This window comes from Melozone crissalis, unplaced genomic scaffold (assembly GCF_028551555.1).
Source record: "Melozone crissalis strain CALT ecotype California unplaced genomic scaffold, PUWL_Pcris_2 ptg000032l_1, whole genome shotgun sequence".
Classification (NCBI taxonomy): domain Eukaryota; kingdom Metazoa; phylum Chordata; class Aves; order Passeriformes; family Passerellidae; genus Melozone; species Melozone crissalis.
This window is the reverse complement of record NW_026535810.1, coordinates 1698751-1832308: the sequence shown is the minus strand read 5'-3', so window position 1 is coordinate 1832308 and position 133558 is coordinate 1698751. Positions and strand designations below refer to the sequence as shown.

General features: G+C 55.1%; 12 protein-coding genes across 15 annotated transcripts; 6 read left to right on the top strand and 6 right to left on the bottom strand.

The window, feature by feature from the left end:
• Positions 1–1339: 1339 nt before the first annotated feature.
• On the bottom strand, positions 1340–6697 carry CNP (2',3'-cyclic nucleotide 3' phosphodiesterase). The gene is made up of 4 exons (XM_054281769.1): positions 6622–6697; positions 4076–4745; positions 3395–3537; positions 1340–2918 (listed from the first exon to the last, which is right to left on the bottom strand). The coding sequence occupies exons 1-4, from the start codon at positions 6622–6624 to the stop codon at positions 2466–2468; spliced, it is 1269 nt and encodes a 422-aa protein (XP_054137744.1). The 5' UTR covers positions 6625–6697; the 3' UTR covers positions 1340–2465.
• Positions 6698–6938: 241 nt separating this feature from the next.
• ODAD4 (outer dynein arm docking complex subunit 4) lies at positions 6939–18361 on the bottom strand. 2 transcript variants are annotated; one of them, XM_054281764.1, is made up of 12 exons: positions 18243–18361; positions 17569–17700; positions 16746–16899; positions 13949–14010; positions 13115–13271; positions 11685–11909; positions 10365–10572; positions 8792–8878; positions 8029–8225; positions 7776–7876; positions 7498–7576; positions 6939–7176 (listed from the first exon to the last, which is right to left on the bottom strand). In XM_054281764.1, exons 1-12 carry the CDS (start codon positions 18351–18353, stop codon positions 7088–7090), a joined length of 1602 nt encoding a protein of 533 aa, XP_054137739.1. In that variant the 5' UTR covers positions 18354–18361; the 3' UTR covers positions 6939–7087. The 2 variants fall into 2 exon arrangements, 1 of the variants encoding a protein (XP_054137739.1); XR_008483290.1 differs by lacking the exons at positions 13949–14010; positions 16746–16899 and having other exon boundaries at positions 7162–7176; positions 7498–7876.
• Positions 18362–19983: 1622 nt separating this feature from the next.
• ACLY (ATP citrate lyase) lies at positions 19984–48015 on the top strand. 2 transcript variants are annotated; one of them, XM_054281757.1, is made up of 28 exons: positions 19984–20071; positions 25596–25765; positions 27624–27746; positions 28711–28773; positions 29729–29919; positions 30836–30915; positions 31361–31491; positions 33129–33247; positions 33713–33849; positions 34246–34307; positions 34479–34596; positions 35648–35802; positions 36660–36750; positions 38952–39093; positions 41621–41789; positions 42225–42329; positions 42554–42750; positions 42937–43018; positions 43365–43475; positions 43966–44093; positions 44275–44368; positions 44616–44770; positions 45102–45252; positions 45759–45902; positions 46066–46179; positions 46632–46714; positions 46944–47020; positions 47194–48015. In XM_054281757.1, exons 2-28 carry the CDS (start codon positions 25607–25609, stop codon positions 47286–47288), a joined length of 3276 nt encoding a protein of 1091 aa, XP_054137732.1. In that variant the 5' UTR covers positions 19984–20071; positions 25596–25606; the 3' UTR covers positions 47289–48015. The 2 variants fall into 2 exon arrangements, with proteins under 2 accessions (XP_054137732.1, XP_054137733.1); XM_054281758.1 differs by having other exon boundaries at positions 31361–31495; positions 33133–33247.
• A 973-nt stretch (positions 48016–48988) lies between these two features.
• Positions 48989–55079, top strand: KLHL11 (kelch like family member 11). The gene is made up of 2 exons (XM_054281762.1): positions 48989–49485; positions 49696–55079. The coding sequence occupies exons 1-2, from the start codon at positions 48989–48991 to the stop codon at positions 51290–51292; spliced, it is 2094 nt and encodes a 697-aa protein (XP_054137737.1). The 3' UTR covers positions 51293–55079.
• Positions 55080–55377: 298 nt separating this feature from the next.
• KLHL10 (kelch like family member 10) lies at positions 55378–60064 on the bottom strand. Its single transcript, XM_054281770.1, has 5 exons — positions 59883–60064; positions 58668–59154; positions 57215–57832; positions 56630–56779; positions 55378–55749 (listed from the first exon to the last, which is right to left on the bottom strand). Exons 1-5 carry the CDS (start codon positions 60026–60028, stop codon positions 55378–55380), a joined length of 1773 nt encoding a protein of 590 aa, XP_054137745.1. The 5' UTR covers positions 60029–60064.
• Positions 60065–61006: 942 nt separating this feature from the next.
• Positions 61007–67075, top strand: NT5C3B (5'-nucleotidase, cytosolic IIIB). Its single transcript, XM_054281771.1, has 9 exons — positions 61007–61075; positions 61180–61278; positions 62036–62105; positions 62541–62587; positions 63007–63092; positions 63276–63365; positions 64415–64577; positions 65691–65891; positions 66077–67075. The coding sequence occupies exons 1-9, from the start codon at positions 61073–61075 to the stop codon at positions 66185–66187; spliced, it is 870 nt and encodes a 289-aa protein (XP_054137746.1). The 5' UTR covers positions 61007–61072; the 3' UTR covers positions 66188–67075.
• Positions 67076–68127: 1052 nt separating this feature from the next.
• FKBP10 (FKBP prolyl isomerase 10) lies at positions 68128–75504 on the bottom strand. The gene is made up of 10 exons (XM_054281763.1): positions 75284–75504; positions 74009–74154; positions 72961–73150; positions 71980–72125; positions 71702–71891; positions 70845–70990; positions 70093–70282; positions 69253–69395; positions 68581–68744; positions 68128–68358 (listed from the first exon to the last, which is right to left on the bottom strand). The coding sequence occupies exons 1-10, from the start codon at positions 75502–75504 to the stop codon at positions 68173–68175; spliced, it is 1722 nt and encodes a 573-aa protein (XP_054137738.1). The 3' UTR covers positions 68128–68172.
• A 1540-nt stretch (positions 75505–77044) lies between these two features.
• On the top strand, positions 77045–81400 carry P3H4 (prolyl 3-hydroxylase family member 4 (inactive)). Its single transcript, XM_054281767.1, has 8 exons — positions 77045–77527; positions 78823–78972; positions 79102–79273; positions 79349–79477; positions 80375–80520; positions 80604–80690; positions 80805–80946; positions 81024–81400. Exons 1-8 carry the CDS (start codon positions 77045–77047, stop codon positions 81032–81034), a joined length of 1320 nt encoding a protein of 439 aa, XP_054137742.1. The 3' UTR covers positions 81035–81400.
• A 3040-nt stretch (positions 81401–84440) lies between these two features.
• On the top strand, positions 84441–103280 carry JUP (junction plakoglobin). 2 transcript variants are annotated; one of them, XM_054281759.1, is made up of 15 exons: positions 84441–84503; positions 93475–93707; positions 94650–94903; positions 96088–96326; positions 97502–97703; positions 98086–98230; positions 98558–98661; positions 99562–99900; positions 100335–100490; positions 100618–100737; positions 100868–101018; positions 101099–101220; positions 101516–101555; positions 102094–102261; positions 102440–103280. In XM_054281759.1, exons 2-14 carry the CDS (start codon positions 93482–93484, stop codon positions 102237–102239), a joined length of 2244 nt encoding a protein of 747 aa, XP_054137734.1. In that variant the 5' UTR covers positions 84441–84503; positions 93475–93481; the 3' UTR covers positions 102240–102261; positions 102440–103280. The 2 variants fall into 2 exon arrangements, with proteins under 2 accessions (XP_054137734.1, XP_054137735.1); XM_054281760.1 differs by lacking the exon at positions 84441–84503 and adding an exon at positions 85675–85745.
• A 6092-nt stretch (positions 103281–109372) lies between these two features.
• Positions 109373–116508, top strand: HAP1 (huntingtin associated protein 1). Its single transcript, XM_054281774.1, has 15 exons — positions 109373–109506; positions 111232–111308; positions 111419–111535; positions 111640–111740; positions 111967–112075; positions 112198–112276; positions 112360–112490; positions 112575–112649; positions 112736–112873; positions 113341–113408; positions 113485–113652; positions 113841–114127; positions 114217–114435; positions 114842–114944; positions 115530–116508. The coding sequence occupies exons 1-15, from the start codon at positions 109416–109418 to the stop codon at positions 115921–115923; spliced, it is 2157 nt and encodes a 718-aa protein (XP_054137749.1). The 5' UTR covers positions 109373–109415; the 3' UTR covers positions 115924–116508.
• A 518-nt stretch (positions 116509–117026) lies between these two features.
• LOC128940385 (gastrin/cholecystokinin-like peptide) lies at positions 117027–117473 on the bottom strand. Its single transcript, XM_054281773.1, has 2 exons — positions 117287–117473; positions 117027–117151 (listed from the first exon to the last, which is right to left on the bottom strand). Exons 1-2 carry the CDS (start codon positions 117471–117473, stop codon positions 117027–117029), a joined length of 312 nt encoding a protein of 103 aa, XP_054137748.1.
• Positions 117474–121454: 3981 nt separating this feature from the next.
• EIF1 (eukaryotic translation initiation factor 1) lies at positions 121455–123053 on the bottom strand. Its single transcript, XM_054281772.1, has 4 exons — positions 122903–123053; positions 122418–122581; positions 122226–122327; positions 121455–121675 (listed from the first exon to the last, which is right to left on the bottom strand). The coding sequence occupies exons 1-4, from the start codon at positions 122931–122933 to the stop codon at positions 121631–121633; spliced, it is 342 nt and encodes a 113-aa protein (XP_054137747.1). The 5' UTR covers positions 122934–123053; the 3' UTR covers positions 121455–121630.
• Positions 123054–133558: the final 10505 nt, after the last annotated feature.

The window sequence follows — 133558 nt, the reverse complement described above, 5'->3', positions numbered from 1 at the left end:
CTGGGGAACAGGACAACTGTGTGCTGCAGCCAGCCGTGTCCCTGGAGCAGTGCTGTCCCTGGGTGGCTGTGGCAGGGCTGGGTGACAATAGCTGGCGGCTGTCCCTGCCCTTGGCTCTGTGGGGCCATTCTGGGTCCCTGCACGACTGTGGGAGCTCATGTGAAACTCTTTGGCCTTCCTGGCCCACTCCCAGCATCATGGATGGGGTTATTCCTTCTTGGAGCAGTGCTGGGCGTTTTCCCTCACCCAGATCTGAGCTCTGCTCTGTGCTGGAGCATCCATGGGCACTGCCCAGCCCTGCTGCCACCCCAGCCCTGTCCCCAGTGTCCCCTCATGGCTCCTGTGAGCAGAGTGAGGTGTGAGGCAGCATCCCAGGGGCCGGGGGAGCCCCCAGAGCCCCACGGTGCACGCGGGTCTGAGCGTGGAGCAGTGAGGACAAACGCAGGCGCCGATGCGGAGCCGCTCGGAGAGGAGCTCGTCCCTGCGCTGCCCTGTTTCTCTGAACTGGAATCCGGAATGTTTACCTCAGTGTACATAGCTCAACCTTTCCCTGGGAGGAAAGGGGAATTGCATGGAGCAATTGCTGTCCCATTGCTTTGCCAAACTCCTCGTCCTCTCCCAGCCGGGCTCCGCGTCGGTACCAGCTGTCCCTCTTGGACCTTTCTAGGATGTGAATGGTAAAAAATGTGAATATTTGTTGTTTACTTCCTTAGCAGAACTCTTGATGCCGTGTTTGTATGGGAAATCAGCCTGAGCAGACCCATATGCAATCGGTTTTACTTTATTATAAACTGTATATGATGTACAAACTAATAAAAACTCAAACGACGACAATGTCACTGTTGTTCTTGAACAGGCAGATGGAGGAGAGATTCCAGCTGTGTATTCTGGTGCTGGAGTGATCTGGGCACTGGGGGTGTGGGCTCAGCCAGCCCCTGAGCAGGTGCTGGCAAATCCCTTGTAGAGCTTTGGTGGATCAAACCCTTGAGGTTCTGTCAGCTGCTGCCAGTGTGGAAGGTTGGAGGGATTTCTCCATGAAGGGTCACAGGTGCTCTGGGTGGGTTTATAGCTCACTATTTTATGGTATAACAAGAATTTATTCTTATCCTTTGCTTCTGATCAGCAGGAAGTATTTTGCTTTCACGGCAGAGTGTTTGGTAGCAGAAAAGCACCAAAGCTCTCCCTGCTTTTGGCCTCAACAATCAGAGAGAAATGCTCCTTGCCCCAGCAACATTGGACTCAGGGTGAGCTGTGCCCAGGCCTCAAACACAGTCAGTATTTACAGGGTTAGTTGGGTTAATTCACTCTGCTGCTCCCCAGAGCAGGAGCTCGGGCTGGGAGCGTCCCTGGGGCTGTTAGTGGAGCTTTGTGTTAAACAATGCCCAGGAGCCACCGCCCTGCTGGGCCAGGGCCTGCCAGAGCACAAACCCAGGTTTCAATAGAACACATTTAATGACACAAGTGCTGGGTCAGTAACTTCCAGCTGGGGTTTAGGTTCGAGCAGACGTGAGTTACAAGGTTACAGTGCCTCCACTTCCTACACTACGGGGTTACTCCAGCCTAACTCTTAACATTCAAGTGCATTAGAGGAAGGCAGTAAAATCTTGCATGAAGTCCGGTTGTGTACTTCAGACATGATTTTAGTTTCTTATCAAATAAGATGGAAAAGATGTTAGTTCATCTCTTCCACTCCCTGCCAAGGCAGGATTGTTCCCTACAGGACAGGGGATGGTGCTCGGTCCAGCCCAGGTGGAGGGGAATGGCTGGAGCCGCTTTGCAGGAATTGGCTCCCTGTCCTGGTGTTTCACTTGATTTCCCCAAAGTTGGTGTCTTTAAGGCATCACCTGGCACAGTGCCCTCCTCCTGGCTGTCCCCAGAGCATCCCAGGAGCTGGGATGGAGCCCACTGGGGGCAGCTGTGATTAGGGCTGCCAGGACCCGCTGCCCTCAGCAAGGTCTGTCCTTAGGGCCAAACCCTTGGTAAGGACAGGGCTCCTGACAGGAGTGACCCATGCCCGGGTCTCACTGGTTCTGACCCTGTGATCAGCTGCCAGAATGGCCAGTGCCAGCCCCAGGGTGTGGGAGGGGAGGGACATCCTGCAGTTCCCTTGGCTCCAGACCAGCGACTGCCAGGCTTTGGTCAGTGCCAGCAGGTAAAGATCGAACGATTGTGGTTCAGAGGGAAGCAATAAAAGCCCCAGAGCTGATCTTTCTCCAAGGAAGAAAACAAGCAGGACACCCCAGCAGGTTCCCTCCAAAACTCACATTGAAATCCGTGAAAGTTGCAGTCAGGAGTTGCTTGTTTTCTTCCTTTCCTGAGGCCGAAAACTCCCCAGAGGCTTCACGCTGGGGTGGGCAGGAGGGTTGACTTTAGTAAAGGTAGAAATTATTTCTCTTTACACTTTTAAGGTTACAGGAGTTACTTGCCTTTTAAAAACAAACCGAGGAGCTGCCCTGCCCGTGCTCCTAGATGATGGTGCAGGAGCTGAAGGCAGCGCCCCGTTTGTTGGTGCTCTGCGTTGGCACCAGCTTTCCCTTCCCGTAGTACCCCGAGAATATCGCCCTCACATCAATCTTTTTCGACAGCACAAGCATCCACATCCCATTATCAAAATACAGCAGTTTCCCTCCTCCAATTTCCCCCACTTGCTCCCCTTTGTTCCCTGCCTTTTCCAGCTTGACAAACTCGAGCAGGTCGAGCCCGGTCTGGACGGCCTCGACGCCGTTGGCGCAGCCCAGGGTGATGTGGGCACGGCTGCCCCGGGGCAGGTTGTCCGTGGGCAGGATCTTGTCAGCATCCCCCGGCCACAGCAGCAGCTGCTGCTCGCTCAGCTCGATGCGAGCCCCGACAGTCTTTGTGGTGATGAACAGGGCAGAGATGGACAGGGTGAAGCCTTTGCCATAGGAAGCCTTCACAGCCTGCAGAGGGACACACAGGGGACAGGGTTAGTGCCTCTGGTGGGGATTCACTGTGGCAGCTCCTGCTGTGACATGGGCAAAACATCCAGAGCAAGGAGAAGGTCAGTGCCTCATGTCCCAGTTCTGTAGATCTTTCCAATATTTAACCTTGGCTTATGTGCTCTGAAATAATCAATCTGAGGATCTAAATACGTCAATTCGTCATCATTCAGCTCAAGCTGTCAGAGATGATGCTGGAAGTCATGTGTGATTGGGGAAAGTGAGAGCATTTTGTTTGGAAATAGAAAACTAAATCACCATGTCCACAGTTTGGAGTTTTCTCTGCACAGGTCACAGGGATGTAGTTCCTGTCCCTATATTTGGCCTCTTGGGTCAGAGCAAAGCCCGTCCCCGACCCTCTCCCAGGCTCATGGACACCCCAAAGGGGAGGGAGGGGACACGGGGGTGTGGGGAGGAGGTGGGACCCCAACACTCACTTCCTGCTGCGCGTATTCCTCGGCTCCAGCTGCTTTTCCAAACTCAGTGTATTTCGTGGTGCAGTGCAGGACCCCAGGTGGCCTCTTCACAAAGTAGCTGGTGAGATCTATTTTTATTTTGGGATCTTCGATAGCAGAAGGAACTGCAGATACAGGTGAACAATGTCACTGTCACAAAGTGATGCCCCCGATGTCAACCCACCAGCCCTGGTCCCATCTCTCCCTTCACATCTCATCTCTGACTGCTGGGTGGGAAACCAAACCCCTCCCTCCTCCCAGGCTCACTGCAGATGGAGCCAGAGAACAGAAGCTCCTGTGCATCATCGTGGCTCATCTTAAACCTGATGAGATGTGAGAGTCCCCTAAGGGATGGGATTGTTCAGTTCAGCCTTTCCCATTTCCCTCTCTTTGCCTTTTTCCCACCCAACCCCTTGGAACCAGGGGACATCCAGGATCCCATGTCCTGCTGCTGCCACCTGAGCTCAGTGCCCCGTGGGGCCAGACCTAAACAGACTTGGGAAAAGCTCTTTAATTTACTCAAAAAAGCAACTTTGTCAACTATGAAGACCAGGTTAGTAGCTTTAAAAAGATTTTTTTTGTTGGCACTGTTAGAAATTGACTTTAGAAGCTAAGCAGACTCATCAAGAGGTAAGAATGCTGTAAAAGAACATCAATACATACAGTATTTACTCTCCTTTTTGAAGGCTTTGAGACTCCCAAGCTCATCCAAGAATGCCTGGCCAGCCTTCCTCAGGATCTCTGAACTTCTTTTGCTCAAAAACCACCCAAAATACATGGGCAGGAATTCCTTCTCTAAGCTTGGCTTCATCTTCTTCAGCTCTTCCACAGACAGTTTCCACTGGTTCTTGTCCTTGAGCTGGGGGCAATCCAAGCGCCAGGGGGTTTTGGGCTCGGCAAAGATGACTTTGTAGCGATACTTGTCAGCAATGTCAAAGAGCTGCTCCAGCCGCTCCCGCTCGTGGTGGGTGTCATCCAAAACAATGACGCTGATCTCCCGTTTGCAATAGTCAACTAGATCCTCATCCACCTTGGAGTACTCTTCAGGAATGGAGCTCCTGATTAATGGTGTGATTTTATAGTGATCGACAGAGATGACCTTGCAGGCGTCTTTGTAGCGATCGTGGATGGCCTGGGCCAGGGTGGATTTCCCGCTGCCAGGCAGGCCCCGGAGGATGAAAAAGGTTTTGGATTCTTTCAGCGTGGAGATGGTGTCTTCATCGTCCAGGAATGGGAAATGCAAACTCTCAGGTCTCTCTTTCGCCGATTGAGTAGACATTTTTCTAAATATTTTAGGCAGGAAAGGGTGACTCTTCTTGGAGAAGCCTCTGTTCTGGAATGGAAGGAGAAAACACTTTGCAGGGCAGGAACCCCAGAGACAGTGTGGACCTTTAGTGGAAGTGATGAGCACAGGGAGCTTCTCCCCCACACTGCCTCGCTTGGGTGCCCTGCTCAGCTGACTCCTCCTCCCACAGCTGCTCTGGCTGCTTGTACAGCAGAAATCCACTGCATCCCACCCAAGGGCTGAAGGTTCAGCCCTGCTCCCTGCTCTGGGCTCACAGCTGCAGTCCTGCCCCACTGGGAAGGGATTTCTCAGGCACCAGGAGCTGCCACAAAGCCCCAGCCCTCCTCGTGTGGCACGTTCAGTCTGAGCTCTTGAACAAACACACCTGTGGCTGCCGGACGTGAGGGCAGTGACCCACGGAGGAGCCCAGGGGAACGGAAAGTCCCAGCAGGTTGAGAGCTGCCACACTGCTGTCCCTTCACCTGAACCACAAACTCAATTCCCAGGCTGTTTCCTAGAGCAGCCCACAAGGATGCTGCTGTCTCTGTCTGAGCTGCACTGAGGATCAGCAGCTGAGCACCTCACAGGAGGGAATTTGGGCTTCCAGGAAAGCCAAACCCCTCCCAGCAGCTGCAAGGCAGAACTCGAAAGTGAAACCTCGAGTGCTGAAGGAAACGAAACACTGGCGGTTGGCAGCAGTGAGCGGGAGATGCCGCGGGGAGCTGGCACGGCTGTCCCTCCCCTCCTGCCAGCAGCTCCATTCCAGTTAGCAGAATCCCAGATTAATTCCCAGTAGCGTCTGGGAAAACACGGGACTGAAAGGAAATGTGGGACTTCAGCTGTGCGAGTCCTCAATAGCATCACCGAGGCAGACACTGTTTGTTGGGTCAATAAATGAACTGCCTGTGGGCCAGCCCTGCCTGGGATGCACTGGACCGTGGGAGTGATGCCCAAGAAGTTTTGCCTTTGATGCAAAAATTGAGAAGTTTTACATAAAACATAACCGCACTGCCAGGGCCAGAAAAATGTGTTTCCAGTTCGCAGTTTTTAAAAAACACTTTTCAAGTGTTGATTTCCCCATCTCTTTATTCCAGAAGGTACAGATGGGTTTGGTTCCAAATGCCCAAATGGGAGCAGAAGCAGGACCCCACATTTCCCAGGGGCACCGCCTGCCCTGGGCTCAGCTGCAGCCGGAGGGGCAGAGGAGCCCCTGAGAGCAGCGGGGACCTGCGGGCTCCCCGTGCTGCTTTCCCGGCGCACTCGGGGCTCAAAGTGCTCACAGCGGAGGGAGCCGTGAGTTACCGGGGGGCAGCACAGGTGCCCCCTTGCCCGGGGGTCGCAGGGCCGGGCCGTGCCCGCTCCGCACCGGGCCGTCCCGCGGGCGGGGACCGGGGCCGCTGTTCTGCCGCGGCAGCTGCCGAGGGGACTGAGGCGCTTTTCAGCCCCGCGAACAAAGGAACAATCGCGGCCCCCCCGGGCCATTGTTCGCCGCCGGCTCGGGGACAACGGGCGCCTTCACGGGCCGGGCCGGGCGGACAAAGGCTCCGCAGAGCCCGGGGGAGCGGGGTCCGGCCGGACAATCTCCCATTGAGCCGCCCCCACAAAGCTCCCGCTTGTCTCCTGCTCCCCGCCGTGGAGGGAGCCATCGCTGCCGGCCCCGGGCTGCCCCGGCAGCCCCCAGAGCGTCCCGGGACCCCCGAGCGGGACCCACGGGCCCCGGGGCCGTTCTCGGTGCCCGGCTGCCTCCGAGCGCCCTCAGGCTCAGCGCCCGCGTGTCGGCAACGCCGCCGGCGCTTCCGCCCTCCGGGGAATCGGAACCTTCGCCGGGCGGAGCTGCAGCCCCGATCCCGGTCCTGATCCCGATGCTAATAATCCCGATGCTAGTCCCGGTCCTAGTCCCGGTCCCAGTCCCGGTCCCGCTTACCATGGTGAGGGCAGCGGCTCCGGGGCGGCCGCCGGTGCGGAGCGGCGCGGCGGGGAAGCGGCTCTGGGGCGGGCGCGGCCGCCGCTCCTTTCATAGCCCCGGGACTCGCCCGCCCCCGAGGGCCGGACCGAGCCCTCCCCGGGGCAGCGGGGGGGCCCCGGGGCTCAGCCCTGCCCCGCCCGGTGCCGGGGATGCTCCGGGACAGTCCCGGGATGCGGGCCGGGGGCAGGCAGCGCTCCGGGAACGGCGGCGGCTCGGATCGGCTCCTTCCCTGCTCAGGACACACCACTGCACTGCTGGGTACGACGCTTGCTCAATATTTATTTCAACTTCCCGCCTAGGCTCTACTTTTTCCCACTGCTGTCCTTTATTTCCTTGTCTGTTTTCCCCCTTTAACCTTTTCTTGTGCTTATTTACTTCCCCCCCTTTAACCTTTCTTATTCTCTATATCGTTTCTAGCTTCCTCTTATGGCTGTTCATCTTGATTCCCTTTCTCCTCCTCCTCTTCCACATTCTCAGCGGTGGTTTTTATGCTTTCCGTGCTGAAAAGGCGATCTGGGAAGGGAAAAGGAAACTTAAGCCAAGTCCTAGAACACAGCGCCCTGCCAGGACCCTCCCCGAACCCCAGCAGAGCTGGGACAGCGCTGGGGATGTTGGTGACATTGTGACAGCCTGCAGGGGACACTCAGGGAATGCTGCTATCCCTAAGATGGGCACGGCCGGACCTGGGAGTGCAGCTGAAGCAATCCCAGACTCCCACCAAGATTTTAATTCAATACTTGCAAGGAAATGGGTGCTGTGGGAATTCTGAGGTGCAGAACAGGAGAGTGGGGTTTTTTCCCCATTTCTGGGTGCAGAGGTGTGAACAACAAATACCTTCATGTGAGGGAATCGCCCCGTCTTTCTGGCCTTTGTTCAGCTCTGCAATGAAGCTTTTGCTCACGTTATCCAAGGCCTGAAAGGGATGAAGTTCTTAATAAAAGCCCCAGAAATGCAGCTACATACCCAACATTGTCTTGTTTTCTATTGCTATCATTACCAAATCCTTTCCCACTATAAGACTGCATTTCTGTGGCATTACTGGCTGGAATATCCCAGCTGGGATAACAGCTTCTCCCAGAGGCTGCCCAGAGCTCCTCCTCCATCCCCCTTACCGCAATGATGCCATTTTGAGCAGTTTCACTGGGCATAAGCCTTGCCTTCTCCAGAGCCCTTTCAAAATTCAGGATTGCAGACGGGTAATTTTTCAATTTCACTGGAACAGACAGGAATATCAGCTGGTTTAGCCCAGGAGCAGGAGAACAGCAAGAAGCAATCAAGCCAGTCTTGATCTGAGCAGTTGCTTTGGCTGTTAAATCTTGGAGATGTTTTCAGACCAGCTTTTCCACCCTGTGCCCACATCTTTACCTTGTGCCTGTGCCACCAGCACAGTGGCGTGGAGCTGCCACTCCACATCTCCCTCTTCATCTGCTGACTGCAGGGACTGCTCTCCATAATCCTGGGCTGCTTCAGCATTGTCCAGCTCGAGGTAGCACCGCCCAATTTCATGGAACAGCCAGGCCTTCTCCAGGCTGGATTGGGCCAGTGGAATCTTCTCCTCCCAGCTTCAAGCAGAGTAAAACAGAGAAACCTTTACTAACCCTCACTGGGTACAGTTATAACTCAAACACTGATTTGATAGCAAAGGGTTCATGTCACACACATCTTCTATGAAAAATCCTTTCATCAGGATCGTTTCTCCTGAGAAGTTGAGAGGCCTCAGGAACAAAATCTGCTGCTGTGGAATGCAACAGGTAGATCTTTAATTAGCCCATGTTGGTTGTTTCTAATTAATGGCCAATCACAGTCAGCTAGCTCAGACTCTGTCTGAGCCACAAGCCTTTTTATGCTTCCTTCTTTTTCTATTCTTAGCCAGCCTTCTGATGAAATCCTTTCTTCTATTCTTTCAGTATAGTTTTAATATAATATATATCATAAAATAATAAATCAGCCTGCTAAAACATGGAGTCAGATCCTCATCTCTTCCCTCATCCTCAGACCCCTGTGAATACGGTCACAGGCTCAGGTGTGAAAATTTCCCCAGGCCTGGCTGCAGTGAGAACACACAACTAAAAAACCACAACCTGGGTCCCTCCAGCCCCTGATGCCTTTGCTGCTGGGCTGTACTCACGTGTTGATGGCCTGCTGGAACTTTCCAAGTCGGGCGTACACGTGGCCAATGTTGTCCAGGGCCCGGGACACGGCATCTGTCAGAGAGCTGGGACAGGGAGACAAAGGGATTGTGGCACTGATATCATCCTGTTCCTCACTCACTCTGCATTTCTTGGTGCTCCCCATGCCCTCAGAGAATTGTTAGGAAGTAAAGGGCCCCAGTCAGGATGAAAGTCATGAAATCAAGGTTGATTTTTGATTTTATCTACAGCTCTGGCAGCTGACCCCATGAGACGCAGGGGAAATGGTTTAGCTGTGCCTTTGATTATTAATAATTTTTGTGCAAATCTGACAGCCCTTGGGAAAATGCACTTTTCATTGCCTCTGTCTGTTCTCCTTTGTGGGAACAACTCATGGATGATTTCTGTTTTTCAAAGCAAAGACACAAAAAGGTGTGTGCAGTGTGTGCAGGCTCCTGACACCAGCCCTGATCCTGTGCTTGGACCAAGCTTTGCTCCATGCTACAGGCAGCTCCTTCTGTAATAAAGCCCTGTGGGCTTTAATTTCTTCCTTAATTATCCTCATTCTCATCTTCAGAAGCAGCTTTGCCTCCCCTTAGCTTAGAGATGGAAAAGCCTGTGCGAGGAGCAGATAAATGCCATGGGAGTCATGGAATCACAGAGCGGTTTGGGTGGGAAGGGACCGTAAGGACTCAAACCCCCGTCAGGGGGTAATTAACGCGAGTAATTAAGGAGTCATTAACGGCGTTTTCAGCTGCAGCCGCCAGAGGGTGCAGCCTGCCCGTCCTTCCCGGCACCTCGGGTTCAGCGAGGTCCCAAACGCGGCATCTCCTCCCCTCTCTCCTGATAATTCAGCATCTCCTCCCCTTCTCCTGCTAATTCCTGCCTTTACCTGGCCTGCTCGGGCAGTGCCACCACCAGCAGAGAGGCAGCCTTTTCCTAAACCTCCATTCATTTCCAAAAGGATTTTTGAAAATGAGAAACAACCACTCAGTGATATTTTAAAAGCTCAATGCACTTCTGCCAAACATAAGTCCTAAATCACTTCAAGGCACTGTTGCATGATTTCTGCTATGTTTTGCAAATTCTTCCTACATCTAAGACTACATTTTGCTCCACTGTGGTTCAGCTGGAAGAGCTGTGGGATGTGTCTGGTGCAGACAGGTAAGTGCACCTGGAAGAGACCTTTATTTCAAGCCATGCTTAATGGTCTCTATGAAAAGAAGTTTAAGACAAAATGTAGCAGAAAACTGGAGCAATTTCAACCCTGAACTTCCTGAGAAGAAAGTACCTGCTCAAGATTTCAGTGCTGAAACTGGGAGTTGTGTTCTTTTGCTTTGCTACAGAAGAGGTTTTGATGTGCCCTGTGCTGTGGGTCCTTAAAAATCTGCTTCAGGTTCCTTATTTTGAAACAGTGAAGATAAAAATTCACCACACACCCTAATACTTGTGCAGAGCTGAATGTGTAACCCTGTTAAACCCCCCAGGTGAGGATTACTTTACCTAATGCTAAAACACCCCCACAGAGGTATTTCCCCCTTTCTCCACCCACCTGAACTTCCCAGAACTTACTGCTCCCTGGCACATTCCAGATCCATCTTATGGCTGTGCAAAGCTGCCTCCATCTGTCCCATTGCCAGCTGGGCATTCCCAATGCAGCTGTGGAGGTTCCCAATCAGTTCATACTTGTTGGGAACGTCATCCTCTGACCAGGCTCGTATCTTCTTCAGCAGATGTTCAGCTTTCCTGCAGCTTTGCTCAGCGGAACCTCTGGCCAGCACTGGGGACAGGGAGCAGAGTTGGACACTGGGGTGTGACACAGAGACATTGAGAAGTTGTGAATTCCCCATCCCTAGAGGTGTCCCAGGCCAGGTTGGATGGGGCTTGGAGCAACCTGGGAGAGTGGAAGGTGTCCCTGCCCATGGTAGAGGGAGTGGGGTGGGATGAACTTTAAGGTCCCTTCTGTCACCATCATATTTTCCAAAAAATCCTCTTTGCCCAGGATTCTTCTCCTGGGAAGCTTAGAGGCCTCAGAGAAAAAGGAAAACAATATTATCTCATTTGCTTCTCCTGTGCTTTGCTGCTTTGGAATGTGATTTGGTGAGTGTTTATCCAACAGGTGGTTGTTTGATTGGTTTCATGTCAATTGTTTTAACTTAATGACCAATCATGGTCCAAGCTGTGTCGGACTCTGGAGAAAGAGTCACAAAATTCATTATCATTCTTTTTAGCCTTCTGTTAGTATCCTTCCTCTATTCTTTAGTATAGTTTCAGTATAGCATTCTTTAATATAATATAATAAAATAATAAATTAGCCTTCTAAGAACATGGAGTCAGATTCATTCCCTCCTGCCACAGGGAAATCACAACCTTCCAACCGAAACCATCTTGGGATTCTGTGATACTTGAGAATTGAGACCTGGTGAAGTAGCTAATGCTCAAAGCTCAGGAAAAGAGCTCCCCCACAGCCAGGAACCTACTCAGCTCGATATCCTCCATCTCCTTGGCAATGGCTCTGGCAGTGTCAGATGGTTTCTGTTTCTTGTCCTGTGCCCAGCCCTGCTGCAGGACCCTGTGCTCATAAATCAGCTTTCTGCTGCTGCCAGAAGTCTCCTGCCACTGGTTCAGGTAGGGGATGCCACCCAAAACCAGGTCCATGACTTTGACCCCCCCTGCCTTGTGAATTCCCCATCCCTGGAGGTGTTCCAGACCAGGCTGGATGGAGCTTGGAGCCACCTGGGATAGTGGAAGAAGTCCCTGCCCATGGTAAGGGTGGCGGAACAGGATGAACTTCAAGGGGCCTTCCAACCCAAACCATCTTGGGATTCTGTGATACTCAGGAATTGAGACCTCAGAGCTCAGGAATCCATCTCCCCAGAGCCAGGAACCTACTCTGGTCGATATCCTCCATCTCCTTGGCGATGGCCCTGGCGATTTCGGCTGGTTTCAGTTTCCTGTCCCGCCCCCAGCCCAGCCGCAGGAGCTTGCGCTCGTACTCGCGCGCGTAAATCGGCTTCTGCTGCTGCCAGAAGTCGCGCCGCTGGTTCAGGTAGGAGATGCCACCCATAACCAGGTCCATGACTTTGGCCCCCTGCCTTGTGCTGCTCTGCATCAAGTCTGGGAATAACATAAGGTAGAATTGAGGTGAGAATCAACAGACCTGAGCTGCAGCAGATTGGGAATGTTTTTCGGTTCAGACACAGACACTTGTGGACATGAAAGTGTCCTGTGCTCCTCAGAGCTGAGGTGATGGGGGAGCTAACAATAAACTCTGTTATTCATTCATAATGTCATTCACATTTTCTGAAAAATCCCTTCACCCAGGATTTTTCTCCTGGGAAGTTGAGAAGCCTCAGAGAAAAAGGGAAACAATTCTTATCTCATTTGTTTCTCCTGTGTTTTGCCATCTGGAATGTGTTTGGAGATTGTTTACCCACAGGTGATTGTTTGATTGGATTGTGCTGTGAGTTGCTTTCACTCATTGGCCCATTGGGGCCAAGCTGTGTTGAGACTCTGGAAAGAGTCAGGAGTTTTCATTATTATCTTTTTAGCATTGTATAAGTATCCTTTCTGTATTCTTTAGTATGATATGATATGATATGATATGATATGATATGATATGATATGATATAATATAATATAATATAATATAATATAATATAATATAATAATCTTCTGAGAACATAGAGTCAGATTAATCATTCTTTCCTTCATCAGGGCACCCCACAAACACAATAAAACTCTGCTGCCCCTCTGCTTCAGTGAGCTGAGCTGGTGTTCCAGCCTTGTCTCTGCTGCCTTCTCTGCTGATCAGAGCCAAGAAGGGGCCCAGTAAGTGAAGCCAGCCGTGCTGAGCACCTGTGCTCTAGGACAGAACATCTGTATGGCACATCTGTACTGACAGGACACTTTGAACAGTGCTGTGGATCAGGCTGGCAGATGGAAAGTGAGAGGGCTTTTACCTGCCTGCAAACCAGACCGCCCACATGGGTAATTAGTGCTGGCAACACTGTAAAACCTGTGAGCAAAGCAAACCTTCATCACTTTATTTCTGGGTGAAAAGTTCCCTAGAAATGTGACTAATCTTTGTGCCTTTTTCTAAAATAAGATACTTTTCCAATTCCTGCATTTTGACCTTAAAGCATTTATAACAAACTCACAGAGGAGTCACAGCCCCATGAGCAGACACCTGCCTGTGTCCCCAGCACTGTGAGCTCTGGAATAGTTAACTAAGAGTCACAGGGATTTAAAAGAAGAAAAGAAATAAAGAAGAATAAAAAAGGGATGAAAGAAAAATAGAATGTGCTGAGAAGGAGAAACACCTTCATCCTTGAGCAACTTCTCCAGATATGCTTTGTCATCATAAAGTCGTCCCAGAAGCTGTTGCTCTGTTTTTGGACTCTTCTTCTTGGTGTGTTTTTGATCCTTTTGGTCCTTTGGTTTGTTTTGCTGTTTCTGGCTGTCTTTTTTGCTCTGCAGCTAGAGAAAAACAAAAAGAGTTGAGGGACATCAGTGGGGAACACTGGAATGAGCAGAATTCTGTTTACATTCCATATAAGACAACTTATTTTTTAAATAAAAGCAAAAAGCCAAAGTCTCATCAGATGCTTTGGCCATGAGCAACTGAAATTCTGCAGCCAATTGTGCTCCCTGAGGACCACAAGGGTGTTACAGAAAGGGTAAGAACTAGTTCTGGCTTTTCAGAGGAACAAGACACTACTGCAATGGAGCACCAAAAGTGAAGCAATAAAGAAAGTGTCCATTATCAAAACTGTGACCCTTAAACATTAGGCAAACTCAAAATCAATATTGAAGCTCACTGTGCCCTCTTTGACCTCTGGGCTGTTACTCATTAGATGGGTGGCTGGAAACACCCCCAGACATGGGGCTGGAGGAGAAATTCCAGATTTTGTTCTTGCATGGTGGCTCTTCCTGCCCTTCTGACTCTCCCCTTAAATTCTGGGTGAATTGAGGCAGACCTGCATTAGAAGCAGGTGACAAACCATGACAGGTCAGTGTTTTTAATGCTCCAGAAGCCCTTCAGCAGGCCCACTGCTCCCACAGCCACGTCCCTGTAGGGACTGTCCCTCCTCTGGTGCCCATTTCAGCACCACAACAACTCCAGAAGCTTCTCCAGCCAGAGCCCTGTGCTGTACCTCTGCCTGCCTGCTCACAAAGCACAGCTCCTCCTTGTTCTCCAGCTTCACTGTGGATGGATCTGCAAACACAGAGGAGTCTGGGTTAGTGCTGCACTCAGCCATGCAGGGTCTGCTGTCTGTCCTGACCCCCAGGGGAGCTCTGACTCTGACCCTCACTCATGGAGAAAGTTTCCCGGACTTCAAGATAGATTGGAATCCACAAAAGTGTGAAATGGATTATAGAGAGCAATGTAGGTGCATCACTGGGTGAGAAATTTACCCAGTAAAAATTCTCACCGAGTATTTGTGAAATAAATACTCACAAATTGAGTTGAGTAAATTTGTGAGTTGTGAGTAAAAAGCCCATAAAGGTGCCAAGCACAAAACATTCAGTTACAACCACTTTTCTCATCCCTTCCCATGGGATAGGGGGTGTTGGTGTGTTCTGGGAGCAGGGAATGCTACCAGCTCCTCTTGGGATTTTAATTCACACAGGTGCAATATTCCTACAGACAGGGTACATCCTGCATGGAAACTGAAGGAGAAGGATGCAGCTCCTTCTGAGGGATCACAGCTGGAGCATGAAACGGAAGGAAAGGTGTTTCACAGGTTTGTGCACTGATTAGGGCAAAAGGCCCATTGTGTTTACCACCATCTGTCTGCACCCTGGGAAGGAAGAGTGAGGAGCAGCTCTTTGTTTGGTCTGAGGGAAGGACAGAGCTGCCAAGGCTGCTGCAGAATTCCCTTCAGCAGCCCTGGGGCCCAGAGCAGCAGCACAAACACGGGGGGGTCACAGGGGCAGGTGAAGCAGAGCCAGGGAGGCAGCTTGGGGATGTGCCCTGTTAATGTGTGTGCATTTCCCAACTGTTCAAACATCCACGTGTTTCCCCGCACCTCACAACTATTGACTGATTTTAAGTATTTTCAGTTATATTAGTTTAGTTATGTTTAGTTAAATACCAGTTTTCTATTTTTTAAATTCATTTTTGTGCCTCCAGCCCAGGGGGTCCAAAGGTGGTCAGAGTTCTTGGCTCAGGATATCCAGCTGGGAAGATTTCAGCTGGAGCTGTGATGATAATACCTGAGCATTGTGCTAAGCTCAGGAAGCTGCAGGAATGGAGGAAAGCAAGCCAGATCTGGAAACCTTCCCTGTTTTTTTTTAAACAACTATCCCATCTGAAAGTGCTGCAGGCTCTGGTGCCACTGTTTAACAGGGGGAGGGGCTGAAGTTTTGAAATTTTGGGAGAGGGAGGCCCTGGCCTAGGTGGGAATGTGTGTGGGGTGTGAATGGGCTGTGCCAGAGCTGGGCAGGGACAGGCTCCAAGCCACCCCACAGGTTTGGCAGCCCCAGAGGAGCCCTCACACGTGTTGCACTCACATGGCAGAGGAGGCAGCCCCAGGTGAGTGAGCTGTGTCTGTGCCCCACACTGGGACACGTCCTGTCCACGCCTGCTGCCAGGGCTGAGGGAAAAGCTGAGTGAAAAGGGATGAGTTTTCTGTTTGTTTTAAACCCCACGAGGTCCTTGGCCTTTTCTGTCTCTCCAGGAGCTGATCTGAGCCAGGAATGGTGAAAGCAGAGCTCGTTACAAGAGTCAACAGTTTCACTGCTCTTTTGCAATGAAAATTGGAGGAGAGTCAGGATTTCAGGAGGCCAGCCTGAGGTGGCATGGCACATTGCATTTCAAGCTTTGAACAAAAGGGATAAAGGTCTCAAAATGGATTTTGTCATTAGTGCTGCAGGTAGATCAGAGAATCACGGAATCCCAGAATGGTTTGAATGAAATAATGGAGTCCCAGAATGGTTTGAATAAAATCATGGAACCCCAGAATGGTTTGAATGAAATAATGGAGTCCCAGAATGGTTTGAATAAAATCATGGAACCCCAGAATGGTTTGAATGAAATAATGGAGTACCAGAATGGTTTGAATAAAATCATGGAACCCCAGAATGGTTTGAATAAAATAATGGATTCCCAGAATGGTTTGAATGAAATCACGGAACCCCAGAATGGTTTGAATGAAATCATGGAATCCTGGAATGGTTTGAATGAAATCATGGAACCCCAGAATGGTTTGAATGAAATCATGGAATCCTGGAATGGTTTGAATGAAACCATGGAATCCTGGAATGGTTTGAATGAAATCATGGAGTCCCAGAATGGAAGGAAGAATCCCAGAATGGAAGGAACTTTAGTGCTCTTGCAGTTCCATCCCCTGGAATTGCACCTCCCATGGGCAGGGACACCTTCCACTACCCCAGGGTGCTCCAAGCCTCATCCAGCCTGGCCTTGGACACTTCCAAGGGTGGAGCAGCCACAGCTTCTCTGGGCACCCAGTGCCAGGGCATCACCACCCTCATAGGGAAGAAATTCTTCCCAATATCCCATCCAACCCTGCCCTCTGGCAGTGGGAATCCATTCCCCCTTGTCCTGGCACTCCAGGGTGTCTCCACCTTCCTTGTCAGCTCCCCTCATGTACTGGGAGGCCACAGGCAGCTCATGGATTAGATGAGCTGCTCTGCTCTGTATTCTCTGGAAAGTTTCCATGATGATTTTGGAAGCTGGAGTGTCAGGATTTACCCACAGAACTAAAGGGATCAGGCACTGTGTGTGAACAACATTGAGAGGAGAAAGGAAGAACAAAAGAAAAGAGCAGGGTTGGCTCTTTGTGGCGCCTCTGGATTTATCTGGCACAGAGAACAAGAACCCAGAAGCAGAGAGGCTCTGCTGTGGGGCTCTTGGGTCACTTGCAGAGCTGATGTGGGCTGTGTCAGCATTGTCCAGGCTCATGGGGGGCAGAAGGTGACACTCCTTACTCCCAATGCAGTTGATTATGGCCTCCTCAGCCTTGTGGATGCCCAGCAGGAACTTGTGCAGGTCGGGGCGGAGCCTTCGGCCTCGGTGGTAAAACACCAGTGCAAACTCAAAGTCCCCCATGGCATACAGGCTCTCTGCTTTCTGGTAAAGCCCCTAAAAAGACATTTGGGGGAAGAAATTGATAAAATGAGGGAAAGTTTTGATGGATCTCAATTGATTCCTGTGTGAGAGCCCAGGGCTGTAACAGCTTGCTGTCACTGACATATTTTATGAAAAATCCTTTTGTTAGGATTTTTCTCCTGAGAAGCTGAGAGGCCTCAGGAACAAAATGTAACCAATAATTATCTGCTGCTGTGGAATGCAACAGGTGCATCTGTGATTGGTCTCATGTGGTTGTTTCTAATTAATGGCCAATCACAGGCAGCTGATTCTGACTCTGCTCAGTCACAAGATTTTATTATCATTCCTTCCTATTCCTTTCAAGCCTTCTGATGAAATAATTTCTTTTTTTTCTTTTAGTATATAATTTTCTTTTAATATAATATATATCATAAAATAATAAATCAGCCTTCTGAAACATGGAGTCAAGGTTCTCATCTCTTCCCTTGCTGGGGTTGCCTGCAAATTCCACATTTGGTGAGCCCCGAGTGAGGAACATTGCACACATTAAACCCCACACCTGGAGGTGCCTGAGCACCCCAGCAGCTCTGAGAGCAGCAGAAATCTCAGGAGGGTTTGGAGTTTCCTTACAGCTCTGCCTCAGACCTTGCAGGGTCTCACAGATCCTTGGCCACCCCCTCTCGTACCCCTCCAGCTGGTTACCTCATAGAATGTTTCGTCAATTTGGAGTGAGGCTTCAGCATCTTTCAGGGAGCTTTCTGTGTCCCCAAGCCTCAGAAAACACTTGGAGCGGGTGATGAGGCAGTGCTTGTCTGCTCCTCTCAGCTTCAGGGCCTGGAACCACAGACAGGGACATGTCACCAGTGCTGGACATGTCACCTGTGCTGGACATGCCACCACACGCGTGACAGTTGAAGTTTTGAAGTTTTTCTAAGCCTTCTGATGTTTACATTCTTGTAAGGAACTTTCTCACACGCTTTATGTAAATAACTTATTGTTTTGCATTCTTTTATAGAAAAAGAGAAAATTGATGGGCTGTTGGTTTGTCCAGTGTCGTTGGAGAGGTGGCACTGCCACCCTCCAATCCTCCAATCTATAAATGTTGGAGTCAGAAATTCAAAGTTCTCTTTTTACCATCAAAAAGCTGCGTGTCCTATAGCGACAGATAAAACTACAAGGATTTTACTGAAGAGTCTGCTCTCGTTTTTCACAGCTGCTGCAGGCGCTGCCCTGTCCCTGACCTGCCCCGTCTGGGTCACACGTCCCTCCGTGTCCCCCCCTTGCCCCGCTGCCTCTTCCCCCGCCTGAACCGAACAGAACCCGAGGCCCCTCCTGCCCGTTGGCATCCCGGTGCCCTCGGCCCACAGTGCCCTCACGTCATTGAAGCAGCCCAGAGCCTTTTCGTGCTGGCCGCGCCGGCTCAGGGCTATCCCCTCGCTCATCAGGTTCCCGAAGGAGAGGACGGGCAAGAGGTCGTCGTCCGCCATGGCTCCGCGGCGGCGCCGTTGCCAAGCAACGGTTACCAGGTAACGCTCAATTCCGGTGACCTGCCCCCGCCCCGGAAGTGACGAACGCGCCCCCCCCCCCCCCCCCCCCCGGTGCCCACGTGCGGCGCCGGTGGCCCCGCTCCGGTCCCGGCGGTCGCTCGCTGTGCTTCTGACCCGGCCCAGGCACCCGCGTTCCCGGAGCCCTGCGCGGCCGCTCCGTTCAGCCGCGGTGCCACGGAACACCAGGCAGAGCCGGTTCCTCCGCCCCGGCGGGCAATGGCCCGTGTGTCCCGCAGGGGCAACGCGAGGGCAGCCAGCGCCTCCCTACAGCCGGTTATTCGGTACCAGTTTCGCCGCTGAGGAGTGTAATCCTGGCCAAATAAATGAACGGCGAATGCTGCTCGCTCCCTCCCATCAGCACTCCGGTCCTGACTTTATTTTGGCGCCGGTTCAGATTCTCGCTTGAAACACTTTGTTCCTGCCAAGTGACTCAGAGTAAGGGCGGGGGGAGGACGAGGGCGTCTGTCCCGCTCGGCACCGGGGACATTTAATATAGCACCACGAGGCACTGCCCGGCTCCACACGCGGCTCGGCGCTGCCCGGGGCTTGGCCCCGGCCCAGCACCGCTGGCCGGCCGCCGCCGGGGCGGGAGGCGCGGTGGGGGTCACGCCAGGGTGGGGAGACATGCACTGCCGAGCTCCGGAGTGGGCGGCCGGCCTGACACACCCCGTCCCCGGGGAACCGGGCGGGCCGTTTAGGCAGATTAAGCGCTCCGTAGCTGTTTTACCGGGAGATTTTCCACCACTGGGTGTAAAACGCCGTCCCCAGCGGGGCGGGCAGTAACAGTGTGTTCGTGAGGGGCTGCCGCAGGTCTGTGCTCGTCCCGGTGACATTGCCACCACACCGGGACAGGGCTGCCCGTCCGCCGAGCCCGGTGCTCCCTCAGCTCCCCCTCAGCGCCCCGGTGCTCCCTCAGCTCCCCTTCAACGCCTGGTGCTCTCTCAGCGCCCGGTGGTCCCTCAGCTCCCCCTCAGCGCCCCGGTGACTCCCTCAGCTCTCCCTCAGCTCCCCCTCAGCGCCCGGGAGCTCCCTCAGTGCTCCCTCAACGCCATTCCTCAGCGTTAGTCACGGGCCGGGAGTCCCGGGGAAAAGCCATTTGGGATGGGGGTTCCCGGGAAGCGGGAGAACCGTGGCGGCTGCCCTCAGGAGCTGTGAGGAAACGGAGCAGCGCTCCCGGTGCTTCGGGAGGCACCGGTGACCCGGCTCTGGCAGCGCCGCCACTCCCCCGTGGATACCACCGGGCACCGCCCGGCCCCGCAGCCACAGTCCCGGCGCTGGCGAAGGAGCCCCGTTCCCGCCGCCGGTACCGTTGGGTGGCGGGCCTGTTGACGTCATCGCCGCCGGTTACGTCAGCGGCGGCGGGTCCGGCGTGGGGGGTCACGGCCGCGGGCTCCGCCGAGGGCGGGGCGAGGGTGCCGGAACTACGACTCCCACAAGACCGCGCGGCCGCACCCCACGGGCGGTGGCCAATGGGTGCGCGGCGAGCGCTCAGGCAACGTGCACGTGGTAGCGGCGGAGGCCAATGGGCGGCGGCGGCGGCCGTAGCCCGATGGGCCGGGGAGGCCGCGCTCCGCGAACAAAAGGCGGCGGCGGCGGCGCGAGCGGGGCCGGAGTGGCAGCGGAGTGGAGCGGGGCGGGAGCGGCCGAGCGGGGCCCAGGTGAGTGCCGGGGCGGCTGCGGTGCCGGGCTCCGCCTGGCACGTGGCGCGGCCCCTCCGCCAGTGGCGCCCACGCGTCTGAGGAGGCGGGAGCCGCGCTGGCTCTGGCCGGCCGCGGCCCCCGTGGCTGGCGGTGCGGGCGGGCGGGCGGGCGGGCACCGGGAGCGGCCCGCGGGCTGAGGGCGCGCCGCGGGCTTGCTCGAGTGGCGGGTGTGCGGTGCTGGCCCTGACCTTGCGGGGGCTCCATCAGCCGTGCTGATGCCCCGCTCGGGGCGCGGTGGCCGGGGCGGCTCCGGGGCACGGCCGGTGTGCGGTGGTGACAGCGCGGAGATATCCATGGGGCTGGGAAAGGGTTTTCCCCTTTTTTTCCCCTCTGGTCTAAGGGGGCCTTGGCTAAAGCGCTTTCCTCTCCTGCCATGAGGAAAATCCCATCGGTGGCACTGTCACCTTCCAATCCACCGTCGCTTTTGGAAATCTATAAATGTTGGAGTCAGAAATTAAAAGTGCTCCTTTAGGAGCAGCCCCGCATGAGGATCGCGCTGTTCCCGTGCGGGCGGCGGTGTGTGCACAGCCCGTGTGTCGCTCCCTCCCCGGAACAGCCGGCTGTGTTCCAGCTGTCCTGTTTGCTGCTTGCAAACACCTCCTGTTTGCCTTGCTGCTTTCGAAATTCTCATCCTGCTCTGCGGACTCTCCCTCCTCTCTCTGTGGAGCAGTTTGTTGTCTGCAGGCTGAAAGCTGAGCTGCACCCTGGCTGTCCTGTTTGGAGGTGTCTGTACTTTCTGATCCCTAAGTGGGTTTGGAGCTCAGAGTATCAGCTCTGGAAACGCTGGGGCTGTAGAGACTCCAGATTCCCTGCTCACAACTGTGTGTATGAATTCCATCCTTCAGAGTGCACTTGTTGGATGAGATCCCCACCAGTCCCCTCTGACAGGGTTTGTGCAGTGTGGTTTCCAGTGCTGCTACCCAAACCCCGTTGGGTGTCCTGCATGTGGGACTGTGCAGCTCTCCCCAGGTATCAGGGCTATTCCAGCACTGCCTGAGGTGGTTCCCAAGCAAGGACAGCCACATTTGGACGTCTTGCCCAGCCACAGTGGCCAGGGAGCCCTTTACTGCTGTACATTCTGCAAGTGATTTAAGGAATAAGCTTGTTAAGGAGCCCTAAGGCTGCAGAATGAGATGATCTTCAATGACAGGATTCCCAAATTCCCCCCCTGTGGCACCCACCAGGTCTCTGTTGGCCACATGTAACCAGTCCATGCTCCCTACTCCTGCCTGGCTGTGGTGTTCCTCTCAGAGGTTCTGTGTGTTCAGGAGCCTCCCCCAGAGCTGGGCATGCAGCACCTGTTTGCATCACCCCACAGAGCATTTCCCAACCCCAGCTGGGGGACCATGACCTCACGTTGGCTGGAGCTCTGAGCCCTCACCATCCTCTGATGAAACACACGGGTCTGCCAGGTGGGAGCTGATGTAACTTTTCACGCTGCCATGGGCTGAAAATACTGGCTTGGCTTGAACTGTGTTAATAAATTACCTGGAATGGAGGGGAGAGGCTGCTTTATGGCGTGGGTTTGTTGACACAGTTCTTGGGAGAGTGGGCGTCGAGCCTTCTGCAGAGGGAGTCCTTTCCTCCTGGCCTGAAGTGTTGTTCTGGTACAGCTGGAGCTCAGCACCCATCCAGATCTCAGAGAACTCCATGTGGGAGCACAGATTGGCAAAGCTGAGTTACACCTCTTCTTGTGGTTAGAAGAAAAACAAACTAAATCAATGTCTGTGATGCTTTTTCTCCCCTCGCAGAGCAGACGGTGTCACACTGAGCAGTGCCACATCACTGATCTCATGGGAGTCAGGGAAACCACCTGAGTTCTGTGTCAGGAATGCCTCCCTGTTTCTCCAGCTGTGTTTCCTTTGGATTTTTTGGGTGCACCCTTCAGCTGGTTGCTGATATATTGGTACAGATACATCAGTTGTGACACAACATCCAGCTCCAGGACTCTTACCTGCCTTGCCACCATCCCGCTGATTTCTCTGTCAATACACTCAGGAAACTCTCCTCAAGCCTCAACTTATTTGTATATATTTGACAGGTGATGTTTTGAGGGAATAAGTGCTGCTGAGCTCCTGAAAATATGATCTAATTCACGTCTCTTACTTGCTAGCAAAAGCTGGAATTCAGTTCTTTTTGAATCAGTGGGTGTGAGTGATGAGAGAAAGGTCTCCAAGGTGTTGCAGGGAAGCTGTTGGTGTTGGAGCCTCACTAAATGAACACAAATCATTCATGGAAATCTGTGGCACTGGTCCTGCTCACATGAATCTGCCCTTGTTTGTGGTGGGTGCAAGGCCTGGGGCTTGAAATGCTGAGAAAATTTCAGATCAGTCTTGGCTAATGAATGCTGAACAGAGCAGTAGAAGAGAATGTTGTTATCACACAGCTTGTGTTTTGGGCAGAGAAAAGGACATTTTTCCCTGAGTTTACCTTCAGAGGTGCAGCCTCTGCTCTCCCCAGCACTGCAGGTGCTAAACATGACTGAAAATAAGATTAATTCTGACAGATGAGAGTTTGAACCTGTCTCTTTGCTGGGGAACTGGGGAGACTGAGTTCCTCTGTAGTGACATGAGCTGTGCCCCGTTCTGTTTGGTGTTAGCAGAGCAGATGCAGTGAGTTAATGAACCTGCTCTGATGGAGCTGCACAAGCACACACAGCCAGCAATTGCTGATGCCCTATGGATTATTTTCCTGCTGATCTCTCTTAGCTTACCAGTTCAGCAGACTGAAGCATTTGCTTTGTGCTCTCTGTCCCACGAGAAAGGCAGGGTTAGAACAGTGGAAAAACTGAGTGAGGGGGGTGATTAAAGACTTGCTAATATTTAGGAAATGTGAAACTCGGGCGGATAAGGTCAGAACAGCCTCATTCCTGCTGTTCTGTTGCCATGGCACAAGGATGTTATTATTCATCTACTGCTATTGTAAGAATTCTGTAGTTTCCTTTCTTTACCCCAGTAGTGTTACTGCAAAAATGAGGTGATGGAGTTGTGAGGGAAAGCAGGGGAACAGCAGAATGGAGCAACATTAAAAAGACCAGAAATGGTTCTTTCTGGGAGGGGAATGGCTCAAATTTAAGGAATCCCATGCATTTCACTTGTTCCCACTGAGGCTTTTTTATAGGACTACTCTTAATAAGACCTGAGGAACAGCCTGGCTCCAGTGTCCTGCAACTGCAGGGTATTCATTGGCATAACCAGCATCAGCCTGAGTGGTTTCATTTGTAATTGTGGGCTGAAATTCTGCAGTGCTGTTCAGAGGCTCTGTGACACCCTGGAGAAATGACAAATACTAAGAAGTGCATATTTCTTAGAGAAATATGTTTGCCATTTTCTTTCACCCATCTGCTTGTGCTGCAGTGAGATGTGACGCTGTTTCTCTGGGACAGGCCCTGAGCAAATTGTGGGATTGATGGATTTTGAAGCAGGAATATTGCAGCTCCCTCCCAGGCAGAGCAAATGGTGGCTGCAGGTATTGTGGGAGCTGGTTTGCTCTCAGAAATAGCTCTGCTCAAATTCCAGTGGGAAGTTTTGGGCTCTGCAGTACAGATGAGGGGTGTGTGTGCAGTCAGGCTGGGCAGTGCTGTGGTGCCTGTGGGAATGTGTCTGTCTTTTGGGGTTTGGTGTCCTCTGGCTGCTCACAAGAGCTCCTCTCTTGTCAGGCCACCTTGGGGCTAACAAAACTAACAGGGGCTGTTTCAGCAGGCACCTGGGACAAGATTTCTAGTGGCAGGATGGGGGTTGAGGCTGATGAAAGATGGGGTGCTGCAGGAGAGTTGCCCGATCCTGTTTTGAAATGGGATTAAATTGGAAGCTGTGCTGCAATCCCGTTCAGGTTTTACATCAGAGCTCTTTGAAAGTGGGCCTGCAGTTCTTTGTCTTTTGCTTTTTGTTGATTTTTAACCCTTTAAATTGCATTTGAAAAGGTGGCAGTGGCAAGGTTGATCCTTGAGCACAGTTATCAGCTTTCAGTCATAGCATTTAGCCTGACCTATTTGGTTTTGGAAGCTCAGGGAATGCAGCCTGCCTCCAACCATGGAGTAGGAGTTGGGATGGACCCACCTCCTCCTTTCTGCTCTGGGGAGAAAGGTTCTTTATTTCTAATTATGGCTAGTTAATCACTGCCTTTTCTGTGTTTGCTTGTAGGATGAATAGCCCAGCTGATTACTAATGGTTATTACCCAGAGGGCAGCACAAGAAATAACTGGAATTTATTAACTATTTCTCTCTGTGGGTCTGCAGTGGGGTATGTGATTTTTGAGGGCAGGTAGTCTTAATGAGCAGTTCTAGTATTTGGCTGTCCAGGTGTTTAGATGGAATCTGAATTCCTCTTTTTTTGCTCCTTTGCTTTGCAGCTCTCCAGAATCCATCCCAAGGATACTTTTGCCTTGAGAAAAGGGAAGGAAATTTTTAAGAAAATACCTCCTAGTAGTCCTTTAGGTGAACTTTTAATAAATTGGGATACTAATGAGGGAATGAAGGATCTAGATAAAATAAAAATGATAAGATACTGTACAAAACAACACTGGCAGTGCTTGGGGAACAGTGACATGACCCCAGTCACTCAAAATTCAGGAGGAGCTGCTGCTTGAGCCTCCCTGTCAGCAGTGTGACCCCCAGACACACCAAACCTGCTGGCTGGTCACAGCACTCAGTTCTGATGTGTGACACATCAGACAGGGTCACTGGGATGAGGTATTCTTTTAAAAAAGTGTTTATGGCAGCCAAAAATAAATGGATCTTTGACACCTTATCAAAAAGAATAGTTGCACTCTTGAGGCCAGAAATTATTTGCTTGCATCAGTTTGGAATATGCTCGAAAAGAGAAGAAAACCATCCACAGGAAAGGGACTGAACTAAGGATTTTTCTTTAAAAACTAACCCCAAAACCAAAACAAGCTGTCGAAACTTAATCTTTGTTGTTGTCTTGAGCATCTTATTTTGTCAGATGTAAAGCTCTTTCCAAGCAACCTGGTTCTGAAACAAAAAATGGTGATGTAAACCTATTCTAGTTTTGGTAATCCTGGCAGTGTTTTCTTTTCCCTTTGGAAAAGGGATGGGGATTGCTGACATGCCCACAGCCAGGCTTGGCTGGGAATATGGGATGCCTTAGAGAAGTGAGTAGGAGGGAGGGATCCCTCCCTGGAAATGCACCAGGAAATGGGGTAGGTGGGTTACACTGGGGCAATCCTGGGGTGCTGTGACGCTGGGGAGAGCTGGATGGGAGGGGATGCTCCAAGCTGTGGCTTTGGGAAAGGCTTGGTGGTGCCTGGCACAAGCTGCAGGGATTCTGCCTTTCCCTGCAGACAGGGCTGGATGAAAACAGTGTGCATGGCAGGGGAGGAGTTTTAAGCACAGTGAGGAATTCTTGCTTGTCAGGGGAGTTTTATGATCTTACATATAATTGCTTTGCCTTGGGTTTGTGTTGAGCTAAGTGATGCAGGGCTCTATTCCTGATGGATTTTTGCTTTTTTTCCCCCATCCAGACTAAGCAGCCATGTCAGCCAAAGCCATCTCAGAGCAGACAGGGAAGGAGTTCTTGTACAAGTACATCTGCACGTCCTCTGCCATCCAGAACCGCTTCAAGTATGCCCGGGTGACGCCAGCCACGGACTGGGCACGGCTCACCCAGGACCACCCCTGGCTCCTGAGCGAGGTAAGGGCAGGGACAGCAGGGTCTGCCCTCCTGCAGCCCCTGAGCACTGCTCCACACCCTTCCTGAAGGACCAGCTGCGATATGGTTTTCTTTGAGTTCGGTCTCAGAAGAACTTGGAGATATATTTTGCACCCAAGATAGCTCAGCTACCTTATCCTGCTGCTTTTATGCCTTCTGTTATTTTGCCTTTCATTAAAATCTTTTTGTTTCCAAGCCTTTTTTTGAATATAAACAAATAAAAACCAATCTAGGTGCGAGAGGTTATTGTTCCTGGTAAAAAACCTCACAAAATCCATTAGTTTCTTTGTTCTCTTCTTTTTCTAATAAATTGCTCAGGTGAAACTTTTTGACTCCTGACTAATTAGCTGTCCTTAAGTTTAAGGTGAAGTCCCCCAAGTCCTATAAAATACCTTTTCACCTCACTGAAGAGAGAAACTTCTGGGCTTATTTCCTTTTTAAGGGGATAAAGGATAGTTTTGTCACTCCATCAACAAAAAGCACATTCCTATAACCAGTCACTGCTGCTGCTCTGCTTCAGTCACTCCCAAGCCTGATGAAGAAACAAATCTTGGTTCAAAGTTCAGTATCACCTCATGGGGGGCTGATTATTCATTTTAAGACTGAAATACAGGAGCAGAGATAGCTGTGAAGCAGTTGCTCATAACTGTAAAGAAGGTTGATTCAGAGATGTCAGTCCCTATTCTCAAAGCTTTGCTCTCTGAAATGAGGGAGTACTCTCCCCATGTCAAGTTAGGACACTGCTTTTCTTGAATCCAAGCAAAATGTCAGGGAAAACTTCATTTTTTAAATGCTTTAGTGCAAAATCATTCATCTCTGTATCTCATATCCTCACACTTGCTGTAGAGAAAACATTCCCAGAGCTCTTTTTTATTAGCTGTCCAAGCTGGCTCCCTCCCAGTGGTTAATATAATTAAGTCATTGGCTGCAGAACACGAATGTCTCATAGTCCTTGACTGACTGACTGATAAAAGCCCTGCACTAATTAGATGTTCCATGCTCAAGTGCCTGAATGAACTGCAGGAGGAGATCAGCAGTGCTTCTGAAAGCCTTGCAGGGAGCCAGAAGGGAGCAAGGTTGTTTTTGGACCTTTAAGGCAGGTTCTGTAAGGCTGGAAAGGGCTTCAGGTCCAGCAGCAAGACCATGCTCAGTGTCCTTTACTGCAGCACAGTGTGTTCTGACTCTTAGGTTGCTGAAGTTCCCAGACATATCAGTGGTACAGGAGAATGACAACCAGTTCTAGTTTGGCTCTTTAAAAGGATATTTGCAAGCTGGAGATGTGTGTAACCCAGGAGCAGCTGTCCATGGGTATCTTATAAAGAGCCACAGTCAGTTGGCTGAAATGTGCATGACCCTGGCCCTAGCAGGAGCTCTTATTTTAATTTTTGTGAGCAGCTGTCTATGTCTGTTATGACTTTTATTGGGTTTTTTCATCAAAAAAAAGGCAGAACAAGCTGTTACCTCAGCCTCTGATGTCTGCTTGCAGCTGAGTAGAAACAAGGCAGCTTTTCTCAAAGTACAGCATAAGAAAACCCAAACTTGCAGGCATACTGTACCAGAAGATGGATTTACCAAGATTAAAAGAATTTTACTAGGATGGGTGCTGTGCAGAACTGATTTAAGTTTTTACTTCACTATTTACAGAAAGTACAGCATAAGAAAACACAAACTTGCAGGCGTATTGTACCAGGAGCTGGATTTGCCAAGATTAAAGGAATTTTACTAGGATGGGTGCTGTGCAGAACTGATTTAAATTTTTAATTCACTATTTGCAGAGAACCCTGGACCAAAGTCACTTTCTAATGCTTCTTCCTTTAACTCTCTTGCCCAACCTGTGCAGCGTTTGGTGGTGAAGCCAGACCAGCTCATTAAGAGACGTGGGAAGCTGGGGCTGGTTGGGATTAACCTCACCCTGGATCAGGTCAAGGCTTGGCTCAAGCAGCGCCTGGGCCAGGAAACCACGGTGAGTGAGCCGCAAAAGTGGCTTCATTTTTGTTCCCAGGACAGGGAAAAAAGCCTTAAAATCCTCTCCTGCCGCCAGCCCATGTGTTTTAGTTGATTGAGTGTTACTTCAGGCCTTTATTTTAATTCAGTGCTGCTATATATTTATTTTCCTGGGAATGACAGTGCAGTGCTAATGATAATGAAGTGCCTGCCATGCCTGCTGCTGTGTGTTGGGAGCTGATGGAGTTGTGCTGCCTGAAGGAATTTATGCTTTTGGCCCTGCTGGGGTTGATTTGGCTCTGGCTCTGAGCTGGTGCAGCAGGAATTGGGAAACAGCAGGAGCAGCTCTGTGAGTGCTCCCCGTTGGGAAAACCATGGGTGTGGAAATTACTCCTTTAGCACAACAACAACCATATCAAAAGCAAGGTCTGGGCCACAGACTAGGGACTATTGGTGTCCTCAGAAGCAGGGAGTGTCCTCCAGTGTCTCTTGGGTTTGGAGATCAGTGCCTGCACAAAACAGTTCCTGAACTCATAAGAAGAGACTAAAGGATTTTCCTGCTCTTCTGTGCTCCCTGATACCATTTCAGGGTGAACACTGCTCTGAGGCCTCTGCTCCTGCCACTAGCTGAGGAATTCCTCACTTCTGAGTTTTCCACTACTCCTGGAGCCTCTCAAGCCTTTGTGCCTCACTGTGCTGAGCAGGGGCCAGTGACAGAGCTGGCTCTGGGACAGGAGAGGAGAGCAGCTGTCCTGGTGTAATTCTGATCCCCCTCTGCCCTGTTAGGACTGGGAAAGGTGACCATCTCCTGTAACCAGATATTCTGAATGCTGTGCTGGACAGGGAGCAGTGGTTCCCCAGCAGGCACAGTGGAAAGGGATCAGTTTTAGACCAGTGCTGATTAATTCTCAAAGCTTTCCTCATGCTGTCACAAATGTGCTGGACAAGTGGTTATGGGTGTTTATCTTGTTTTCTGTCCCCAGATTGCTAATGCCAAGGGAATCCTGAAGAACTTTCTGATTGAACCCTTTGTCCCTCACAAGCAGGTTAGTACAGCATTAAAGGAGGATTTTAAATCTCTTTGGGCTTCATGCTTAGCTGGATTGCTACAGTGGAGAAAGCAGAAGTTTGGGAGTGTGCTGTTGAGCTGACAGTGTTGCTGCACTCCCTGGGCAAAAACATCTTCTGTATTTCCACACTGAAATTTTAAGTAGAAAATAAATTCATACATTTTCATATTCCTTATAATTTTTAATCAGTTTGCCAATGCAGTGAAAACTCCTAAGAGAGCACATCATAGCAAGGCCACTACAAAACAAATTAAACTGCAATTATCACAAAAGAAGGGTCTGCCAGACGCTTCTGCACACAGATCTTTTTGTTAATAATGGTCTTTACTGAGATAATATCACTGTTTGATTTTCCTGATCCAAATAAAAATGACTGGCAAGTCTTTCTCAGTGTCAGGGCCACTCCAGCACTGCTGCTCCTTGGGTGTAGCTGCTCTGAGAGGCCCTGACAAAGGAGGAATGATGAGGAGGACTCCATTGATATCAGAAGGCTAATTAATTAGTTTATTCTATATTATACTATGTTACATTACGTCTAAACTGAATCTGCCAAGCACTCAACTCTGCACACTCTGCACAGAATCTCGTGGCTGTCAGTGACAGTCCTGACACACACACACACACCTGGCCCTGACAGGCCAAGGAAACAAACACCATCACTGTGGGTAAACAATCTCCATATTGCATTCTACTTTTGCACAAACACAGGCACAGCAAATGAGATAAGAATTGGTTTTCCTTTCTCTGATGCCCAGAGAATGTGAAACCCAGAAATACTCTCGGGAAGAATTGTGCCTTGCTTTTCTCTGTGAGGAGAAACATGGGGCTACACTTGAGAAGCTTGACTTTGGGCTCAGCTTCCCCAGTCCCAACACTGGCACAAAAGCCTCTAGGGTCCCTGCTAAATGCTTGTCCCTGCTGTGTGGCACAGGAGGAAGAGTTCTATGTGTGCATCTATGCTGCCCGTGAGGGAGACTATGTGCTCTTCCACCACGAAGGGGGTGTGGATGTGGGAGATGTGGATGCCAAGGCTCAGAAGCTGCTGGTGGCCGTGGATGAGAAGCTCAGTGAATCAGATGTGAAGAAGCATCTCCTGCAGCATGCACCAGCTGACAAGAAGGAGTAAGTAGAGATGCAGTTCTGGGTAGGAGCAGCCATGCTCTCTCTTATCTCAGTGCCACATCTCCCTATTTTCTTAACTCTCACTCTCCTGCCCTTCTTGCTGGTCTCCAGAATATGCCATGCATCCTGAATTCAAGCTCTCTGACCTTATCTCAGCTGCCTGTAAAACCCAAAAATAAGATTTCCTAGTGCTGAGCCTGTACTTGGCAGCAGCACTTGTCAGCCTGCTTAGGTCTCAACCTGAGACTGGAGACATGTGCTGAATTCTGATCCTCTGTGCCAGCATAGGAGTTTCTTTTGTTTAGTGAACTGGTGATGAGATGTGGCTCTGACTGCTAATTCAGAATATCCCTTTCTCTTGCTGTGGCCTGATCTCCAAAGTTATTCTCCTGTTCTTCCCTCTGCAGGCTTATCTGTAGATCTCCAGGCTTCTGCATCTCCCTCAATTAGATGCCCATACTTAGTTAGCTTAATATGAGTCATGATTTTTCCAAACACAGCTTAATCCTTGCTGACACTGTGCAGTACTGAAGGGTGAAGGAGCCAGTTCACTGCAGCCTCCCCCTTATCACAGCTAAGGAAGCTCAGATCTGACAAAGATGGGTGTCAGCAGGGAGGCAAAGATGTGCTTCTGTCTTGTAGGGAGATAAATCAGACTGCACAGCTCTGACAGTTGTGAGCAACTGTGTCCTCAGCAGAGTTTGGTGGAGGGTGAGTCAGATGAGTCATCAAGGTCTTCCTTCCCTTGAGTCATCCATCACCCAGGCTCCATCCAGAGGAGATGAATGAGAATGAAAGAAATGGATGCCAAGTAAATTTGCAGATTGCCACTCATACCAATGAACAGAGCAGGCTGTACTTAGATTTGGCTACTTTCATTAACTTGTGTTAATTTTTTTTTCCTTTTTTTTTACAGCATCTTGGCCAGCTTCATCTGTGGCCTGTTCAACCTTTATGAAGATCTGTATTTTACGTACCTTGAGATCAATCCATTAGGTAATGAATATTTTTGGAAGCAGAACTTTCTGTTCTGAGCTACTGAAATGTGTTCTTGATCCTCCCTTTGGTTCTGTTATCCACAACAGCAGCAGGTGCCATGTGCAGTAGTACGGAAGTGGCAGTGATCTGTCTTTGAGCTGTTCATTCAGTGAATTAAAAATGAGGAAATGAAAAATTCCCTTGAAAGGAATGTCAAGGCAGAACTGAATAATGTAAAAATTGCACTTTAGAACAAAATAACCCATGAGACAGAGCTGGACCATGGCCACAGTTACTGGTTAATTCCTCAGGGAACTTGCTGGGGCTGGTCAATACTGCCCAGTGCCAGGGGAAACAGCAGTTTCCAATTTTGCAATGATGCCTGTGTGGTTCCAGCTGCTGGAGTAGATCTGTAATGTGTCTCTGTACAACCCAGAGCTAACTGTGGTGTTTTTCCCTGCAGTGGTCACCAAGGATGGTGTTTACATCCTTGATCTGGCTGCAAAGATCGACGCCACGGCTGACTACATCTGCAAAGTGAAGTGGGGGGATGTGGAGTTCCCCCCTCCTTTTGGCAGGGAAGCTTACCCTGAGGCAAGTGACAGCTGAATTCCTTCACTGTGCCATGAATTTACCATTGCTTGTATGCCCTGTACCACCAAAGGGGCATCAGGGACAGACAAAGGTGATACAGAGACTCCATCATAAAAAGGGACTTTATTATTAGAAATCAACAGTTCTTATATAAACAATGGTGGACCTAAGACCTGGTTGGCCTTTAGGAATCTTCTCTCACCTATTGGTCAAGAAGGGACAACTCCTTCTTGTAAACATCTCTGACAAACAGAGATTGCCTGCCAGGTGCAGAGGTTGAGATAATAATTGTTTTCATTCTTTCTCTGAGCTTTCTCACAGCTTCCCACAAAAATCCTGGGAGGGAGCTGTGTCTCTCTCTGTTCAGAGGATATGTGACTGCCACCTCCATGGCATTGCTGTTTCCAGTGGTTTTGTTGTTGTGTCTCAGCCCCCTTGGCTGTGCTGTCCATGATAACCTCTGTGTGGGTAACTGCAGTCCTAGGGCTGCTCAGAATCACACTCTGAACTGGAGCTGCTTCCCAGCTCTGTTTGGTCAATTCTTTAATTCAGAATGGACTTTTTTTTTAATGGAGGCTGATATTTAACTTCCATCAGCTGTGTGCCAGAGCTCTGTGCCTGTGCAGAGCTTCCTTTTGTGCTTCCTGCCCACGTTGCTGCCCTCAGCATCACTGTTTTCTTCTTGGAGCAGTGGTTACTGGGAGCTGACACTCCCTCAGAGCAGCAGCTGTGTGCCTATGCTGCATCCAAGGGTGAGCCCAGAGAAAATAATCCCCATTTCTGGAACTTTTATAAGTAAGAAGATGTTAATACACCCATTTTTCCAAAAAGTGAGGACAATTTACAATGAGCACTTTATTTTAAAGCTGGCAGTGCCTGTTCCCTCCCCAAATTCCCTGGGTCTGTACTGCTGGATGCACAAGCATTGCTCCAGACAGGTCCCAGCAGCTTCAGAGGCTGTTGGAAGCAGAGCTCTCTCCTTAATTATTCTGTTACTTATTTAAGGGGTCTGTTCTTCTCTCTCCAAAATGATTTCTGTCCTGACTTTTTCATTTTAATCATTATAATTATGCTTCAGTCGGAAGGTTTTTGTACTGTGGCCAGGAAATCCATTTAGCTGTTCCTTTCCATGTAGCTTGCTGGATGCCAACACTCAACTCAGTTTGCTCTTAAAAGGATTAGTTCAGATTTTGTCTCTGAATCATCCCTCTCTGAGTCCCTGGAAGGTTGTTATGGCAGAGTCTTTGCTGGGAATGTTAATGAACTCTGATGAAGTGCTGCTGGCACACTGGGCTGCAGGGGCACCACGTTGAGCCAAATCACAGCTCTCAGTGATTTTGTTCCTGGCCCCAGCACAGCCAGAGTGGGCACCATGGGTGAGATGATCTTTAGATTCCTTCAGGTCTCAGTCTTGGATGAGGCCAGAGCAGACTTTACACTTGTGTTCAGATTTTGTGCCTGTTGTGTGATGGAGGGATGGAGCTGAGACTGACAATCCCTGACAAATGCTGAGTTTGTAGCTCTGCTGTCCCTGAGGTGTGATTGTCTGTGTGTCCAAATGCACCCAGCACTGTGAGCCCTTGGGATGGAGAAGGGGGATGCAGGAGGGAGCTGAGGTTGTGCTGCTGTCTCTGCAGGAAGCCTACATTGCTGACCTGGATGCCAAGAGTGGGGCCAGCCTGAAGCTTACCATCCTGAACCCCAAAGGCAGGATCTGGACCATGGTGGCTGGTGGTGGTGCCTCAGTGGTGTACAGGTACAGGAAGCAAGCTTTCCAGAGGGGGAGGATCTCAAGTGCTGGCAGAACATAATTGCTGCAGAAAGTAGAGTCTCCTAAAGCCATTTTTCCTGTGCTGTGGCTGTTTGGGATCTGTTCAGAATGAAGATGCTGTGCAGATTTTTCATCAGACTATGGAATTTAATTTTGCAAGGGTTAGGGTTAGATACAGTTTCTTACAGAGTTACAGTTCCTTTCTGACTCACAAAGAAACTGGCTGGAGGCTGTTGAGGGTGATAGGATTGTTGTAGTGGTCACTGAGTTTGCATCTGGGGAGCATGACAAGATTAATTGTAACTGGCACCAAGATGAGAGCAGCTTTGTGTTCAGCAGACAGCACTGTCCCTCTGAGACCCACTTCTCCAGGGATTTGGAATACTTTAGGAACTTTATAGTGACTCAAGTTATAACTAATCTCTTAAATAACTGCTTTTTTATTGTTAGTGACACCATTTGTGACCTGGGGGGTGTGAATGAACTGGCAAACTATGGGGAGTACTCAGGAGCCCCGAGTGAGCAGCAGACCTATGACTATGCTAAAACCATCCTCTCCCTCATGACCCGAGAGAAGCACCCAGAAGGTAAGGGAGATGCTGCAATTCCAAAGCTGTGAACCTGTCTGGCAGAAGAACCTGGATAAATCTGGGCTGTTACTATGCTTAGCCTTCCCTGGCAGAGCTTTCAGTGTACTTCTGCCTTCTGAACAAATCAGGGTTGGATTTCTGTCAGCTCTTGCTTCTAAGAGAGGACTTGTGGTTTTTCATGGGGCCTGAGAGATCCTTATCAGACATTCTTGCTTGGTACAAAGCTCTTATCTTGCAGGCTCTACTAAACTCAACTGCTTTAGGGTTTTTTTTTTTTCTACTAAATACAGCTGGTTACTCTGCAGCTTTGTTTGACTTTGTCCTTAACTGCTTCCTGATCTGGGAGTACTCTGCTCTTGGGATGGCTTTACTTACCTGTGCTTCTTCCCTCAGGGAAGATCCTGATTATTGGAGGCAGCATTGCAAACTTCACCAATGTAGCAGCCACCTTTAAAGTAAGTGACCAGTCTCAAACACCAGCAAACACACAATTGTCACCTTCCAGCCCTTCCTTCCAATTCCACACTTGGCTGAGGCTCATTGTTCATTTTTTCCAGAAGTTTGAGATGATGGGGCAGAGTAAATGCCTGGCTGCCTGGGTCACCTGTCCTGTGTGTTTCTTTTAGGGCATTGTGAGAGCAATTAAGGATTACCAAGGCCCTCTGAAGGAGCATGAGGTGAGGATCTTTGTACGAAGAGGAGGCCCCAACTACCAGGAAGGGCTGCGTGTCATGGGAGAAGTTGGTAAGGACCAAGCTCATCCTTAAGTTTTATTCTTGCATCTTTTTATTTCCACTGTCTTTCTGTGAGAGTTTCAGTGGTTGGTTTCTCTGGGTCTGGATTGAAGGCACTTGAGACAGTAGTTCATGTTCGGACTCAATTGTTTATTATTTCTTATCAGTAAAACAGTCTCACTGCTGTGAGTTGGGCAGCTTTTCATTAGAAGGCACAAAATGGCCAACAATCTCTTGGTACAAGGGCTTTTAAGACTGAACTATCCAATTAAGAACTGACACCTGGATTATTTTCCCTTTTAACCCAATAACTGATCCCAGTATGGACTTTTCTGCCCAATTACAAAGTGCCACCCAAACCCATGAAGAAGGAGGAAGAAGAAGAAACCCAGGACAACACCCTGTGCCCTCCATCTTGCTGCCATCCACAACACAATAAAAACCCCAAAACCTCAATTTCTCACCAAGTGACACACCTACACTGCTCTCTATAATCCATTTCCCACTTTTGTGGGTTCCAGTCTATCTTGAAGTCTGGGAAACTTTCTCCATGAATGAGGGTCAGAGTCAGAGCTCCCCTGGGGGTCAGGGCACCCCAGAGCAGACAGAGAAATATTCCCTGGGTGCCCTGGGTTTCCACAGCTTTCTTACAGAGGATCAGTAACACCAGGACATTACACCATGATCAATATGATCAATTGAAGCCAATTTATTACAAAAATCAAGCTATATTTATACTGTTTTCTATTGTTCACGCCTCAAGCTAATACACGATTGGTTAAATCCTTCTACACGCTCATTTTAATATTTTAGTTAATTTTAGTTAGTCTTTCTTCTTCATGTGTCTTGCTGTGGTTTTCTTGTCTGCCTTTGCATCCTGAACTGTCTCCTTCTTCTCCTTTTGTGTCCTTCAAGGGTACTGTGACCTTACTCAGTTTCTATGAAGGCTGCATTGTGCATATGTTGCACATCTCCATTGTCCTGCAAAAAGCCCTCAGCTCTTTCTCCTTGAGAAAGTGTTTTCCCCTGAGGATACTGACTGCTCTTGTGTCCTTCCACAGGGAAGACCACGGGGATCCCCATCCACGTGTTTGGCACGGAGACCCACATGACAGCCATCGTGGGCATGGCCCTGGGCCACCGGCCCATCCCCAACCAGCCTCCAGCTGCAGCCCACACTGCCAACTTCCTGCTCAACGCCAGCGGCAGCCCCTCGGTGAGCTCCTCCCCATGGGAGGGGACAGGCTCAGGAGCCTCCCAAAGGCTGCTGGAAAGGCATTTTGGCCACTAGTGTGTGTGTAGGATGGTTTAGGAGCTCCTCCCCCTGGGGACAGGGGACAGGGTGAAGAGCCCTGAAGGCAGCTGCCCATCCAAACAGGCTGGAAAGGCATTTTGGCCACTAGTGTATGTGTAGGAAGCTTTAGGAAAACAAATGTGGCTTTACTGGGGTAGTTTATCAGGAGAGGCCACCCCAATCTCACTTGTGCACAAAATGTGGCCCCTCAAAGCCGGCAGTGTGACTGTTGAACCTGCTGGGTGTTGTGAGGATTTCTAGGACAAGATGAGAGATGAGAATCTTGACTCCATGTTTCAGAAGGCTGATTTATTATTTGATGATATTATATTATAAGAAAATAATATAGTAAAACTATACTAAAAAAAGAGAAAGGATAGATCAGAAGGTTGGACAAGAATGATAATAAAAACCCATGACTGACCAGTGTCCTGACACAGCTGGACTGGGATTGGTTATCAAGTCAACACAATTCACATGGAACTAATCAAAGATGCACTTGTTAGTAAATAACTTCTAAACTATATTTCAAAGCAATTAATTATTATTTCTATTTCTTTTCTGAGGCTTCTCAGGAGAAAAATCCTGGCAAAGGGATTTTTCATAACGTATCACAGTAACAACCAGATCATTCAGTTTTCTGTTGCTTGACTGAAAACTCAATTTTTTGGTTTTATTTGTAGTAACCAGTGTAGCCAAAGCAAGGCCCCCTCCTCCTCTGTGCCCCAGGCCATACCTGGAGCGCTGTCCCTCACTGACTTGGCTTCTGAATCTTTCAGACTCCAGCCCCGAGCAGAACTGCCTCCTTCTCCGAGTCCAAACCAGATGGCATTGCTCCAGCCAAGAAGGCAAAACCAGCAGCTCCTCTTGGTAAGTCCAGCCCTGGCAGTGCTGCTGGCAGTGCTGTGCTGTTCCCAAGGGCAGGATGGGCATGAGACAAATGCTTTTTTTCCTGGATGTAAAGGGAAGCAGCTTTGTGGTACCTGTCTCTGTCTGGAGTGTAAAGTGGTTTAGCAGTTGTGCCATGAGCTCATCATACACACAGCAAGCCAGAGTTGCCCTGATCTGGGATGTTCAGGGACAGCACAACAAGAGGAAATACAGTGAGAGGGCTCCAGTCTCTTGCTTTTTTAACAAGGGCAAACCCCAAAGTGCTGTGGAGAGGAGAGCAGGGCTGCTGCAGCACCTGCCTGGTGCCTGGCCAGGGGCTGGCAGCAGTCAGCTCTGTCATCCCACTGCATGAGTGATTCTCTCTCCAACAGATTCAATCCCAGCCTCGAGACCTGGTTCAGGTAGGACCTGTGTGACCTGCTGAATGTGCCTGGCCTGGCTGGCAGCTGACTTTTTTTAGTTCTTAGTTTTGTTGCTGTTTTATCTCTCCAAAAGTTTGCTGTGTTTGCTGTCTGGTCCTTTCCTCCTGCCCAGCATTTTTAGCTGTCACCATGTGAATTCTCATCTGTTTTTTCAAGTGCCTCTCCACAAATACTTCCTATTTCTGGGGGAGAGAGGGCCAGGTCTCAAACAAATTTTGTTTTTTCTTCCCTTCCCCCACACAACCACCACAGAGAAGATCAGCCTGAGGCACTTAGTGAACTAAGTTCTCTTTGCTTTCCAAAAGGAGGAGTGACCAGTAACTGGTATCTTATTTCAAAGGGAAACAAAGTAGTGCAGGGGGTGCTGGTTATCAGGTGTGGAAAGTACAGAAAAGTCACAAATTAACTAAATGTTGTCTTAACAATCCAGCAAACCATTAAAGCTCAGTGAAGTTATTTTGTAGGGACTTTAAAACTCTATTGGGCTCTGTGCTGTGTGAGAATAAACTGCTGAACTGAGGCAAAGTAGAGCTTCAAGTTACCTCCCTTATCATGAGGAGGGAGAGCAGAAGGGGAATTCTTGGATTGTTGCTCTCAGACAAACATCATTGCCTCTCTGCGTCTGCGTTGTGGTGTTCCTGGGAACATACTCACAGTACCCCCCTGCAGGCACCTGCAAGATAAACAGAATTTTCAGTTCCCTAATAACAAGTCATGTTGCAGTGAATCTGAACTCTGATGTAAATTATTGGAGCCATGAAATTTGTGGTGGATTCTGATAACTAAAGAAAAAAAAAAAAGAAAAGAAAACCCAAGTATGTTGAGCTCCTTTATTTTCTTTGTTCTCCCATTCCCTGCCCTTTATTTTTTTAAGTTTTCTATCATTCTGCTATGGTGCCCTGACCAGCCTCTCATGGTTCACCCAGACTGGGCTACATGCAAATAAATACATGAAATTCCAAGTTCTCTTCAGCTTTGCATAAGAAAACTGGGAGAAATATGAAAGGCTCATGAGAGAAGAGGCAGTTTTTATTTCTGTCCTATACCAGCTCCCTCCTGTGATTCACTTGCCCATTTAGTGAACCCAAAACCTGGCTGTTGTGTTCAGAATCCAAGGAAAGGATTGCAAATTCATCTACAGTTTCTTAATTTGCCCAGTTTGGCTACTCCATCCTACAAACTCCATTTCATCTCCTGGGTTCAGTTTGGAGGTGGGGGAATTCTCATCCAGGAGCCTTTCAGCAGGCATTTGGCAAAGTTGCAGTTTGTGTCTTGCTCAAGTTTGAAGTTGGATTGGTGTGGTGTTTTCAGGGACCCCCTTGAAGGGAGGAAAGATGAATTTGACTCCATGTTCTTAGAAGGCTAATTTATTATTTTATGATTTATATTATATTAAAGAATGCTATACTGAATTATACTAAAGAATAGAGAAAGGATAATGACAGAGGGTTAAAAGATAGTAATGAAAAACTTGTGACTCTCTCTTCAGAGTCCAACACAGTTTGACCATGACTGGTTATTAAGTAAAAACAATTCACATGAAATTAATGAAACAACTACCTGTTGGATAAACAATCTTCAAACCACATTCCAAAGCAGCAAAACACAGGAGAAACAAATCAGATAATTATTATTTTCATTTTTCTCTGAGGCTTCTTAGCTTCCCAGGAGAAAATCTTAGGCAAAGAGATTTTTCAGAAAATATGACGGTGACGGATTGATTTTTGATTTTTGGTTTTTTCCCCTCTTTGTGAGCAGGTAAAGCCACAACCCTGTTCAGCCGTCACACCAAGGCCATTGTGTGGGGGATGCAGACCAGGGCTGTCCAAGGAATGCTGGACTTTGATTATATTTGCTCCAGGGATGAGCCCTCAGTGGCTGCCATGGTTTATCCCTTCACGTAAGTACCTGTGACTGTGTCACATTTCCACTTCCCTCCAGCTCTTCTGTGACCTTCCTCCTCTCTCAGTCTCTGTGGTCCTTTCCTGGGGCTCTGCCCTGGTCTCCATCCCTGCTGGAACACCTTCCCTCTGCTCCTTTCCACCCTGGGTTGGCTTTGTAGGCTGCTTTCTTCAACCATTGATTTTGGGCTGTGCTGTTCAAACAGCTTCGTGTTCACCACAGAACTGAAGTTCCACTTTTTCAAAGATGTCTGTGGTATCTGCAGGGGTCCCCAGGATGAGGTGAGAGATGAGTGAATCTGACTCCATGTTCTTAGAAGGCTAAATTATTATTTTATGTTATTATATTATAGAATGCTATACTAAAACTATACTAAAAAAGAGGATACAAACAGAAGGCTTAACAAGAATGATAATGAAAACTTGACTCCTCAGTCTGACACAGCTGATGGTGATTGGTCATTAAGTAAAAACAATTCACATGAAACCAATCAAACATGCACCTGTTGGTAAATGATTCCAAAGCAGCAAAACAGGGAGAAGCAAATGAGATAATATTGGTTTTTCTCTAAGGCTTCTCATCTTCCCAGGAGAAGAAATCCTGGCAAAGGGATTTTTCAGAAAATATGACAGTGACAGTGACAAGGTTTGGCTACCTGAGCTTTCTTTCCAGCCCCCTGGCTCAGCAAAGTCAGGCAGGCTGTGTAAGGCTTCTTCCACTCACCTGCTGTTGGCTGTGTGCTTGTCTAAGACACCTTGATTTGTGCCTGCAGCAGCAGGAATTACCCCTCCAAATATTATCCACAATCATAGCAGCTCTGCTGACAAACCAAAGCCAAACAAAATTTTAAAAAAACCAAAATCTTGTTCATATTCTTTCCAATAGCAGCAGGGATTTGTTGTTCATATTCTTTCCAATAGCAGCAATAAAATCTTGTTCATATTCTTTCCAATAGCAGCAGGAAGCCTGTGGATCCTTTGGTGGTTAGAGAGTTCCCTTGTGGTGTTGACCCTCTTTTACCCATCCCTACAGGGATGAGAAGGGCTGTGGGGTGTGCATGAGCTGTTTTATTGTTCCCCCTCAATGTGGGGATAGGGAAAATAGGGAGAAGGGAAACAGCAGCTGTTGCTTCCAGAACAGTGAGGTGGGAGCCCAGAGCCTGGCAGGAGCTTTGGTTCATTCCTGTGGTATTTACAGACATCCTGGAGAGCTGATGTCTAATCAGCCTCTGTCCTGCAGAGAATTTCTCCTCTTGACAATTAAGACCTTGTACTGTTATTCTGCAGCTCTGATGGTAATTGCAGCTCTGTAATAACTTCTCAGCAAGTGCAAACCTCGGGGTGCTGAGTGCAGGCACAGCCGTGTCCAAATGTGAGTGGCAGCCTCGGGCAGTGCTGCACTTGATTAAGGAGGAAAAAGCAACAGGGATTGAAGTTAAAGGCTACCTGTAATTATCTGATTCTGCTTGACCTTTTGGAGGGAGCCAGGCTGGCAAAACCTGGAATGTTCTGTTGTGAATGTACTGGTATGGGAGCACAGCCAGTATCCACACACTCAAATAACTGCCCAGTCAGACTTCACTGCAGTTCCAGTCAGAGCATCTACTGTGTATAAATGCCCACAGTGAAACCTTCCCAGGTGCTTCCCCTCCAGTGCCTGTGGGATGGGCAGAATTGTTGAATTTGCAGGCAGCCCTGACCTGATATGAAAATCTTGACTCCATGTTTCAGAAGGCTGATTTATTATTTTATGATATATTAAAAGAAAATGATATATTAAAACTATACTAAAAGAATAGAAGAAAGGATTTCATCAGAAGGGTTGAAAGGAAAGGAATGGAATGATGATAAAATCTTGTGAGTGATCAGAGAGTCTGAGACAGCTGGACTGTGATTGGCCATTAATTAAAACCAACCACATGAGACCAATCAAAGATGCACCTGTTGCATTCCACAGCAGCAGATAATCATTGTTTACATTTTGTTTCTGAGGCCTCTGAGCTTCTCAGGAGAAAAGATCCCAGCAAAAGGATTTCTCATAAAATATATCCATGACACAGAATCCCCCTGTAGCAGGATTGGGAAGCTGACTGGCTCTCCCATGGCTGTCCTGGCTGTTCACTACCAATCCTGGTTTGCTGTTCCCTCTGTCCAGTGTTAGCCCAGCCCAGTGACACAGCTTTGCTCGCCTCTCATTCATTACTCTTTCTGTGCCTCATTCTGTCTTCCAGCTTGGAGTAGAGTTAAGGCTCTGGTAACTTCACTGTGGGAGAGCTTATTCATCTTGCTGGATGCCTCTGTCCCCATTAGCCCGTCTCCTTCCATATGCTGCTCTGTCCTATTCTCTGAAGATCCTTCTGCTGTCATATGGTCCCTCCCCAGACACGCTCACGTGCTCGTGAGTGTCTCAGTCAGTCTCAGGGACTGAGAACATGGGGTTTGTAAACTCCTCTGTCTGCATGCACTGTGTCCCTTTGCCTTTCCAGCAGCCTTCAGGTCAGGGCTTTCCCATCTTGTCTCCCACAGGGGTGACCACAGGCAGAAGTTCTACTGGGGCCACAAGGAGATCCTGATCCCAGTGTACAAGAACATGTCAGATGCCATGAGGAAGCACCCAGAGGTGGATGTTCTCATCAACTTTGCGTCCCTGCGCTCTGCCTATGACAGCACTGTTGAAACCATGAATTATCCTCAGGTGAGTGCAGGATCCAGAAGAAGCCTAAATGAAGAAGGATGACTCTGTCAGCAGGATGCTGGTGTTTCTTAAACCGTGGTGGCATTAGCAAATTGTCTTGGTTTTCTGAGTTAGTAGATAACCCCCAATTCTAACCCTTTACAGACTGTAAGGAGGATGCTGAGGGTCCCTGGCAAATCCTAATGCTGGACTTGCAATTTGTTTAAGAGCATCTTGGTGCTTTGGGTTAGCAGTAACTACTTCAGTGCTGCTCTGGTGTGCAAGGGGGAGAAAATCCCCTGAGCAGAGCATTGAGGCTGTTGTGATGATCATGGCAGCCTGCAGATTGATGCATTGGGGCCTTCCTGGATGAGAATGCACAGAGTGACCTCCCAGGGGCCTGGCAAGGGCAGCTCTGTGGGGTACCAGTGATTTTCTTTCTCTCACCATTGGCAGATCCGCACCATTGCCATTATTGCCGAGGGCATTCCGGAGGCCCTGACACGCAAACTGATCAAGGCAGCTGATAAAAAGGGAGTCACCATCATTGGGCCTGCAACTGTAAGTGCTGATGGCCACCTTCTCCTGTCTTTCTTAACCTTCACATCGGCCTTCTGCAATGGATGAAGTGATCCTACAACCCACTTTGTCTTTACTCACAGGAAGTGCATGCTAATTTCTCACCTTAAACTCTTCGCCATCCTCCCTTCTCTATAGAAATGCTGCCTTACACAAATGTTCCTCAGTTTCACGATTTTAAAGAGCTTTATACCTTTCTCTTACAGGTTGGTGGGATCAAGCCAGGTTGCTTTAAAATAGGCAACACAGGAGGCATGCTGGATAACATCCTGGCATCGAAGCTGTACCGCCCCGGCAGCGTGGCCTACGTGTCCCGCTCTGGAGGGATGTCCAACGAGCTCAACAACATCATCTCCCGCACCACTGACGGGGTCTACGAGGGGGTGGCCATTGGAGGGGACAGGTATGAGCTGGCACCTTCAGCAGGCACTGCTTTTCAAGTTGGTCAGCAGAGGAATTGTTGGTAATTTGGAGAAGGAAGTGTTGCTGTTTGCAATTCGGGCTGCAAACAAGAGCAGGTTGGGTGTTAGTTTTTCTTTCAGAAAAATATATGTAATAAATTTCTACCATTTCTTCTGATTGCACACAGATATCCTGGTTCGACTTTTATGGATCATGTGTTGCGTTATCAGGATACTCCAGGAGTGAAGATGATTGTTGTGCTGGGGGAGGTGAGTGAGACCACTTAACTCTCTGAGAAATATCTGTGTGGTTTTTGTTTTGGGAGCATCTGACCTGGTTGCAAGAATGCTAAATAGCAGCTACTCTGCTTCTACTGTTCATGAATATTCCAAATTTTATTTCGTGCTCCTTTCGTCAAAAGAAATTGAATGTATTCCACAGGCAAGCATAGTCTTCCCTATTTAAAATAAATAAAAGAAAAACCAGGAGGTTTTGTTCTGACACTTCAGCCATTATTCTGTGAAAAAGGAGGAAAATTCCCAGCAATGCTTCTTTGTGTGTTTTGGAGCTGGTTTTATCAAAAGTGCAGCTTGAAACCATCTCTCTCTCCTTCAGATTGGAGGCACAGAAGAGTACAAGATCTGCAGGGGTATTAAAGAGGGCCGGATCACCAAGCCAGTGGTGTGCTGGTGCATTGGTACCTGTGCCACCATGTTCTCCTCAGAGGTATGTGTAAAAATGGGGGAAAATGCATAAAATAGGAATATATCCACAACAGGAAATAAAACAGAACTTCCCTCATTGTACCTAAACCTTCCAGAACTGGCAGGAGTAACTTTAATGTGCAAAAAGTTAAAGATATCTTGTGCTTCTATAGTTCTGTCACAGGAAATTTCCAGGGGATTCTGCTTACTTGTGAAGGGACCCCAAAGGGAAAGCAACAAATTCCAATAGCTGCCTGTTTCTGGAGTGGGAATGGCAGACATCTATTAAGTTAAACAGCTCTGAAGTGGGGCAGTTTAGGGAGGCAGAAAGTGAATGAGCCTGGAGGGATTCCAGATCAGAACATCCCTGTTGGCTCTGACTGCAACCAGGAGTTTTGGCAGCCCAGATGAGACAGATGTGCAGCCACTGCTGTTCCCAGTCAGGGCTCTGTTCTGTTGCACTCTGCAGGTAACAATCTGTATTCCTTAGTGCTCTCTTCTCCTGTTTGTAGGTGCAGTTTGGCCATGCAGGAGCTTGTGCCAACCAGGCCTCTGAAACTGCTGTAGCAAAGAACAAAGCCTTAAAGGAAGCTGGAGTGTTTGTTCCCCGGAGTTTTGATGAGCTGGGAGAGGTCATTCAGTAAGTCACACTCACAGGACACCTTCAGCACTGTCAGGACACTGATTCTGGCCTGATAGGGAAGATATTTCTGCTTAAAGAAAGCAGATTCTACTTATTGTGGGGTTTTAAGGTCTAGGTTAGATCACCTCTCTTGGATCTCTTAGAAGGACCAAAGTTACTGAATGGATTCTTTCCCTAGGTCTGTGTACCAGGATCTTGTGGCCAAAAGAGTGATTGAACCAGCTGAGGAAGTGCCTCCTCCCACTGTACCAATGGATTACTCCTGGGCAAGGGTGAGCTGTGCTGGTTTAGCAGCTTTTGGGTTTCTTGGAATCAGCCAGAGCACTGGTTGAGATGCTGGATACCACATTGGGGTTGTACCTTGTGCTTTGTAGTGTTACTTGTGAGCTGTGCTGATTTTGGGCTGTGGAAGCTGCTCTGAGGGCAAGCCTGAGGTGTTGCTGTTTGCCTGCTCTGCCTTGTGCTGCCCCTCTCTGCTGCAGTGGGGTGTTTAACATCCTGTTTTACCCTGAATTCCAGGAGCTGGGGCTGATCCGCAAACCTGCTTCCTTCATGACCAGCATCTGTGACGAGCGAGGCCAGGAGCTGATCTATGCTGGCATGCCCATCACTGAGGTCTTCAAAGAGGAGATGGGAATTGGAGGGGTTCTAGGCCTGCTCTGGTTTCAGAGGAGGTGAGGTGGTTCTTGCAAATTCTTTGGAGTTTTTCTTGTTTATTAATGGACTTCTAAGCAAAAAAAGTAACTCCAGGATTCCTTTGTGAAGGTAGATTCACTGGAATGCCATGTCTGTATTTCCTCCATTACACTATATCAGCATTTTGGGTTGCATACAGTGTGTTTTAACCTCAGGATGAAGTTTTCCACAAGTCTTGTGGTGCATTGAGGAAACTTCTGTATTCACACTCTGTGACTACTTGTGTCACCTCAGCTCTGGAGGGGCTGGGGACTTTACAAACACCTGCATTTGTGTTGTGTCCCTGACTGATGTGGTGTCTGTGCCCAGGTTGCCCAGGTACGCCTGCCAGTTCATTGAGATGTGCCTGATGGTGACAGCAGACCACGGGCCAGCCGTGTCTGGAGCCCACAACACCATTGTCTGTGCCAGGGCTGGCAAAGATCTGGTTTCAAGCCTCACTTCAGGCCTTCTTACTATTGTGAGTACCTGATATTCAGGAGGTTTAGCTTTGTTACTCATTACTCTTCTAGGTTTTATTACTATTTATTTTTGGGTTGGCTGCGGTCACAGACTGGTGGTGTGTGTCCACTCAAACTTTGAATTTCAACTGTAATAGTTTGGTTTTGGTTTTGGTTTCAAATCTGGTCCATTTTTCCAGTAAGTCAGACTAGTTTGTCTCCTTTGAGTCTAGAAATATTTTGTAGCAGCCAAATTGCTGTCAGTGTTGACTCTGGTTGCCTGAACTCTGCAAAAGTTGCTAAAACAGACACTGAATTGCTTTTTCCCCTACATTGTCTCTAGCAGAGATGCACTGACTCCAAATTGGCATTCATGTCAGAGATAAGCAAATGTTTTCTCTCAGGTGCCTGCCCAACTCTAATGTCATGAATTCCAGAGACCAGGAGGGTGGATGGGGGAGATAATCTTGGATTTGTATCTTAATTGTTGAGTCCTTTGATGTAATTGCCTTTGTTTTGCACCCAGGGTGACCGGTTTGGGGGAGCACTTGATGCTGCAGCCAAGATGTTCAGCAAAGCTTTTGACAGTGGGATTATCCCCATGGAATTTGTGAATAAGATGAAGAAAGAAGGGAAGCTGATCATGGGCATTGGACACAGAGTGAAATCAGTAAGAAAACTGCATTAGGACGAACTGGAGGGATTTTTACAAATGGGTGGGGAGAGCAAAAACAAAGGAAAGAAAATCAGCAAGTTTCAGAGGCAGCTATTGACCTCAAAGAGTATCAGTGAGAGGCAACATCACTGACTGTTAATGTGCTGTGAACTTGCAGATAAACAACCCTGACATGAGAGTTCAGATTCTCAAGGACTATGTGAAGCAGCACTTCCCAGCCACTCCCCTGCTGGACTACGCGCTCGAAGTAGAAAAAATCACGACTTCCAAGGTGAGGGGCAGCAGCTCTGAATGCTCTGGGCACTGGTTCTCATGGCAGGGAAGGTGACTGGGCCTCAGCTGGATTTTCAGTGCAGTGCTCCATAAATTGTTGCTGGGGATTGTGTCTGGGGTGGAGTTGAAGCCAAGTACAGCTGCAGTTTGGGAAGGCTGAAGGCATTTGGCTACCAGGAAAATGCTGAACGAGCCAAACCATCATCTGTGTGGCCACAGTGGCATTGCTGGGTGTAAATCCCAGGCTGCTGGCTGCTAGGAACCTCTGGGGGTGACCCAAGAGGGTTTTGGGTTGATTTTCCAGCATTTCCATCAAGTGTAGCTCTTGCTCAGGCTGCTGGGCTGCTGTGTCCCCGGCTACAGGCAGCCCTTAAATCATCAGTGAAAGGTGCCATGTAAACACCATTTGCACTGTTGACATCTTTGTTGCATGTGTTTTATTTCCTGCAGAAACCAAACCTTATCCTGAATGTAGATGGCTTTATTGGAGTGGCCTTTGTTGACGTGCTCAGGAATTGTGGCTCTTTCACACGGTGAGTGAGGGGAAGCTGTTCTTGCATCATGTGAAGCTGCACTGCCAGCTCCTGAGGGGCAGAATTCCATGACATGGCAAGGAAACATAGCCTGGCTTGGTTTTTGGGGGCAGAAAGCTGCCAGGGGAATTTGTGTGGCTTCTGGCAGTAGAGCAGGTGGCAGCCCATCTGAGATTGAATGGCTCCTGGTAATCATCTGTTTAAGGAATCGTTTTCCTTTGTTTTGCAGGGAAGAAGCAGATGAATATATTGATATAGGAGCTCTCAATGGCATCTTTGTGCTGGGCAGGAGTATGGGATTCATTGGTGAGTTTACTACATCCTCCTTGCTCCTTCCCTCCTCCTGGGGCTGCCCTGCCTCAGGAGCTCCAGACAAACCTGAAACTCAGGGGGGGAATTAATGCACCCCAGAAATCCAACTCAAAGCAAAGACTTAAAAGGAGGGATGGGGATTTTGTAACCAACCACTCTCCTTTCAGGGCACTACCTGGACCAGAAGAGATTGAAGCAGGGTCTGTACCGTCACCCCTGGGATGACATCTCCTACGTCCTACCAGAACACATGACCATGTGAGAAGCTGCTGGTGCCTTGGAGTGCACCAGGACAGAAACCTGGCCAGGGGACAGCCACAGTGGGACTGTGATGTGTAAAGATGATTATTGGCACAGAGATGTTGAGCTGCCTGGTCAAACTGTGCAAAGCGACTGTTTTATAAGGATAGAAACTTACTCTAATAAAACCAAAACTTGTGCTATTCCCTCTGTTACCTGCTGTATTTAATACCGTCTCTCACACTTTTATTTTTTTCTATTCTCATTTCATTTTGTTCCAGAAGTGATTTAGGGTTTGGGGGGTAGAGTTTGGCTCATAGGTATGCCTTACTGAATTCTGGTAACAAGCTGTACCTTTCCCATGAGGGGAACGTGCCTGTCATTCCCATAAGCCATCACTTTGGATATTTTTTTTTTGTTATCTGTTGTTTTTCAATTTGTTTATCATGTTCTTGTCCTTGGTCTGACTGTACCTGAATCCTGGGACCACTGCTAAAGTATAACTGATGTTACTCAAGCTGGTGTAGTAATTTAAAGTGTAAAGTTGTAACATACTGCTGTGAAAACTGTGAAATCCGTGTACTCCAGTGTCTGTATTTATGCAAACAACCTCTCCTTTCCTCTGACTGCTGCTCTGTGCACTGTCACTCATGTAATCTGCAGCTGCAAAAATATCTCAGTAATAATTTCAGTGTCCTCTTTGTCTGTGTACTGTAACCAAACGCAAATAAATACACGTTACTAATTTATTCTTTTTCCATGTGTGACTTCTGTGAGTTGTCCCTAAACAGTGTCTAAGGGGATGTGACAAGTTGTCATTTAACAAAATAACTTTCAAAGCAATTACTCCTCAGGGTCTGTTTCAGGTGATTTAGAAGGGGAGAAATAAAAATCAAACTGCAGACAGACTTCACCTTGGGTGGAAAAAGGTCAAAAAATAAAATTTAAGTAGAGAATAAACAGAAGGACACAAGCTAGTTCTGATACCATTATACAAGAGTTAGAGAACTGCACTGTGTGTATAGCAAACATGAAATAACCACCTATACACCTTACTGCGTTGTAATTAAAAACCCAATGTACCATGGAGTGAGAGAATTCCTAATTGCCCAGGTGCAGGGAGGGCACGGGGAAGAAGAAAAGGATGAGGATTGCCTGAGTCTCCGAGGCACCGGGGCCCTGCCACGACGGGGACGCGGGGTCCCGGGGGCTCCGGGCTGAGGGGATGGAGAGCCGGGGGGCTCCGGGCTGAGGGGATGGAGATCCAGGAGGGTCCCGGGGGCTCTGGGCTGAGGAATACGACAAAGTCCCGAGTGGTCCGGGCTGAGGGGACGCGGGGCCTGGGGGCTCCGGGCTAAGGGGAGGGGGGATACGACAAAGTCCCGAGTAGTCAGGGCTGAGGGGATGAAGATCCGGGTGAGTCCCGAGGACTCCGGCCTGAGGGGATGGAGATCTGGGGAGTCCTGGCCTGAGGGGACGGGGAATACGGCAGAGTCCCGAGGTGTCCGGGGTGAGGGGACGCGGTGTCCCGGGGGCTCCCGGGCTGTATGGGGGTCCCGAGTTAAGGGGAGGCGGGCTCTCGTGGGGTGCCGCGCCGAGGAGTCCTGGGGTCTTGGCGGGGCCCGGGCGCTGCGCTGGCCGCCGCTCCCCTCACGGCGTCGCCACCATTGCCCTGCAACGCGCGCTCTCTCCGCCAGGGGGCGGCGCCGCGCCCCGCCCGCCATGTCCGACAAGATGGCGGCGGCCGCGGCCTGTCCGCAGCCGCAGCCCGGTCCCAGCCCCGGCCCCAGTCCCGGCCCCGGTCCTGGCCCGCCGGCGGCCGAGGCGGAGCGCGGGGCCCCACGCGGGAGCGCGGCGGATGGAGAGGCTGAGGCGGAGGAGTTCGGGTGCCCGGCGCACTGCTCCGACCTGGCCTGGCGGCAGAACGAGCAGCGCCGCCACGGCCTGTACTGCGACATCACGCTGGCTTTCGGCGGCGCGGGCATGGCCCGCGAGTACCGGGCGCACCGGTCCGTCCTGGCCGCCGCCACCGAGTACTTCACGCCGCTGCTCTCGGGAGGGTTCGCGGAGTCGCGCTCGGGTCGCGTGGAGCTGCAGAAGTGGAGCTCGGAGGGCGGCCCCGACCCCGACACGGTGGAGGCCGTTATCGGCTTCATGTACACCGGCACCATCCGCGTGAGCCCCGGCAACGTCCATGAGGTGCTGGAGATGGCGGACAGGTAAGTGCGGCCCTGGCGGGGGCTGGCAGGGACCGGGTCACTGCAGCAGAGGATCGCACACTGGTTTGGGTTGGAAGGGACCTTAGAGGTTCATCTCGTTGCACCCGCTGCCATTGGCAGGGACACGTTCTCTCTCCCAGTTGCTCCAAGCCCCATCCAGTCTGGCCTGGAACACCTCTAGGGATGTATAACTCCCTTGTTTGTCTGTAGGTTTCTGCTGACCCGGTTGAAGGATTTCTGCGGAGAGTTTCTGAAGAAGAAGCTGAACCTTTCCAACTGTGTGGCGGTTCACAGCTTGGCCCACATGTATTCCCTGAATCAGCTGGCCCTCAAAGCGCAGGATATGATCAGGAGAAACTTCCACAAAGTCATCCAAGATGAGGAGTTCTACACTTTGCCATTTCACCTTGTCCGCGACTGGCTCTCAGACTCGGAGATCACGGTGGACTCTGAAGAAATCCTCTTTGAGACTGTTTTGAAGTGGGTTCAGAAAAACCCTGAGGAAAGAGAGAGGTACTTTGAAGATCTGTTTAAGCTGCTAAGATTGTCTCAGATGAAACCCACGTACCTGACTCGCCACGTGAAATCCGAGCGGCTGGTGTCGAGCAGCGAGGCCTGTGTGAAGCTGGTGTCAGAGGCCGTGGAGAGCCATGCCCTGCGCTCTGAGAACCTGCAGTCAGGGAACCTGCAGCACTCAGCCTGCCCTGCTGCACTGCTGCCACGCTTCGGCCAGAACATGGACGTCATCATGGTCATCGGCGGCGTGTCCGAGGGTGGCGATTACCTGAGCGAGTGCGTGGGCTACTTCATCGATGAGGACAGGTGGGTGAACCTGCCTCACATCCACAACCACCTGGATGGGCACGCAGTGGCCGTGACAGAGTCCTACGTGTATGTGGCCGGCTCCATGGAACCAGGCTTTGCCAAGACTGTGGAGAGGTACAATCCAAACAGAAATATTTGGGAGCAGGTTTCAAACCTCATCACCAGGAAGCATTCCTTTGGCCTTACTGAAGTGAAAGGCAACTTGTACAGTATTGGCGGGCACGGCAATTTCAGTCCAGGCTTTAAAGATGTGGCCATTTATAATCCTGAGCAGGACAAATGGCTGAACCTGGAGTCGGCACCGAAGATCCTGCGGGATGTCAAGGCTGTCTCCGTGGAGGACCGGTACGTGTACGTGGCCGCCCGCACCCCGGTCGACAGCGACAGCGAGGACGGGCTCAGGGCTGTTATTATCAGATATGATGCTGAAACCAGGCAGTGGCAGGACGTGGAATCCCTGCCCCTCATCGACAACTACTGCTCCTTCCAGATGTCTGTGGCCAGCACCAACTTCTACCACACGGCATCGTGCTGCCCCAAGAGTTACCCCATAGACAACGAGGAGGCCAAGGGAAAGATCTCCAGCAGGGCCTCGGATGAAATCCTGGAATCCTTGCCCCCCGAGGTGCTGAGCATTGAAGGAGCAGCTATTTGTTACTACAAAGATGACGTGTTTATCATCGGGGGCTGGAAGAACAGCGATGACATTGACAAGCAGTACAGGAAGGAGGCCTATCGCTACTGCGCCGAGCGCAAGCGCTGGATGCTCCTGCCCCCCATGCCACAGCCCCGCTGCAGAGCCACTGCCTGCCACGTGAGAATCCCCTTCAGGTGCCTGCAGGGAACACAGAGGTACCCCATGCCACAAAATCTCATGTGGCAAAAAGATAGAATCAGGCAGATGCAGGAAAGGCAGATGCAGGAGATCCACCGATACTCCCTGAGCTTACGGAGGATGCCGCGCTCCCAGATCGAGTGCTAGTGTCTGCAGTGTCACTCCTGATGAGCCTAGGAAATAAACCCATTTGTTAGGCTTGGTGTGTCTTTATAAGACATGAGGGTGTGGATTTGATTTGATGCACAAAACCAGCATCTGTTGTGTACTGAAAATTCAGAAGCTCAGAAGTTGAGGGTGGGTGGGAATTGAGACACTCCATGGATCCAACAGTATTCCTTAATGATGCCCAGGGAAAAGCTGTAGCCTGTATCGGGCTGTGAAATGTCTCTGGGAGCATTAAGCCTGTTACTTCTTTCCTCAGATCTTTGGTTCCAAGGATTTCTGTAGAGTTAGTCTCTAACAGTTCTACTTGGAAAATCAAAGATCTCTCTCTTAATAATTTAGTGGTTACATTTGTGTGTGCTTGAAAGCACCTGTTTCATTTGCACTTATCTCTTGACATTCCTTTGATTCTCTCCTCAGTGACTAAACTTCACAGGATTGGTGTTGGTGTACTTGGCTTTCCCAAGCTGGAGGCAAGTGCAATAGCTCTGTATGAAACAAAAGCACAATCTTTCTTTATGAAATTACTTCAGGACATTTCTATGTGTATTAAATATTTTGTATTTGTGTGTTATAGAGAGGCTGCAGAGTTTGTTTATAAATGGATGATTGGTCGGACACAAAACCCTTGCTAAAAGAGAGCTTGAGGCAGTGGATTTTTTTTCAGGTGTATTGCAGTTTTGAGTCTGTCTCTGACTCAAAAACTTGGGTCAACAGCCTGAGCAAAGGAGTGACACCCAGCCATGAGCCACCCACCCACACTGGTTGTTCAGTTCTGTCAGAGTGGATCAGTGAGAGTGGGATTATTTCATGGGAATACAGTGAAACCTGAGCTACTCGTAGGTCTTTTCTCAAATGTTTTCATTCTAGTGAAAAGTGATGAAAGAGCCCCTGCTGTTCCCAGCATCTCTCTGACAATCAGAACCCTTTGCCCCACTGTGCTGTCCCAAGGGGCTCCCAGCTGTGCTCCTGCAGGGGGGAGAGCTGGGCTTTCAGAGTCTCCAGGTATCTGAATTTCCCCACTTGCTCTGGGGTGACATTTAAGCTCATTTGAACACCTTTTGGCATTTTGGGGTGGCTGTACATGCAGGTGCCCTGGTTGGCTCTGTATTGCTTCCTGCTGCACTCCCAGGGAACAAACAGAATGTGGGATGGTCCCTTTGGGGTATCCCTGCCTCTCTGTCCCACTGAGCACTCCTTCTCCCCATCCAAGAAGCTCCAGGACCCTTTCATTTACCAACAGTTTCAGTGCATACCTCCTACCTCCTTTTCTCCCCATCCTTCCCTTCTTTTGAATGTTCCAGGTTTTTCCATGCAGTCTTAACTCAGGATCTTAGGGAAGGGAATGGGAGGAGTAACCTGGGTATTACAAAATTTGTGTAGACAAACCTTTCTGGAAAATCTGTTACTGTTCTTGGTTCATTGATGATTTGCTGGTGGTTTTGCTGTGGGTTAGTTCTTTGCAAAGAACTTTTAACCAATTTGGGGTTTGTTTTGGTCTTAATTGTTTTGCTTCCTGAGCTGCTCATTCTCTTTTTCCAGTTCAACAGGCAGCCCAGATCATATCTGAAACTTGGGGTAAGTCTTTCCACCACTCAGTGTGTAAAGGTTTCTCTGATGTGTATGTCCCTTGAAGCTCCACTTTGTGGTTCGTGGGCCACTTTGATATCAACAACTTGTCTTTTTGTGAGAGAGTCTCCAGCCTTAGTTAAAACAACTACCAGACTTGAAATTCTGAAGTTTGTCTTGGTTTACTCCTTTGTGGTAACCATGTTCTATTTTCTTTGCCTGTTTGGTTGTTGGGGCAGGTGAAGTCTGTACTACTGACTTCATGCAAGAGGAAATAGGTGAGTTTAAGGTGATGTTTGCAGGTGACTGTTCCCAAACAGCTGCTGCAGGCTTGTAAGGTGTGGGTTGATCCCTGGACTCTTGCAGGTCTGGCCGGAGTAGATATGGAATTGCTGCAGCAGTTTGTGATAAAATGCAAATGCCTCTGGTGCTGAATCCATCAATGTGGGACACAGCAATTTGTGGGAGCTGATTTTAAGATACTTAAGAGGAGTTCTGTCCTCCACCCTGCTGAACCAGCTGGAGGGATTAAGCAGGCAGTTGGGGAGTGGTAGGTCACCACCACAGCTCTCTCCAAGCTCTCTTGTAGCCTCTCCTCAAATACAGACAATCTGTAGGGAGAAACACCAAGATGGTTCTTTCAGTTGGAATAGAAGCTGAATATTTAATCCATGGCACTGTCCAACAAAGAGGCAAGAACAAACCTTGCAGTCTTGCTTTTTCTAAGCAAAATTGATATTGCACTTCCCAGGAGGACTTTGGGCTGCTGGACAAGCTGTGGCATTTACTGAAAGCACTCCCCTGAGAGGCAGCCCCATCATGGACAGGTAACCCGTGTGTGCCAGTTGCATGCTGTGTGTGCCTTGCTGTCCCTCCTCGTGCTTGGGGTGGGGGCTGGCGGCAGCACAGGCTGTTCTCAGTGTTTGCTCTGCCACTTCTGGGATAGTTTTAAGCAGTTGGGGTTTTTTAGCCTTGAATCCCAGGGGACCAGTGGCACTGATGTGGTTTGTGACTGATAGATCAAATAAATAATCCATTGCATCACATGAGGTGGTGGGACAATTGCATTCGTGGCTCTGGCTGCAGTTTAGCCCACAAGCCTGTGAATCCATAACAATTTCCTTGTGCCCTTGACCACCATATCTTGCTGGGTGTTTATCAAATGATCCCATAAACAAAAGCCTGGGAATTCCTCACGTGTGTTTCTGGAGGCTGCTCAGCTGTCAGCAGTGTGTGTTCAGTAAGGGTGAGAAGGCTGAGTGCTGCCTCACTGAGGGAAAAGGACATTGGGGGGAGTTTTCCTCCTCCTTAGGGCAATCACAACTCTACAGCTGTCCTGATTCCTGCCACCAAACAGGTGACGTGTCCTGGATTTCTGCTTTTCTTTACCCCCTGCCAGGTGGTAGTGGTCACTTTAGTAACTCCCAGGGGCCGTATGTGTACATAATATTTTATAACTACCTGGATACTCCATTAGAGGGTTGTGTTTTTAATGGACTCCCTTGCACACAGTGGGAGTCCATTCCACAGATGAAGCAGACATGTTTCATGTGCTGTGAACAACTGTACCCAGCATTCTGCTTGACTATTGCAATGACATTTTTCTCCATTACAGTAAATATTAAAATCCAAACTCTTGGCTCGTCTTTTGTGTTGTGAAATACCCTGGTGGCTGAAAACAAACCCAGTCCCAAGAAATTAGAACTTTCTATGTTCTTAATATTACAGCCTTGTAACAGGATTTTGTAACATCCAATGGGCTTTGAAAAGCAAGTGTAAAGAAAGTGGTCTTGGATTTATTTTCAGCTCTGTCCACCTTAGGTTGGGGTACAAGCCATCTCCCCTTTGACAGTCCTGGGTGAAATCTGATAAAACAGGTGCTCTTGAGGATCTAACCCTGTTACTAATATGAATGTAGAGTGTGGAACTAACGAGCTGTTTGATGACCATTAATAGTCAGATTCTCCTCGTGGCTCCATGTCACTGTGGGTTGCAGCAGCTCTGCTCTCCTGGCACATTAACAGAGGGACAGCAGTTTCCTGGGGAGCAGCACTCCTGTCCCTACCTGTGAGGTAAAGTTGTGTGTGTCGTAGGCCCTTTGAAACAGATCCTGCTGTCCTGTTCTTGACCTTAAATACACTGTACTAAAGTTTATTGTAAGAGGTGAATTAATGAAAATAAACCTTCTATTTCTCTAGCATTCTGTTGTGCTTTTGATTTTTTTAAGTTAATGTATAGGGTGTGGCTGATACATTGGGTAGTGCTGTTGAGTGAAAATTTGAAATCCTAATGATCCTTTTGGCTTGTTACAATTGTTTCTATTTTAGAACAAAGGAACATTCTCCCTTGCTGCCATGGGGACTTTATTACCTAAAAGACAACTATTTACACAGGCATCCAGTGGTGGGATGCTCAGAAGACTTTATTAGATACGCAGAACTATTTACACAAGCATCCAGTGATGGCTGATCACAACACTCCTAGCTAAGGGGAACTATTTACAACGGCGAGCTCCGAGTTGAGCTGGTGAACAAGATGTCCATGGAGGAGCTGTGCTGGTAGTAGTGTTGCCTGGCGATGTATTCCATGACATTGGAGAGTCCTGGCACCACGCAGCAGCTGACGGCGCTGCGGGTGATGCCCATGCTGTGGGCATCGTACCACTCGTTGGTGTCCTCCTCGTAGCACTCGGTGGCAACGGTGGTGCTGAACCCATTGAAGCCCCCAACCACGAACAAGAGGCCGTCCATCACCTCAATGCCAAAGTTGCTGCGTGGGTTTAGCATGGAGGGCACGGCGTGCCAGGCGTTGGCGATGGGGTTGTACGCTTCCACGCTCTGCAGCCGGCTGTTCCCGTCAAACCCTCCGACCTGGGAATGCCAGAGGGACAGAGACTGAGAGGGGCCTTTCCTCAGGCAGGTCCTGGTAGGTACAGAGAGATGGGAACTGCTCTGCCTCCCTGGCTGCAGTCTGGGCAGGGCAGAGAGCACCAGATCTCTGAGCATGGCAGAGAGCACCAGATCCCCAACCATGGCAGAGAGCACCAGATCCCCAACCATGGCAGAGAGCACCAGATCTCTGAGCAGGGCAGAGAGCACCAGATCCCCAACCATGGCAGAGAGCACCAGATCTCTGAGCAGGGCAGAGAGCACCAGATCCCCAACCATGGCAGAGAGCACCAGATCTCTGAGCAGGGCAGAGAGCACCAGATCCCCAACCATGGCAGAGAGCACCAGATCTCTGAGCAGGGCAGAGAGCACCAGATCCCCAACCATGGCAGAGAGCACCAGATCTCCAGCCATGGCAGAGAGCACCAGATCCCCAACCATGGCAGAGAGCACCAGATCCCCAACCATGGCAGAGAGCGCCAGATCTCTGGGCATGGCTCTTGCTTATTGCTGAGTAGTTTTCCAAAGCACTTTATGCAACTGTCAATTTTGACATTTCTCCAGAGGCTGGATGCAGTCCATGGAGAGGATAAACAATGGATGAGCAGGCCCAAGTCCCTGCTCTGTGCTGCTGATGCTGTTGGCAGCAGCAGAAATTATGTTCTTTGCCGCAGCTGCTTAGACATTGCCAAACACCCTTTTTATACTCAAAAGCGTGTGGTGGGTGATAACATTCTCAGGAAGTGCATCAACCGTTCTGGCTCTGACTTCCCTAAACCTCACATAAGCAGATGGCCACCCTGGAGGTGTGGGAGCTGCAGCCACCCCAGGGACTGCAGTGCTGGGTGGTGTTGGCCCTTACCGCGTACACCTGGTTCCCATACGCCATCACCCCAACTCCACTTCTCCTGCTGCTCATTGGGGCGATCAGGGACCACTGGTTTGTGGTGGGGTTGAACACTTCAGCTGAGCTGAGGCACTGATCACCATCAAACCCACCACAGATGTACACCTGGGGACAGGAGAGGTGGGAAAGTGTGAATGGGGTGGTTAGACCCTTGGTGAGGAAACATGAATGCTGTAGCAGGATTTTTGGGGTGTTCTGTTTTAGAGTGGGAATGGTGTTGTCATCCTGGGTTCGAAGTAGCAGCAGTGCAAAGAGTTGATGCCAGCAAGATTTCTACTCTTGTTTTTCCAAGCTGCATGAAGCAGACAGGCCCGGTATTGCACCTACGGCCAGGAAAAGGGCTGTTGGGCACCAGGTTGGCAGCAGCTCTGGAAGAGTTTTTGTACTCCTGGTTACTGCCACACCAGGCAGGCTGCTTTATATCTGCAGCTCCAGGATTTTGTGAACTGTTATGAATTTAAGTGTTACAAATTTAGTGAAGGTTTATGTGAACTTTCCTCATGCTGCAACCCCACCTTCTCTCATCTGGGGTCAGTTTACCTTTCCATTCAGCGTGGTTGCACTGGCGTCGCTCCTCTGCTCGTGCATGGGGGTGATCAGGGTCCACTGGTTGGTGTCTGGGTCATAGCGCTCCGCTGTGTTGAGCCTCATGTAGCCATCAAACCCTCCCATGGCATAGATGAAGTTGTCCACAACGGTGACGCTGACGTAGCAGCGCCGTGAGTGCATGGGCGCTACCTGCTGCCACGTCTTCTGCAGCGGATCGAAGCGCTTGACGATGTTGAAATAATCCGTGCCATCGAATCCACCGATCACATAGACGTGGCCTTTCAAATAAGCCGAGCCATGATAGGCAACAGGGCTCTCCTGCTCCCAGGGGATGTTCAGCCACTTGTCGGTGCGGCCGTCGTACGTCTCGATGGCGCTGGTGGCGCCGCCGCCGCTCCAGCCCCCGATGGCAAAGAGGATGGCGTAGGGCAGGCGCGGCCGGGTGAGGGGGTTGGCGTTGACTGAGGAACTCTGGCCGTAGGAGTTCAGGTCGTAGATTTCGGACAGGGCACTGATGATGAGATCTTTGCAGTTGGCGTTGTCTTTCACGTACTCGTGAGCTTTGACGTTGTTCATGAAGTAGTCGGATTGTAGGAGTGCCAGTCGAACCTGAAACGGGCAAGGAGGAGGTTGGAGTACTGACACTTGTTGTGGCGTGATGTTGTGGTTTGCCTCAGATACCCCAGGTTTCTCCCTGAAGATTCCCTGCCGGCTGTGTCAATCAATCCCTTCCACACCCTGACCCCTGCTGAGCACCGTCTGTCAATCCTGGAATTCCAGAAGGGCATCGAGAGATTGGCAGATTAAAGGATGCCCTCTGCCCCTGGGGGGCATTGGGCCATCCAGGTGTCCTTTGTCCCTTGAGACCTCCTCTCCTGTACCTGGTTGGTGGTCCCCATATTCCTTTCCTTCCCCTCTCCCCTGGGTAAAAGGGCAAGCAAACCACAGGGATTGGGGAGTTCTGTTGGAGCAGTTGCTGGATTCAGAGGCCTGTGGGCCAGAATAAAGCTCTGGATCCAAACCCTCTCTCAGAACCAACTCCTTTCCTTCACCATCGCCTTAAAGCTTCTCTGCCAGAGGGAAACCCAAGGAGCAGACCCTGTTATGGGGGGAGGCTCCATCCCAGCACCACCAGAGCTCCTGCATGCCTGGAGCTGCCTCCAAGCACCCAGCTGCAGCACCCAGCCAGCCAAAAGTGTCTGTGGGGTGAAACACCACACACGCAGCCAGCCAAAAGTGTCTGTGGGGTGAAACACCACACACCCAGCCAGCCAAAAGTGCCTCTGGAGTGAAAACACCACAGGTGCTGCTATTTGGTTCAGCAGCAGGGCCAGACAAGCTCAGGCACGTCCTGTCCAGCAACATTGGTAATTATTCCAATAGATCCTGATGGTTTCCCCCTCGGTAGCCTTCGGGGACAGCTCCAAAGCTGCTCTCCACCCACCTTGCTGAGCAAGCAGGCGATGTGCTGCCTCCTGTTCTGCGGGTCATGAGCGATCCACCTCAGCACAGCCTCAAACACGGCTTCTTCTCGCCGCACGTTCAGCTCATCCTTCTCAATGATGTGTGCCAGCTCCTCGGCAGAGAGGTCTAGGAACTCCTCGGACACCTGGGACACCTCCTCGAAGTGATGCAGGATGTACACGCAGGCAGCTGCGCGCAGGTCGGGGCAGTGGTAATAGTCAGTGAGTCTGCAAATGCCAATGCAATTCTCAAAGCACAGCCTGGAACTGAGGAACTCACAGCACAGGCTGACGATGCCCATGACATTGAACTGATCTGCTGCAGCCAGCAAACTCTCCACGTTGTCCTCTGTGATCGGTACTGTCCCGGTGTAGGCGTAATTGATGATGAGACCCATCATTTCAGCTGAAATGCCAGGGATTTGATAGACCATCTTGCCTGCGCTGTCCCAGTTGGTAAACAGAGTCCTGAAAACATTGGTGTTGCTGTGTTAAACCCTGCCCCCAAATCCCCTGTGCTCCCCCTGCCCCCAGGACACCGGTTTTGGCACTGGCAGGAGCCATTCTGGGAGGCCCCGTGGTTTATTCATTAATGTTTTACTTGCTGGTTTTGTTTGAAAAAGGAGACACAGCCTCTGGAGCATACCAGAGCTGGAGGCAGCAGGGCAGGGGGTTTCACCTGAGAGGAGCAGAGGGGCAGAATCCCCCCATGGCCTGCTGCCCACGCTGTGGGGATGAGCCCAGGACAATGGGGGGTTTTTGGGAGCCAGTGCACACAGCCAGGGCGTGTTCAGCCTCTCACCCACCAGCACCCCAACTCCTTCTCCCCAGGGCTGCCCTCCATCCGTTCATCCCCTAGACCTGACTGACACTGGGGTGGGGTTTCCCCAACCCAGGTGCATCACCAACATTCGGCCTTGAACCCCAGAGAGTCACAGGGTGTGGGGAAGGCAAAGCTGCCCCGTGGCAGCTGGGCCAGGCTCCAGCCCTGCGCTGTGTCTGGGGCTCCTCCGACACCACTGCCAAGAGCCACTGGTACATGGATTAATCCTGGTGTTCAGGGAGGTGTCAGGACTATGGGAAACCACCTGGTGAGAGGTTCAGGGCAGGTGGAAGTCCTGGGGAAGTGCTGAGGTGGGGTGACCTCAATCGGGGCACACTGTTTGTCCCCATCCCCTTGTGCTTCAAGCACTGACCTGAAGTAGATACTGCAGCAAGAGAGGATGAGCTTGTGAGCCTTGAATTCCACCCCATCTACACTGATGATCACATCACAGAATCTCCCTTCCAGGCGGAGTTCATTGGAGATGCTGCAACTCCTATCGCTCATCTTCCTCTCCATGGCGGAGGGTGAATATTTGCTAGGTGCCAAGCTATCCCGCACGTTGGGGCCAGAGGCAGTGGACCTTGCTGAGGTGTGTGGAGCACTCTGGTGTTGTCCCCAAACATCCAGCACTGAACCCCCTTGCTGGTTCTGGACTGTGCCCCATAATGACATCACAGGTGCAGGGCTGACCCAGGCCCAGCATTCTGTGGTTGCCCCCAGGCCTTGCTTCCCCACATCCCGGGTTATGCTGGCTCCTGGACCTGCCCTGTCTTGGTGGAGCAGAGCCAGCCATGTGCTCGATGCCCTGGCAGCCCTTCAGGAGCATTTCACTGCCCCAGATGTGGGCATCAACCACTGCTGAAGTGCCTTGTGCCACCCAGGAGCAAGCTGAGGTACAGTGCAGCTCATGTCGGCGCTGTCACACACACACTGTCCCTGCTGCTTTGTCACTGACATTGTGCCAGGGGAGGTTTAGATTTGCATATCGGAAATGCTGGGAATTTTATTTTTCCCCAAATGGCCTGTTTAGCCCTGTCACAAGCTGCCGAGGGCAGCAGTGGTGAATCCTCATCCCTGGGGGGGTTTAAAACAGGGCAGTAGTGGCGGATTCTCATCCCTGGAGGGGTTTAAAAGTCTTGTGGACGTGGCACTTCGGGACATCGGTCATTGGTGGCCTTGGCAATGCTGGGGATGGTTCTTTGAGGGCTTCTCCCCCCCAGCGTTCTGTGACTCAGCGCTCTCAATGTTCCAACAAGTGTACGGAGCGGTTCAGTGCCGGGAGCCCTGAGGGCACGAACGGCGACTTTTCTTTTTAGTTTAATTTTTTAAAAATTTATTTTTAACATATCTGGCCTTCCCGGCTTGTCGCGGGGGAAACGCAACCGCCGCTCGGAGCCGCAGCGGGGCGGAGCACGGGAGGATTCTCCGGTTCTCCGACCGCAGCAACCGCGGAACGCTCCCGGAGCCCCGCCCGGCGCCGCCGGGCCCCGTTCCGGTGCCGGGCCCCGTTCCGGTCCCGCCCCGCGGCTGCGCGGCCCGGAGCGAGCGGAGCGAGCGGCGATGGTGAGAGCGGGGCCGCGGGCCGGGACAGCGGCACCGGAGCGGGGCTCGGTGCCCCCGGAGCTGGGGGAGCCCGGGGCGGCACCGAGCGGGGTCTGTGCCCGCAGGTGCCCGAGCTGGGGAAAGCCACGGTCCGGATCCGGCAGCCCGAGCGAGTGCGGGAGATCATCCAGGCTCTCCGGGAGCAGGGGGCGGCCAAGCTGCAGGTACCGGCCCCGCTGGGCATCGCCTATGCTCTGTCCTTTGCTCTGCCGCCTCTTCCTCATCCCCCGGCCTCGCTGGGCATCGCCCCTGCTCTGTCCTTTGCTCATCTGCCCCTTCCTCGTCCCTCGGTCCCGCTGGGCATGGCCCCTGCTCTGTCCTTTGCTCAGCCGCTCCTTCCTTGTCCCTTGGCCCCGGCTTCTCCCAGCTCTCGGGGCATCGTCCCTCTCTGTCCTTTGCTCAGTCGCTCCTTCCTTGTCCCCCGGCCGCGCTGGGCATCGCTCCTGCTCTGTCCTTTGCTGCCTTTCCTTATACCCCGACCCCGGCCCGGCTTCTCCCAGTTCTCGAGGCATCGCCCTTGCTCTGTCCTTCGCTCTGCTGTCCTTCCTTGTCCCCCGGTCCCTGCCCGGCTTCTCCCGGCCCCGGGGGCAGCGCCTGCGGTTGGAGAAGGAGAAGCCCCCGAGGAGAGGGAAGGAGTGAGTTCGGGGCTGGTGGCTCCCTCCGGACGGAGCTTTTGGTTCCCGGTTGTGAAACATGAACTGTCCCCAGCCCCCTGCTCCGCCCAGGCGGGCTGAAGCCGCTCTGCCCTTCAGTGCTGATAAGAGCTGCGGGGTTTGGGAGGGTGAGGGCAGCATCTGCCTCTGGATGGTAGGAGTGGCCACGGGAGATTGGTGGTGCTGGGTTCTCACGGGTGACAGCACCTTGGACCCAGTGCAGAATGCGCTGGGTCACGGAGGGATTTGGTTTTCTCCCCTCTTGCAGGTCATTTCTGACTTTGACATGACGCTGAGCAGGTTTGGTTGCAATGGCAGGCGCTGCCCCACGTCTCACAGTGAGTGGAAGCCGTTGTTTTTATTGTTGCTGGTTCTGTTTGGTTTCTATGTTTGTATTTGACGTGGCTCCTGTCTTCCCCTGTGCCCTTCTCTGCCAAGCCTGGCCACTCCATCCTGTCCTCCCCCATACAGGTCTGGGCCTCACTGCCTGGTGCCAGCTGCCCACTGCAGGAGCCAGGAGCCAGCTCCAGGGCTGGTGCCTTCACCCACTGCCCACAGGCACCGAGGCTGCTGCCAGGGGCTCAGAGTGGCAGCCAGGGGCTCAGAGTGGCAGCCAGGGGCTCAGAGTGGCCTTGGCACCCCACAACGAGCCTATGCTCAGGTCACAGTGTCACCACAGCTTGTATTGGGAAGAGCCAGCCCTGAGACACAGGGGAGCTGCTGTAGAAACTCAGTTTATGATTCCATGCTGCATCGTTTTGTTTTCTTTGCAGATATCCTTGATACCAGCCGTGTTATCAGCGAGGATGGCAAGAAGAAGGTGGGTGCTGTGTGTGAGGCTTGGTGGCTGTTGTACCTGTCACTGGGAGGTCACAGTGGCTGCTGTGGCTGCTCTCCCACCTGTGGTAGCTGCCAGGATGGAGTGAGAAAGTGTCCAGGCTGCATTTCAGCCAACTGTGACAGGAGAAGTTAAAAAGGGAACTCAAATTTGCATGTGCAGCTGTGAGTGTTTCAGTTTGATAAGAGGAAGAAGGGGAGGGTTGTTTGTACCTGCGGCATTTGGGGTGAGGTGAGGTGAGGGCCAGCCAGGCTGCTGAGAGTTCCAGGTATGCTCACTGACAAGGTTTTGGGTGTGTTTAGGAAGAGCAATGCTTTGGAGAACCGCAGAAATGCTAGTTTTGTTCAGTCACTTCAGACCTGATGTTCACTTTGTTCTTTTCCCTTTGTGTGACACCCCAGCTGAAGGATCTGCTCCACTATTACTATCCCATAGAAATAGATCCCAACCGGACCCTGGAAGAGAAACGTCCCCTCATGGTGGAGTGGTGAGTGCTGTTTGTGATCTTGACCTTGTCCTGACACCCTCTTGTCCCTGAGGACTTCAGGACATGGGGCTTGAGCCATCCCTGGCCTTGGCATTGATCCCACAAGGTTTAATTGTTGTTTGTGCTGCTGAGGGACTCTGCCTGGCAGCTCTGTCACTGCTGCCCTTCCCACACCAAATCCAGGTGGACCAAGGCCCATGAGCTGCTGGTGCAGCAGAAGATCCACAAAAGTGACATAGCCCAGATCGTCAGAGAGTCAGAAGCAATGCTCAGGTACAGGCTGGGGGTGTGATGCTGAGCTTTGCGTACAGGGATGTGATGCTGAGGTGCAGGCTGGGGATGTGATGCTGAGGTTTGGGAATGTGATGGTACAGGTTTGGGATGTGATGCTGAGGTTTGGGCACATGGGCATGTGATGGTACAGGTTGGGGGATGTGGGCATCTTGGACACCTTGGCTGCCCACAGCCCTTCTCTCCTGCCCTTGTAGCTTTGCTCACTGCTCTCCAGCCCTGTGAGCAGTGCCAGCCTGCCTTGCCCACTCCCTGAGGCTGAGTTCTGACAAAGTCAGACCACCAGGCACAGCCTGAGCTCGCTGCTTGGCTGCAGGCTGCTCCCTTGCTGCTCTGAAAGCACTGCCCCTCTCTTGGGCCTTGGCAAGGGGCAGCTGAGGGGCTGGTGCTGGGCACAGCTCCCCATTTGCAGGGCAGAGCTGTGTTCTTTGCACTGCAGCTGCCAAGCCTTATGCAGGCCCTTGGCTCAGCAGCAGATCTCACCCGCAGCACAAAAATGTTTATCACAAATCTCACCCACGGTGCTAGAGCTCACTGCTGAAGCTGATCTGGCAGCTGTGGCCCTGAGGCTGGCTCAGGGAGCTGGGCTCTGCCAGGTTGCTGCCAGCCTCAGGGAGGAGATGGCTTTTCATGAGCCAGGTTTTACATGGAATTGTGTCCTGGCAGACTGGGGAGAGCCACAGGTTGTTCTGCTCATCCTCCCAAGCAGTCTGACCTGTTCACATCTCGTTTCCCATGGGTGTGTGTGGGCAGGCTGTGCCCTGTGCCCCTGCTAGAGCAGCTGGTGTGCCCAGGACGTGCCAGGCTGCAGTGCTCCAGGCTCCCACAAACACCCACCCAGCTGCAGCCCCCAGAGCTCTGGGGCTCTGCACAGGGAAAGCCACGGGTGTGCTGGTGCCACAGAGAGCTCGTGCTGCCTGCAGAGCTTCCCTGTGGGATTCTGTTTGGGCAGTGCTGGGCAGGAACAGGGCACCAGGTACCACTCTGTGAGCTGGTAACACAGCCCTGTGCAACGCACACTGCTGCTCCAGGGATGGCTTCAAGGAGTTCTTTGATCAGCTGCATAAGAACAAGATCCCCCTGTTCATCTTCTCGGCTGGGGTTGGGGATATCCTGGAGGAGATCATCCGTCAGGCCAACGTCTTCTACCCCAATGTCAATGTGGTGTCCAACTACATGGCCTTCAGTGATGAGGTGAGTTCTTGCCTGGCACCTGTGTGCTCAGTGTGGGAGGAGAGTGGAGTGGTGTGGTGGGGTATTTTCTGGGTCCTCTGTTGGAGGGGGAAATGATGAATTTGACTCCATGTTCTTAGAAGACCAAAATATAATATAATATATTATAATTATAATATAATAAATACAATATAGTAAATATAATAAATATAATAAATATATCATAATAAATATATAATATAATATAATATAATATAATATAATATAATATAATATAATATAATATTATATTATATTATATTATATTATATTATATTATATTATATATATAATATATATAATATACATTGCATTACATTATATTGTATTAGATGGTGTTATATTAGATGGTATTATATTAGATGGTATTATATTATATGGTATTATATTATATTATAATATAATATAGTATATTTATTATATTATAATATATTAAATGTTATAATAAATTATATTATAATAGTTATAAATTATTTATATTTTATTATTGTTTAAAATATTTATATAATTTATATATTATATAAATTATATTTATAAATAATTTATAGATATAATAAATACAAGAAATATAGAAATAATTTATAAATATTATAAATAATATAAATTATTTATATTTTATAATTATATAAAATATAGTTAGAAAATTATATTTTATTGTATTTATTATATTTTATTTATTATATTGTGCTATAATGAAATATATAGGGGAATCCATATCTACATCTATACTAAAGAATAGAGAAAGGATACTTACAGAAGGCTTAACAAGATATTAATTAAAAATTTGTGACTCTCTTTTCAGAGTCCAGCACAGCTTGACTGTGGTTGGTCATTAAGTTAAAACAAATCAAATTTTGGATAAAAAAATCTTCAAACTACATTCCAAAGCAGCAAAACACAGGAGAAGCACATGAGATAATATTGTTTTCCTTTTTCTCTGAGGCTTCTCAGCTTGCCAGGAGAAGAAATCCTGGTGAAGGGATTTTTCAGAAAATGTGACAGTGACAGAGTGGGGCTGGGGCTGAGGACTGGGACGTGATTAACAGTGACGCCATGGGGTTAAGAGCTGTCTGTCTGTCTGTCCCCTGTGCTCAGGGAGTCCTCACACACTTCAAGGGGCCCCTCATCCACACCTACAACAAGAACAACTCCGTGCTGCAGGGCACAGGGTACTTCCAGCAGCTGAGCACCAGGACCAGCATCATCCTGCTGGGGGACTCCATGGGTGACCTGACCATGGCAGACGGCGTTCCCAGCGTGGAGAACATCCTCAAGATTGGCTTTCTCAATGACAAGGTGGGTGACAGGAGCAGTTTGGTGCTCCTAGGTGCCAGCAGGGAGGGGCAGGGGCTGCCCCAGTGTTTTGGGTGTGTGAGAGATTTGTACGAGCTCCTGTGGGGTGTCTGCTGTGTCTGGGAAATGCTCAGGGTAGTTATTGACACCTTTTTGGTGATCCTGACCCTCAGCTGTTGTCCTGGCAGGTGGAAGAGAGGAGGAAGAAGTACCTGGACTCGTATGACATTGTGCTGGAGAGCGATGAGACCCTGGACGTGGTGAATGGGATCCTGCGGTACCTCCTGGCTGAGACATGAGCTGGGGGCTCTGTGCCAGCTCCAGCCACGCAGCAGGCACTGGGCAGGCATTGTCCTGCCCAGGACACAGCTGAGGGGCTGCCGGGGCTGCCTGGGCTCCATCCTGACCTCACCAACGCCCTCGGCCAGCCCTGGAGCAGCAGAGGTGAGGTGGAGGAAGCTCCTCCTCTCCCTTTACCCCAGCTCTGCCTGGCCCTGCAGTTCCCCACCCTGACTGAAGTCCTGCTCAGGCTTCATCCCACTGGGAATTCAGCCCTGCCACCTCTGAGGCCACAACAAACCATTCCATGTTCCAGACAGAGATGTTCTGCACTGCTCATTCCACCCTCTTGAGGGTGGGATGGAGATAATTTACCATGGGCTGAGGACAGAGCCAGTTCAGATGTGTCACTGTGTTCCTGGCTAAGAAAACAACTTTCTCTCTTTGTCCTGTTCTCTGTGGGCTTCAGAGCTCTGGGGCTGACTCTGGGCCGGTGTGGCCATCACATCGCCCAGCCCCACATTCCCCATGTGCACCAGCAGCTCTCTGGCCTCATAGCTCAGCTCATCCATCCTTCTAGCACCAGTACAGCTCTTATTGTGGGAATAAAACCTTTTCCAGCCGTCCCTGAAGGCCCCAGAGCTCGGCTGCTGCTGCTGCCCAAAGCCAGGAGTGAGTTCGTCTGCAGGGATCAGAGGGGTGGGAATGGTGTGGGGGAGAGGCCAATGGCAGAATTTTGAGTTTTAAACAATGTTTTACCTGACTGTGTTTGTGTAATAAATTTCTGGGCTGATCCTGGGCTCTGAGAGCAGCAATAGGAAAAAAAGACCATTTTATTTCTGTGTAACCTCTGGTTATGTGGGACTTTGGGAAGAGCAGACTTGTTCTGTTTTGGAATAAAAACACAATTGGCTAAAGCTGGGTCACGGCTGGTTTGTAGCCAGCACTGAGGGGCTGGAGCTGCTCTGTTCCCTTGGCTGGCACTGGCAACCTGCTCCTCATCTCACCAGAGCCCCCCAGCCTCACTGGGTGCTGGAACTAAAGCCCTGTTGGCTTTGGTGGAGGATCCAAGGTGGGAATTTTGGTTTTTCCTGCCAGAGCCAGTGGATGCTGGAGCCTGGAATCCCCCTGGGCACTGGTGAAGGTCCCTGTGCCTGTACCCCAACACATGGGGATGGTTTCATCGTGGCAAAGTTACCAAACACAGTCAAACTCCTTGGAAACCTGGAGGAATGATTTATTTGGTGCAAGGCAGAGTCTCTGTTTGAGGGGTTCACTCTGCAGTGCTGTGCTCCTGCATTCCTCCTGTCCTGTCCAGGACAGACTGCAGAGGTTTTGGGAGCTGTGCTGGTCCCAGCAGCAGGACCTGCATTTGGGCATTGAAATTAAACAGCTCTGATGTGTCTCAGTCCCTGGGGCTGGGAGGGAGTGGAGGGGACAGTGCTGCTCCCTGAGGGCTGGGCAATGGAGCTGTTCCCTTCTCCCGGCTGATGAGGGCTTTGCCAGGCCCCACAGTTGCAGATTTTGGGGACAGCAGATGCCTGCAGAGTTCACCCTGGGAACCTGAGCCCTCTTCAGCCTCGTGTCCCAGGGAGGATGGCAGCAGGGGCAGAGCAGGGAATGGGACAAAACCTTCTCTTCCTTCTCTCTAAAGAATTTTAAATGTGTATATAAAAAATCCAATCCCCAACCCTAAACTACAAAAAAGTGATGGAGATAAGGGGAATCCTCCCTACAGCACAGCCAGGTGAGGGGCTGGAGCTGGATGTGCACTCACTGGTGTGGGATGAAGGGGCTTAGGGAGGGGACATCTTCTTGTCTGGGTTTATTAGCTGGGGGCTGAGTTTTCCTGCTCAGGAGAACACATCAAAATACCCTCAGTTAAAAAGAGGTGAAAATCAAAACCCAACCCCCTGCAGGATGGAGAGGGGCAGATCCCAGGGTGGGAGAGCAGCCATGACATGGCAAGGATGAGTCCTGTCTCCAGAACAGCAGGGGCTGCCCCTCAGAGCTCCTCGTGAATCTTCTCCTGGTCCTCATCCGACTTGAGCTTCAGCTCCTCGGGCGTGATCTTCCCGTCCTGGTTGCGGTCCTGGTTCTGGAACATGTCAGCAATGACTTTCTCCGGGTCAGAGCTGGGCATCAGGCGGCCTTTCCCCTCTGCCACCTGGCTCTTGATGAAGGTGGAGAACTGCAGAGGGGAGAGGGAACAGATGATGCTGCTTGGTTCTGCACAGCCCATGCCAAGGACAGGGAGCAGAGGCTGCCCTTGGGGACACAGCCCACACCCTGCAGCAATGATTTTTACTGGGATGATCTTCCTGCAGAGCTCTGCAGGCTCCCAAGTGCCCCTCAAGTGCTGCTGCCCAGGGTGGGCTCCCGTGTGCCCCCCTTTCCTCCTGCACCCCCTCACCTCCTCAGCAGGGATCTCCCCGTCCTTGTTGAGGTCCATCTGCTCGTACAGGTTGGCTGGTGGCTCCCCGTGCCAGATGAAGAGGTAGCCCTCAGGAACGCCCTCCTCCATGGAGATGAGCTCCACCTCGAAGCGCAGCACGGCGCTGCCAGGCACGCCCCGGGCTGGAAACACAGCACAGGCAAAGCCCTGAGCCCCACAGCCCTGGCAGGGTGAGGGGTGATGGATGGAGCCCAGCCCGGCAAGGCTGGACCACCCAGTTTGCTCTGCACACATCTCCCCTGTCACAGACATCTTTTATGGAAAATCCTTTCCTTAGGATTTTTCCTCCTGAGAAGCTAAGAGGCCTCAGAAGCAAAATGTAAACAATGGTTATCTGCTGCTGTGGAATGCAACAAGTGCATCTGTGATTGGTCTCATGTGGTTGTTTCTAATTAATGGCCAATCACAGTCTGCACACACTCTCTGTCCGAGACACAAGCCCTTGTTATCATTCTTTCTTATTCTATTCTTAGCCAGCCTTCTGATGAAATCCTTTCTTCTATTCTTTTAGTATAGTTTTAATATGATATATATCATAAAATAATAAATCAAGCCTTCTGAAACATGGAGTCAGATCCTCATCTCTTCCCCCATCCTCAGACCCCTGTGAACACGGTCACACTGCCCTACCTCCGCTCTCCCCGTGGCCCAGGTGTGGGGGCACGATGAGCACCCTCCTCTCCCCTGCACACATGTCCAGCAGGCCACTGTTGAGCCCCTCAATCACCTTGTTGGCCCCCAGGGTCACCTCCTGGGGCTTCTCGTAGTCATGGCTGCAGGAGGCACAGAGGAAACAGGTGAGAAAAGCCCTGAAATCCCAACCCCTTCCATCCCAGAATCCCACATCCTCCATCCGGGCGTGCCATGAAGTTCCACTGCCTCCATGCCACAGCCACGTCCATCCCTCTGTGTCCCTTTAACCCTTCTTCTGTGCATCCCTCTGTGTCCCTTCAACCCTTCCTGCTGTCCATCCCTCTGTGTCCCTTCAACCCTTCTTCTGTCCATCCCTCTGTGTCCCTTCAACCCTTCCTGCTGTCCATCCCTCTGTGTCCCTTCAACCCTTCTTCTGTCCATCCTTCTGTGTCCCTTGAACCTTCCTGCTGTCCATCCCTTTGTGTCCCTTGAGCCCTTCTTTTGTCCATCTTTCTGTGTCCCTTGAACCCTTCTGTCCATCCCTCTGCATCCATTGAACCCTTCTGTCCATCCCTCTGTGTCCCTTGAACCTTTCTGTGCATCCCTCTGTGTCCCTTCAACCCTTCATCTGTCCATCCCTCTGTGTCCCTTGAACCCTTCTGTTCATCCCTCTGTATCCCTTCAACCCTTCATCTGTCCATCCCTCTGTGTCCCTTGACCCCTCCTGCTGCCCCGTGGCCGATCTGCCTGTCCCAGCTCCCGGGGCCTGTCACCCCCAGCCCAGTGCCAGCCAGGATTTGTCCCCAGCAAGGACAGGGATGCTCGGGGGGCACCCACGAGGAGAAGAGCCGGGTGCCATCCAGCAGGGAGCAGTTGTAGTGGTAGCGCACGAAGTCGCGGTGGCGGCTGGTGACATTGCAGCCCTCGGGCCGGAACACAGTCTCGATCTCCACCGGGTCCGCGGGGTTGTGGAAATCGATGATGTGAACGTCAAAGATGAGCACGGCTGAGCCGGGAATTTTATCCCCTGGAAGAGGAGGATGAGGAGAGATGCTGGAGCCTTTCCTTGCCTCTTCCCACACCCCTTTGTCACTGACATATTTTATGAAATATCCTTTTATTAGGATCTTTTTCTCCTGAAAAGCCGAGAGGCCTCAGGAACAAAATGTAAACAATGATAATCTGCAGCTGTGGAATGCAACAGGTGCATCTGTGATTGGTTTAATTAATGGCCAATCACAGTCCAGCTGTCTCGGACTCTCTGGTCTGTCACAAGATTTTATTATCATTCCTTTCTATTTCTTCTGATTAAATCCTTTCTTCTATTCTTTTAGTATAGTTTTCATACATCATTTTCTTTTAATATAATACATATCATAAGATAATAGATCAGCTTTCTGAAACATGGAGTCAAGATTCTCATCTATTCCCTCATCCTGGGACCCCTGTGATCGCCACCACACCCCTTGATGTGCCCTCAGAGCACATCAGAGCCCATCCCTGCCCCTCAGAGCACACCAGAGCCCACAGCTGTCCCTCAGAGCACACCAGAGCCCCCATCTGCCCCTCAGAGCCCTCTGCCCGTTTACCTGCGCCGTTCTCCCCGTAGGCCAGGTGTGGGGGGATGACCACTCGCCGGTGCTCCCCAATGCAGACGCCCTGCAGCCCCTGATCCATGCCAGGGATGATGTAGCCCTTCCCAATGTAGGTGTTGTAGGTCTGATTGCGGGAGTAACTGCAGCGAGAGAACCTCCAGCACCATCAACCCATCAATGCCCACAGCACCATCAATCCATCAATCCTCAGACCCTACACCCCAACCCAGCCTCTCCTGCTTGCCCAGGAACCAAACTTTGCTCCAAAAGATGCAACAAACAGATATTGGGGTTTTTTAGCCTATTTCATGCCCATTGTCCCCTTGTTGAGGTTGCTCAGCAAGACAGTCCAAGGCACTCTGCCCATCTTTTATCTTTTTACACTAAAACCTCTAAACCAATCCCAAAGTGCCACCATCACAGCAGAAGATGGAGGCCCAAAAGAAGAAGGAGAAAGGCTGGACATGCCCAGATTCCTCCATCTTGCCCCCTGAACCTCCATTACAAAAACCCCAAAAATCTATTTTTCCACCCTGTGATAAATTCACTATAATTCTACTTAAACTTTCATGGCTTGTAATTCTTCATATAAGGTTGGTAATTGTTTTTTTTTCCAAGGGCTAAATCAAAGGCACAGGGGTCCTGTGCTCTGTGCCACGGTCTCTGAGCCCCCTGGACAGGGGCTTGAGTCCTCCAGAGCAGCCAGAGGAATTTCCTGGGTTCTGACATCCCCTCTCCAGCTTTTCCTTGCAGCCAGGAGAGGAAATCAGGGGCTCTCTCTACAGGGGAACTTCCTCCTACACCTGGAGTCAAAGAGGGTCCCATCCATCCATGAGTGTCCCATCCCAAACCTGGAGTCAAAGAGGGTCCCATCCATGAGTGTCCCGTTGTAGTGGTAGCGGACAAAGTCCCCGGTCACAGCCCGGCGCTTGCAGGTCTCTGGCACCTCCAGGTGCTCCAGGAAGACGCCATCCTTGGGGTTGTGGAAATCCACCAGCAGCACGCTGAACACCAGCGACGCCTGCGGCGGGATCACCGTCCCTGGGAGAGGAAACAGCTCATTCTGAAGGAGGGTCCTGCACCAGGGGGCTCTGCTCAGAGCTGGCAGCATGGGGGGTGCCTGGCTCACCGTAGCCCTTCTCCCCATAGGCCAGGAACGGGGGGATGATGATGCTCCTCTTCTCCCCAGCGCACATCCCCAGCAGCCCCTGGTCCATGCCCTTGATCAGCCACCCCGTGCCCACGTAGGTGTCATAGGTGCTGCCCTTGCTGTAGCTGGTGGTGGAGAATGAGGATGAGGATGGCTCCGGGGCCACAGCAGCAGCCCCAGGCAGAGCAGTGCTGTGCCAGAGGCTGCTTTGGGGGGTCATGGAGCTGCACCAGCCCTGCTGGAGAGCAGGACAGAGTGAGGCTGCTCCAACTTCTTGGGGAAGATGAAACAGTAAAGCCTTATAAATATGATTGTCTGGTAAAAGATTTTGAGAACATAAAAACTATAAGTGATATTGAAATGAAAGCAAGTTTTGAGATACTTTAGTTACTGAGCATCTGGAAAACCATGGCTGGCTGAAGGTGAAACAACACCCTCTGCTTGCAGACAGGCCCAAGGGTCAGAGCAGACCCTACAGCTTGGCAGAAGGGGCCCAAAGAGGAGTTTTTAGGGCTTAAAACGTAACACAATATGGTAATGTAGTGATTCTTATAGGCTGTATGTAAATGCTATAGGATTTGTATCTTGTACTAGACTGGTTAGTGAGAATTAGAATATTCAACACAGAAGAAGATTTATGGTATTGTAACGGGAACCTCGCTCTCTTACCCTTTTATGCTCTTACAATCTCATGCTCTCTACCCTCTCTTCTCTCAGGCCTGCTCTGAGCTGTGCCTGGCAGCTCCCAGCAGGGCCCCTTTGCAATAAACCCCAAATTCCATGACCTGGCTCCAGAGATCTCTCGTCTCCGTCTGTCCCAACCGTCCTACCCCCTGCACTCCTACACACTTGTGTGCCCAGGCTGCTCTCCCTGGGTCCCAGCCACCCCGAGTGGCCCAGTGTCAGGCAGAGGGTGCATCCCAGGTGCCCTGAGGCCAGGGGACACCCCAGTGTCCCTACCTGGAGTCGAAGGGGGTCCCATCCAGCAGGGTGCCGTTGTAGTGGTACCGCACGAAGTCCGAGTTCTCCACGGTGCGGTTGCAGCGCTCGGGTTTGGACAGGGTGGTGATCTGCAGCTTGTCATTCTTGTTCCAGATGTCCAGCATGACCACGTCGAAGTACAGGGTGGCATCTGGGGGGATCAGCCCCGCTAAAGGGGCAGCAGCAAGGACAGAGCACCTTGAGTGGGGCCAACACTGAGCCCAGGCCAGCCATGGGCTCTGCCCCCCAAAGCCTCCCCTGAAGCCACTGCTGGAGACCCAGCACAGCCCAGCTGGGGCAGGACCCCACATTCCCAGGGTGTCGCTGACATATTTCCTGGAAAAATCCCTTCACCAGGATTTCTTCTCCTGGGAAGCTATGAAGCCTCAGAAAAAAAGGAAAACAATATTATCTCATGTGCTTCTCCTGTGTTTTGCTGCTTTGGAATGTGGTTTGGAGATTGTTTATCCAACACGTGAATTGTTTTGACTTAATGACCAACCACAGTCAAGCTGTGTCAGGACTCTGAAAAGAGAGTCACGAGTTTTTAATTAATATCTTGTTAAGCCTTCTGTCCGTATCCTTTCTCTATTATTTAACATAGTATAATATAGTAGAATGGAATGGAATGGAATGGAATGGAATGGAATGGAATGGAATATAATGTAATGGAATATAATATAATATAATATAATGTAATATAATGTAATGTAATGTAATGTAATGTAATGTAATATACATGATATAATATATATGGTACAATATATGGTATAATATGATATAATATATATCATATCACATCACATCATACCATATCATAATAAATTGGCCTTCTAAGAACGTGGAGTCAGATCCATCATTTCCTTCCTACCATGGGAAACACCACACCAGGGAAGCCCCACTTCAGCACCACTCTCTGGCCGCGGAGCCACCCTTACTTGGGCCACATCTCCCAGGGGACCTCTGGAGCCCTGTCCCTGCCCCTGGGGGCTTTTCTCCCCGAGCCCCCCGTGCCAGGGCCCCTTACCCACGCCGATGCTGCCGTAGCCCAGGTGGGGTGGCACGATGAGGTGGCGCCGCTCGTTGACGCACATGCCCTGCAGCCCCCGGTCCATGCCCGTGATCAGCCGCCCGACGCCCACCACGCCGGCCACCGTGGCCCCTCTGTCGTAGCTGGGGCAAAGGGACAGAGCCGTCAGGGCTGAGAAAAGGGATGGAGCTCCCAAAGCTGCCAGGGCGGGTCTCACATCACCGTCTGTGTGGCAGGCAGGGCCCATAGATCAAAAATGCAGGTGCTGGAGGGCTCAATCCCATGCTGCTGGTCAGGATTTCAGCCCCAGAAGCCATCCAGACCCTCCCCAGATCTCACCCACTGAGCTGGGCTGGAGGCTGGCAGCTCTGCTGCTTCCAAATCATTTTGTACCTGGCACAGCAGAGCTTTACACAGTGATGAGGAAAGATGACGTCCCGGCCTCAGTTTTAAGCTGCAAATTTGTTTTTATTTTTAAACCTTAATATACTCCAAGAAACTACTGGGGCAGCAGATGTCCTCCTGACAGAGAATTCTGTTTAGCAGTGAGGCTCTCACTGCAGTTAATTTGTTCCCCATTGATGCTCACAAGAAAGATAAGACACATCAAACTGTGTCTTATCACATCAAACTGTGAACCCCTTTTGCTTTCCAGAGCTCCAAAACAACACCTGCCTGGGAAATTTTGATTGCTATGTGGCTTCAGTTATTCCTGTGTCCTCAGTGCTCCTTCCTGCACATGGTGCTGCAAACCAGGGGCTGCCCCAGCCCCGATTCCCAGCCAGCACAAGCAGAGCAGGGGGCCAAGGAGCTCTGAGGCCAGCAGAGCAAAGCCTCTGGGATAATGAAGGGTTTTGCTGCTGCCACGTCTCAAAGTGCTCCGAGCATTTCCCTGCCTGTGCTGCACATGCACATACGTGTTCCTGCGTGCACAGCGTGCCAATTAGGGCCAAATTAGCACAGCTCTGTGGATTGGGGGGGTGCAGGCTCCCCGAAGGGCTGGGAGCTCCTGTGGGATCAGTTTGGGGGGCTGCAGCCTGGGCTGGGGTTCGCTTCAGGCTGACACATGTGCAGGCTCCTGAGTCACCCCATCACCCACCAAACCCCTCCTCGGTTCCAAGCCGGGCGTTGTCTCTGCGCTGGGGCTGGGGGAGGCATGCGGGGTCTCCAGGCTGCCTGCCCAGCCCGGAACGCGGGCTGGGGGCTGGGGGAGGCATGCAGGGTCCCGCAGCTGCCCCCCGCATGCAGCCGCCGCGGAGCCGCGGCCGATACCTGGAGTCAAACTTTTTGCCATCTTTAAAGGTCCCATTGTAGTGGTAGCGAATGAAATCCCCCATCTGCGCCTCCCGCAGGCAGATTTTGGGGATATAGTATCTGTCTATCACCACGTCTTCCAAAGGGCCGGGGTCGCCCAGCGCCGGGGCCCCCAGGACGGCCAGGAGGAGGAGGAGGAGGAGGAGGAGGCAGCAGCGGCTGCCCGGGGCCATGGCCATGGCGCTGGGGCTGAGGCGGCGGAAGGGAAGGGAAGGGAAGGAGGAGGGCGGGGGGTTCAGGACGCCCCTTTCTCTTTCCCGTGCCTTCCCCTCCGCCCGCCCAGCCCAGCCCGGCCCGCCTGGAATTTCTGTAGACGTGTCCGGGCCCCGCCGCGCTCCCCCCGCCGCGCCGGGAGCTGGCACCGCGGCACGGAGCGATCCACGCCGGAGGGGTCATTCTGTTCCCCTCTTTTGTTTTTCCTCTTCGGTTTTCCCCCCTTCTTTATTTATTTCTCTTCTTCCTCCTTTCCCTCTTTTTTTACTTTTCTATTTTTTTTCCTCCTCCCTCTCATTATTTCGTTATTTACTTTCTCTCTCTCTTTTTTTTTTTCCCCCTTTTTTCCTTTCCTCCTCTGTGCGGCTGCAGGCCCAGCCCGGCCCTGCCCGTCCCGGCCCTAGGTCCTAGCGCTGCTGTGCCTCCTCCTCCTCCTCTTCTTCCTCCTGCCCATGCCAGCTCATTGCACCCGGCCCAAGATGCTGCTGCTCAGTCCCAGCAGTTCGGGAGAGTAAATAAAAGGAATTAAGTGTTTTAATAACGAGTTTGCTGCTGGCAGAGCCTTTACTCAAAAATATGAAATTCTCCCAGCAGTTCTTCCCAGACAAATCGAGCCTCAAACTGTCTCAGAGGTGTTGCCCACACATCCCTGCTCCCCCAAATCCATCGGCAAGAAGCAGGACCTGTACCAAGAGCCTTGGTGAGTTCCAGGTGGGAAATGCAACAGGCTGTGAACCCAAACGCAAATCCCAGCCCAGCCCCTCTGAGGCTCAGGGCTACCAGTGAGAGAAACAGCTCCAGCCAAGCACCATCAGCTCCCCCAGCCCAGCCCCAGGGGGGTTTGCAGCCCCCCAGCCACCCCACACCGGGGGGAGCACCCTCAGCACGGCTCGGAGCAGCCCGGAGGGACACATGGTGCTGGGACACGGCCTCACTGTGCCCAGTGAGTGCTGACAGGGCTGGTGGCACCACAGCCGCACCCTCTGCTCCGCAGGGAGAAACCTCAGCACTGTCCTGGCTGCTGCCCCGCGCAGTGACATCCCTCAGTGCCACCGTCCGGCCAGCGACAAAGCGCTGGGTTTGGGCCGGGGCCACTGCGGCCGTGCCGAGGCCTGGCACGGGCCAGCTCTGGGGCCGGGATCTGGCACGGCACAGGGCGTGCGGCCTCGGGCTTGGCACGGGCCAGCGGCGGGGACACCTCTGGCCGCCGCCGGCCTGGAGAGCCTGCCCGCGCATGGTGCTGCTCTGCGCATCCCCCGCGCATCTCCCGCGCAGCCCCCGCGGGGCCGGCGGAGCCGCACTAAGACCCTGCGCGCCCGCCACGCACCGCCCATCCCCGCTGCTGCCCGCCCCCTGCGCGGGGCCCGGCGTGGAGCGCTGCGCTGCGCGGGGCGGTGCGCGGGGCCCGGCGTGGAGCGTGGAGCGCTGCGCGGACAGTGCGCGGGGCGGTGCGCGGGACGGTGCGCGGGGCGGTGCGCGGTGCGCGGGCAGTGCGCGGCAGCAGGGATGGGCGGCGCGGTGCCGGTACCGGTGCCGGTAGCGCGGGCACTGCCGGTGTTGCTGCTGGCGGCCGGGCTGTGCGCGGCGCAGTACGAGCAGTACAGCGTGCGCGGCTTCCCCGCGGCCGCGCTGGAGCCGCTGCAGAGCGCCTACGAGCGGGCGCTGGAGCAGTACGCGGACGCGCAGTGGGCGGAGAGCGCTCGGGGGCTGGAGGCCAGCCTGCGGCTGCACCGGCTGCTGCGGGACAGCGAGGCGCATTGCCACCGCCGCTGCGCCGGGGAGCCCCCTCCTGCCGGGGACGGTCCGGCCGGGGAGCGGGAGTGGGAGCGGGAGCTGCGGCTCTTCGGGCGGCTGCTGCTCCGGGCCGGCTGCCTGCGCGCCTGCAAGCGGGAGCTGCCCGTGTTCCAGCTGCGCTACCCGCCGGCGCAGACCCTGCGCGACTTCCAGCGCCGCCAGCCCTACCAGTACCTGCACTACGCGCTCTTCAAGGTGAGGCGTGAGGCGGTGCAAATGGACGGGGGAAGGGGTGGGGGGGTCCTGCTTCTCTGTCCTGCACCACTGATCTTTCCACTCCATGATACCCCCCCTGACTGGGCACACCCCTTCGCGGGTCTCATCCTGTGCCCCTCATCCTGTACGTCCTCTTTGACACCCCCGTTCTGCATCCCCATCCTGTGCCCCCCATCCTACACTGTCCGCCTCTGATCTGCCCAGCCTGAACCTCACTCCCGTCTATCTGTGCCCCACTCCATCCTGCACCCTGCTGTCAGGTGCCTCCCCTCCCCTTCCCTCCCCATCTGGCATCCCCCAGCAGCTCCTCCATGCTGCCCCTGAGCCGTGGCACGTCAGCATCATCTGGGACACATCAGGCAGGGCGACTGGGGGCCCCTGTGCTTGTGTCCCTCTCTCCCACCTTATGTTGCCCTGGTAGCCCAAGGTCTCTCTGGACAGGCAGGGAGCACACAGGGGCTGCCCCAGCCTGAGGGGCCTGGGCTGGAGGGTGCAGTGCCTCTGTGATTGTGGTGGGACACGTGTCTGGATGCTCTCTAAGAAAGAAGGACTTGCTCAGCTTCACAGTGCAGACGTGGAGGGAGGTTTTGGGGAGGGAGGTTTCATCAGGCACCCCCTGAGGTGGGCATGTGCTGGCCAGAGTGGCTCTGGCAGGGGACAGTCCTCTGGTCCCTGGCACCTTCCACTGCTGGTGCTGTTTTAGCACTCAGCACTGCAGCCCCACTCACCTGGCAGTGGTGAGGGACTGCCTGGCTTCATCCTTAATGCCTTTTCCTCTTGCTGCTCTGGCCCAAATCCATTTCGTGGATGGGTTGTTCAAACCACCCTCCCTCCCTGCTCCTCTGAGCTGCAGCCTGAGCCCATCAAGCAGCAGGGGCAGCAGCCAGGTCTGATGGCAGTGCGGGAGAGGGGTGGAGGTGTGGGTCAAACCCACAGCACGTGGATCCTCCTCACACCACGTGGATCCTCCTCACACCACGTGGATCACTCCTGGCTGGATGTGGGTGCCCGTGAGAGGCTGAGCTGCCCCTGTGCCCACCATGGGCACAGCCAGGAGGTTGGCGTGGCTGGAGTTACCTGCAATGTCCACGTTTCCAGATCCTGTCTGTTCATCCCTGCCAGTGGATGATTGTGCACTGGGGGTTCAGGGCTGTTCCCTACAAGGATCACCCCTCTGTCCTGTAGCCCAGGGCTCTGGTTGGGTGCTGAGGCCCCCTTGGCTGCACTGTGGGTTCAGGCTGCCCTCCAGAAGGTCTCTGCGCCTCCCTCCACAGTCAAACAAGATCGAGAAGGCCGTGTCTGCTGCCCACACCTTCCTGCAGAAGAACCCCAAGCATGAGATGACCTTGAGGTACCTGAACTACTACAGGACCATGCTGGATGTGGATGAATACCTGGTGGACCTGGAAGCTCAGCCCTATGAGGTGAGGAGGGGAGGGGGCTGGGGCAGGGCTCAGAGGGGCTCAGAGGGGCTCCCCAGGGCTCAAAGCCCACCTGGTGCTGCCAAGCCCCGAGGGGAGCAGCTCTCCCTCACTGAGCTGGGGTCCTTGCAGCCGATATTCGTGCGGGCAGTGAAGCTGTACAACAGTGGGGATTTCAGGAGCAGTGCAGCCGACATGGAGCAGGCTCTGGCCGAGTACTACAAGGCCTACGAGGATTGTCTGGCCGGCTGTGAGGGCGCCTACGAGCTCCAGGAGTTCAAGGATTTCTACCCTGCCATCGCAGGTAGTGGGGGGCTGGGGGATGGCAGATTTGGGGAGAAAATCAGGGGCTGCAACACCCAACATCTCTCCCTCCCAGACCACTTTGTGAGCGTGCTGCAGTGCAAGGTGGACTGCGAGACCGAGCTCACCCCCAACGTGGGCGGATACTTCGTGGAGAAATTCGTGGCCACCATGTACCACTACCTGCAATTCGCTTACTACAAGCGTGAGTGCCGCTGGGAGCGGGGCTGTGCTGTGTGCCCTGTCAGGGGTGTCCCCCTGTGTCAGCTTATTGGAATTAAATACCAATATAGCCGGATGGAACGTGCCTGGGCTCATCTGGCCCTTGCTGCTTGACCAGAGGTGGCAGCTGTGGTGGTTTCACCTCAGAGACACCTTTGGCTGGCTGGATGCTGCAGCAAAAGTGAGGGTGCCACCTCAGGGGTCTCTTCCCTGACTGATCCATCCCCAGGATGGAGCTGCCCCACGTTGGGCACCAATATATTGGAATGAAATACCAATATAGCTGGATGGGACGTGCCTGGGCTGCTCTGGCCCTTGCTGCTTGACCAGAGGTGGGAGCTGTGGTGGTTTCACCTCAGAGACACCTTTGGCTAGCTGGATATGGCAGCTGGGCAATTGGGACAAGTCCAGGCATGCAGGAGCTCCGGTTTACCGGTGGCAGAGAAGCTTCAAGGCAAGGTGAAGGAAAAGGAGTCAGGTTTTGCTGGAGGGTTTGGATCCAGAGCTTTATTCCTGGCACACAGGCCTCTGAATGCAGCACCAGCTCCAACAGAACTCCCTGAGCCCGTGGTTGCTGTTCCTTTGAACCCCAGGGAGAGGGGCAGGGAAGGGGTAGGGAGCCACCAACCAGGTAAGGGGGGAAAGTCTCAGGGGACGAATGACACCTGGATAGCCCAATGTCCCCAGGGCTGAGAGGCATCTTTTGAACCTCACCAATCACACAATGCCCTTTCTGGAATGCCGAGATTGACAGATGTCACTCAGCAGGGGCAAGGGAGGGGAAGGGAGAGGTGATTGGCACGCCTGGGGAAAGACCCAGGATGACTGAGACAGGGCTGTTCCATCACACCCCAACATCAGCTGGCTCTGCCCCCCGCAGTGAACGACGTGCAGGACGCGGTGCGCAGCGTCTCCAGCTACATGCTCTTCGACCCGGGGGACACGGTGATGCAGCAGAACCTGGTCTATTACCGCTTCCACCGCGAGCGCTGGCGCCTGCGCGAGGAAGACTTCGAGCCACGGCCGGTGAGGACCCCCCCAGCCCCCCGTGCTGTGGCCCTGCATGCCCAGGGAGGGTCTGACCCAGCCCCTCTCCCCTGGGTGCCCAGGAAGCCGTGAGGTACCACAACCAGACGGCGGCTCAGAAGCAGATGCTGGAGTTCGCCCGGCAGTACCTGCAGGATGAGGATGATGAGGTACCTGGTGTGGGGTGCAGGGTGGTGTGGGTGGGGGTGTGACCCCCCCAAAACAGCTCTGGAGCAGACTGCAGGTGGGGATGCCGAGCCCCTCTGCCTCCTCCTGTGCTGCAGATGGAGGTGGATGGTGCCGAGGGGCCCGAGGTGCTGGAGCTGCCCTCTGATGGCGAGTTCGAGGGTGAAGGTGACTACGAGGAGGGATTCTTCTCAGAGTGGTGGCAGGAGCCCAAGACCAAAGGAGACAAAGACGAGCAAGGTCTGGGGGTCATGCTGTAGGGTGGGGGGGGTCTGCTGCCCACACCCCTGGTGCCACCAAACTCTCCTTGTTTGCAGAGATCCTATGATGAGCCGGGTGGAGGGGGAGCCAGCACCAACTGAGCTGGACAGTGGTGGCTCTGCGATGCCATCTTGGGGACATCGGGCTCCTCCCAGCCACCGGTAAAACTCAGACTCATGGGGAGGGGCCAGTCCTGCCCAGCATCCTGCAGCAGGGCTGCCTTTGGGAAGTCTGCTGGCACAGCCCAGTTCCCATCAGAGGAACAGCAGCAGCCCTGAAGGTCCCTGCCTGCCCAGGAGCCTGGGCCACCCCTGTCCCCGGTGCCCCAGGAGCCCTGACCAGCAGTGATGCCCCACAGCATGGGGATGGATTTCTGTGTCCCTCAGCTGCTCCCCCAGAGCTGTGGATGATGCACCAGGATCCACCCCTATGTTGTCCTGAGGGGCTTGGGAAGCAATGCACAATGCTGGAGCTGCTCCTGCCCCTTCCTGAGGCTCCTGCTCCTGTTCCTCCAGCCTCCCAGGCAATCTGCCAGCTCCCCTTGGACTCCCCAGCCTGGTGCTATAGGGGCCTCCTGGTGTGTCATCTCCCTGTGTCACCTCCCCGTGTCACCTCCCTGTGTCACCACGGGGTGAGGCTGTGGCACCCATGCCCTGCCTGTGCCTTGAATTTTTGCCACACCAGCCCTCTCTGGCCTTAAGCTCCGTTAATTTAAGATTTCCCCTCTTGCACAGTTGCTCTTTTTATATATTTACTGGTGCTGAACTTTTAATAAAACCCAGACTGGTCTTTTCAAGGCTGCCTCCACCTTCCATGTGCTGGGATCCAGGAGCTCAGGGTAGGAAAGGCTCTGCTGTGGGAGAGGAAGGGATGAGTTCAGGCCTGGATGTCTCCACAGATGACCTGGGGGAACTTGTGGGGACCCACGGAGGCCATGACAGCAGCCAGGCTCCTGTGGGGCTCTGGGTTCCATGAGGGGCACCCCAAAAGGGATCCATGACCATTGAGGCTGTCAGGTGAGGCAGGGGGAGAGCTGCAGGGGGCTGGAGGGCAGCAGGTCCTACCCCATGTAGGTCTTTGGGGTGTGATATCCATGAGTGATGGTTGTTTTGGGGTGTGATATCCATGAGTGATGGTTCTTTTGGGGTGTGATATCCATGAGTGATGGTTGTTTTGGGGTGTGATATCCATGAACTGATGGTTGCTTTGGGGCGTGATGAGTGATGGTTGTTTTGGGGTGTGATATCCATGAGTGATGGTTGTTTTGGGGCGTGATATCCATGGGTGATGGTTCTTTTGGGGTGTGATATCCATGAGTGATGGTTGTTTTGGGGTGTGATATCCATGGGTGATGGTTGTTTTGGGGTGTGATATCCATGAGTGATGGCTGTTTTGGGGTGTGATATCCATGAGTGATGGTTCTTTTGGGGTGTGATATCCATGAGTGATGGCTGTTTTGGGGTGTGATATCCATGAGTGATGGTTCTTTTGGGGTGTGATATCCATGAGTGATGGCTGTTCTGGGGTCCAACCCTGTGACCCTGCTCCTTGGGGATGCTCCTGGATCAGAGGGTGCAGCCTGCATCCCTCCATGGAGGTGGGGGTGGCAGGGTGGGGTGCCCTCCTGTGTTTTGGGGGTCTCTGTTGGTGCCCACAAACCCGTGCCAGCCCTGGGCACGAGGCACAGGGCATTGTGGCTGCTCACTCCTCCCTGCCCTGTTCCCTCCCGCTCCGCGTGGAAATTGGCTACGAGGACTGAAACTGAGAGGCTGAATCACAGCGTTGGCCCCGGGGGAGGGAAGGGATGGGAATGGAAGGAAGGGGGTGGCAAGAGGCTGCCAGCACCCCACCCTGCCCTGCTGGAACCCCTGCTCACCGGGGCTTTTGCAGCTCTGGCAGGGGCTGAGCCCCCAGACCCTGGGCACAGCTCAGGGCTGGGGGAGGCAGCGCTGGGAGGGGGCACCCGCTGCACCCTGCACAGGGACAGGGCTGTCCTGTCACCTGGGAGGAGCTGCCTTTGTCACCGATGGGTCACAGCCGCCTCGGAGGGCAGTGCCAGCCCGTGGGGTGTGGCTGGAGGCACAAGCAGAGGACGAGCGGGAGCACAGCCCAGCAGCCAGGGGACAATGACCTGTGGATCTTCCCAACAGCTGGGCGAGGGTGGCACCGTGCCCACGGGGCCTCCGCCCTGCTCTGACACACTCCTGGGCACCGTGTCCCCTCCCAGCCCCGGCTCCTCCCTCCCGCTGATCCACGGGCACCAGACAGAGCCGTGGGGTGCCCGGGGTCCCTGTCCCGCTGCCACCTGCAGCCGCTGGATGTGCATCCATCACCCCTGGCAGTGCCAGGCGGGAGCAGCAGCTCTGGCAGCGGCGGTGTGAGCCGGCAGGGGCTGTGACCTGAGCATGGCCACCGTCCTGTCCCCCATGGCCACCGTCCTGTCCCTCATGGTCACTGTCCTGTCCCCAGGACACAGAGTAGAGCTGCAGGGCAGTGCCAGGGGTGCAGAGACGGGATGCACAGTGACTGTTGGGGACACGGAGGTGGCATGCAGGGCATGCAGGGGATGCAGGGGATGCAGGGGCACGGCTGCAGGAAGCTGGGTCACACCGTGGCGCTTCCCTGGCACCCTCGACCTTGACCAAGAGGGGAGCACGAATGAGATTTCTGGCTGTGCCCTGCCCTGCCGTGCCGTGCCGTGCCATGCCGTGTGCCCATTTCCTCTCTCCCGCTCAGCGCACAGCCATGAATTCCCTTTTCCTTGCAGGGGCGGTGGAAGCGCTGTCTCTCACCTCCCTTCGGAGCTGAGAATCGAATCCCCGCCTGGCAGCCCTCGCTGGCAGACGTACCAGGGAACCGCGCAGGCAGCGGGGGGTGCAGGATGCTCCCTCCTCATCCTCACCGGGGCACAATCCTCCTGCTCCCCGCACCTGGGGGGTCCTGAGGTGGGCTGGGACGTATCCAATGGATGACTCGGGCACTGGGTGACGGCGGCTTCGCCCGGGACGCGGCGGCAGCACCCGGCTGGACCGGTCCGGCGGGGACGGGGCTGACGCAGCGCCAGCAGCGCTCGCAGCCCCGAGCCCTTCCCGAGCGCCGCTTCCCGCCGCCCCCGCGCTCCTGCCCCGGGGGGTCCCCGTTCGGCCCGGGGGTCCCCGCACGGCCCCGGGGGTCCCCCCGAGCCCCCGGCCCTGCCCATGGGCGGGTCCGGCCCCACCTGGCCGCGCCCACTGACGTCACCCAGGTGGTCCCCTCGTGGTCGCGCCCTTGCTCTGCCGCCGCCGCGCCCCGCCCACCCCGCCCCGCTGTCCAATCACCTGCGGGCAGGGGGCGGGGCGGCCGCGCCCCCGCCAATGGGGAGCGGATAAACACGTCCGGCGGGGGCGGGGCCTGGCGGGGCCAGGAGTTGATGGGCGTGCGGGACAGCCAATAGCGAACGGGCGGCGTGAGGGCGTGGCCTGTGGTGGGCGGGGCGGGGCGCGGGGCGCTGCTCGCCTTTTGTTCGGGCAGGAGCGGGCGGGCGGCGGAGAGTGACGGTGAGCGGGGCTGGGACACCGGGAACGGGTGGGGAGGGACGGTGAGTGGGGCCGGGGCACCGGGAACGGGTGGTGGCGGTGAACGGGACTGGCGCACTGGGCACGGGGAGCGACGGTGAGCGGGGCGGGGCACCGGGAGCGGCGGTGAGTGGAGCCAGTCAGCGAGCATCGGGCATGGGGGACCGGCGGTGAGCGGCAATAGGCCGGCGGAACCGGGCAGGGATCGCTCCGGTGAGCGGGGGGGCTCCGGAGGACCGGGCTGGCGGGGAGGGGTCCGGTGAGCGGAGTTGGGGCGGCCGGGCCGGGCCGGGGCCGTGGCTGTCGGTTGTTCCGGGCTGGGCTGCACCGGACTCCGCCGCGCGGCGCTGGGGAGCGGCCGCGCTCGGGGCGGGGAGGTCCCGGGTGGTGTCCGGGCCGGGCAGTACCGGCAGCACCGGCAGTCCCGGCTCGGCCCTGGGGCAGCGCTCCCCGTGTGCTGCCCGGGAGCTCGGCCGGTGCTGGGCGGGTCCCCACGGGCAGCCGGGCTGTCTCGGCCCTTTCCCGGTGCCGAGTGGCGGCTCCGGGAGTGCGAGGCGCTGACTCTGTCCCGGCCCCGCCCGGAGCCGCCGCTGGGCGGGCGAGGCCCTGGCACGGCGCTCTCCCGGTGCTGTTGAGGCTCTTACGCAAACCGGGGCTGCTCCGTGCCACAGCCACACCTGGGGACACCGCGTGCTGCGCTTGAGGCCACCTCGGATCGCCTCGACACCGCCGTCCCTACCCGTGGCACCGAGCATATCCTTGGCTTGCCACCTGGCATGTGAGGTCGGGGGGCTGAGAGGGTCCAGGGGGGTCCTGGCATCACCCCACAGCCCCACAGCTCTCTGGGCACAGAGAGCACAGGGGGTCCCAGCTGAGCCCCCCGGACAGCGGCCATCCGCACCGGGAAACGGCGGGGGGAGCGAAACTTGGCTGTTTGTCTGATGTTTGGAAAGGAGAGAGCGCTCTAATTGCGTTAGCTGAGTGATTAGCTTAATTAATCAGGTTTACAGCACAGATGAAAGGATAATGCTGAAATGTTGCTGGGAGTTGCCCGGAGAAGCCAAACGTGGGCTGTCATACGAGCAGCGTGTGCTGGGAGAGGAGGGGACGGGACAGGGTGACCTGTGCCACCATCGTGCCTGCCCGGGTGTGGGACCCTCAGCTGCACCCTCTCCGGCCAGGCTGGGAGTCCCTGCACCCCCGAGACGCTGTTGGGGTGCCGGGGTGAGTCCCATGCCTGGTTTCATGTTCCCTTGTCAGCTTCCCCACACCAGAAGGGAGGTGGCGGCTGGGGACACGGGCCCCCCAGTGGCTTCACCTCCTGCTCCAGCCCACGTCGGGCTGGTTCTGGCGCTGGTGCCAGCTCCGAGCAGCGCACAGCTCCGGCGTCCGTCTGCCATCGGCCGGGGGGAGCCGGGGGCGCAGCGTGGCCCCGCCAGCTGCCGCGGGGATGGGGATGGGGCTGGAGCCGTGCCGGGGGCGTTTGCTCCGGGCTGGCAGGTGCAGTGTCCGCGGGGGCTGCCCCGGGCTCCGCTCTCGGAGTGTCCGGTCCAGCCGGAAACAGGGAGGAGAAAATTATAGGGGTCCGTCTCTGTGTCCTTGTCGCCGTCGGAGCTGGCTGGGAAGGGTGCAGGGCACCCACTGGAACTGCGTTTGCACATCTGACGCCTGTTATCGCTCATTGTTTTGGAGGATTTCCATGAAGTGTCATGAAAAAGCCATTTTTACTGCTAATTTGGCTTAAACAAGTTGGCCATGGGGACGGGGCCGCGCAGAGCTCCTGGCAGCGGTGGCTCGGGGTTGTTCTCCCTCCTTGCCCTGTGCAGGAGCAGGGACAGACGCGGGTCCCCAGGGCTCGGGGCGCTGGGGAAAGGTGGGGCGGCCGTGCGGGGCCCTCTCTCAGACAATGGCGTTCCAGTCTATTGTCTGGGCGATGTGCCGTGTCCTTGCCGGCTCCAGGAAGCGCGTTCATCCCCGGGAGGGGCTGTGGGGACGAGCCGGGCTGCAGGGAGGGGTCTCCTGGGGCTGGGTGTGCGAGTAGTTTGTGCTCCGTGCCTGGGCTAGCGCGGGTGCATCGTGGCCGGGCTGCAGGCAGGGGCATCGAGGGATGTCCCCTCCGGTCCTGGTGCCGCATTTCAGTGTTTCAGCGCTGCCCTAATCCTATTAACTCCCCGCTTTGTTTCCCCCACCTGAAAGCCTCGCTCAGCCCAGCCGGGCAGGCACTGCGGTGCAGCTGCACGGCTCCTGCAGCCCAGCCCGATCCTGGGGAGGACGCCTTCCCTTCGAGACTGTGCTTTGGTGTGGGAGCGCTTGATGGGATTTGGCTTTTTATCGCACTTCCAGATCTCCGGGATTTCAGGCGGCGCTTTTGCCGGGCGCGCTGCCGCTCGCAGATGGCAGAGCTGCCCTTGGCCCCGCTCCGCAGGCTGGGGGAGCGAGCAGAGCCTCTCTCTGCGCAGAAAACTTGCAGAACTTTAATTGCAGCATCCCTACCGACGCTTGTGCCGGTTTTGAAGGTTTAAATTAGGCTGGCTTCTAATTAACAGAAGTTAAAAAGAAATGTCGTGTCTGTTACAGCAGTAGGAGCCTAACTCGGGGTTCGGGTGGTGCTTCCCCACCTGGACAGGGTGTGTGGGCACCCAGAGCTGCGGGTGGGTGTCAGTCTCAGCCCGTGGGGTGTCCCAGGTGGGTCTGTGTGAATGGACACGGCTGGGGATGGCAGCTCTGGAGGACACTGGGGCTGTATTGGTGCCCTGAATCTCATTCTCTGCTCTGGCAGTGTTGATTTTACCCCTCTTTGCTCACGGACAGACCTGACAAAGATGTGGACAAGGGCGTGGGAAGGTGCAGGTACTCCCTCCCTAAAAAAGCTTAAAACTTGACCTCAGCCCCGTGTCTGCGCTTAAACAGGGCTGGCTTTGCAGCCACACCCGCTTTGTCCATGGCTGCGCGGGCTGGGCGGGGGGGAGATGAAGATGTTTCTATTTAAGCAGAGGTTTGAAATACCCTTCTAAATCCGCCATCCCCGATGGGTTCTGCGGCGGCTGCCGGCGGGGCTGGAGGCATCCTGGCACGCCTTGGGCTCGGGAATCGCTTTGGGAACGGGGCCGGAGCCTCGAGCCGCGGCTGCCGGGGCTTGTCGGGCAGCCCGCGACATCTGCGCCGCCTGTTCCCAGCCCTCCTCGGGCCTCCTTCCCAGACCCGGAGCTTCTGCAGGGGTGGAGACGGAATGCTCGGTGTTTTCCCAATATCTCACGCCTGGCTGAGCTGACCTGGCAGGGGTGACGGTGGCAGTGCCCTCTGGGGGGAGCTGCCCTGCTGTTGAGGCACAGACCCCGTGGGGTGGGTGCATGGGGGTCCTGTGTGGCTTTTTGGGGTAGGGGGCTGGATGGGAAGCGTTCCTCTGTGTGTGTGGGGAGAGACCTTTGGCTGCTGGCAGAGCTGCTGTAATCGCGGTGACGCGCGGGCAGAGCCCTGGTGACAAATCATTAACTTGCTCCGACAGGCCGGGTGCTGACGGCTGTGGGTGATAATTTCTTGTGAAGCGTCTGAACTTTGCAGCTGTAATGCAACTGGATGGAGAAATTAAGCCGGGGCTCAGCACCTCAGTGCCCCTCCTCGCTGCCCCAGCTCCTGTGGCAGGGCTGGGTGTCAATCCCTGTGGCTGGAGCTGGGAACAGCCAGCGAGGTCCAGAGCCTGCAATTAGAGTGTTCTTATTGTTCTTTGTGCTCATTGAAACAAAATAATGGTTTTTTGGGGTTTTTTATCCAGATGGAGTAATTCTGATTAATCTCACCATGCCAGTTGTCTTTTTCATGGACAAGTGGCAAATTCCCATCTTTCCCAGACGTGATTCTAATGAGATCAGCAGAGTGTGAGGAGATGAGCCCATGTGGGTCCTCCTGATCCTGCAGGTGGAGGTGTCTGTGCCAACAGCCAGTGATGTGGGGAGGGGGATGCAATGCCAGAGACCCCACAGTGGGCCTTGGGCAGGTGGGTGTCCCTGGGAAAGCCATCCCTGGGCTGAGGGTCCTGCCGTGGGCCCTGCCCTGCACAGGAGCCGGGGATGGGTGTCATGCTCAGCGCCGTGCGTGCGCTCGCAGCAGGAGAGCACTTGATGGATAACACTGTGTTGGTTTGTGATGTGAAGTGCCAAAACATCACAGACGGGGCCTGGCATGTGCTGGAGCTGTCAGGAGCTGTTAATTCAGGTGCAGGCGAGGCGTTTTGGGGACACGGTCTGGGTTGATGGAGAGCATCAGCTGAGCGCTGCAGGTCGTGGCACAGTTGCCACCTTCTGGGGCTGCTCTGCTGCCAGAGCCTGGTCTGGTGCTCAGGGGGATGCTGCACCCCCAGCAAGAGGAGCTGGAGCTTTGCATGAGGCATTCGGCAGCTCAAATATAACAAAATCACGGTAGCTGAAATGTAGAAAAGGTTTGGAGCCTGGATCTGAAGCTCCTGCACCCTGCGGACTGCCCTGAGTGCCCAGAGCTGGTGGGGCAGCCAGGAGCCATTCTGGACCAGGGCACATCCACACACAAAGGCCATGGGCTCCTTTGTGTGCAAGGCCAGGCCAGTGGTTTTGCCTGCTCTAACGAGAGGCTGATCCCCCGCCGCTGTCGTCTCCTCATTAAACTTCAAGCTGCTCTCGTTCCCCTTTGAATTCTTCCACTCATCTTCCCTGTGAAGCCCCATTGAAAGGGCTCCTGGTGCTGGGATCTGACTCCAACGCTTCCCATTGATGCTGGTGAGGTCTTGACAAGCTTCTTTCTCTGCCTGCTCCCGCTGTGTGTTCCTGAGGATCCTCTTCAAAACCACTGAAGCTTTTGTGCCGTGTCTGCGGGGCCTTCGTTAGCGGCTGCCTCAGCTTCCCCAACCCTTGGTGTCACTTCAGAGCACCTTGGGGCAGGGGCAGGGTGCTGGGGGCTTCAAGGTGCACTCTGACAGGGCTCTGGGTGCCCTTGTCTGTGGGGAGACCTTGTGCTGTGGCTGCCCAGGGCTGTCTGAGCTGCTAATCCCTGGCTGCTCCAGGGAGGGGGGGACCGGAGATGGCTTCTGTGTAGTGTAAGTGCTTCTAAAATAGAGTCTTTTCTTGTGCTGCATTTATTGAATTGCCTTAACTGCCTCTTCCCTTTCCCTTAAAAGCCTTGGCCACTGTAATTGCAGTGAGCTCAGCCCCTCACATGCTGGGGTTGCATGAGGGGCCCCCCCAGCACTGTGGGGCTCTGTGGAGCACCCACTCTGCTCCATGCTGGGCTGAGGGCAGGCTGGACCTGCCTGTGATGAGCTCAGGCTGCCCCTCACACCCCCTGACCCTGAGACCCAGTGCTTGTGGAGGCTTGTGAGGGTGCCCTGTGCCCCACACCTGCTCCCTTGGGGTGACCCCACACTGAGGGGATCACAGCTGCTCACCCCAGGGGCTGCTGCTCCCCGAGAAGCCCCCGGGCAGTGGATATTCCTGCATGAAGCTGCACTCGCTGCTCCCCTGCTGCTGTTCTGGGCAGCTCAGCCCTGTCTGCCGGCTGTGCCCTGCCTGCTGGGGCTGAAGGCTTCACAGCAGCTGGTGAGAAGGGCTACTCAGGCCTGGGGCTGCATGTTTGCCAGAGACTTCCTCTGCAGACGGTGTCCGGGGGGGGGGCTGTGCTGCTTGGACCATGATCAAATGGCTCCGGGGGCGGATGAGCTGCTGGCCGGTGCCCGACAGCCTGCGGGAGCTTCCTCTGCCTTCCTGGCTCAGGGAAGCAGTGGGAGAGGGATTAACCTCTTCCTGGCAGTGCCCTGCTTGAGTGCCTGAAGGCCCTGCCTGTCCTGCATCCCATGGCTGAAACCCCTCGAGTGTCTTGGCTCCTTTCCTGTTGTGGTGCAGGAGCAGGATGGACGTTCTCCCCAAACCTGCTGGCCCCTCTGAACAGTCCCCCACAGCTGCCTCACTATTTCCTGGGGGATTTCTCACTGTTTGAGGAACAAACCCTGTTTCCCTGGGGTCTAGGTTTGTGTGGAATGGGGCTCAGGTGAGGCCTGGTGGGTTTGTTCTGCCCTCACTGTTCTCCCCTTCCCACTCCACCAGATTGACTGGAGGAGGTAAGGGCTGCCCACAGGCCTGATGTGGGAGGGCTGCAACCCACCCAAACATGCCCCTTGCTCGTGGCTGACCCTTCAGTGTGGGTGTTGTCAGATGTGCCCCAAATAACACCCTGCCTCTCCCTCCTGCACGAGGGTCCTTCCCTGCTGCAGCACTTCCCTAGAAACTGCTGGGAAATGGCTCCTGAACCCAGGGGTAACCAGCTCTCCTGATCCTGCTGAGGAGAGAGGACACCTGAGGACAGAGCCAGGCTGTGGAGGATGAGGGAGAAGCTTGTGTCAGTGTCTGCCCCTCACGGAGTGATGAGCAGGGCACGCTTGACACAGGGCTCAGAAAATGTCACTGCTCACAGCAGGAGTGTCTGGCATTTGCTCCACTGGCCCTGTCACCTCGGGTGCTGCTGGCCTCGCTGTTCCCTGTGGCCATGAGCAAATGCTGTTGGGGGGATGCTCAGGGGAAGCACGGGTTCCTGTGTCTCTTCTGTGGGGCTCCTGGTCCTGCTCTCCTGCTTGGAGCTCGTCTGGGGCAGCTCGTGTCAGAGCTGGAGGAGCTGTGCTGGCTTTTGATGTCCCTGGGTGCTGTGGTGCAGACAGAAGGGGTGGCTCATGCATAATGCAGGGCTCTGTACGGTGTCTGAGCCCAGCTCCTGGAGGTTTGGAAAATTAAGTGCCTGTCTGATGCCTCTAAATTGTGGCGTGGATGGCACTGTTCAGCAGTGGTGCAGCAGCATCAGCCCCTTCCAGATCTGCCAGCTGCTGCCTGGGGTCCCTGCCCTGGCTGTGTGTTCTGTGCTGCCCTCAGCTCTGCTCTCCCCCTGCCCACCTTGTCCAGGGCAGCTTTCCAGTGCTGGCCTGGGCTGTTGTGCCCTTGCAGTGCAGGTGGGATGGTGCCAGCTCGCCCAGCCCCACGGCGCTGTGCCCTGCCAGTGCCACAGAGCGCTCTCCTTTCTGCCACCTCCACACTTCATAAAACACGGCTATTGCTTCTCTTGGGTTTCCCAACACAGTTTAGAGGCTGCCACCGTGCCAGGGTGACCCAGCTGAAGGACCCGCCCTCCCAAATACCAACGCAGGTGTGCGGCACTCCCAGCTCCGCGCCGGGGCTCCCACGGCCCATCCCTGCTGCCACGCGGGGTGGGGAGCAGCTCTGCCTCTCCTCTGGCCCCTGGCACCGTGTGTCACACACCGTCCTGCCCCACTGCTCACATCCACCGCCCTCCATTAGCGGCTCCTCCGTTTCTTCACCACCGTGCATGATGCTCAGCCCATTAGAGCCGCTCTCAGTCTGCCGGTGCTGCTTGACAGCTCAAAAAATATCGGATTGGCAGGAGCTGCGCCCTGCCGCGGCTCCGGGCAGGCGGTGGGACCGGGGCTGGGCGGGATGCTCCTACCGGGGGGGGGGGACACGCGGTGAGGGGCGCATTTCCCGTCTGAAGGATGAGAGATTGGGGTTCCTCCCTATGCAGAGGGTTTGGGGTTCCTCCCTGTGCAGAGAGGGCTCGGGATTGCTCCCTGTGCAGAGGGTTTGGCTTCCTCGCTGTGCGGAGGGTTTGGGGTTCTTCTCTGTCCAGAGAGAGCTCGGAGTTCCTCCCTGTGCAGAGAGAGATTGGGATTGCTCCGTGTGCAGAGGGTTTGGGGTTCCTCCCCTGTGCAGAGGGCTCGGGATCCCTCCCTTGCAGCTCCTTGGGAACAGCCGGCAGCGCCGGACGAGCCGCGCCAAGCCCGAGCGCGCCGTGCCCCGCCGAGCCGCGTCCTCGGCCGCCACCCGACGCCCTGACTCAGCCTGGGGCCTGGCGGGGGGCTCAGCTCCGTGTTCTCGCTCCCCCAGGAGGGTTTTGGGCCCGGGGTGCCGCCCCAGCCCGGCCGGTCCCTGCGGGTCCCGCGCGGTGCTGGCGGCTGGAGCGGGGCCAGGGATGCGCGGCCGCCCCGGCGCAGGAACCGGGGCCGGTGCAGGTGGTAATTAGGGTGTTTGCGATGGGTGCTGCTGCTGCTGCTCCCTTATCGCCTCTGAAACTCTGACTCATTCCTCTCCTGCGCGGCCGGGAAGGGATAGGAATGCTGGGTGATGGGTCAGCGGAGGGCTGGGCGGGTACTGCCTCCATCCCTCCTTCCCTGCCTGCCTCCAACCCTGAATCCCTCCTGGTCATGCCGGAGGCCTGGATGCAGGGCTGGTGACTCACAGCCCTGAGTGAGCTCAGGCATTAATCCCTGAGCCATCCTCCCTCCTCGTGTATCTCCAAATTAAAGACAAGGAAATCCCAGCCCTGCTCCCAGCAATCTTGGCTGGTTTGTCCTGAGTGTTGGGATGTGCCGGGCTGCCCTGTCCTGGCACTGAGTGGGGAGTGCCCAGCCCCAGACCACGCCGTGGGCGCCTGTGGGAGAGCTGAGCCAGTGGCTTTGCCTGCTTATTTTTAGGTGCTTTAGGAGTGTCCCAGGAAGCTTCTAAAAAAGTTCATTTTATGCTTGGAACTCCAGCCATATGGAGCTTGGAGCTCCTGGCATGTCCCCAGCTCTGAGCAGGTTGTGTCTCTGGAAAGGGTCTTAAAAAAGCTCATGGGACCCCGGAGCTTGTGGTGTGTCTGTGCTGGGCAGAGCCTGCCCACACCTTGGCCGTGGCAGTGGTGAGACACAGCTCGGTGAGACGCAGCCGCCGTTCATGTCTGAACACGAGCAGCAAAGTGCTGAGCTTTGGGTTCGTCATCGCGGTGCCGCCTTTCATCTCCAGTGGGGGAGGAGGGCAGATAGGGATCGGCTCCATCTGCGCAGGGCCGGCTGCTGAGCGGGGCCTGCCGTGCCATTCGGGGCCAGGACAGCGGCAGGAGGGTCCTGAGGCTGCCTGGAGGTGTAACATCTGCCCTGCCCACCCCGCAGAGCAGCCATGGAGGTGATGAACATGATGGAGCAGCCCATCAAGGTGACGGAGTGGCAGCAGACCTACACCTACGACTCCGGGATCCACTCCGGCGTCAACACGCAGGTGCCCTCGGTCAGCAGCAAGTGCCTGGGGGACGATGACGAGGTGTATGGGAAGCAGTACACCATCAAGAAGACAACCACCACGAGTTACTGCCAGGGAGGGAGCCAGAGCCAGAGCCAAGCGCAAGGTAAGGGGCTGTGAGGCCCGGCACATCCGCGGGCTCAGCTGCTCAGCTCCTGCCTTCCTCTTCCTCCCCCGCAGCCGTGCTGCTTCTGGGTACTCCTCCATGCTGGCTTCCACACCCTGGGAGTTGTTGCTGCCTAAAATATGCTTCCTCCCGTCCTCCTCCCCAGTGCCAAGAGGCTGTGGCGCGGGGGTGGCGCGCGGTCAGCCCGCGCTGGAGCTGAGCTGAGCTGTGCGCACATCCGAGAGCATGCCAGCGGGTTGGCTCGAGATGGGAACAGCTGATCCCATCCCACGGAGCTGCCACCTGCTCCACTGCCTGTCTGCCTGCTGGGAAACCTGTCCCAGTGTGGCTGCCAGAGCTGCCAGTCTGTGCCATAACACTGTGGGCACTGCCACGGCTTCTCCCGCTGAGGCGAGGATGATGCGGAGACGCAGCCTGGGGTGAAGGAGATGCTCCCCCCAGCTTTATTCCCTCAAAGGGGCTGGTTTGCTCCGCTTGCCTCTGCAGTTCCCTGTCAGCAGTAGGTTTATTGACAGCTCCCATGGGGATCAGAGCTCCCTACAGGACCCTGTGGTGCAGAGGTGGTGACCATGGGTGGCTACCACAGCATCACAGCTCAGCATCCTCGATGGGCAAGGCCTCAGTGTTCTCCTTTTCTCCAGTGCCAGCTAGTCCCAAGTTGCAAATATCCTTAATTTTTTTAATTAATGGGCCTTGTGTGACAACTGCCCCATCACGCTGCCTAATTGAGTGTTGTCTTATCTCTGTGCTGCCGGATCTGTTTACGCTTTGAAGCTCCAGCTCTGCGCAGAGCGCGCGGGCACTGCTGACGTGGCCGGTGTCTCTGCGCTAAGCTCTTGCTCATCTCGTTGGGTTTGGGAAGCAGGGCTGGGAGTGCTCCTTGGAGAGAGCCTCACGCTGCCTCCCTGTGCCCTCCTGCAGCAGACATGGAGGCCCAGCTGGCCATGACCCGTGCCCAGCGTGTGCGGGCTGCCATGTACCCCGAGACGGTGGAGGACCGCTCGCTCCTCATCACCACCCAGCTGGAGGGGCAGCAGACCAACGTGCAGCGCCTGGCTGAGCCCTCCCAGATGCTGAAGTCTGCCATCGTGCACCTTATCAACTACCAGGATGATGCTGAGCTGGCCACACGTGCCATCCCTGAGCTCACCAAGCTGCTCAACGATGAGGACCCGGTAAGGAGCTCTGTTTGCTGGGTTTGTCTCTGCAGCTGATGTGTGGTGGTGTTTGCAGGGGTCCCAGGATGAGGGAGGGGATGAGAATCTTGACTCCATGTTTCAGAAGGCTGATTTATTATTTTATGATATATATTAAAAGAAAATGATATATTAAAACTGTACTAAAGAATAGAAGAAAGGATTTCATCAGAAGGCTAGCAAGGAAAAGAATGGAATGATGATAAAATCTTGTGGCTGCTCACAGCCTCGACACAGGTGGCTGTCATTGGTCATCAAGTAAGAACAATTTCACATGCTGGTTAAACAGTTCTCCAAATCACATTCCAAAGCAGCAAAACATGGAGAAGCTGAAGCTTCTCAGCTTCTCAAGAGAAAAGATCTTGGCAAAAGGATTTTTCATTAAATATGTCTGTGACACTGATGGGCTCCTGTCCCTGTGGGGCTCTGTGGCCATGTCTGTCTCCTTCTTATTGGCCAAACTCCTGCTTGCCTCTGCCCTGCACCAGGACTGAGCCCACCCTGCCCAGCCGTGTCACCTCACACCCTGTCCTTGCTATGGGACCTCTTCCCACACCTCTCCTATTGGAATATTACCAATATAGCCAGATGGGATGTGCCTGAGCTTGTCTGGCCCTTGCTGCTTGACCAAAAGGCGGCAACTGTGGTGATCTCACCTCAGAGACACCTTTGGCTGGCTGCATGCTGCAGCTGGGTGCTTGGAGAAAAGTGATTTGGATAATTGTTTACCCAGACATGCAGGAGCTCAGGTTTACCTTGGTGGAGAAGCTTTAAGGCGATGGTGAAGGAAAAGAGTCGGTTCTGATGGAGGGTTTGGATGCAGAGCTTTATTCTGGCCCACAGGCCTCTGAATGCAGCAGCAGCTCCAACAGAACTCCCTGAGCCCGTGGTTGCTGTTCCTTTAACCCCGGGGAGAGGGGCAGGGAAGGAGTAGAAAGCCAACAACCAGGTACAAGGGACAAAGGACACCTGAATGGCCCAATCCCCCCCCCAGGGGTAGAGGGCATCTTTTGAATCACTCGATGCCCTTCTGGAATGCCAGGATTGACAGACAGTGCTAGGAGGGGAAAGGAGAGGTGGCTGACACACCTGGGGAAGGAATCTTCAGGTAGAAGCCCAGGCTATCTGAGGCAAACCATGACCCCTCAACGCTCTCCCTGCAGGTGGTTGTCAGCAAGGCAGCCATGATCGTGAACCAGCTGTCCAAGAAGGAGGCGTCGCGCCGCGCGCTGATGCAGTCGCCGCAGATCGTGGCGGCCGTGGTGCGCACCATGCAGAGCACCAGCGACCTGGACACCGCCCGCTGCACCACCAGCATCCTGCACAACCTCTCCCACCACCGAGAGGGCCTGCTCTCCATCTTCAAGTCGGGCGGCATCCCAGCCCTCGTCAGGATGCTGAGGTACACGGGGGTGTGAAGCTTTTTGCTGGGTTTGGGGTGTACTGGATAGTGCAGTTCTGTTTGGGCCAGGCTGCCCGAGCTCCCAAGCAGTTCTCAGCTGCAGGCAACCTTGGGAAGCTTAAGTGAGATCAGCTCTTTAGTGATTATCAGCTCATTGTGATTTCTGCCCTTCAGCTCGCTAGGTGCCTAGGCAGGCAGATGCAGGGAGAGAGGAGAGGTCTCTGTGGGGTTCCACAGTGATGTCTTTATTGGTTCTTCTGTGGAGGTTCCCAGTGACAGCCCTTCTACCAGAACCAGGCTAAAACAGCTCTTTTTATATTTTTTTTAATATATATATATATATATATGTATATGTGTATGTGTATGTATATGTATATATTAATAAATATGGGGTACAGGGGGATCAGAAATGGTCCAATGGCAAGGGTTAAGGGAAAGTGACCTATAGGGTTACAGAGAGATAAGCAGGGGCTACAGAGATAAGCAAGGCTCATTGTGACTTCTGCCCTTCAGCTCGCTAGGTGCCTAGGCAGGCAGGGAGAGAGAGGAGAGGTCTTTGTGGGGTTCCACAGTGATGTCTTTATTAATTCTTCTGTGGAGGTTCCCAGTGACAGCCCTTGTACCAGAACTGGGCTAAAACAGCTCTTTATACAGGGTGCAGGGGGATCAGAAATGGTCCAATGGCAAGGGTTAAAGGAAAGTGACCTATAGGGTTACAGAGAGATAAGCAGGGGTTCCAAAAGGCAGAAGAAGGGCTTCTAGCCCATTCACCATGACTTGGCATTTCCTATCTTAGGTTTCTGCACACCTGTGCCTGCTACAGTGGTGGGGATGCCAGGGGGATGGCAGAGCCTGGCAGCCCCTCCTGGGATGGGGGCAGAGGAAGGGAGGGCTCATGCTGCCCTCAGTGTGGGTCCTCCTGCTCACCAAAGCAATGGGAGAGTGTGAACCTGTGAAAGCCCCTGGGGTTTGTGTATGGAACCTGCATGGGGGCAGGAGGAGGAGCAGCTACCTCACCCACCCTGGCCACGGAGCTGGGGCTCAGGCTCTGAGGTGTCCATTCCCTGGGGTGCTGCTGGGTGCTGGGCTCGGGGCAGCCCTGGGGGCTCTGCTGCAGCCTGCTGTGAGTGTGGTGTAGCTCCTGCCCTGACGTGGAGTGTGCTGCCCTCCCACAGCTCACCCGTGGAGTCTGTCCTCTTCTACGCCATCACCACCCTGCACAACCTGCTGCTGTACCAGGAGGGGGCCAAGATGGCCGTGCGCTTGGCCGACGGGCTGCAGAAGATGGTGCCCCTGCTGAACAAGAACAACCCCAAGTTCCTGGCCATCACCACTGACTGCCTCCAGCTCCTGGCCTATGGGAACCAGGAGAGCAAGGTGGGCTGGGGATCCCAGAGGTGTGGGGAAGGCAGGAAGGGGGAGGTTTCCCAACTTTGCACCTCAAGGATGTGCAGGAGGCAGTGGTGGAGACCCCACCATCCGTGCATCTCTGGTGATGTGACCAGAGCATTCCTGCATGCCAAGGGGCTGGAGCTCCTGCCTGCTTTGTGTCCTGGCATGAGCTGGGGAATCTGGAAAGGGGGTCCCACACCCCTGAACTCCATTCTTGATGTCCCATCCCTGGAAGTGTTCAGGATCAGGTTGGGCAGGGCTTGGAGCCGCCTCATCTAGTGGAATGTCCTCCTGCCTGAGGTGGAGGGTGGAACTGGAACTTTAAGGTGCCTTCCAGCCCAACCCATTCTGGGATTGTGCCTTGCAGCTGATTATTCTGGCCAACGGGGGACCCCAGGCCCTGGTGCAGATCATGCGCAGCTACAACTACGAGAAGCTGCTCTGGACCACGAGCCGCGTGCTCAAGGTGCTGTCCGTGTGTCCCAGCAACAAACCTGCCATCGTTGAGGCTGGTAAGAGAGGCTGGGGCACAGCCACAGGGGGAGGTGAATGGTGGTGGCAGGGTGATGTGGATGGGGACGTGTCCTCCTGCATGGCTGTGGGATGGGCAGGGTCTGCACAGCCTGTGCTGGCCTGGGTTCCTGCTCTGCAGGCTGCTTAGGCATGTTCCTGTGTGGGCAGGATCCATCCTGGCTGTCCAGGAGCTCTTCACACACCACATTTGGCCTCTGCTGAGCTGCTCTGTGTGCAGGAGCATCAGCCCAGCCCACCCAGCCCTGCTGCTCCTTGTCCTGCTGGGGTGGCCAGGGCTGCTCACAGGACTGTCCCCTTCCCTGCAGGTGGCATGCAGGCCCTGGGCAAGCACCTGACCAGCTCCAGCCCCAGGCTGGTCCAGAACTGCCTGTGGACCCTGAGGAACCTTTCTGACGTGGCAACCAAGCAGGTGAGGCTGCAGGACCCCTGGCTGTGCCTCAGTGCCACATTTTGGAGCCGTGTCCCTGCCAGGTGCTGGGTGGCTCGTGCCAGGCCGAGTCCAAAGCCTTGTGTTCCCTGTTCCGTGTGCCTGGCAGGGTGAGGGGATGCCCTGCTGTGCCCAAGCTTGCCCTGCATCCCAGTGCTGCTCGTGCCAGCTGGCTGCCAGCACTCCTGCGTGTCCCCAGCGCCGGGCCAAGGCCACCACGGTCACTCAGCAGTGCCACCAGAGTTTGCTTTGGCTCGGGAGCCCCATCAGCCTGTCCTGGGCTGGCTGCCTGCCCAGCTCCTCGGGGAGCTGCTGGCAGAGCTGTTGCCAAGGCTGTTGTGCCACAGTCTGTGCAGAGGTGACCCCAGCCCTGCTCTGGGTCTGCTCTCCCAGCCCTTTGCTGCCTCCTGATGAGTTTTCCCATCTGCTGGAGCTGCTCCATGTGGATTAGCTCTGATGCAGCCTGGAAACTATTTTGGCTGTCATGGAACCATCCCTGGCTCCGATGACTGAAGGGTTGGAGGAGGATGTGGTCATGGCTCTTTAACTCTTTCCTGACCTGCTGCTGGCTGCTGGCGAGCATGGCCAGCACTGGGGTCACTCCATGACCGTGTGGGGAGTGCTGGAGGGGCAGCAGAAGTGTAATTCCAGCAGGAGGCATTAAACTCTGAGTGAAACTGCACATGTTAGAGTGGGGTTCACCATGAAGGAGCAGCTCCATCTGTGGGGGATTGAAAAGGAGCCATGGAGGGATGGAAAAGGAGCTGTGTGGGAGTCAGGAGCACTGTGCCCCCCATCACTGCCTGCTGTGGGGGCATTTGGGGCTGGAACTGGGTCTGGCTGTGTGTGTGCTGCTCCCACCTCCCATCCCCACCCCTGCAGGAGGGCCTGGACGGCGTCCTCAAGATCCTGGTGAACCAGCTGAGCTCTGATGATGTGAACGTGCTGACCTGTGCCACCGGCACCCTCTCCAACCTGACCTGCAACAACAGCAAGAACAAGACCCTGGTGACGCAGTCCAACGGGGTGGAGGCCCTGATCCACACCATCCTGCGGGCGGGTGACAAGGAGGACATCACCGAGCCAGCCGTGTGTGCCCTGAGGCACCTGACCAGCCGGCACCCCGAGGCTGAGATGGCCCAGAACTCCGTGCGCCTCAACTACGGCATCCCCGCCATCGTCAAGCTCCTCAACCAGCCCAACCAGTGGCCACTGGTGAAGGTGAGGGGTCAGAGGGGTGTTGGGGGCAGGAGGAGGCCCATGAATGGGCTGGAGAGGGCTCCTGGCTGCTGTTGTGTGGTGGGATGGGATGGGATGGGATGGGATGGGATGGGATGGGATGGGATGGGATGGGATGCTGAGGGGGGCAGCAGCTGGTGCTGTGCACAGAGTGATGGTGGCTGCTGCTGCCACAGCCCTGCTCCTGGTGGGTCATGTCCTGATGGAGGAAGTGGCTCGTGCCTGCTGCTCATTGGAATTGGGGAGAGGGAGGATCCAGGGCAGGGGGAGGCCGAGTCAGCTGCGCCACGGAGGGGATGGGGTGGGACACATGGGGAGGGTGCAGCCAGTGTGTCTCTAGGGGAACACAGACTGTTCTGATGCACAGTTGAGACTAATGGCTTCTTCCTCCTCCTCCTCCTCCTCCTCTCCCCCAGGCTACCATAGGCCTGATCCGCAACCTGGCCCTGTGTCCGGCCAACCACGCCCCGCTGCAGGAGGCTGCTGTCATCCCCCGCCTGGTCCAGCTGCTGGTCAAGGCTCACCAGGATGCCCAGAGACACGCAGCTGCTGGCACACAACAGCCCTACACAGTGAGCACCCACCCCTGTGCCCCCAGCACAGCCTGGCACCCCAAAACCCAACCCATCCCTGTGCCCACACTTCATGTGGCCGTGCCCTGGTGTGTGAGGCTCTGTCTGAACTCTTGTTCCCTGGCAGGATGGAGTGAAGATGGAAGAGATTGTGGAGGGTTGCACGGGGGCACTGCACATCCTGGCCCGGGACCCCATGAACCGCATGGAGATCTTCCGCCTCAACACCATCCCGCTCTTCGTGCAGGTCAGGGTCACAGGGCCGCCTCCTGCCCAGCCTGCACGGGGAGCTGCATCCTGGCCACGCATCAGGACGTGCCCAGAGCACAGGGGCTCCTTGCAGGCTGCTTCACACAGCTGCTGATCTCTCCTGACAGCTCCTGTACTCGCCGGTGGAGAACATCCAGCGCGTGGCGGCCGGCGTGCTCTGCGAGCTGGCCCAGGACAAGGAGGCAGCAGATGCCATCGATGCCGAGGGCGCCTCGGCTCCCCTGATGGAGCTGCTGCACTCCAGGAATGAGGGCACAGGTGAGTGCTGCCGTGCTGGGGACTCTCCTGGTGGTGATGCTGCGTGGCAGCAGGAGCTGAGGCTCTGGCTGTCCCCGCAGCCACCTACGCGGCCGCTGTGCTGTTCCGCATCTCGGAGGACAAGAACCCTGACTACAGGAAACGCGTCTCCGTGGAGCTCACCAACTCCCTCTTCAAGCATGACCCCGCAGCCTGGGAAGCGGTGAGCATCCCAGCCAGACCTGGATTTCCCTGGGGATGGCCCCTGAGCATCCCAGCCAGACCTGGATTTCCCTGGGGATGGCCCCTGAGCATCCCAGCCAGACCTGGATTTCCCTGGGGATGGCCCCGTGCTGCTTCCAAAAGGTGTTGGCAGCACCTCCAGCCAGAGCTCGGACAGGAGGGGCTGTCAGACAGTGGGAGGTGGGAGGCAGAGGGGCTGTGGCCTCAGCTCCTGGGTCATGGCCCCTGAGCATGGTGAGCATCAATCCCTTCAGTTTTGCCATCTTCTTCCCTAGGCTCAGAGCATGATCCCCATCAACGAGCCCTACTCAGATGGTGAGTATGGCACCAGCCCTCCTTGCAGGGTCCCCGTGGGCTGGGTTCTGGGGGCCAGCTGCCTCATGTCACTAAGCCAGGCTGGCTTTAAAACCTTTCTCAGGTGGCTGTCAGGCAAGTGCCAGCCCAGTCTGCTGGGGATTGAGTGGGATGCTCAGCTTAGAAAGTTTGTGCTTTCTGACTTCCCCACGATTTGATCTGCGTGTTAGTGTTCTAGGAGAGGAATCTGACATGGAAAAACCCTTTACTTCCTGCAAACCCAACTGAATGAGGCCAATCCAGTTTGCTGAAAGCAAAGGGTTCATGTCCCAGGACCTCTGGGGTGTCTGAGATTTAATTCTTTCTTATCTGAGAGCTGACTTTGTGTCCCTGTCCTGCCAGTCCCCACAGAGGGAGCACACACAGCTCGTGCCCCTGGGCTAGGGGATGGTGGGACACTTTTACAGCACCACGCGTCACATGCTGCCCTGGATGGGGAGGACAAGGAGGTGGCTGAGATCCTGATGGGAGCTGAGGCTGCCACACTCTTTCCCTGCAGAGCTGGACCCTGGTTACCGCCCCATGTACTCGGGTGACATCCCCCTGGACCCCATGGACATGCACATGGACATGGACGGGGACTACCCCATGGATGCCTACAGCGACGGCGTCCGAGCGCCCTTCGCTGACCACATGCTCGCCTAACCCGCCCACAGCCCCACACCAGGTACCTGCCAGCACCCCTGGCACTGTGGCAGGGCTGCCTGCTGGCACCTGCCACCCTGGTGCCACCACGGCGTCCCTGGCGCTGTCAATGTCCCCATAACCTGCGGGCCCAGGGGGTTCCATTCTCTGAGACCCAAAATCCCCCCTGTGTGGGTGACAGGAGCTCTCTGCCCCTGCAGGTGTTCTCTCCATGCAGAAGAGGGTGGCCCCAGAGCTGAGCATTCGCGAGAAGGACTTGGGAGACAGAAGTGCCTGAGAAGACAAAACTTTTCCATTCCCACGAGAGGTTTTAGTTTTCGATTTGTTTTCTTCGCTGTGGGTCTGTGGAGAAGGTCCTTCCTCCTGGGACTGCTTCGAGCACCTACTGCCACATCCAGCATCCAAGATACTGTTTCTGAAGCTTTAAAACACAAACCTTGCACCGTTAGTGATCTTTCATTGGCAAAATAGTCTTTTCTATGAATATATATTTCTTTTTTATTTTTAATATGGTGCCAACGGCTTTTGCCGTCTTTAAGTTTGTGCTTTCTAACCTCCCCACGATTTGTTCTGCGTGTTAGTGTTCTAGGAGAGGAATCTGACATGGAAAAACCCTTTGCTTCCTGCGAACTCCAACTGAATGAGGCCAATCCAGTTTGCTGAAAGCAAAGGGTTCATGTCCCAGGATCTTTGGGGTGTCTGAGGTTTAATTCTTTCCCATCAGCTGCTGGGAGCTGACTTTGTGTCCCTGTCCTGCCAGTCCCCATAGAGGAGTGACTCCAGCATTAGGAACTGTGTCCTTGTACTGATCTTTGTTGCACATTTTAACCCCTTTCCCTTCTCTTTGGTGAGTGGTGTGTTTCCGTCCCCTCCTCCCTTATCCAACGCATTTTTTAAAAGAGGCTTTAGATCTGATGGTGGTTTAACACTCCAGCTGGAAAGGGATGGACAGCTACTGGAGTGTGGGTCAGGAATGGAAGATTTTATTATTTCTGTAAGTTGTTTTTGTATAGACCAAAGCAAAGAATAAAATAACCCCTGCAGCCCCGTGCTGCCCTGAGCCTGTTCTTCTGTCGGCTGGGGACGGTCCCTTGGGGCAAACCAGGGGAAGGCACAGCTCTCACCCTCTGGTGAGCCCTTCCATGGGCCAGAGTGATCCTGGGGAGCTCATTCCCATGCTTGGCACCTGCTTTGCCTGGACGTGGGCCCAGGCTGCCACAGAGCACGGCAGGACAGCGAGGTTCATGTGCCGTGCTCGGGACAGGAGCAAGCGGGGACAAAGCAGCAGGAGCTGGCCTGGGAAGTGGGGCTGGGGGGGCACATCCTGCCTGCCCGAGCTCGGTGCTGTGGCCACAGCCAACCCCAGTGCTCAGGGAAATGGAGCTGCTTCCTGCCACAGCCCGTGCCAGGACCTGCAGCGAGCAAAACAACAGCTGCTTTCCGGGCAGAACCCAGTGCACTTCCCGAGGGCCGTGGGGCTGGGGTGCCTCATGGGATGGGGGCCAGACAGCCCCTGGCCTGCTGCAGCTGCTGCACAATCGGTGACAGGCCTTGGCTCCAGCCCTGCGTGCCTGGATGGGGGTTTGGCTGTGCTGAGCCTGGACCCCACCTGGTGGAGCCCTGCTGCGGTCATAGGGACGTTCCTGCTGTCGGAGCTGCCTGTCCCCAAAGTGCCAGCGGGTCTGGAGATGCCCCAAACAGCTGCCCTAGGAGGGGCCGGGTCCTGCAGCCCTCCTGGTGCCGTGGGCAGGGGTGCACACCCCGAGATCCCCAGTCCCTCTGTGCGGAGCTGCCAGCGGCATGTGCGGGATTTTGGGGGGAAAGTGGAGCCAGAGAACACCTGGACCAGAGCAACCAGAGCTGCTTGCGGAGTCCTCAGGGAGGGATGGACTACGGGTCCCGGCATCCTCGGCTGGGGAGCGGCTTTTGCTGTCGGCGGGGCCGGGAGCGATGTCCATGGTTCCGATGGCTCCGCATGCAGGAGCAGCGCCCAGCGTGTGTGCGGATCGCCCTTCTCGCAATCCCTGCACCCAAACCCGGCATTCCCGCACTCCCGGTGCCCCCGGGCTCCCGCGGTGTCCCACTCCCCCTCCGCTGTCACCGGCTGCGCTGTGCCTCCCGTTCTCACGGCGTCCCGCGTTCCCCAGGCTGGGCACCCCAAATCCCCGGGCCGTGCCCGAGGGTTCCCCTCCGTTCCCCGGAGAATCTGAGGGCGGCTGCCACAGCTCTAGGAGAATTTTCCTCATCTCTCCCCTTCTCACGGCGCTCCTCGGGAGGTGCCCGGGCAGGAGGCACAGGATGGCATCGGGCAGGGCACGGAGCGAGTCTGCACAGGCACCTGGGCCAGGCTGAGCCAGGACCGTGCTCCTCCTGGCCCGCGTCCCATCGGTGCCCCGGACCCCCGTCCTGCCCTGGCCCAGCTCCCGGGGCAGCTCCCGGCTCATCAAGCGCTGCTGGAGGGCGGACAGCTCGGTCCGGGGACAGCGGGGTCCGGGGACGGCGGGGTCCGGGGTCGGTGGGAGCAGCTCTGGGGCGATGGGAGCTGCTCCGCACGTGTCTGAACAAGGCTCCCCCGGGGAGAGTGAATGTACGTGCAGGAGCTGGGCCAAAAGCAGACGCAGGGCTCTGGCAGCCCCGGCTGAGCTGACTCACCCTCACCGGCCGCGCTCCCTCCGCAGCCAGCGGCACCTCCGCTCCGCACGGTGGGTCCCGCTCCCTCCCTGGGGACAGGAGGGGATGAGGGTTTGGGGATGGGGAGCTGCTTCCTGGGCCGCCCCGAGGTCTGTGTGTGGCAGTGCCAGGGGGCTGGGGAAGGCTGTGGGTGTGATTTGGGGTCTGTGTGTTGCTTTGTGCTGTTCCTGTGTGCCAGGGGGACCAGCGTGGCCTGGTGTGGGTGCTGTGCATGTGGCAACGACCCCGAGCATCTGCCAGGAGAGAGGGCAGCCATGCCCTGGCATGAGCTGGGGACGAGGGGCTGCTTGTGGCACAAAGAGGGAGGTGGGAGCAGGGCTGGGGATGCGGCAGGGAGCTCCTGCCCTGCAGGGCAGAAGGGCAGCAGTGCCAGCAGCGGCTGCAGCCCGAGCCAGAGCCATTGGAGGTGGCCAGAGAGCAGGGATATGCTGGATTTATGGCCCGTCTCATGATGTTTATGGTTGGCATGAGGCAGCTGCAGATGCTGCCCAGCCCTGCCCTGCTCCCTGCTCTGCATCCTGCTGCCGACAGGGCGGAGGTTCGCAGGTGGACTTTGCTCTGCGAGGTGGAGCTGCCCAGGGCTCTCCTGGCACTGCTGCCGTGTCTGCCCAGCGCCGGGCAGCTCGACAGCTCCTCCCTGCTCGTTCCGCAGGCAGCGACCCGGCAGGGACCCTGTGGGGGCAGGCTCCTGTCCTCTCCTCTCCCGTCCTGTCCTCTCCTGGCGCTGCTTTGGTGCTGAGCCCCCGGTCACACAGCAGCCACCGCAGAGCAGGTACGCTGACCCCTTGCCTCTGCCAAACCTGCCCCGTATTCAGGGGTGGAGCTGAGCTGGATTCTGTTCCCACAGCTCTCCTGTGCCAGGACACCTGAGCCCTGGCTATGCCTCCTGGGCTGGCAGATGCTGCCTCCAGGAAGGTTTTTGTCCTATGTGGGGTCAGGATGTGTCCCTGGAGCCCTCGAGCATCACCTGAACAGCTCCTTCCCCCCAGGCAGGGCCCGGAGGAGGGACTCTGGTGTGCCGCTCCGGGAGCCCGGGCGCACGGTGCCTCTCCCCATGGCAGCCAGGCCCCCACGCAACACCAGCCAAACTGGACACCCCGCTCCCACGAGAGATCCTCCCCAGCCAGAGCCCACCCGCCTGCCACGCCCAGCCCAGCCCGGGCTCAGCTGTCACCGCCTGTCCCCGGCCCAGCCCGGTGTCCCAGCCGGGCACACGCCGCGATGCCGCGACCATCACTGGTGGGTACAGCTGAGGGTGCCAGCGGGAACTGGGGTGAGGGGGGGTGAGGAGCTGGGTCTCCTTTGGGCTGTTTCTCCATCCTGTCACTGTTCTGTGTCGGAGATGAGCCGTTGTCCCGGCATCCTTCACCCCGCACTGCGTGCCAGGCCCGCTGTGCCCAGCGCAGAGCGTGGCCAGGAGATGGCAGCAGGACCCTGCCCGCGGGCAGAGGGGAATGAGGGGAGCAGGACAGAGCTGGGGAAGGGTCCCTGAGTGCCACCCTGCGGGGCACCCCACAATCCCTGCACCAGTGGCTCTGGGGACGGACCCAGCCCCAAATCCCCAGGGGACAGAGTGGGCTGAGAGGTGCGGGATGTTCCCCCTGCACAGCCCCCTCCCCACATGTCGCACGTCCCGGCTAGATGGTGACAGTGGTGGGGGTGACATTCCCCCTCTTTCGGGGCTCCGCAGAATCCCAGCTACCAATGGAGGCAAAACACGAAACAAAAAGGCCACAGCAGCAGCACGGGCCTGGGTGGCACTGGGTGACACTGGGGTGGCACTGGGTTCCTTTATTTGATGTTACACTCCTCAAGTCCCAGGCAATGAGCTGGGGGCAAACAACAGCTTATACAGGGGGGCAGGTCTCAAGGGAGGATACAATGCTCAGCTAAGCAGGAGAACTGGGGGTGAAACACAAAGGCAAGGGATACAAGGAAGGAAAACTGCTTGGGACAGGAGGGGTTAACAAGTGGATGTGGGAGGAAGGGGTTTGAAACTTGTCAGAAAGGTAGCTAAGCAGCAAAGAGATAAACCGACACTAAAAGCAGAGGGGGAAAAGCCCAAAAAACGACCAAACAACAAACAAAACAATAACCTGCAAAACAAAACCACACTGACGCCGTGTCCCCCTGTCCCTCTGTCCCCAGAGCTGTGCAGCGAGGCTGTCCCCGAGGTGGAGATCGTCAGCCTGCTGGGCGAGCAGCTGCCCCGCTACACGCTGCGGGCTGACACCGTGTTCGGCTACGAGCACGGCGACTGGCTGCGAGCCCCCAGCGCCCCCCCGGAGCCCGTAGCCCCCCTGACCCCCCAGCAGATCGAGGAGACCCTGCAGTATTTCCGTGAGTGCAGCGGGGCCGGGGAGGGGCGATGGGCACGGCCGGGACAGCTCTGATCGCCGCTAATGGGATTGACGGGCTGGATTTCCTCACCCGGAACATCCCGGGCTAATTCTGGGAGCAGCTGCTGCTGAGCCAAGCAGGATGCTGGGAGAGAGAGCCCCCCAGCATTTGCCGGGACCCCCTGCACGTCCCTGCTCCCCTGTGCTGGGCTGGGACACTGGTGGGCTTGGCGAGGTGTGCCAGGGGATGCCAGGGGTGCTGCTCCTCCAGCATGCCAGCCTGGAGCAGGGGGCTGCCAGCAGAGCCCCCAGAGCTGAGGGGATCCATCCCTGGTGCCAGCAGAGCCCCAGAGCTGTGGGGATGCCAGCAGAGCCCCCAGAGCTGTGGGGATGTCATGGGGACATTCCTGCAGCCCCCAGGGCCAGGCAGGGGCAGTGCCCACGGCCCTGTGACGTGTTCCATCCCCGGGCAAGGTCGGGGTTCAGCGGGGGGCACAGACGGATTATCTCCGCTTTGTTTGTGCCTCTGGGCTGCGTGTGGCGGGGACAGGATTAGAGCAGGGGGCTGGGGGATGGATGTGGGGCAGTGGGAGACAGATGGGGGCAAAGCCTCCACCCACCTGCTCATACCAGCACCGCGCCTTGGCTGTGCTTGCAGCCTTCCCCTGGTGGCTGCTCCCTCTCTGTTCAGCAGGTGACCATCAGCACAGCCCCCTGCAGCGGCCATACAAGGGATTGAGCCCCAAATTCTGTCTCTGTGCCATGGGGTAGGGAGCATGCAGCACCCCAGCACCCCAGCCCTGCTCCATGGGGCTCTCAGTGCCACACTCCTGCAGGTCACAGCCACTCCAGTGCTGCTGGCATGTGCTGGAGGGGGCCCATGGCGTCAAACCTTTAAGCTGCCATCAGAAATAGCCCCCTGTAATCTGCTTGTGCAGGCACAGGGAACCTGCCCAGAGCAGCAAATCCTGGGGCAGGGGATTAGGAAGAAGCAGCTCCTGCCTGTCCATACTGAGACGTGTGCTTGAGTCCTTGGCGTCCCTGGAGGGTGGGTGGTGTTGGCTGTGTCACCCCAGGCCTTACCAAGGGAAAATCCAGCTCCAGGAGGAGGGAGAGGCTGGGACTGAGGGCATCTGCTCCATCCTCACCCCAGAGAGGACTGGGGTTATGGCAGGATCCCAGTGGGTAGGAGTGAAGCAGGCAAAGGTGTGCAATGCTGAGGGGCAGCTCCAGCTGCATCCCTTCGCTGATTGTTTGGGTGCTGACAAGGGTGGGCACTGAGGCAGGTGATGAGGACAGAGCACGTTGGCATTACCAGCACCACACCCACGGCCTGTGCTACGTGCCTGCCAGCTCCTCCATAATTCAGCGCACCATGATTTATTCACCTTTCCTGCTTCTGTGCTGCCTCTGCACCAGTGTTGTGGGGATGAGAGGGTGCCAGCCAGGGAGTGTGGGGCATCCTGGCTCATGCCAGGCCATGCTTGGAGCCAGGGGTGGTGAATGGGGAGGCTGGAGTGAGATGGAAAAGCCCCTTTGCTGATCAGGGTCCTGGCAGATCCCAGCACTGCAATGGGCACTGCAGGTGCAGGGTTTGTGACGTGGGTGATGATGGGGGTGGCAGAGCAGGGCTGGCCAGAAAAACATACCCTGACCCTCATAGGGACCCCATGGCTTTGTGTGAAGGGCTCCAAATCTCTCCCTGTCCTTCCCAAGGGGCAGAGCTGCTATCTGTGGGTGACCCACAGCACCAACACTGCAGAGCTGCTGCTCAGGGACCCCCAGGGTCCCAAGAGGTGGGAGGGACACCTCCACCAGCCCCCAGGGCTGAGCAGGGCTGTCCTGGTGGGCTCCCCAACAAGGAGCCCAGTCCTGGGGTGCCTGATGGGGATCGTGTCCCTGGGGAAAACGGGGGAAATGCGCACCCCGACCCCCGCATCGCCCCCGCTCTGCTCCCGCCCGGCTCCGCCCCCGTCCCGGCCCCGGCCCCGGCCCCGCCGCCGAGGGATGCGCCGGGCAGGTGCGCGGGGAGCGGGCGATCCTATAAATAGGGGCGGGAGCGGCCGCAGCGGCTCCGCTCGGCGCGGCGGGGCTGGGCACGGCTGGGTGGGCACGGCTGGGTGGGCACGGCGCTGGGCACGGCGCGATGGAGATCTGGAGCAGCCCCGCCGCCTACGATGAGTTGAACGGGAACGCGGAGCGCGGCGCGGACCCCATCGCCCGGGAGCTGGAGGAAGGTGAGGGCGGCGCGGGTGGTCCCGCCCCGGGGATGGCGATGAGGATGAGGATGGGGGTGAGGATGAGGATGAGGATGCGGCTGCGGCAGGGCTGGGCTCGGCTCTCCCCGGTGTTGGTCTGGAGCGGCGGGGCCGGGGTGTCCCCGGGGCCGGGGCTGGTCCGGAGGGGTCAGGGCCGGGGTCTTCCCTCGGGAGGTGCCCTCTGCTCCCCACCTGTGCCTTCCCTCAATCCCCGGCTCCCTCGCCGCCCTCTGGCCCGGGGTTGCCGCCTCCCGGTCCCTTGGGGACCCCCAGGGTCACCCCGACCCCAAGGAGAGCTGTGCCCACGGACAGGGGACAGCCACGTGTGCCAGGTGTGCCCGTGGGGAAGGGCGCCCCTCCTGCCGTGGGAACGGGGTGCTCCCCCCCCCAGTCGGGCCCTGGGTGGATGTTTACATCTTCGCCAGCGCCGCAGCCCCCGTCTGCCAGGGCCAGCCGCTCGCTCCAAGCGTAACGATGCTCATGCTCTAATTACTTCCAATTAATGGCTCAGGGGCCTGACGAGGTGCAGTTGGGGACCCCCGCGGAGCGCGGCTCCTGTCGGGGTGCAGAGAGGGGGGCGAGGCTGGGGATGGGGCTGGCCCGTGTCCCCACGGCCGTGTTTGGGGTCCGTGTTTGGGGTCCGTGTTTGGGGTCCGTGCCCTCTGGGGCGTGGGGCAGTGAGGGCCGGACGGGACCTGGGTGGCGAGTGGGGGCATTGCCATGACAACACCCTCGCCATTACACAACCCCAGCTGGGGACGCCTAATGGGATTTGTGTAGCTGAGCTTCCCCGTTAACCCACTTCGTCTGCGCGACTGGGGGTGTCTCTGACTGGGGGCTCTGAGCGCGGCCAGGGGAAACTGAGGCACGCACTCTCGGGGCAGCAGAGCATGGAAAGGGCACCGGGCAGGGCGTGGGGCACAGGCAGCTCCGGGGCTGTAGCAGAGTCTGGGGGTGCGGGCAGGGCTCGGGGCTCTGCTCGGGCTCCCTCCGGCTCCAGCGCCGCCGCTCGGGTGCGTGCCCGGCGCTGCCTGGCAGGACCCGCAGCGGGGGCACCGAGACTCGGTGCTGGCACCTCCTCTCCCCGCCAGACCCGGGGAGCGGCGGGGCACGCAGAGCTGTGCCGGGGGCCCGGTGGGAGCCCCCGATCCCTCCCCTCCTCCGGCGCCGTGCAGCTGCGGGGGCACCGGGTGGGCGCGGGCGGCAGCGTCCCCTCCCCCAGAGAGAAACCAAACTAGGGCAGGGGGGATCTGGGGGAGGGGGCTGGGGACAGCTTGGAGGGGACGCCGCCCGCGAGCCCGGCTCGGCACGGTGCCACCCACGGCTACTTATGCTGGAGCTCCAGCCTGCTTTCTGCTGGAGATGTCACCTCTGATCCTGTCTCTGCTGCTGCCCTTCCTTGTCCCCCCTTCCTGTCCGTGAGTTCTGCAGTGGGGCTGGCGCTGTGCCTGTGCTGTGGGGTCAGCAAGGGGACCCAGCGTTTTTCCTGCCCCCTCAAGGTGTGGGCAGGGTTGGGGGTGAGGTGTGAGCCCCCCCATTTCCCACGATGCTGTCCCAGCTGTGGGGATCCCTGCCTGGCACTGCGTGAGGTGCCACCCAGCTGACAAAAGTCCTTTTTGGAGACCAGCTTGGGGGGACAGTGCTGAGCCCCTGGGTCAGTGCTCCCACAGTGTGGGGGTTCACCTTGTGGCCCTCTCCCCCCAGTCCTGTGTGCTGAGCGAGTGGCCAGGATCACAAAGACCTACCACGATATCGACGCTGTCACCAACCTGCTGGATGAGGTACGTCGGAGATGCCACCTGTGTGAGGGCTGGTGGCATCCTGGGGACACAGGGCTGGGTGAGGAGTGGGGAAGGGGTGAGTCCCAGCTGAGGCAGACCTGCCCCTGCAGAAAGAGCGGGATCTGGAGCTGGCAGCACGCATCGGGCAGTCCCTGCTGAAGCAGAACCGGAGCCTGACTGAGCGCAATGAGCTCCTGGAGGAGCAGCTGGAATTGGCCAAAGAGGAGGTAACAGCTCCTGGGCACAGATCTGGGCCTTGGCCCCTTGTGTGCCCCACTGGGGGCTGCTGTGGTCCCTTTGGCCGGGTCCTGAAGCGCTTTTGTCTCTCCAGATCGCGCAGCTGCGCCACGAGGTGTCCATGCGGGATGACCTCCTGCACTTCTACACCACCAGCACCGAGGAGAGCGAGCCCGCCACCACCACCTCCACACCGTGAGTGGGACCCCCTGTCCTGCCGCTCCCCTGGGGCACAGCTGCTCCTGTGGGCTGGCCAGGAGCCATCACATCCCTGGGGTGGCAACTGGCCACATCCCTGCCCTCCCTTGGTGGCTGTGGGTCCGACCCCACAGAGCTTGGTCTGTGGCAGGGGAGCGGGCACGGGTCAGAGTGGGCATTGCCACGCTGCCTGCCCTGCTCAGGCCATCCCTGCTGTCCCCAGGCTGCGCAGGCACGAGTCCTCGCTGTCCTTGCAGCAGTACTTCCAGTACGACACCCTGCAGCAGAAGCTCAGGAGCCTGGAGGAGGAGAACCAGAAGCTGCGCATGGAGGTGGGCACAGCCAGCTGCAGGATGCCCTCATTGCCCAAATGCCCTGCTCTCCCTGGGGGGACCCGAGCTGCCCCCTCAGTGTCCTGCCTGTCCCACTCAGCCTCTCCAACCCTGTCCCCCAGGCCACCAACATCGCCACCGAGACCTGTCAGTACGAGCAGCAGGAGCAGCAGCTGATGATCGACTGCGTGGAGCAGTTCTGTAAGCAGGGCTCGGGGCTCTGCCCGGCTGGGTGGGCTGGGGCCAGGGGCGGTGCCCGGCGGTGACAGAGCCCCCTCCCGCAGCCGAGGCGAGCCAGCAGGTCGTTCACCTGTCGGAGGAGCTGGCGCACCGGGCGGAGGACGCGGCGCGGCAGCAGGAGGAGATCAGCCAGCTGCTGGCGCAGGTCGCGGATCTGCAGCAGAAATGTCGCACGGTGAGGGGGTGAGGGTCCCCTGCCCTTGCCGGGGGGACGGGGGGTGCGGGCACAGCGCCCTGACCCGGCCTCTCCTGCCCGCAGTACGGCTCCGAGGTGGAGGAGCTGCAGCAGCACCTGACGGCGGCCAAGGAGGTGCAGCAGCAGCTGCGGATGGAGGTGAGCCCGGGGGGGAGCCCTGGGTGCCCCCCTGGCCGGGGGTCGTGCCCCGGGGCCGTGCTCCAGCCGTGCCGGTGTCCCCGCAGCTGCGGGATCTGCAGGACAAGTACGCGGAGTGCGGCGGGATGCTGCAGGAGGCGCGGGAGGAGGTGAAGAGCCTGCGGAGCCGCAGCGTCCCCAACAGCACCGTGAGCCGCTACAGCGCTGCCAGCCTGCTGCCCGTGGTGAGCGGGGACGGGGAGGCACGGGGAGGGTCCCTGCTGTGCCCCCGGTACCGACACTGCCCCCCCAGTGCTGACACTGCCCCCCAGTATTGACACCGTGCACCCCCGTACTGACACTGCCCCCCAGTATTGACACTGTGCACCCCCGTACTGACACTGCCCCCCCAGTACCGACACTGTGCACCCCCATACTGACACTGCCCCCCCAGTACCGACACTGCCCCCCCAGTACTGACACTGCCACGCCAGTAGCGACACTGACACTGTCCCCCCATGCTGACACTGTCCCCCCAGTACCGACACTGCCCCCCCCAGTACAGACACTGTCCCCCCATGCTGACACTGTGCCCCCCCCCACAGTACCGGCACTGCCTCCCCAGCACTGATACTGTCCCCCCATACTGACACTGCCCCCCCCCCATACTGACACTGCCCCCCCATACTGACACCGCTTATCCCGTCCCCAGGACTCGCTGGCGGCTGAGATCAAGGGCATGATGAGGAAGAGGACGGACAGCTCCTCCTCGGACTACAAGTGAGTGCTGTCATTGATGGTTTGTGCTGTGCTGTGGGACGGGTCCGGCTCACCCCGAGCTCCCTCCTGCCCGCAGGAGCTACCAGCGCGTCTTTGAGACGGTGAAGGCCGTGAACCAGGCAGCCAAGGCCAAGTCCTGCTCCGAGTCTCCCCACCACGTCCCAGGCTCCAAGCAGGTGTCCACTGCCCACTCTGGGGGGGCCAGCACCCCCCAAACCAACGGCTCCGGCTCGGAGGATGCTCAGTGAGTGCTGGGATGGGGCAGAACGGGGCCGGGTTGGGGATGACCGGGGCCGGGTCGGGGGAGAACGGGGCCAGGTGGGACAGCGGCTGCTCCTGCGCAGGAGCTGCGATGCTGGAAGCAGCCTGGGGCAGGGAGGGCAGGGTCTGGGGGGGTCCCTGAGGTGCAGCCCTAAGCTGTGCCCCCATCAGGGCCGATGGCGCCAGCGAGGAGCCCCGGGCAGCCCCGGGCCGGCAGGACCTGGAGGCGGCGGTGCAGCGGCTCTCGGAGCGCTCCTTCTTCGAGGCCGAGCGGGAACGCAAGCTCTGGAGGCTGAGGGATGGGGAGAGCTCCAGCGGCTTCCTCACCCCCGAGGGCAGCGTCGTCTCCAGCGGGACAAGCTACTCCGGGGGCTCGGAGCTCACGGCTGGCTCCGGCTTCTCCCTGGGCTCCCTCACCTGCTTCCCCGACAAGCTGCAGATCGTGAAGCCGCTGGAAGGTGAGGGGCAGAGGGGGTGAGGAGCTGACGGTGCTCTGAGGGTCCAACAGCCCCTCCTGAGCTCCCCTCGGCTGTTTTCCCATCCCCAGGCTCTGTGACGCTCCACCACTGGCAGCAGCTGGCACAGCCCAACCTGGGCGGGATCCTGGTGCCCCGGCCCGGGGTGCTCACCAAAGACTTCAGGCAGCTGGACACCGACCTGGAGGAGGTCTACAGCCTCAATGACCTGGAGGAGGACGATGTGGACGCCAGCTCCTTCCAGCTGCTCCCTACCTCAGCGCCCGCCAAAGCCAAGGAGCGCCCCGGGGGTGAGCGGGGGGCGAGGGGCCGGAGGGGCCGCAGCCCCCGGGGTGTCCCTGCCCTCCTGTCCCGGCTGGCCCTCGCCTCCCCCGGTGCTTTCCCCCCTTGCAGCAGCCTGTCCGTGGCACCCCGCGCTCCCCAGGGGGATGCTCCGCCTGCAGCTGTGCCAGGGCGGTTCTCGGGCAGCGGGATGAGCCACGGCCACCGCCCCGGCGAGCCCCTGCTGCCCCCCGGCTGCCTGCGAGGGGCCGCTCTGGCATCTCCTGCCCCATCCTGTGCCGGCTGCCCGCTCTGAGCAGGCACCGGGCGCAGTTGGTGCTGAATCCCCGTGCAAGGAGCTCCCAGCCCGGCTCTGGCTGCCTCGCCTGCCCTCCCTGCCCTGTGTCCTGACCCCTTGTCTCCTGTCCCTTCCAGTGTTCTTCTCTGTTAACAACCTCCCCCAGACCCCGTCTACCTTCACCATCACCACCTGCCACATCCTCCACCCCACCTCTGCGATCACCACGGTGACTCCCAGGTAAGGCGCGGGGCCCCCGCTGCCTGCCCCGGCCTTCCTTCTCCTCCTCCTCCGTGCCTGGCTCCCTGCAGCCCCTGATGCTCTGAGAGGTGCCAGCACCAGAAATCTCCCCAAATGTGGCTGCTGGGGTGTCTGTGTGTCTGTGGATGGATGGACGGACGGACGGACAGCCTTCCTCGGCTGGGCTCGCCCAGGGGAGCAGTGAGTGCTCCTGGCACTCTGGGGAACAGACACAGCTTTTTGGTTTTTTTCCTCCCTCCACATTTGGGCAGCAGCCAGGAACTTTTCGCAGCCGCTGCTGGGCTGTCCCCTCATTAACGAGCACCGGTGATTAGCCCTAATGAGCCCCCCTAAGGCTCGCTGGGGGTTGGTTTGAGCTGGAGTTCGCTGTTAGACAAACCCTGGTGTCTGTACATTGCTGCTGGAGCAGTGCCCGTGTCCCAGCGTGTCCTGGCTGCTGAGGAGCAGCCCCAGCACCCTCTGGGGGCTTTGGGGTCTCCTGCAGCCCAGGGCTCTTTAGGGGAAGGACGGGGGGTCCTGCCTGGCCCCCCAGCTGATCTCCCCTTTGCTCTCTCTTCCCCCCAGTCTGTATCATGCCGTCGTGCCTTCTTGTGGGCCCTTTGAGGGGCTGAGCCTCTGCAGCCCCTCCCCAGAACCGGCTCCCCCCACGCTGGCGCTGGGCCCTGGAGCCCCCAGGGGACTCGTGAGGCTCCTGCTGGGCCGAGATTCCCACCTGGCACCAGGCACTGGATCGTGGAGGGCCCCCTCACTGCACTGCCAGGAGCCCCAGCACTGTGAGCCCCCCGTGCCCAGGGGCCGGCAGGGACCCCCAGGCAGGAGCAGCACCTTCAGCTGGAACCTGGTGGAGAAGCTGCAGCGCCTGGGGCTGGACAAGGTGGTGGCCAGAGGGCAGAGAGCTCCTGTGCCCTCTGGGGCACCCAGAGGTGACACTGCTGCAGAGCCCCCAGGCTCAGGGTGAGACACATCCTCTTCCTCACCCATCCGTGGGGAAATGGAGACGGGACAAGCTTCAGCCTCAGCTCCTGGTGCTGCCCCAGCTCCACCAGCGCTCCTGGCACCAGCATGGGGGGCTCTGCCCTGGCTGCAAGGACAGAACTGGCCCTGCTCCCCATGCAGGGGGGTACAGGGGGTGCTGGCTGGCCCTGTCCCTGCTGGGGCAGTGTGGACCCTGCACAGGAGCCAATTTCTGGCAATAAAAACTGTTCCTGCTTCTGCTGAGCCCGTCTGCGGAGCGAGAGGCAGCTCGGCCCGTCTGGGGCTGTCCAGATGCTGCAGGGATGGAGAACACCCAGTCTGGGCTCAGGTTTGTCCTGGGGCAACCCACTGGGGCCAGGGGGACCCCCTGCACCCTGGGCTGGGCCCTGGCCAGCGCCTGGGCTGGACTGGCTTCAAAGGGAATGCTGCTTTAGCTCTTCCCTGCTCACTGAGTAGCAATAGTAGCAGCACCCACAGCTTGGGATGTTCCTGGGGGTGCTTCTGTTGCTCCCCTAATTGTGTCCTTCCCTCCAAGCTGTGCCCGAACCCCTGGCAAATAAATGTGAATTCACAGAGCAGCTGCTGTGTGTGCTGTGTGTGCTGCTGTGCCCAGCTCAGCCTCTGCCCCTTGCATCCCTCTGGGGCTGGGGGCAAATTCCATCTGCCCTCTGGGGCTGGGGGCAAATCCCCTCTGGAGCTGGGGGCAAATCCCTTCTGCCCTCTGGGGCTGGGGGTAAATCCCCTCTGCGTTCTGGGGGAAAATTCCTTCTGCATTCTGGAGGCAAATTCTTTCTGTCCTTTGGGGCTGGGGGCAAATCCCTTTTGCCCTCTGGGGCTGGGGGTAAATTCCCTTTGCCCTTTGGGGCTGGGGACAAATCCCCTCTCGGGCTTAGAGCAAATCCCCTCTGCCCTCTGAAACTGGGGGCAAATCCCTTCTGCCCTCTGGGGTTGGGGGCAAATCTCCCTGCCCACCTTCCCAGGCTCTCCCCAGCACATGCAGGAGTGCAGAGGCCGTGGTGCCAGAGTTTTATTGAGGGAAAGGGCAGGCCCTGAGTGTGGCAGTGCCCAGCCAGCCCAGCCCAGCAGCTACACAGCACCATCCTCATCCTCAGCGCTGCGGCGGCCAAAGTCCATCCAGTCGGGGTAGAAGTGGTCGTGCAGAGCCTCCAGCCCCTCGTCCTCATGCACAAAGGCCTTGTGCTTGTTCAGCTCTGCCGGGGCAAAGGCAGCAGTTAGAGGTGGAAATTACTGGAAATTTGGAAATTGCTGGAAATTTGGAAATTGCTGGTATTTTCCCCCTTTCCATGTGGGCCAGGCTGTGCCCACCCACCCATAGCTCGCAGTACCTGTGAGGATGTGGGGCAGGAACTGGGACAGGAGGTGCTGCTGCTCCTGGGACAGCTGCTGGGGCCATTCCCGGCGGGCCAGGCTCGGGGGGGGCTCCTGGGGGTCCCCCAAGGCAGCTGGGGGCCGGCACAGGCTGGGGGCCACCGTGAGGGCCAGGATGAGGCACAGGCACAGGGACACCTTCATGGCTGTGGGGACACTGAACAGGGGGGGCAGCTGCGGCCCCTGGACTGGGACAGGCTCAGCCCCAGCCCATGGACAGTTCACAGCCCCCTCTGTCCCTCCTTTTGTGTCCCCAAGTCCCCTCCATCCCTTGCAGCTTCTCCCCAAGCCTTTTGCATCCCTCTCTCCTGGCTGGTTCCCAATTCCCCCAGAATCAGAGGGAAGGCAGAGGGATCCATAAGGATCAATCCCACTCGTGGCTCCGTGCAAGGATGCTGGGAACTAAAGAGCATCGTCCAGCTCCTCCTTGAACCCAAACAGCTGGGGAGCTTCTCCTCCCCAGGGCATGGCCAGGCCCCAGATCCCCTCTGTTCCTCTCCATGGGACTCTTGAGTTGCTTTGTCCCTCCCATCTGCTCCTCAGGATTTCTCCATCTTTCCCTCTCCCCCCAAGTCACCTGCAGCCAGTGCCAGAGCCCTAGAGCCCTGTGAGACTCTGAGACTCACCTGTGGGTTCTGAGGCTCAGCAGGGTGTCCCGGGGGTGTCCTGGTGGGTCTCAGTGGGTGTCCCAGTGGGATTCTCTCTCCAGGATCACCCCAGCTCAGCCCTGCTTTTAAAGGCACCGCTGGGGCTGCCACACCTCAGGGCGGCTCCAATCACATCCATCCACCCCCAGGGGGGGCCCTCGGGCATCTGTGTGTGCTCACAGACACACAGACACACAGACAGACAGACACACAGACAGACACACAGGCAGACCCACAGAGCCACACAGACAGACATATATATATATATATATATACACATACATATATATAAAATATATATTAAAAATATTATATTATATTATATTATATTATATTATATTATATTATATTATATTAGTATTCACAATTATATATCCATACACACATGTTGGACTTCTAACATAAACGATTATTCTGGGATTATGTGTACACACACACACACACACACACACACACATATATACATATAAATAAAAGATATACACATATATATGTAAATATATTACATATTATTAATATATAATATATAATATATAATATATAATATATAATATATAATATATATACACATATATACACGTATATATATATATGAAAATATATGAATATTTGTACACATATATCTAAATCTGTACACATTTTTACATACATACATACATATGTGTTTATAAATAGCAATATATATGCAAATATCTGTATAAACACACATGCACATGTATGTATGTATATACAGAAGTATGTGTGTGTACATATGTGTATTCTCACACGTGTGTCTGTACACACACACACACACGGATGTACCCACACCCTCACACCCAGGTGTGTGCACAGGTTTTTAACGTGTTGTGCCAGGGCTGCCAAGGGCTCTGTGCTCCGGGCTTGGGGGGCAGTGTCTGTGAGGCCCCTCAGCAGGACACAGACCCCAGAACAGCCCATTCTGCAGCTCTGGATCTCTCTCTGTTGCAGACATTTTTCACAGAAATCCTTTCTTTCAGATTTCTGTATCTTCTGGGAAGCAAAGGGCCCCAGAAAGAGAATGTAAACAATTGTTATCAACTGCTGTAGAATGCAATAAGATGCACCTATTTCAATTAGTGATTAGTTCATGTTTCTATGTTTATGATTAAAGGCCAATCACAGCTGCAAGCTGGGGACAGAGTCCCTAGACACAACTTTGTTTTAAATTCTTTCTTTCTATTCTTAGCCTAGCTAGCAGACTCTGCAAACTTCTCTCTTTATTCTTATTAGTTATAATGTATTATATATCATATATCAATAAATCCAACCTTCTGATCAAAAACCAAGATTCACCGTCTCTCTCTCACCTCCAGCGACCCACTCAAGACGCTGTAATATCTCTCTGCACCCCGAGAAGCTTTGGGGTGCTGCAGCCCTACTGACGATCCTGTCTGTCCCCACCCACCCCCATTGGATATTGGCCGTTCCTGCTGCCTCTATTGATCCCCCATCAGTGTATTTGCAGAGCCCATTTGTCTCCCTCCTTCAATAAACCCTGTGAGTGACATCCTGGGCTGGGGCACGTCACTGTCCCCTGTCCCCAAGGAGCTTTGTCAGCTCCTCAAACACCCCAAAACAAATGGGCTTTGGATGGAGGGAGGCAGCAGCACCCAGCACCCCTCAGCCATCGATCGCTCGCTCCAACCAGCACCTTGCACAAGGAACAAACAAATTGTTTTCCAATTTCTGCCTTTTAATGGCTCAATCTGGACCCAATGAGCCGTCAGGGTGACGGGGACACGGTGACTCACAGCATCACCCTGACGCAGGTTTGTTACCAGGCCTGTGGGCATCGGGGCTGGGCCCTGCTCCAAGGCTGAGCTGAGGATGCACCAAGCTCCCCTCGTTCCTGGGGCCAGCTGTCCTGGCAGTGGCCAAATCTGTTGCCAAGTCCACAGGGGAGAAATCCAGGCTGGACATGGTCTGACACAAAAGGGACAGGAGAATTCTTGGCACAGCAGCAGCACAGATTGGGCTGTGTGAGGTTGTGGGCACAAAAGCACACCCCGGTGTGGATGCTGCCCTTGGTGCTGTCAGCACTGCTCGTGATGGGCAGGGATGGTCGCCTCTCCCACCTGAGGCATGGGCAGGGCTGGAGGGCACCAAGGGCTGGGCAGGGCTGGACGTCACTCTCAGGTACAGACAGGGCTGGAGGTCACTTTCAGGAAGGATGGGCAAGGCAGGAGGTCACCAAAGGATGGGCAGGGCTGGAGGTCACTGAGGTACAGGCAGGGCTGGAGGTCACTCTCAGGTACAGCAGGGCTGGAGGTCACTCTCAGGTACAGCAGGGCTGGAGGTCACTGAGGCACAGGCAGGGCTGGAGGTCACTCTCAGGTACAGCAGGGCTGGAGGTCGCCCTCGGGGCACTCACAGCTGCTTTACATAATTGCAGCAATTCTGTTTCCAAGAGCAAAGTCTCCCAGGAAGGTGGCAGTGAGCTCGGTGCTCTGAGCACCCACGGGAGATGGGGACATTGTGGCAGGGGATGAAGGGCCAGGCCCTGCTCTGGGAGGATCAGGGTGGGAGCAGCACCCCAGGACACCCCAGCCCTCCCTGGTGCTGGGCAGATGTGCTGGGGGCAATGGCAGAGAAACCCGGGTTTGCATTCAGCATTTCAGTGCATTTCACACTGCTCCTGTGCCAGAGGCACTGCCAGCCCCCAGAACCATCACTGCCCTCAGCCAGGGCCTCTTACCACGATTCCATTCTAGCTCGTTGAGCTTGAGCTCACAAAATAAAGAGAGCACTGAGCCCCTGACCTTTGGCAGAGCCTGACCCGGGTGGCAGCGCCTCCTCCTCCTCCTCCTCAGAGCAGTTTCTGGGAAGCAGAAGTGCTGACCCTGCCCACGGGACTGCCAGGAACACAACGAGGGAATGACTCAGCACCCACCCACCCCTGGGCTCCCAGCAGGAGCAGCACACACAGCACCGAGGGAACTCTTGCTCCTGCAGTGGGGGGCAGCCCCCAGGCCCCCCAGGGCAAGGAATCCCACCAGAAGAGAAGGAGCTTTGGCCCCTGGGAGCGATGGAACCCACCACACACAGGCTTTTGAAAACCAATTTTATTTAAATAACTTTAAATACATTACAACAAAACATTAGAAACGAAACCAAAGCCGTGTTACTGCACAGGGTGTGAGCTCTGCAGCTCCAGGGATGCTCCTGCTGTTAGTCCTTGTCACGAGTTTAACCCATGGGACAGCACCTGGCACCTCAGGGCTCGCAGGTACCCACACCTGAGCTGCAGCCATGGTCACTCTGGTGTCACTCCTGTGCCCCCAGGAGCCAGCAGTGCCCAGAGGGAGCAGGGGGCACCAGGCAGGCCAGGATGGGAGCACAGCTGGACCGAGGAGCCATCAGCACAGGACGAGTCCCTGGGCTTAGCTGGAGCTTGTGGCTTCAGGCTGGATGGTGCCAGCCCCTGGGTTAGCTCTGGGAAATGAGGGACAGCCAGACGAGATAGCATGGGCTCGTGTCAGTTTATTACATCACCAATTACAACAGTCCAGACTCAACAGTGGACCCAAGATCGTTACATTACACAAACCGGCTGCTTTTAAACTTATGACAAGGGACAGGTGGGAATTTCATGGTAAGGATATCTTCTTGCATAAAGCTCCAGTGGCCCACAGGCACTTAAAACCCGTGGACTTTCAGCTGGTCGTCTTTAGCCAGTCCAATCTGCAAGACAGAAAACAAATTCACAGTGGGGTGATGCCTCTGTGCATCCCAACACTGCCCACACTTAGGGATCTGTGTGCATTTAACAAATTGGTGCTGATTTTAGGTGGTGAAATATAGGTCTTATAAGCTCTTGGAGATTTATTTCACACCCAAGATAGCTCAACTACCTTAAAAGGGGCATAAAATCAGCAGGACGGCTTCTGTGGTAGTGTTGGAATCAGAAAGGCAAAATAACAAAACTTTTCATAGAGAAAAAACAATCCAGGTGCAAGAGCTCCTTGCTCCTAATAAAACACCTCACAAAAGTGATTAGTTTTTTAGTTTCTTTGTTCTCGGTTTTTTTCTAATAAATTGCTCAGGTGGGACTTTTGGGCTCCTGTCCAAATTAGCTATCCTTAAGTTTGAGGTGAAGTCCCCCAGGTCCTATGAGGTGTCTTTTCACCTAATTAAGGAGAGAAACTTCGGGGCTTATCTCCATTTTAAGGGCCCAAAGGATAGTTTTGTCACTCCATCAACAGGGGGCACAATACTACAGAAGCTGTCCTACCTCCACAAGGAACTGGCAGATGTTCTTGCGCTGGTCACCCTGCAACTGAATCACTTCTCCATACTCGGGGTGCTCAATTACAGTACCATTGCAGGCAAATTTCTGCAGCAGAGACAAAAAATCCTCATTAACACCACAAACATCTCTGCAGGGCGTGGCCGCAGCCCCACCCCCCGAGCTCCCAAGCCCCACCTTCTTGAAGGCCTTCACCAGTTTCTTTTTATCGTAGTCATCCGCGATGCCCTGGACTGTGGTGAGGGTCTTCCTGCCGTTTCGCTGCTGGATCCTTATATGGATGTAGTCCTCAGTGCCGGCCGGGAGCAGGTCATCACCCTTACTTGCATCCGCAAAGGGGTCTGTGGGGAGAGCCGTCAGGCCCCGCCCCAACAGCGCCCCATTGGCCGCCCCACCCGCCCATCACGTAAAGATCCCGCCCTATTGGCTGCCGCACCAGTCCGTCACACCCCAGCCCCGCCCCCGCGCGCCTGCCAGTCACGCGTAGAGCCCACCCACGCCCCCACCCCATTGGACGCCGCGCCCGCCCGTTAGGCTTGGGCTCCGCCCTCAACCCCCCCCCGCGGCTGACGCAACCGGGCCCGGAATAGCAACTGCGCCACGGGGCGGGGCCGGGGCGGGGCCCGCGGGCTCCCCCGGCCCCACCGCACAAAGGGCCTCACCGAAGGGCTGGAGGTTCTGGATAGCGGACATACGATACGCTTCCCTTCCCTCGGCGGAGGCGGCGGCGGCTGCGGCGGGGGCGGCTCTGGCGGCGGGAGCGGCTCTGGGCGGAGGATGCTCTCGCGGCGGCGGCTCGAGGCAGTGTCAGGGGGGCGGGACTGCCGCCGACCGCTTATATACCGCCCCTCCGTGACGCCATCACGCACGGCCAACGAGGCCGCTGATTGGCTGCCGCGCGGGGGCGTCAGGACGCATCGGGCGAACGCGGCCGCGCCCTGGCTGGCGCGGGGGGAGCGGGGCGCATGCGCGGGGGGAGGGCCCGGCAGCGCGCGGGGCGGCGCGTGCGCAGTGCGATCCTGGGCCGGGCCGGGACCCCCCGAGCCCCCTTAGGATCGGCCCCGAGACCCCCGCGAGCCCCAAAATCCTCCCGGGACCCCCAAAATCCTCCCCGAGAGCCACAAAATACCGCCATGAACCACAGAACACTCCCCGGGAGTGCTCAAACACCTCCAGGTCCCCTCGGGCCTCCCCTCCAAAGGACGCGGTGCGGCCCGAAACCCTCACGGGGCCTCAAATCCCCTCCAGCCCTCGCAGATTTTATTGGGATCCTCCAACCCTCTGCCAAACACCCCTGTTATGCCCCCCAAAACCGCTCTGGGACCCCCGAACTTCCCCGTGTGAAAAATGCGTATTTTATGATTAGCACTTCGCAAATATTAAAAGGAATATTAGATGTGTTATGTTTGAAAGTGATGCTGTATTATTTTTCTTAAGTAGTGTGTTAAATACAGTTTTAGGATGTTAAAACAGAAACTATGCTATGTAAGATGCTTTTTTAAAGAGAGGACTCATAGCAAGATAGCAGCCACAGGACACCTGAATCTTTCAGAGGAAAAGAATTTATTGCTCCATTATCGAGTTCTTCTCACCTTGCTCAGCCCTGAAGACACTTTAGGATTAAGAGGAAGAACTCTATACTGCCCAGACAGAATCCTGTGTTTGAATGGAATTTATGCATCATGTATGAGGTGTATGAATATGCAACAGGCTGTTGCTTTTAAGGGTTAATCCTCTGTTAATGTGGGTGCTTTTTTGGGCTTATTTTGCCCAGTAAAAGGTACCCAGACCATCCATAACTCTTTGTTCTTATTGTCTCATATTGTCCTAAATCCTAATTGTCCAAATTTCTATTACTATTTTTATAACCATTTTATTACTATTAAACTTTAAAAATTCTAAAAACAAGTGATTGGCGTTATTCACGCAGCGATCCTGTGCCCTGGCCTGGCTTGGCCTTGCTGAACCTGGCACAGCTTGGTCACCACCCTGAGCTCTGATTTTGGGTCTGGAGCTGCAGCCTGGGAAGGCTCAGGAGGAGGAGGAGGAGGATGAGGATCCCACCCTGGCTCCTAGGGGGTCCCAAAGGTCTGGCTGGGTCAGCACATCCCAGTAAACCCAGTCACATCCCAGAAAACCCAGTCACATCCCAGTAAACCCAGTCACATCCCAGTCAGTCATGGTGCTGGGAAGGGGCACTCCCTGTTCTTGGGGGCCAGTGAGCCCAAAGGGGCCAAACCAGGGTGAGGGGGAGCTGCTGATCTCAGCTTTAATCCTGTTCTGACTCCTGATTTTAGGACCTGCATCCTGGCTTGAAGAGTTGGGAATGAGCTGTTAAACACGGCCATTCCATGGATTTAATCCTGTTCCTGATTTTAATCCTGACTCCTGATTTCAGGGCCTGCAGCCTGGCTCCCAGAGCTGGGAATGAGCTGTTAAACATGGCAATTCCATGGATTTAATCCTGTCCCTGATTCCTGATTTTAGGGCCCTTTCATGGATTTAATCCTGTTCCCGACTCCTGATTTCAGGGCCTGCATCCTGGCTCACAGAGCTAGGAATGAGCTGTTAAACATGGCCATTCCATGGTTTTAATCCCGTTTCTGATTTTAATCCTGAGTCCTGATTTCAGGGCCTGCATCCTGGCTCACAGAGCTAGGAATGAGCTGTTAAACATGGCCATTCCATGGTTTTAATCCCGTTTCTGATTTTAATCCTGAGTCCTGATTTCAGGGCCTGCATCCTGGCTCACAGAGCTAGGAATGAGCTGTTAAACATGGCCATTCCATGGTTTTAATCCCGTTTCTGATTTTAATCCTGAGTCCTGATTTCAGGGCCTGCATCCTGGCTCACAGAGCTAGAAATGAGCTGTTAAACACATCCCTTCCATGGCTCTCCCAGTGGATAAACCCCAAACTGGAGGGTGAGTCTCTGCACGGGGGCTGCTGCCACAGCAACATCACATCCTAAATCCAGGCACTAAAAATCCCCCCCCAGCAAATCTCTGACAATTAATGGGCTCAAAAGGCAAAAATCCAGCCAGAGCCTGAGCTGTCCTCTGGGAGTGGGTGAGAGCTGCTCATGGAGCAGGAGCATCACCCTGGGCATGCTGGGCTCAGGATCTGTGTCTGGAGCTCCCTCTGGATCCCCTGCAGCCCCAGCTCCCTGTGTGGGTGCTCCGGAGCCATCCCTGTGGCTTTGACAGGTTATTGGCAGCTGGCTGTGCTGCCATCTGCAGCTCTGGCACACGCCACGAGGGTGTTGCATCATCCTTGGGGGGTTATTTGAGATAAAGGCGAATGATTTCTCTTGCACCGGGCAGAGGGAATTGTTTGTGTTGCTGTGTTTGTGTCTCCCTGGTGTTCCTGGAGCATCTGTCTCTTGTGTTTGTGACAGATCAGCTGGAGAACTGACGGAAATTTTCCCAAGAATATGAATTTGCTCCATGACCGCCATGAACAAGCAGATGGTTCTTCTCTCCCCTCTATTTCTGATCAGATTTTCCTCCTCTCCCAGAGCAGGAGCTGTCTCCAGCAGCCACACGGTGGAGTAGCCAGACAGGAGAAGCAATCAGAGCTTTGCACTCCATCTTTCTGCTGGAGGCATTTCCAACTCCAAGGGCTGCTCTTCAACACCAAACACCCGAGCAGAACCATCAGTCTGAGATCAGCTCTGGCCCCCCAGAGGGTCGATTTATCAGTGTCACTTCTGATTTGCACATCCACACGACACATCCTGACTGTGTCCTCACCCCTGGGCCCCCAGAGCCTTTGGTGAATGCCAGAAGAGAGGAGTGTGTGTCAAACCCATCCCTGCTGAGCTCAGGGAAGTGTTAACATCTGATTTTTGCTGTGAGCAGGGTTCAGAGCTGGCACCTGCAGCCACGAGTGCCTTGGGCTGTGCCCCTGCACCCTCCTGCTCGTGTTTGCCTGCTGCTCCCGACCTGGTGCCGCTCCCGGCTCCCCACGAGGTGGCAATGCCGGTCTCCTGCAGGAGCAGCTCCTCAGGAGCTCCGAGCTGCTGCTGTGTCCTGGTACCCAGCGCTGGCAGACAGCCCAGCCTGTGCCCCCGGGCATCCCAATCCCTGTGCAGGGGCCGGGGCCGGGCCAGGGGAGCTGCCAGAGGCTGCTCAGGGGCAGCAGGAGGAGCAGAGGGAGCCCAGAGCCACCTGTGTGCTGTGGCACCTGTGTGCTGTGACACCTGTGACACCTGTGTGCTGTGGCACCTGTGTGCTGTGACACCTGTGTCCTGTAACACCTGTGTGCTGTGACACCTATGTGCTGTAACACCTGTGTGCTGTGGCACCCGTGTCCTGACACACCTGTGTGCTGTGACACCTGTTTCCTGTAACACCTGTGTGCTGTAACACCTGTGTGCTGTGACACCTGTGTGCTGTAACACCTGTGTGCTGTGACACCTGTGTGCTGTGACACCCGTGTCCTGACACACCTGTGTGCTGTGACACCTGTGTCCTGACACACCTGTGTGCTGTGACATCTGTGACACCTGTGTGCTCTGACACCTGTGTGCTGGGACACCGTGCTGTCACTGCCCACTGAAGGCATCTGGGGACCATTGTGCTCCTTGGCAGCAAAGAAACGTCCTGGTGCTGAGGGCTGGTGAAATATGGGTCTCTTTGAGCCAGGTCTCAAAAGCTTTTGGAGGTCTATTTCACACCCAAGATAGCTCAGCTACCTTAAAAGGGATATAAAATCAGCAGGGTGGCTTCTGTGGTAGTGTTGGAAACAAAAAGGTTTTAATAAAAGGCAAAATAACAAAATTCTTTACAGAGGAAAACCAATCCAGGTGCAAGAGGTTCTTGCTGCTGGTAAAACACCTCACAAAAGCCATTAAGTTTTTTAGTTTCTTTCTTTTCTTCTTTTTCTAGTAAATTGCTCAGGCAGGACTTTTTGGCTCCTGCCCAACTGGATATCCTTAAATTTGAGGTGAAGTCCCGCAAGGTCCCATGAGATGCCTTCTCACCTAATTGAGGAGAGAAACTTCTGGGTTTATTTCCTATTGAAGGGGACAAAGGATAATTTTGTCACTCCAACAACAAGGGGCACATTCCTACAGGCAGGGTCTATCCAGCAGCAGTGCCCCTGCCAGTCCTGGGGATCTGAAGCTCCCTGGTACCCTGTGTGTGTGCAGCTCAAGGCTGTGTGGGGGTCCTGCAGCAGCAGCCCTGGGGCTCCTGAGGCTCTTGCTGGGTGACCAGCCTGTGCTTACTGCAATAATCTCTCCCTGTTGGGTCCTGCAGGGCCATTTCACCCTGTGCTCTGAGGTGGGGGGGGTCTTGGTGCCACCCCCAGCCCAGCTGGGGAGTGCAGCAGAATGGAAGGAATCATCCTGGCATTGGCTTTACTGCTTCTCCCGCAGCCCAGCAATGCCCTCCGGGTTGGGACATTCCTAGAAACCAGCTTTTCTCCTCCAACATCCTCCCTGCAGCCTCTGTGTGACTGCAGGACGGGGATTCGGGATGAGCTGGATGTTTGAGGGATATTTGATCCCATTAATCAGCGCTGGTGATTAAGCTGCTCCTGGAAAGAGCAGCAGGGTGAGCCCGGCTGTCACGGGGCCAGAGGCAGTGCAGGGATTCCCTGATCAAGCCTTCATTCCCTTTCTTTACAGAGCTATTCCTGGCATTCCCAGCCCAGATTTGCAGACCCCGGGGTGTTGGACTGGCTGTTCCCACCCACAGTCGGGGATGCTCAGTGTGGGATGCTCGGGATGGAGACGCTGCGTGTGCTGTGACACATCAGAGGGACAGCAAGGGCTGGCCGTGGGCACATCCCGATCCCTGCCAACCCAGTCCGGGCACCGAGGTGGCCCCGGGTGTGTCACAGCCACTGCGTTTAAGGGAATTTATTCACCCCCCCGCTTCCCCCGGCAGGTCCCTCCCTCCCTGCCTGCTGTGACACCGCTGCTCTCCGCGAGGTGCCAGGAGAGCTCCAAGCACAGGCTGAGCCTCCCGTGCTGCTGCTGCGGGGGAGCAGGAGCGCACCTGGGGCAGGTGAGCGGGCTGGGACCCGGCTCGGCTCTGTCCCTGCAGGCCGGGGCTGGGGAATCTCCCAGGGAGCTTCTGCAGGATCTTGGAGATGCCGTGGGATTCTGTCACAGACACATTTTCTGAAAAATCTTTTCCTTAGGATTTTTCCTCCTGAGAAGCTGAGAGGCTTCAGGAACAAAATGTAAACAATGGTTATCTGCTGCTGTGGAATGCAACAGGGGTATCTGTGATTGGGCTCATGTGGTTGTTTCTGATTAATGGCCAATCACAGCCCAGCTGGCTCAGACTCTCTGTCCGAGCCACAAGCCTTTATTATTCATTCCTTCTTATTCTACTCTTAGCTAGCCTTCTGATGAAATCCTTTCTTCTATTCTTTTAGTATAGTTTGAATATAATATATATCATAAAATAATAAATCAAGCCTTCTGAAACATGGAGTCAGATCCTCGTTTCTTCCCTCAATCTGAGACCCCTGTGAACACCATCACAGGTTTCCCCCTGTCAGTTCCTGGCTCATTCCCATGGGCTCTCTCCTCCACCCATGGGGATCCCCCTGGCCAGGGTTGCTGTCCTGTGCTCACATCCCAGTGTTGTATCAAATAAACATCCACCTTGTGGGGATCACTGTGGTCTGAAAGCTGGGGCCTTGGCATCAGCCTGGAGCAAAGCTGAAATGGGAACAGGGAGGGTGGGAGCAGCTCAGGGCAGCAGCTCTGCTCTCCATCAGACACCCTCAGAACTGCTGGCAGCACTGGCCCCTGCCCAGTGACAGGTCCAGAGGGTTTTCTGCAGTGGAAGGGCCCAGACCATGCACTGAGGGCAGCTTGAGCAGCTGGGAGAGGGACAGGCACAGCCATGACAGGATTTCCATTCCCTCTCCCGACGGATTCAGGAGCTGTCGGCACCAGGCACAGCCAGGGCTGACTCAGAGCCTCGGCACGGGGCTGTGCTGGGAGCAGGGATCATCCCTGCACGGCAGCTCTGCTGGCAGCCCCACACAGCCTGTTTGCACTTGCCAGGCACCTCCTGCCTTGCTGCAGCTTGTCACAGCTGGGCCATGGGACACAGAAAGGGGCAGAGGTACCAGGCTCAGCTCCCACAGCTCCCTTGCTGGCCAGCACAGCCAAGGAGCAGACTGGGACACCGGGTCCCATGGAGACAGAACTGATCTCCCACTGGGAGCCCTGCATGGCTCCAGCTCTGCTCTACCCATTCTCAGTGCCCTGGAAGTCCCTGGAAGTGTTCAAGGCCAGGTCTCAGTCCCTGGAAATGTTCAAGGCCAGGTTGAATGGGCCCTGAGAGCAACCTCACCTTGAGGAAGGTGTCCCTGCCCATGGCAAGGGGTGGAAGTGGATGAGCTTCCCTTCCAACCAAAACCCCTCTGGGATTCCATGATCCATCTGGGCAGGGCTGTCCTGCCCTGCTGCCCCTGCTTTCCTCTTACCCTTCCACTCTGTCTGAGCCAGGCAGGTCCCCTCTAATCTGGAGAGAATTCCCTGCTCCATGCCAGGGAGAGAATTTGGGCCATGGAGAGACCCTGGGCTGAACCTTTGCTGGAATCTTGTGTGCCAGGCAGGGCCCTCCTGAGCTGGGCTCCTGGTGTGTGCCAGCTCATCACCAGCACCAGCATTGGCAACGTCTTTGGACACAGGATGGCTGCACTGGGCCCTTTCCTGCCATGGTGGGTGCCCAGCAATGGGAACAACCTACATGCACTGGGAAGCACTGGGACACCCTCCTCCCAGGTGCCCTGGCACCCACCCCGTGCTGCCAACGCTGCCTGGCACAGTGGGGATCAGAGCAGAGTCCCCTGTGCTGGCACAGCAAGGGCAGAGGGGACAGACCTTTGTGAGCAGCTCTCTGTGCCCGGGGCTGTGAGGGCATGAGAGGAGCAGCCCCTGCCCTGCCTGGAGCCCTGGAGAATCAATGTCCACTGTGCCCTGCCCCTGTGCCCCTCACAGGAGGAACCAGCCTGGCTGCCAAGCAGCTCAGGTGTTTGATCCTGCCCTGGTGGGACAGGGAATGGACACCAGGATGGGCACCAGGATGGGCACCAGGCTGAAGCCAGCTCTGGGCAGGAGGTTTTTGGGGTGACAGCAGCCGGAATGACGAGCACAGGGCAGAGCTGGCCCCGCTCTGCTGACTCGAGCACAGAGAAGGGCAGGTCAGGCCAAACACCTTGGTCAGCACCTGCTCTGCTCCAGTTCGGATTTCACTTACGAGGCAAAACCCGTGCGGGGTGTGAGCTCACCCATCCCCAGCCCGGCCCCTTCCCTGCCCCGGGGCACGCACACTCATCCCATCCCCGCCTACACCACCCCCCAGGGCCAAACACTGCTCCTTGCCTCGCTGCCAGCCCTGCCCTGCCCTGCTGCCAGCCCCGGCACGATGCTGGCACCGCAGGGATTTGCCTCTTACAAAACACCCGGCCGTGGCACTCCCTTGCCAGGTCGGGAGCTGGGAATGGGGGGGTGGGATGGCCACACTCTGGGGTCCCTGTGGCCTCAATCCCAAAGCCCAGACTGGCACTGGGACAGGCTGGCACAGGTTGCAGTGGCAGGGGACACTCGAGGGGACTCAGCAGACACAGCTCTGTCTGCTGCCATGCTGTGCCCGGCCCCCCGTGCCTGTGCACACTCCTGGGGCTCCCCTGGCACCCCGAAGGTGCAGCAGCAGTGAGTTTACCCCAGAGCTGCCTGGGCACCTTATCTCTGTGACCACCAAGTGCCAGCCTGGCAGGGGGACAGGGAAACCTCAGCAACCACTTGGTGACAGCCCCTTCTTTTGGTTATGAGACAGCAGGGACCCCTCGGCAGAGGCATTTCCATGGAACAGCACTGCTCAGGTGCTGTGTTTGTGGCCACTGCACTCACCCCTGGCATGGAGCTTCCTGGGAAAACCAGGTCAAGATGGAGCCTTGCAGCTGCTCCAGGTTCTGCTGTGCTTGTGCCACAGGCTCGGCCCTGCACCTGCCACAGGCAGAGCCACAGGCTGGACTGGCGTGGGGCAGGAAGGGCTGGCAGATCAAGTGGATTTTGGGGGCACTGGGAAGGTAAGGATTGGGGTGCCAGGGCTAATATTGGCCCTGAAGCTGTGTGGTTAATACTGACCCTGAACATCCCAACCCTACAGCAGGCTGGGCCAGGTGCTCAGACCCTGCAGGGCTGAGATCACAAGTGGGCACTGCCTGGCTCCCCAGCTGTCCCCCTGCTCCAGGGCAGACTCTGGTTGCATTTATCCTTTTTCCTTCACTCCTGACCCAGGAATAAACTCCCCAGCACAGCCTCCCCTGCCCAGGGGCTCTCCCTGAGCCTGCCAGGACCCCAGCACAGGGCCCAGGGCAGGAGCCCCTCGGGCTGGGGGTGCTGGCTGAGCTCCAGGCGTTGTTTTGCGTCCCCGGCGTTGTTTTGGCAGCCGGGGCCGCGTCCCAGCTTGTCCCCACGCCCGGCGCTGGGCTGTGATTAACGAGGCGGGTCCTGCCCTGTTCCCATCCCCGCGTCAGCGCCGCCGCCCTCGCTGGCGCTGGTGTGCCAGGTGTGCCCAGCCAGGTGTGCCAAATAAGGAAACCACCCGCGCCCTTCTGCTTGCAAAACACTTTGGACTCGGCGCGGTGCTGACGCCGCCGGTTCCCAGCAGCTCCTGGGATGTGCTGGGGGCTGAAATGGCCCCTCTTGCCTGGCTGAGAGCCTTGGGACCCTGCAAAAACAGTGCCCGGAACCCCCACAGGGCTGGTGTGGCAGTGCCCTGTCAGCAGTGCCAGGGACACGGGGAGGGGACACAGGCAGGGACCCTCAGTGTGGATGTGGGGCAGCCCTGGCCATGAGACTGCCACCCCCTTGACTCCCGGGCCCAGAACATGAAGCATGCCAGTGCCCCACTGTGCCCTGTGCCACACTGTGCCCCACTGTGCCCTGTGCCACACTGTGCCACTCTGTGCCCTGTGCCACGCTGTGCCCTGTGCCACACTGTGCCCCACTGTGCCCTGTGCCACACTGTGCCCTGTGCCACACTGTGCCCCACTGTGCCCTGTGCCACGCTGTGCCCTGTGCCACACTGTGCCACTCTGTGCCCTGTGCCACACTGTGCCCCACTGTGCCCTGTGCCACGCTGTGCCCTGTGCCACACTGTGCCCCACTGTGCCCTGTGCCACACTGTGCCCTGTGCCACACTGTGCCCCACTGTGCCCTGTGCCACGCTGTGCCCTGTGCCACACTGTGCCCCACTGTGCCCTGTGCCACGCTGTGCCCTGTGCCACACTGTGCCCCACTGTGCCCTGTGCCACACTGTGCCCTGTGCCACACTGTGCCACTCTGTGCCCTGTGCCACTCTGTGCCCTGTGCCACACTGTGCCCCACTGTGCCCTGTGCCACACTGTGCCCTGTGCCACACTGTGCCCCACTGTGCCCTGTGCCACGCTGTGCCCTGTGCCACACTGTGCCCCACTGTGCCCTGTGCCATGCTGTGCCCTGGGCCACACGGGCCTGGCTGGGCTCACCCGTGTCCCTGGTGCTGCCAATGAGCCATGACACCAGGCACAGAGCTGCAGTGGTCACAGCCCTGCCACAGTTGCTGCAGCACAGCTGGGACAAGGCCAGGAGAGCAGTTCCAGCCCCCCAGGATTACACAGGGGGTCACCAGCACAGGGTGGGAAACACAGAGGGAGTGGAGGAGGAGGCTGTGGCAGAGCTGGTTCAGGAACTGGCTGCCTGGGTCTCTCCATGCTCATGGGTAACACGGAGAGGCTCAGGAATGGGGGATCTCAGGTCTTTCCCAGCTGGTTAAACATCTGGGATGAGCAGAATGCATCCAAGGGGCTCAGGGGTCCAGCCCTGTCTGTCATTTGGGAAGGCTGTGTGTGGCTGGGGGTGAAAGAAATGCCCCGAGCAGATATGGACCCTCACCCAGTGAGTGTCATTGTCCCCTGAAGTCCCCCAGTTCCTCACAATGCCCTGGGTCAAAGCCTGGGTCCCAGGCAGTCACTGGGAGCTGTCCTTAGCCAAAGCAAAGGTGAAGGGTGACAAGGCTCCAACTGAAGGGCCTGACTGGCCACCCATGTGGCTCCAATCTCTTGGGGACACTGATGCAATCCCCTCATCCCCAGCTTCCAGTCAGCACAACCATCCACTCTGACCCCCAGGGAAGGGTGGTCAGACCCCAGCCATGCTGGGCACTGAGCGGCACCAACCCCACACAGGGAAAGAAGGCAGCAGCACTCCATCCTGCAGGAGCTCTGGGGACAGCAGGAGAGGGTTTGGGGCTCTCTGCAGAGAGACAGAGCCAAAATGGGGCTGGCAGGAGCCCCCCGGTC

What these genes read in the sequence shown, in the direction of transcription:
- P3H4 (XM_054281767.1), top strand. Translation starts at nt 77,045, where the DNA reads ATGGGCGGCGCGGTGCCGGTACCGGTGCCGGTAGCGCGGGCACTGCCG. An exon ending in TGCACTACGCGCTCTTCAAG is followed by an intron (nt 77,528 to 78,822) that starts GTGAGGCGTGAG and finishes CTCCCTCCACAG; the next exon opens with TCAAACAAGATCGAGAAGGC. An exon ending in GCAATTCGCTTACTACAAGC is followed by an intron (nt 79,478 to 80,374) that starts GTGAGTGCCGCT and finishes TGCCCCCCGCAG; the next exon opens with TGAACGACGTGCAGGACGCG.
- ACLY (XM_054281757.1), top strand. Translation starts at nt 25,607, where the DNA reads ATGTCAGCCAAAGCCATCTCAGAGCAGACAGGGAAGGAGTTCTTGTAC. An exon ending in CCTTGAGATCAATCCATTAG is followed by an intron (nt 30,916 to 31,360) that starts GTAATGAATATT and finishes TTTTCCCTGCAG; the next exon opens with TGGTCACCAAGGATGGTGTT. An exon ending in CCATCATTGGGCCTGCAACT is followed by an intron (nt 42,330 to 42,553) that starts GTAAGTGCTGAT and finishes TTTCTCTTACAG; the next exon opens with GTTGGTGGGATCAAGCCAGG.
- ODAD4 (XM_054281764.1), bottom strand. Translation starts at nt 18,353, where the DNA reads ATGGCGGACGACGACCTCTTGCCCGTCCTCTCCTTCGGGAACCTGATG. An exon ending in CTCTGGGCTGCTTCAATGAC is followed by an intron (nt 17,701 to 18,242) that starts GTGAGGGCACTG and finishes CTGTGGTTCCAG; the next exon opens with GCCCTGAAGCTGAGAGGAGC. An exon ending in CTCAAAATGGCATCATTGCG is followed by an intron (nt 7,577 to 7,775) that starts GTAAGGGGGATG and finishes CATCCCTTTCAG; the next exon opens with GCCTTGGATAACGTGAGCAA.
- KLHL10 (XM_054281770.1), bottom strand. Translation starts at nt 60,028, where the DNA reads ATGGAGAGGAAGATGAGCGATAGGAGTTGCAGCATCTCCAATGAACTC. An exon ending in TCGCCTGCTTGCTCAGCAAG is followed by an intron (nt 57,833 to 58,667) that starts GTGGGTGGAGAG and finishes TGCCCGTTTCAG; the next exon opens with GTTCGACTGGCACTCCTACA. An exon ending in ATGGGAACCAGGTGTACGCG is followed by an intron (nt 55,750 to 56,629) that starts GTAAGGGCCAAC and finishes TGGCATTCCCAG; the next exon opens with GTCGGAGGGTTTGACGGGAA.
- EIF1 (XM_054281772.1), bottom strand. Translation starts at nt 122,933, where the DNA reads ATGTCCGCTATCCAGAACCTCCAGCCCTTCG. An exon ending in CCAGAACCTCCAGCCCTTCG is followed by an intron (nt 122,582 to 122,902) that starts GTGAGGCCCTTT and finishes CTCTCCCCACAG; the next exon opens with ACCCCTTTGCGGATGCAAGT. An exon ending in TGGTGAAGGCCTTCAAGAAG is followed by an intron (nt 122,328 to 122,417) that starts GTGGGGCTTGGG and finishes TCTCTGCTGCAG; the next exon opens with AAATTTGCCTGCAATGGTAC.
- CNP (XM_054281769.1), bottom strand. An exon ending in CAAAAAGGAGAGTAAATACT is followed by an intron (nt 3,538 to 4,075) that starts GTATGTATTGAT and finishes CTGTATCTGCAG; the next exon opens with TTCCTTCTGCTATCGAAGAT. An exon ending in AGGAATACGCGCAGCAGGAA is followed by an intron (nt 2,919 to 3,394) that starts GTGAGTGTTGGG and finishes GTCCCTCTGCAG; the next exon opens with GCTGTGAAGGCTTCCTATGG.
- LOC128940385 (XM_054281773.1), bottom strand. Translation starts at nt 117,473, where the DNA reads ATGAAGGTGTCCCTGTGCCTGTGCCTCATCCTGGCCCTCACGGTGGCC. An exon ending in CCTGCCCCACATCCTCACAG is followed by an intron (nt 117,152 to 117,286) that starts GTACTGCGAGCT and finishes TTGCCCCGGCAG; the next exon opens with AGCTGAACAAGCACAAGGCC.
- JUP (XM_054281759.1), top strand. Translation starts at nt 93,482, where the DNA reads ATGGAGGTGATGAACATGATGGAGCAGCCCATCAAGGTGACGGAGTGG. An exon ending in GCCCTCGTCAGGATGCTGAG is followed by an intron (nt 96,327 to 97,501) that starts GTACACGGGGGT and finishes GCCCTCCCACAG; the next exon opens with CTCACCCGTGGAGTCTGTCC. An exon ending in GCACACAACAGCCCTACACA is followed by an intron (nt 100,491 to 100,617) that starts GTGAGCACCCAC and finishes GTTCCCTGGCAG; the next exon opens with GATGGAGTGAAGATGGAAGA.
- FKBP10 (XM_054281763.1), bottom strand. Translation starts at nt 75,504, where the DNA reads ATGGCCATGGCCCCGGGCAGCCGCTGCTGCCTCCTCCTCCTCCTCCTC. An exon ending in GGCAAAAAGTTTGACTCCAG is followed by an intron (nt 74,155 to 75,283) that starts GTATCGGCCGCG and finishes CCTTTGCCCCAG; the next exon opens with CTACGACAGAGGGGCCACGG. An exon ending in GGGAGATCCCTGCTGAGGAG is followed by an intron (nt 68,359 to 68,580) that starts GTGAGGGGGTGC and finishes TCCCCTCTGCAG; the next exon opens with TTCTCCACCTTCATCAAGAG.
- NT5C3B (XM_054281771.1), top strand. An exon ending in AGGGGGCGGCCAAGCTGCAG is followed by an intron (nt 61,279 to 62,035) that starts GTACCGGCCCCG and finishes CCCCTCTTGCAG; the next exon opens with GTCATTTCTGACTTTGACAT. An exon ending in GCGAGGATGGCAAGAAGAAG is followed by an intron (nt 62,588 to 63,006) that starts GTGGGTGCTGTG and finishes GTGACACCCCAG; the next exon opens with CTGAAGGATCTGCTCCACTA.
- HAP1 (XM_054281774.1), top strand. Translation starts at nt 109,416, where the DNA reads ATGGAGATCTGGAGCAGCCCCGCCGCCTACGATGAGTTGAACGGGAAC. An exon ending in GCCACCACCACCTCCACACC is followed by an intron (nt 111,741 to 111,966) that starts GTGAGTGGGACC and finishes TGCTGTCCCCAG; the next exon opens with GCTGCGCAGGCACGAGTCCT. An exon ending in TGCAGCAGAAATGTCGCACG is followed by an intron (nt 112,491 to 112,574) that starts GTGAGGGGGTGA and finishes TCCTGCCCGCAG; the next exon opens with TACGGCTCCGAGGTGGAGGA.
- KLHL11 (XM_054281762.1), top strand. Translation starts at nt 48,989, where the DNA reads ATGTCCGACAAGATGGCGGCGGCCGCGGCCTGTCCGCAGCCGCAGCCC. An exon ending in GTGCTGGAGATGGCGGACAG is followed by an intron (nt 49,486 to 49,695) that starts GTAAGTGCGGCC and finishes GTTTGTCTGTAG; the next exon opens with GTTTCTGCTGACCCGGTTGA.